The sequence below is a fragment of the Dendrobates tinctorius genome, unplaced genomic scaffold, assembly GCF_039654945.1.
Source record: "Dendrobates tinctorius isolate UK_male_01 unplaced genomic scaffold, ASM3965494v1 ptg000272l, whole genome shotgun sequence".
NCBI classification, from domain to species: Eukaryota; Metazoa; Chordata; class Amphibia; order Anura; family Dendrobatidae; genus Dendrobates; species Dendrobates tinctorius.
Window position 1 is genome coordinate 540,652 of NW_027361939.1, and position 144,179 is coordinate 684,830.

At 45.7% G+C, this 144,179-nt stretch overlaps 2 protein-coding genes across 9 annotated transcripts; both read left to right on the forward strand.

Moving 5' to 3' along the window:
- Window positions 1-9,702: 9,702 nt before the first annotated feature.
- Window positions 9,703-86,962, forward strand: RASSF2 (Ras association domain family member 2). Of its 8 annotated transcripts, none has more exons than XM_073559498.1 (12): window positions 9,752-9,837; window positions 22,436-22,480; window positions 41,556-41,642; window positions 45,684-45,759; window positions 48,091-48,242; window positions 61,910-62,001; window positions 67,622-67,785; window positions 74,965-75,066; window positions 77,970-78,021; window positions 78,178-78,299; window positions 81,609-81,706; window positions 84,431-86,962. In XM_073559498.1, the coding sequence occupies exons 3-12, from the start codon at window positions 41,584-41,586 to the stop codon at window positions 84,498-84,500; spliced, it is 987 nt and encodes a 328-aa protein (XP_073415599.1). In that variant the 5' UTR covers window positions 9,752-9,837; window positions 22,436-22,480; window positions 41,556-41,583; the 3' UTR covers window positions 84,501-86,962. The 8 variants fall into 8 exon arrangements, with proteins under 8 accessions (XP_073415603.1, XP_073415599.1, XP_073415605.1 ...); XM_073559497.1 differs by lacking the exon at window positions 9,752-9,837 and adding an exon at window positions 11,022-11,132; XM_073559500.1 differs by lacking the exon at window positions 9,752-9,837 and adding an exon at window positions 11,036-11,154 and having other exon boundaries at window positions 22,436-22,585.
- A 7,906-nt stretch (window positions 86,963-94,868) lies between these two features.
- Window positions 94,869-95,405, forward strand: LOC141070545 (beta-1,4-galactosyltransferase 1-like). The gene has a single exon (XM_073559561.1). It carries the CDS (start codon window positions 94,905-94,907, stop codon window positions 95,403-95,405), a length of 501 nt encoding a protein of 166 aa, XP_073415662.1. The 5' UTR covers window positions 94,869-94,904.
- Window positions 95,406-144,179: the final 48,774 nt, after the last annotated feature.

Sequence of the window (144,179 nt, forward strand, 5' to 3'; positions counted from 1 at the left end):
TCATTTATTTTCCGAAAGAGGACAGTGATTACAGATAAAAGTTGCTATAAAATTGAGACATAAAATATGTACAGTACAGGTATAAAATAAAAGTGGAGAAAACAAAGAGATTACACTCACAGTTCCATATTGTTCCTTAGGCAGACCATGCGGCTAAGGTGGGTGGAGGCGGAGCTGCACTTCTCCGCTCATCTGGATCTTTCTAGCACGACGACTTGAGCTGTTCTGAGCTGGTTCTGCCAGGGAATGCCTTATAGACTTTCCTATGTGACATCACAGAGAGGTGCATTCTGGGTTGATCCCACCTCTCTTATCCAAGTTATGTTTTGGCTACAAAACTTAGATTAGCTATAACTTTATGGGAGAAGCTGGTATGGACTCATCAGTGGTATCATGTTTCCCAGCGTAATGAGCCCATCAAGAAAACATCAAACATCTATGCGATATGACCGTCCATTTGGGCGCAAATCATATCTCAGGTTCTGGACATCCGAGAGTTTTGCAACAGGCACCACAGCGAAGCTGGGTCTGCTCGGATCGCAGAAATATGATTTTTATATTTCTGCTGGGTATGGTTTTCGCGGGACAATCCCTTATTGTTTTATTCAAACTCCTGGTTTCAAACAAAGAGTTTAGTTCCCGCACTTTTTTTTCTCTTTCAGCTGAGAGAAGCCAAATGGTGTGAGGAAGATGGTCTAGCTAATTAACATTCCTGCTCTTCCAGAGGAAGTGGCAGGGTTGATAAAACCTGGGGGAAGGAATTCCTATTACTGACAGTTTACAATGTCCTAGGATGGAGGATTTGTTAGCACATTGCAACAGAAAACATATCTTGCCGACATGGTACATCACAGGGTTAACCCAAACTTAGCTTCCAGCCTCGATGCGTTTCCCCATCCACACAGTTCATCAGGAGGCACAATAAGGAACCAGCCAATTCATGGATGTGAGGTGAACAGATAGAGAGGCAAACCTGTCCAAATGCCATACAGGACTAGTTTATATATCCTAAAATGGAGTCCAAGGACCAATCATGTCCAGCCAAGACATACACACCCACATTTCCCAGGTCACACTAGGTCATAGATAGAGTCTCCTTAATGAATTTGCTCAAAGAAAAAAAAAACAAAAACAAAAACCCCACATATCAAACCCTATTTCCAGCGGTATGATTCAAAAAGGGGATAGAATGATATTATGTAAAAAGCAGGAGACATAGAATGATAATGGGATAATGACGTCACGTGATCTAGAATGTATGCTTCTGTTAATACATTCCAGAATTGCATTTGCCTTTTTTGCTGCTGCATCACATTGTTGACTCATGTTTAGTTTATGATCTATAATTATACCCAAGTCTTTTTCACATGTGCTGTTGCTTAGCCCTATTCCTCTCATTCTGTATATGCTTTTTTCCTTTTCTATTGCCCAGATGTAGTACTTTGCATTTTTTCCTGTTAAAAACCATTCTGTTAGTTGCTCCCCACTGTTCCAGTTTATTTACATCTTTTTGACTCCTCTCTGTCTTCTCTAGTATTAGCTATCCCTCCTAGTTTTGTGTCATCAGCAAATTTAATCAGTATACCCTCAATTCCTTCATCTAAATCATTGATAAAGATGTTGAACAATACAGAGCCCAGGACAGAGCCCTGTGGTACCCCACTTGAGACATTCTTCCAACTGGATGTGCAGCCATTTACGACCACCCTTTGGGTCCGATCACTAAGCCAGTTATGAATCCACCTAACAGTTGCCTTGTCCATTCCATACTTAGTCATTTTTTCAATAAGGATGGTGTGAGATACTTTGTCAGATGCTTTGCTGAAGTCAAGATATACTATATCTACAACATTTTCCTGGTCCATCCAGTTAGTAATTCTGTCATAGAAGGAAATTAAGTTAGTCTGACATGACTTATTATTTACCAACCCATGCTGACTCTTTTAATCACTTCATGCTTATCCAGGTACTTACATGTTAGGCGTCAGGTTCCTGCAGCTGCACAGTGGGAATCCAGAGCCTTGCATCCAGTGGTCTCCCATTCTCCACCGACGGCTCAGGAGCCTGCACAGCAATCTCAGCATCCAAGACGCTCTGCTCAGGCCAGCTCTGTAGGACTAGTTGCTGCTGCCACCTCTGGGTCAGCAATAGCAGCGCAGGATGTCCTACAGCAAGCCACTCCAGAGGCTAAGTCCTCTCGTCCCGCTACTGGGCATGTTCACGAGATGATCTCCCATTGGAGATCGGGAGTCACGTGCTCAGGTCCTTCTCCTGATCTGATTGGTCCATCTCAGAGATCTGGAAGGTCCTGGCAGCGCACGGCTATAAAAGGCTCGCATGGCCGCTCGGCCATGCGCTAGTATAGATTCTTCTTGCTAGATGTGTGAATGGTGATGGATGTATGATTCTGGTGACTGACTTATTAAGATTCCCCTCCCTCTGATATTACGCATGTTGATAGGGAATCATTGAAAGAGTCAGCGCCAGTCAGTGGCAAACCTTAGGCCACTGTGCACACCGCACCTCTTCACTAGCGTCTGGTGTTGTCACATCTCTCACGGCACCATCACATAGTAGCTGTGTCTGCCGCCACGCTGCATTCAGCAGCACTTACCGGCGTCCGCAGTAGCGACACCGCACGCACGGTAGGTCTAGACGGACACCGTCCCATCTTGGACCCTGTTCTGTGACCTGATACCGTGCGTGTAATTTCGCTGAGACCTGTGAGTCTAACAGGTTCAGTGTTTATGTTTATATTACAGCGCCTCTGTGAGTTAACAGAGTCCGCTCTGCGCACATCGGGTAACGTTGAACCTGTGCACATTATACCGCCATATAGCGCATCTGCCATTGTCTAGCAGCGGTTTTAACACCTACTGCACGGTGGACCCCGGGCGGCGAGCGCACTTTCAATTATTTAATATTTAGTGCGTTCCGCCGTCCCTAACATTTACATACATGTTTAATAATTTGCTCAAAGATCTTTCCTGGTATAGAAGTCAGACTCACTGGCCTATAGTTCCCTGGGTCCACCTTCTTCCCCTTTTTGAAGATAGGAACAAGATTTGCTCTTCTAGAGCCTTCTGGCACTTCTCCTGTTCTCCAAGAATTTTCAAAGATTATGGAGAGTGGTTCAAAAACCTCTGCTATCTCCTTCAGTACTCTGGGTTGTAATTCATCTGGAACTGGAGACTTGAATTCATTTGTTAGGGTGGTTTCACATTAGCGCTTAAGGCCGCAGCATCGGCCTGCGCACGGCCGCCGCTAAGCCCCGCCCCCTGCTGCGCCTCAGCCAGTAGCTTCGCCTACGGGTGCATGACGCTGCATGCGTCCTGCATCCCCAATCTTTAGCATTGGGGACGCAGGTCGTGCGCAGGTATGCGTTTGGCGGTGCATGCGTCGCTTTGACGGTGCGCCGAGCGCACCAAATTGCAACAGGTTGCGTTTGGCGCTGGTCGGCGCACCCGTCAAAAGGATGCATGCGCCACCAAATGCATATCTGCGCACGGCCTGCATCCCCAGTGCTAAAGATAGGGGATGCAGGACGCATGCAGCGTCATGAGCCCGTAGGCGGAGCTACCGGTGGAGGCGCACCAGGGGCGGGGCTTAGCTGCGACCGTGCGCAGGCCGACGCTGCGGCCTTAAACGCTAATGTGAAACCACCCTTAGCTAAGTGTTTCCTCACTATCTTTCTGTTTATAGATATCCTGGATTCTTCTATTTCTTTAATAGGACAGTGAAGATCAGTTGATGTTACATTTCCTTTATGAGAGAAAACAGATGCAAAATAGGAATTTAAAAGTTTGGCCTCCTTAACATCCTTTCTTACCATTTCATCATTTTCATCCTGTAAAAATCCTATAGCATCTTTGACTTTTCTTTTACTTTTGACATATCCCCAAAAATTCTTTTATTGCTTTTAATGTCTCTTGCAAGCCTTAATTCATTGTCAGCTTTTGTTAATCTGATTCGTGCCCTGCAGGTTATGCAGACAGCATTATATTATTCTTTAGATATACCTCCCTCTTTCCATTTGAAACACATTTCTTTCTTCCTTTTTAGCATGTGTTTAAGTTCTGTGTTCATCCTTCCTGGTTTCCTTAAATGCTTCGTATTCTTCCCTCTTTTTGGAATTGTAAACGATTGTGCTTTGAGAATCTAATTTTTTAAGATTTCCCATCCTTCCTGGACATTTTTGTCCTTAAGGATATCTAGCCATTGAATCCCTCCTATTCTCTTTCCGAGTCCCTTAAAATCTGCCTTGAAGTCTGGGCCTTCACAGGGCTTCCTCTAGTTATCCAAAATTCTAAAATAGCATGGTCGCTACCTCCTAGGGTCCCAGCCACTCTTACCTCCTCAACCATTTCCTCCCTGTTTATAAGGATTAGATCCAAGGTAGCAGATCCCCTTGTTTTCTCCTCTTCCTTTTGGAAGATAAAGTTGTCAGCAAGAGAGGATAAGCATAGTGGGTGGATTTTTTGAAATCCCGTCTCCACTATGCGTCCTAATACGCGGGTGACACACCCGCTAAACCGGACATGCAGCATGTCTTTTTAGACCGCAGCATGCCTGTTTACCTTGCGGAGACACTCAGTCTCCGCAAGGTAAATAGTCTACCCTATGGATACGTTGCGGCGATTCCGGATGTGTTCAATGAGCACATCTGGAATCACCGCGAGTACAGAAGGGGGCGGCACTTTGGGCAGAGCGGGGTTTCCGATCCATCCAAAGCACACGCAATGCGCTACATGGAAACATTCCCAACAAATGTCTGGATAGATGAAATTTCCCATGACCACTATGTCATATTTTTAGGAGAACTTGGCCATTTGATGCATAAAGAGTTCATCCATATCTTTAGCTTGCACAGGCGGCCTGTACTAAATGCCTACAATGGTGTCCTTTCCATTGTTCTCTCCTTGTATTCTTACCCAAACAGTTTCCACAGAACTCCCAGCTCTGAAGCTTCAATCTCTGTGCAGATATATGCTTTTCCAACATACAATGCGTCATCTCCTCCTTGTTTATCCAGTCTGTTTCTTGCAAATAAGTTGTATCCTTCAAGTCTTGTATTCCAATCATTTGTATTGTTCCACCAAGTTTCAGTGATTCCAATGACATCATATTTCTTTTCCTGCGTTAGTAGTTTATATTCTCCTTGTTTGTTGCCCATGCTTTGTGCATTAGTATAGAAACATTTTATTTTGTGATTGGTTTCTCTTTCTCCAATATTTGTATTATTTAGATTTTTTTGTCTTTGTTCTTCTTTTCCACTTCTAACAGCAGAGTTCTCAATAGCATTTGTCAGGTGTATGGCCTTTTGCTTCCCTTCCCACATTGTTCTAGTTTAAAGCTCTCCTGATGAGTGTGGGTCGCCCTCCCAGGACTGTGGGGTACTCGGTACCGGGCCAGGGTCAGGGGAATGTGTCACAGCAGCAGTGACTCGGACCGTGGCCCTGGGCGCCCAAGTCAGTGGCGGAATGTATATGTAGTTAATAGTTTGTGACGCCACCTGTGGTGCTCGTAAGCAAGATGCCAAGCCAACGCTGCGTGCAGATCCCCTGGGGCTGATGGTGCGTCGCAGCACAGACGGTGCAGCTTCCCACAGGTGAAGCTGCAACCCCAGGGCAGTGTAATTGCAATAGGTGAGGCTAGGCGCAGGCGGTGTGAGGAATGCTGGTACCCAGATGTAGCGGTGCTGACGGTGTTAGCGCACAAATGAATGGAAGACACCAGGGTTTGCAGTTCCAAAGCTTTACTCACAGTCCGTGGCACACACTGGTGCCTGCCTCCATGCTGTGTCCTCCGGGGCAGAGACTCAATCAACCTCCCGCGCAAGTCAGGATTCTCCTCTCCAACACTCCGCCAACATCTACCCTTTCCGAACGACCCCTCCACTGCGCCCCAAGGTGTGAAGAGCTCCAGCACCGTGGCACTCCGGAGTTCCTCCCGTCAGATGTTCCCAACAACTCCACTCGCATGGCAGACAGCTGCAGCCTCTCCCGGGGACTCCCTTCTCCGGAGTCCCGGCTCTCTATTCAGTTGCTGCCGTGCCCAAAGTCCCAGATGGGAGCAGTGCATCCACAGCCAACCACTCCACCGGTGTCCGCTGCAGAACCACAAGTGTCCACACAACCTCTGGGACCGGGCCCCGGCCTTGCGCTGAGAACCTATAGGCAGGGTTCCTCTTCCAACCCACGCCTCCTCTCTGTTCTCCTACTCCTTCGTTCCGCACTGTTCTTTCTCTCTCTTATGGAAGCTTAGGTTGCAGTTCTACGTCTTTCTCCTTCTGTTCCTTTCCCATGCCAGCTGGCTCAGATCACTGAGGCAGCTGCAGCACTCCTTCTCCTCAGAACCGTCCTCAGACTCTCCTGACTGACTGTCCTTCTCTCGCCTGACCTCCCGTCAGACTGACCTGTAATTCTAAACCTTCCCCATCTTTTATATGGATCTCAACTCCGCCCACCTCCCAACACATCCAGTGTTCCGTGCAGGGAACCACCAGAGGTGCTCTGCTACTCTCTAAGCACTGAGCCGCAATGTGGTTGTGCAGAGCTACCCTGTTGCGTGGGGTGCGAGTGTTGGAGTGTGGAAAGGAGTTCCCACCTTACCTGGATGGTGGGGCACTACACCTTAGGAGAAGGTGCAGTACCTCTGTGGCGACTGAGCCTCAGGGGCGCCACAAGTGTAGCAAGGTGACTTCCAAATACATGTTTTCCAGTCTTCGTAAGGTGCACCCCATCTCTACAAGCAGTCCATCGTTTAGGTAATTCACTCCGTGATCCAGAAATCCAAATCCTTGCTGACGGCACCATCGACGTAGCCAGTTGTTCGCCTGCAAAATCTTATTTCACCTCCTTGTTCCATGGCCATCCACTGGGAGGATGGAAGAGAAGACCACCTGCGCTCCCAGTTCTTTAACTTTCTTACCTAAGTTTTCAAAATCACTGCAGATGGTTTCCAGGTCCTTGTACAAGCTCCCATTTAAAGCAAATAGCGTGGGGGCTTCATGGGATTACGGCACCAGCTCTCCCATGTTTTCTATTGGCTAATTGGATTAGAGTTCAGTTTTGCTATGTTCCCTTAGTTCTCTCAATGTTTAGGGTTTATTCATATCTCCCCCCTCTTTGATTTGTTATGATAATGGTACTTATCTTTTGTTGGTTTGGTACTTCTAGTCCTCAGGTGACAGGCAGAAATGAGCAGCATGAGTCTGATTGGTTAACAGATTTCAGCGCCAAGGAGAAGAACTTCTTAAACACTGCGTTCCTGTCAGAAGAAATACAGCAGCCGGGATCTTAATTACAGCTGCCCGCCCTCCCTAATTTAACGTCGTCGTGGTATTTATTAGACGGTGCTCGCCCAGCTTTCTGGGTGGAGACTGGATGGTTTTGTTGTCTATGGAGTAATGAATTTTATTGTTATTTATTGGCTGAATATATTTAATTTTGAGTAACCATTAATAAATATTGCGGCTTTTTATCTTCACACCATGTGTTTTGTGTCATTTATTTGGTAAGTGGGGAAGGTGGTTAGAGGCGGGGGAGTTTTGGTGCCTGCCATCCCATTCTTGCGGTGTCATTTGGCCCCACATGTATTAGCAGGAATGGGTGGTCGTCTGTAGGTCCTGAAGAGTCGTCTGAAGAGTCCTGATATCCTGTCAGACACATCTTTAATTTTTGCATCTGGAGGTGCAAAAATTTATTTTAGCACATATTACAGGTCAGAGGAGGGGGTGATAATGTGGCGCCCCTGAGGCTCAGTCGCCACAGAGGTACTGCACCTCCTCCTGAGGTGTGGTATCCCACCATCCAGGTAAGGTGGAGACTCCTGACCACCCTCCAACACCTGCACCCCACACAACAAAGTAGTGTAGCAAAGCACCTTCGGCGGCTCCCTGCTTGGAGTATAGCAAAGCACCCATTGGTGGCTCCCTGATTGGAACATGAAACATGCTGGGAGGTGGGTGGAGTTAGATTACATTACAAAGAGCGGGAAGTTGGTCAGTTGGTTAGAGAGTTGGAGAGAAGAAGATCCCCGGAGAGAGGGATAGATGGATGGAAGTGCTGCAGCAGATCCCAGTGACCTGGGTCTGCTGGCACGGGAAAGGAAGAGAGAGAGCAACATAGACTGAAAGCCTGACTCTCCATAGAGAGGAAGATCAGTACGGAACGTGAGGAGTAAAAGAGAACAGAGGACGTGGGTTAGAAGAGAACCCTTCCTAGAAGTTCTAAGCGCAAGGCCGGGGCCCGGTCCCTGACTAATGGTCCTGCAGCAGACACCGGAGGAATAGAAGTAGTGACCAATTTATTCCCACACAAGACTTGGGGGCACAACAGCAACTGGATAGTGAGCTGGGACTTGGTAGCAAGGAGTCCCCGAAGCAGGCTACAGCTGTCTGCCGTACAAGTAGAGTTCATAAGAACACCGGACAGGAGGAACTCCAGTGTAACTAGGAGTACTTCACCTAAAGGCGCTAAAAGAGGTGACGTTGAGAAAGGTACATGTTGGCAGAGTGTTGGAAAGGAGTATTCCATCTGGCCTGGAGGTTGACTGAGTCCCTGACCCGGAGGACACGGCATGGAGGCAGGCACCTGTTGGTACAACAGACTGTGAGTAAAGCTTTGGAACTACATGCCCTGGTGTCCTCCACTTATTCCTGCGCCAACCTGCCCAGCACTGCTACATCCCTTGCGCCTGACACTACACCATCTACGTGTCACTTCATTTACTCTGCCCTGGGACTACAGCCATGCCTGTGGAGGGCTATACCATCACTGCTGCACAACACCATCTGTCCCAGAGGATCTGTCTGCAGCGTCGGCTTATATCTTCATTGCCGAACACCACAGGTGGCGTCACAAATCACTTATAAACTTTCATCACCATAAGCACACTGCAACAACCCCTTTTACAATGGGCGCCCAGGGCCACGGGCCGGGTTACAGCTGCTGTGACATCTCCTATTGAAGCTCATCGGGCCCGGTACCGAGTACCTCACAGCCCTGGGAGGGCGACCCAATAACGTTATATCAGTATGGCTGGGGTCACGCTGTACACAGGCTCTGGAACGATATAACATATTACAGGTCGGTGGTGATGAGGGAATGATAACGTTATATCAGTACAGCCGGGGTCACACCCTACACAGGCACCGGAGCGATATAACATATTACAGGTCAGGGGCTGGGAGGTAATAACTATTGTTATTTTGTCCATGTGGGCAATTTTCTGTGTGGGCCACCTTTCTTGTGGGCATTCACGGCTGAGGGTTTTTTCTATGGGCATTTTTCTGGTCACTGTGTGAATCGACCCTTAGTACGGCACCATTATCCAATTCTTTGATTCCATGGCTGCTCTACGTATAGCGGCATCTTCTGCTGTCGTCGGCCCCTGTATGAGCTGCTGGTGGGCTTTATTTCTTGGCGGGGTAGTTTCCATGTTTCTTGGACTCGCAGCATATTGGATGGCCTGTGTGTATCACTTAGCAACTTTCCCACGTCCCTTGAAGTATGACAAAGGCGGTCGCCCCCTCCATCTCCTCCTGCCTTGCACCAGTATTTTGGGCTGCCTCCTCAGACAGATGCTGTGACCAGCACACCCCCCTCTCTTTCTTAGCATTGTCTGGAAGAGTGTACGCCCAATTGAGGCCAGGCTCTCCAATGATTGCCAGGCCCAGGCACCACCAGCAGCTGTCATTGGGCAGCAGGAGGGAGCACTGAGCCATCTATCACAGGGCTCTATACACACTGCTCCACCATACACTCACTTCCCTATTGATGGGGAGAGGGGCAGAGGCTGCACCCTGGGAGGACACACAGCGGAGGACACGATAAGGTGAGAACACACCAATTCTCCTAATTTCTCCATTACCCCATGTTCTTATTGTCTGACGTTAACCCTATATTTTTTTTTAACCTATTCCTGCTCTATTATCTCCTCGCGTGTTTTAGTAATACTGTACAAACATATGCGTTTGATTTACCATCAATCTTGCATAAATCCGCAGATCACAAAACCACGACCTAAGACGGTTTATGCCGTATGACATGCCCAGCTGTATACATCACTGGTATACAGCCAGTTGTATGCGTCAATCATTTTATCCCAGTGCTGGTAGAAAGGGTTAAACTTGCTTCCTTTGGCAGGCAGGCTGCCTATGTGAGCAAAATGCATTCTGCTGGCAGGACAGCAACTTTCCTACATTCCCCGACACTGCTCATTCTGCGTTAACCCCTGTTCGCTGAAAGCTGCATAAGCGTCCATAAATGACGTGTAGGTCTCATTCACACATCAGTGTTTTTGATCAGTATTTCATCAGTATTTGTATGCCAAAACCAGGAGTGTCTCCAAACCACAGAACAGGTGTCAGTCTTTCAATTATAGGTTTTCTCTGTAAGGTCCACTCCTGGTTTTGGCATACAAACACTGATGAAAAATACTGACGTGTGAATGAGGCCTTAGATGTGTCGGAGGTGAGTTTTTCATCTGTCGCCCATCACATCGATATCATGATAAATAAGACCTAGTTCACACTTCTAATCGGACAGTCCATTATTGATCTGTTCCTGTCTAAGAAACAGAATTTATGTCCAAAACCGATTTGTTGCATCACTGATGGGAAGGGGATCAGAGGGGCTCCATGGACTATTATGGGGTACGCCTGGGCTCCGTTATGTGTCACGTGTTTACAATGGAAGAAAAAGCGCATAATACAGAATTTTGTTTTCAGTGTTGAAAACTGACACATAACGTAACCCAGATGGACCCCCAAAGTGATCAATGAGACCCCCCTGCTTGTTATGCAACGGATCCATTAATTCTGTTTGTCTGTGAGCCCAACCTGTTATGCTGACACCGTGATCCCCCTACAAAACTATTAATTACAGATCAAACACTGCTACATGTGGGGATGTGAGATGTGCCCATCCATAGAAACGCTGTGTTTCATGGCTCACAGGTGTCTCGATTGAGTTCAAACAGGTGGGCGGGATAGTTATTAGGTTTCCATGTCACATGTGTGAATGACAGCCTGGTGAAGCAGGTGTAACGCTTTAGAAATAACCAGCATGTGATATGCCATGACAGCCACTCCTCCATTATGCTCCTTCCTGCAAATCTGGATGAAAATGGTAATATTACCTAAAATATACGGTAAATATGTCACAGTCTTATCATATAGTCTATTCACCATCTGTAGGCCAAATGTTAACATCCATATAAAACACGGACATGAAAAACTGGTACTAATGACATCCGTGTTTCCGTTTTACCATCATTGTGTCACCCGTGTGTCCGTTTTACCATCATTGTGTCACCTGTGTGTCCGTTTTACCATCATTGTGTCACCCGTGTGTCCGTTTTACCATTATTGTGTTACCCATGTGTCCATTTTACCATCATTGCGTCACCCGTGTGTCTGTTTTTACCATCAGTGTACGGTCTGTGTGTCCGTGTTACCATCATTGTAACATCCATGTGACCGTTTTACCATCAGTGTGTCATCCGTGTGTCCGTTTACCATCATTGTGACATCCGTGTCAGTTTTACCATCAGTGTAAGGTCCGTGGGTCCGTTTTTACCGTCAGTGTAAAGTCTGTGTGTCTGTTTTACCATCAGTGTAAGGTCCGTGGGTCTGTTTATACCATCGGTGTAAGGTCCGTGGGTCTGTTTATACCATCAGTGTAAGGTCCGTGGGTCTGTTTTTACCATCAGTGTAAGGTCCGTGGGTCTGTTTTACCATCGGTGTAAGGTCCGTGGGTCTGTTTTACCATCGGTGTAAGGTCCGTGGGTCTGTTTATACCATCGGTGTAAGGTCCGTGGGTCTGTTTATACCATCAGTGTAAGGTCCGTGGGTCTGTTTTTACCATCAGTGTAAGGTCCGTGGGTCTGTTTTACCATCGGTGTAAGGTCCGTGGGTCTGTTTTTACCATCAGTGTAAGGTCCGTGGGTCTGTTTTACCATCGGTGTAAGGTCCGTGGGTCTGTTTATACCATCGGTGTAAGGTCCGTGTGTCTGTTTATACCATCGGTGTAAGGTCCGTGTGTCTGTTTTACCATCGGTGTAAGGTCCGTGGGTCTGTTTTTACCATCGGTGTAAGGTCCGTGGGTCTGTTTTTACCATCGGTGTAAGGTCCGTGGGTCTGTTTTTACCATCGGTGTAAGGTCCGTGTGTCTGTTTATACCATCGGTGTAAGGTCCTTGTGTCTGTTTATACCATCAGTGTATGGTCCATGGGTCTGTTTTTACCATCAGTGTATAGTCCATTTTACCATGAGTGTACGGTCTGTGTGTCCGCTTTACCATCAGTGTGCCATCAGTGTTTTTCCAGTATGGATAAAGAAAGATATTACAGAGCTTCTTTTATACTGCGCAATGTTAAACATGGATGGCACACGGATGCCATTATTGTGCTGTTCGGGCTTTTCACGGCCCCATAGACTTGTATTGGCCTTTGTCATCCGTGCTGCTGGAAAAAAAAAGGACATGTCTCCATGTGTTTTGCACTTCCTTAAAACACGGACGTGTTCATAGCACCATAGCTATAATAGGTAGGTGGTTTATGCATGAAAAAATGGATACCACATGTACTGTAAACATGGACGTGTGAAGGAGGCGTTAAAAATATGGTAAATATGGCACAGTTTTAACACAATCTATTCACCATCCGTAGACTGAATTCAAACGTCCTTGAAAATTGGGCTGTGGGTCTCTTGGCCCTAACTCGAAAGGCTTATATGTATCTATAATGCTGTCAGCTCATGTCTGGAGATCTTTGTCCAGTTTGTGGATAGCAGTCTGCACTCAGGCTGTGATATATGAATATCTCAATTTGGCCTTGGGCCACATTCACACACTCAGTATTTGGTCAGTATTTTACCTCTGTATTTGTTCCACTCCTGGTTTTGACTTACAATCGGAGGAAAAGTATAAGGCCGGGGTTACACTTGCGAGAAACTCACACGAGTCTCGTGTCTCAATACCCGTCACTGCCGCCGGCACTTGGACCGATCAGCTGCATAGATGTGGCGCCCCTGAGGCTCAGTCGCCACAGAGGTACTGCAACTTCTCCTAAGGTGTGGTGCCCCACCATCCAGGTAGGTTGGAGGCTCCTGACCACGCTCCAATACTCGCACCCCACACAATAGAGTAGTTCAGCATAACCACATTGCGGCTCCTTGCTTAGAGAGTAGCAGAGCACCTTTGGTGGTTCCCTGCTTGGAACACTAAACGTGCTGGGAGGCGGGTGGAGTTTAGGATACATAAAAGAGTGGGATGGTTTAAGATTACAGGTCAGTCTGACAGGAGGTCAGTCGGAGGGAGGAAGTCACTCAGAGAGGAGTGAGGAAATGAGATCCCTGGAAGAAGGGATGGAGGAAGGAGTGCTGCAGCTGCCTCAGTGACCTGAGCCAGCTGGCACGGGAAAGGAAAGGAGAGAAGGAGAAAGACGTAGAACTGAAACCTGAGCTTCCATAGAGGGAAAGGACAAGTACGGAACGTAGGAGTGAAAGGGAACACAGAGGACGTGGGTTAGAAGAAGAACTCTGCCTAGAAGTTCTAAGCGCAAGGCCGGGGCCCGGTCCCCGAGGTTGTATGAACACTAATGGTTCTGCAGCAGACACCGGTGGAGTAGTGGTCTGTAAATGCACTACTCTCATCTAAGACTTGTGGCACAACAGCAACACAGATAGAGAGCCGGGACTCAGGAGTAAAGAGTCCCCAAAGCAGGCTACAGCTGTCTGCCGTACAAGTAGAGTTCTTGGGAACATCTGTCAGGAGGAACTCTAGTGTAACACGGTACTAGGAGATCTTCACACTTAAAGGCGCTATAGAGGCGACGTTCAGAAAAGGCACATAAGTTGGCGGAGTGTGGAAGGGAGCTTTCCATCTTGCCTGGAGGTTGACTGAGTCCCTGACCCAGAGGACACGTCACGGAAGCGGGCACTACAGACTGTGAGTAAAGCTTTGGAACTACATGCCCTGGTGTCCTCCATTCCTTCCTGCGTCCGCCCGCCTGACATTGCTACATCCCCTGCGCCGGACACTACACCATCTAAGTGTCCCCACATCTACACTGCCCTGGGACATCAGCCCTGCCTGTGGAGGGCTATACCATCACTGCTGCACCACACCATCTGTCCTGGAGGATCTGTCTGCAGCGTCGGCTTAACACCTCCCTTGCCGAACACCACAGGTGGCGTCACGAACTATTCACCATTAACCTATCGCCATTACTTGGGCGCCCAGGGCCACGGTCCAGGTCACCGCTGCTGTGACACATCCCACCAATACCGGCCCGGTACTGAGTACCCCGCAGCCCTGGGAGGGCGGCCCAACTTGGCGTCACAAACAGGATGAATTCTGAATTTCCCCATGGTGGGACGATTAAAGGATTATCTTATCTTATTATAGACACTGAAATGAACATTAAAAATGGCCATTGGCGTGGAGAAGAAGGGCGTGAAGAGATGGGAGGTCCTAGGAAAAGACCGCGAAGAGCCTTGGGCCTCCCCTGCCTAAATTACTATGTGACAGCAACATGGCCCACCCCCCCGAGGGGTTCGTATACTGGCTTGGTATGGAGGCGCTGGAAGAAGACGCTGCCCCAAGAAGGAGGGATGGGAAAGGGGCCGAGAGAGGAGGGAGAAGAATGCCAGAACGCCATCTTCGAGAGAGAGGGAAGGAGGCCTGCGGAGCGCGGGAAGCGGATCTCCCCGGCGCCATGGCTGAAGGCTCCAACCCTGTAGCGGAAATGAACCGTCAGCAGCTGGAGGACGAAATCGCCCGGCTGAACCAATGTTTGCGGCTGAGGCAGGAGGCCTTGTGGAGGCTGAACTGGCAGCGCGCCCAGGAGGGGCCTACATCTGTGGTGACCGCCAATGCTGCACCGGAGCTTCCCCAGGCAGATTCAGTGGAGCCTGCCGCCGCCGTTACACCACCGGCAGCATCCGAAGTCCCTTTATATGCGGCCCTGGGAGCTGAAGCAGAGGAAAAGGAGCTCCCGCTTGGACCTGACGTGGCTGCGCAGGTCCCATCAGAGGCCCCCGTGGACCCTGAACCACCACCCTCTACCACCGGCGCGTTTTCACCGGCACTGGAGCAGAGACCACACCGCCAGGAGGCCCCAGGTACGTCCGATGCCCCGACATCGGGGAAGGCCCTGGGGTGCACCACAGTTGCAGCGGCTGGCCAGGTCGTGCTAGATCTGGTCTGGGACCGGGATACCAGTCCCCGGGGGGAACACCGGAGCCCCTGAAGGTGGCGCCGCAGTACCAGACCAGCCTAGATCGGTCCTGGGAGGAGCGGGAGTATGATGAGAACTGGGCCCGTTGTCAAGCCACCATCCGGCAGCTGAAAACCCGGGAGAGAGAGCAGCGCTGGCAAACGATACTAGGCCCAGATTTGGACCGGAAGGAGCGGGTCCGTGCCGGTCATTATGGTCCCAGGGATGCAGCAGGTTGAGGCCACGTCCTGAATGTGAACCAGGAGAGGGGGTTCGGCTTTATTTATGACCCTAGCCGAATCTCCTATCTGTTCTTCAGTAGGAGAGACGTGGAACCTCACTTAAGAAAAGGACGCCCTGCCAGGAACCTGAGCCCGGGAGACAAGGTGACCTTTACCAGGCATGAAGGTCTTAGAGGCTGGTATGCCCTGAACATCAGGCGAGTCCCAGAAGATCTCCTCCAGACCTGCAGGCAGAGACCACCTACTGCCCCTATGTGCCAAGATGTACCCAAGGTACAGAAAGCCACAGGTTTCACCCCACTGGAAGAGGAGTACTTGAGGACTGCCAATGCGTTCCTAACATCTGGTAGCAGTACCCAATCAGCAGCTTCCAGAACCCCAGGAGGGGACCAACACTAATAATTTGCAGTAACTCTCGTTACCCAGGAGGGTTTGTTTGCACCGTTGTGCCTTTTTGTTCCATTTTTGACTATCATGGTTAGTTTTTGTTTTCCCAGTGTTACCCTGTGTTGTTGGCAGCCTCTACAATTGAACTAGCGATCATGAACTTGGAGAGATCCAAAAACTTTTACTTGTAAATAGTTGCACCTCTTTAGGTGCCCTCTCTTGGTTTTACATATAGACACTTTGCAAAGATTACGTCTACCTCAAAGGACACTACAAGAGATCCCGGCTGGGAGTGGTATCCAGCATTTACAAGAACTGTTGAAAAGTTTTAATGTGAAATATTTGATAATGATATATCTTATAAGAGTATTAGTAACTAGGAAGTGGCTTTTATATAGAATTAGGAATATTTTGATACAGAGGTGAGAGATTTGAATAAAGAGTTGAAAATGTATATGCATCACGGTTGTCACTTGAAAGAAAGTAGAAAATGTGCACTAAAGAGAGAAAAAGAAATGTGTACTAGAGATGGAGAGATGCAGAATACTGAAGTGATAGTGACTAACAGATAATAGCACTTAGAATTACGTATGGTATGAAAAATTGCACTTTTTGACTTAGAATTTTGGATAGTTAATAACTATTTGCAACGTTCAAGAATGAGTGCCTCTCATTGGGAAGTATAGTATAAGAAATGTTTATTCAGCATTATAAAATGTTGTATGTTCCTGTACTGTCAACTTTGTTTGCCTTGCAGCCCGCGGGCATGCTGTGTTTAACGGGGGGTATGTGGCGCCCCTGAGGCTCAGTCGCCACAGAGGCACTGCACCTTCTCCTAAGGTGTGGTACCCCACCATCCAGGTAGGTTGGAGGCTCCTGACCACGCTCCAACACTCGCACCCCACACAATAGAGTAGTTCAGCATAACCACATTGCGGCTCCTTGCTTAGAGAGTAGCAGAGCACCTTTGGTGGTTCCCTGCTTGGAACACTAAACGTGCTGGGAGGCGGGTGGAGTTTAGGATACATAAAAGAGTGGGATGGTTTAGGATTACAGGTCAGTCTGACAGGAGGTCAGTCGGAGGGAGGAAGTCACTCAGAGAGGAGTGAGGAAAGGAAGAAGGGATGGAGGAAGGAGTGCTGCAGCTGCCTCAGTGACCTGAGCCAGCTGGCACGGGAAAGAAAAGGAGAGAAGGAGAAAGACGTAGAACAGAAACCTGAGCTTCCATAGAGGGAAAGGACAAGTACGGAACGTAGGAGTGAAAGGGAACACAGAGGACATGGGTTAGAGGAAGAACCCTGCCTAGAAGTTCTAAGCGCAAGGCCGGGGCCCGGTCCCCGAGGTTGTATGAACACTAATGGTTCTGCAGCAGACACCGGTGGAGTAGTGGGCTGTAAATGTGTGGCGCCCCTGAGGCTCAGTCACCACAGAGCTACTGCACCTTCTCATAAGGCGTAGTGCCCCACCACCTAGGTAAGTTGGGAACTCCTTTCCACGCTCCAACACTCGCATCCAACACAACAGGGTAGTTCTGCACAACCACATTGCGGCTCAGTGCTTAGAGAGTAGCAGAGCACCTCTGGTGGTTCCCTGCATGGAACACTGGATGTGCTGGGAGGTGGGTGGAGATGAGATCCATATAAAAGGTTGGGAAGGTTTAGAATTATAGATCAGTCAGTCAGGAGGGTCTGAGGACGGATCCCTGGAAGAAGGGATGGAGGAAGGAGTGCTGCAGCTGCCTCAGTGATCTGATCCAGCTGGCACGGGAAAGGAACAGAAGGAGAAAGACGTAGAACTGCAACCTAAGCTTCTATAGGAGAGAAGGAACAGTGCGGAATGAAGGAGTAGGAGAACAGAGAGGAGTTGTGGGTCAGAAGAGGAACCCTGCCTATAGGTTCTCAGCGCAAGGCCGGGGCCCGGTCCCCGAGGTTGTATGGACACTTATAGTTCTGCAGCAGACACCGGTGGAGTAGTTGGCTGTAAATGCACTACTCCCATCTAAGACTTGGGGCACAACAGAAACTGAATAGAGAGCCAGGATTCCGGAGAAGGGAGTCCCTGAGAGAGGCTACAGCTGTCTGCCATACGAGTAGAGGTGTTAGGAACATCTGACAGGAGGAATTCCAGAGTACCACGGTACTGGAGCTCTTCACACCTTAAGGTGCAATAGATGAGTCGTTCAGGAAAGGTACATGTTGGCGGAGTGTTGGAGAGGAGAATCCTGACTTGCCTGGGAGGTTGATTGAGTCTCGGCCCCGGAGGCAGGCACCAGTGTGTACCACGGACTGTGAGTAAAGCTTTGGAACTGCAAGCCCTGGTGTCTTCCATTAATTTGTGTGCTAACACTGTCAGCACCGTTACATCTGGGTACCAGCATTCCTCACACCGCCTGTGCCTATTCTCATCTATTGCCATTACACTGCCCTGGGGGTTACAGCTTCACCTGTGGGGAGCTACACCATCTATGCTGCAACACACCATCAGCCCCAGAGGATCTGCACGCAGCGTTGGCTTAACATCTTGCTTGTCAAACACCACAGGTGGCGTCACGAACTGTCACATAAACTATATCACAAACCACTATTGATTTGGGCGCCCAGGGCCACGGACTGGGTCACCGCCGCTGTGACACCTTTCCCCCTGACTCCGGCCCGGTACCGAGTACCCCACAGCCCTGGGAGGGCGACCCAAATGCACTACTCCCATCTAAGACTTGGGGCACAACAGCAACACGGATAGAGAGCTGGGACTCAGGAGTAGAGAGTCCCCGAAGCAGGCTAAAGCTGTCTGCCGTACAAGTAGAGTTCTTGGGAACATCTGTCAGGAGGAACTCCAGTGTAACATGGTACTAGGAGATCTTCACACTTAAAGGCGCTATAGAGGAGACGTTCAGAAAAGGCACATAAGTTTGCGGAGTGTGGAAGGGAGCTTTCCATCTTGCCTGGAGGTTGACTGAGTCCCTGACCCAGAGGACACGGCATGGAAGCGGGCACTACAGACTGTGAGTAAAGCTTTGGAACTACATGCCCTTGTGTCCTCCATTCCTTCCTGCGTCCACCCGCCTGACACTGCTACATCCCCTGCGCCGGACACTACACCATCTAAGTGTCCCCATATCTACACTGCCCAGGGACATCAGCCCTGCCTGTGAAGGGCTATACCATCACTGCTGCACCACACCATCTGTCCCGGAGGATCTGTCTGCAGCGTCGGCTTAACACCTCCCTTGCCGAACACCACAGGTGGCGTCACAAACTATTCACCATTAACCTATCGCCATTACTTGGGCGCCCAGGGCCACGGTCCGGGTCACCACTGCTGTGACACATCCCACCGATACCGGCCCGGTACCGAGTACCCCGCAGCCCTGGGAGGGCGACCCATAGAAATACATGCAGCCGCACACTCCAATCCCAAGTGCTGGGTATTGAGACACGAGACTTGTGCGAGTTTCTCTCAAGTGTGACCCCGGCCTAATAAATCCAGAAGTAGTGACTTGCTTCTATCACCCACTCCTGGTTTTGGCTTACAAATACTGAGGTAAAAAACTGACCAAATACTGATAGTGTGAATGTAGCCTTATAAAAAGACATTACTATTTCTGCATTTTTCACCTACTCTTGGTTTTGACTTAAAAATACTGAGGTAAAGTACTGAACATGTGAATCAGTGTTTTTATCAGAATTTGGTCAGTGTCCGTTTCTACCATCAGAGTTTGATCAGTTTCCTCATTTTTTGTGCTGATGGTAAAAAAACAAACAAAATAAAAAAAAACTGATGGAGGTTTCTTAAGCCTCTATTACCAAATAGTCCATGAAAAATGGACAGCACATGGAGCTAAGTCGCACATCTGAACTACTCCATAGTAGACCATCATAGGTCTGAGTGATATATCTACAAAAAACATGAAAATCAGTCATATGATAAAAACTGAGGTCTGGATGAGTCCTGATGACCATTCAAAGGAATATATGGAAATACAGATGTGAAACTAGGCTTTATATGGAAAAAAAATACTATGGGTCCAATTCATCAAGACTGTCGCTGTTCACGAGGGTCTTGATAAAGAGATGTGCTGGAGTAGGATCCTCTTGATTCATTAAGAGGCGTACGGACGAGTGGTGTGCTCCTCGCCACAAATCCTACTTCAACCCCTGCTGGAGTAAGATTTGTGAGGTAGCAAACGCTGCCGCTTGACGAGAGGAGGTGGCCCTGTTCCCGTCCCACCCAAGTTTCACCCACTTTGTTGGAGCTGGCATAAAAGCTTTGATGAATCGGGCTCTTTATTTCTTGACCGTATGTAGGTGTGTTTTAGGGTACATTCACTTGAATATTTTTGTTTTTTTCACATGCTAACAAATTTTTAGCTTGTGTGCTAATATACATAAGCAATTTTCTACGCAGATCTCAGATCATCGTCAAAAAATTTTCAGCATGCTGTTGATCTGGTGGAATTAATAGACCAGTGCAAGTAAATTGTCGGTAGCTCCTGCACACATCCGCTATGCTGAGGAGCACACAGAGAGAGTCACGTCTGCAATCTGCAGCTGTGACTGGTCCGCAAACTTTGTGGCTCCTCTGAAGTTAGCCTTAGGGTTTGTTCAGATGTCCATGATTCATGAACATGTTCTATCCCTATTTTCTACAGATTCTTTTACAGACACTTCCCATTATAATTTATGGGGCTGCTCATGCGTATATATATTTTTGTGATCCAAGTGGTCTGCAAAAAATCTGAAACTTGTCCATTTCTGAGCTGCATCCCCAGTCAAAATTTCTTATTAAAATCTATATGTTCGTAAATATCACAGACCAGAAAAGGTGCGCTGTTCCTAATTGACATTGCAATAAATAGGCGAAGCATAGCAGGATTGTGGTCCGAGTGTCATCCGATTTTCTCATACATGGAGAAATAAAAGAAAAAAAAAAATGCTCTCCACCTTCTTCGTTTTGACAATCCATGAAAATCGCACCGCACTCGGATTTCATCTAAGTGACGTCCGATTTTTATTTATTTATTTTTTTCCCCACGGACTCATTGATTTGCATTGTCTATTTTGATCTGACACTCGGATCAAAATCTGACATGTCTCCACGATTTTCCGCAGACCTCTCGATCCATCATGAATCATGGGAGCATAGACTATCATAGGTAAGAGTGCTATCCATAAAAATCACGGCTAGCTCTCGTATGCAAAAATCGGATGTCTGAATGATGCCTTAATGTCAGTGTTTGTTCAGTATTTAGACCATTTTTACCTTTCTTACCTAGTATGTTCCAACATGTAAGGGCGGTGGCAGACATTCAATTGGTGCAACCTAAGAAGTAAAGGTTCCCATTTATACTTCCAAAGCAGCAAACGACTTCTGTCACAGACTCAAGAACTGTAGCATAGTTATAAATTATAGGACTGGAAAGGGCCCATACGCACATTTCACAGGGGTCCTCTTATGTCTCTGTCTGCCCGTGAACAGGGGTTAAAGTATGAAAAGAAAATGCAAATGGTTGTTCTTATTCCTTTTATATATAACATTTTACAGCTGTAGCCACAAAACAAGTATACCGGTGCAAAATACACTTGTCATAAATTAAAGTGAATCTTTAATCAGATTTTTGCTATGTAACATGAGATAAGCTTGATGTAGGGGCAGAGACCCTGATTCCAGTGATGTCACTTACTAAGCTGTGTGTTGCCGTTTTAATAAAATCAGTGTTTTATAAGCAGGCGATTATAACTACAGGGCTAGCTGCCTTGTGCCTCCTGGTCAACTTTTCTTTGTAACCCCACCTCTCCCCTGATTATCAGCTTTCTGTAAGTGCACGGTGTACACAGAAGGCTTCCAATCAGTGGTGTGGGCGGGGCAATATACAGCTCAGCATTCTGAGCTCTGCTAATTCTGCAGCAGGGGTGCAGGAGCTCAGTGCCACCGAGACCATCACGGCTTCATCGATAAAATGGATAAGACCACTGCATGCTGTTTTTTTTTTTTTTTTTTCTTCTTACGTACAATAGGTCCATGTGGAGAATTTTGTCATTTTCCCCACTACATTGACTTCATTGGTCAGTATGTTGACCCTGTGCAGGCTTCCCGAAATACGTTCATGCAAACTAAGTCCAAGACCTTATTCTCACATTAGTATTTTACGTCAGTATTTGTAAAAAGAGGGTCCCAGAAAAAGAAAAACTATAATCAGAAGATTTGTATACTTTTATGTTTTCGATCCCCTCTTGGTTTTGGTTTACAAATTTCCATGCAAAATAGAAAAGTGTAAAAGTGGCATAAATGTTCAAATACGTGAGAAAGTGGACGAATAAATAGAAAAGGCCAGCATGGAATTGTGGAGAGCCACAGAAAAAATAAAGGTAAGGTTTTCTATCCATGAAAAACAAGTGTATGGTCGTTGCAAACATTATTAAAGAATGTGAACACTACGTCTTTTTGGAGGATTCCACAAAAGGCCCAGATAAAATGAACATGGTGTACAACAATGTAAAAATGACTGTGTGCACGTTCCCTAACGGTACATTGATAAAGAGATATTTAGAGACGGAAAGAAGCAACATTTTTTTTTTTTTTTTCAGGATTCTTCTTCAGGATAAGAGTGTTGTTGCTTACAGATATAGCAGGTATTGGAAATGCAGCGTTCGTGAGGAACTGCCATCTACTTCCCAAGGCCTGAAACTGCCAATTTGCCTTCCTATGCACAGCCTTCCTTCTTCCACAATATAAAAGTAATGGTAATCAACATTCCTAGGCACATTTTTCTGTAGATAATATGGTGAATGGCCTACACAACGCCACAAATAACATAGTGATACCTCTTTGAGTACAGATTATATAGTAGGTGTTATACAAGCTTGTCATAAGATTACAGAATTTAAAATATATTAAAACATCTGCTCAGCAAACCAAGGTAGGACTCCCCATCTTTCTGCCCCCATCAAATACAAAGGTTTAAATCTCCTTGCATAAAAGTAGATGTATTAGTCTCTAAATTTTCAGCCACCACACTATTTTAGTAACGTAGCAAGTCGTCTCACAAGCTAAGAATTCTTACATTTACACAAAATGAAAACCAGTACATGAACACAGCACCAGAACCACCATCAGCACATGAACACAGGCGAGATCCACCATCAGCGCACAAATACAGTACCAGGCTTAGTACAGTAATGAATTGCAATATCAAGTCAGCCCCTTCCATTTGTTCCATTTGTATTGCATGAACTTATAGCTCCCGGCATGACCTCAACAATAGTAAGGAGATGCTGGGAGTTATTGCTACCAGTGAGCCTCATCAGACTGAACTATTAAACATTTACCCGCAGGTACTTTATATGTGACATCTTCTCTTATTAGAGTTCTTCTCATCCCTTTCTTCTTCATCTTGTCCAGATGCAATGATGCAGACTTCTATCTTCTCCTGTCTTCCGCAACACCTCTCGGCACAGTGTCCTTAAAAATAAAAGTCATTATAGCGCCCCAAGAAAAAAAAAAATCTGCCTAATGTTGTGCTGTAGATAAGTCCTAAGTTGTGGCCCTTACAGACACGGATACCCAGTGGGAGATGACTGGATTTTGTAGCTCCCTTAGGCTAGTTTCACACTAGCGTTTATTCGACGCAGCGCATGGCGCCGCTAAGCCCCGCCCCCTTCCGGCTCCCTGCCCGCCCCATCCGGTCATCGCCGCCTACTATCGCACATGGACGCTTGCTATCTGTGCACCCTATCTTTAGCATAGGGTGCGCAGATCGTGCGCTAGTAGGATTTTGGCATGCGCTGCGCACTTTTGAAGGTGCGCCCGTGCGCGCCGAACGCAGCATGTTGCATTTCGGCGCGCACGGCGCACCTTCAAAAGTGCGCAGCGCACGCCAAAATCCTACTAGCGCACGATCTGTGCACCCTATGCTAAAGATAGGGTGCGCAGATCGCAAGCGTCCATGTGCGATAGTAGGCAGCAATGACAGGATGGGGCGGGCAGGGAGCCGGCAGGGGGCGGGGCTTAGCGGCGCCGTGCGCTGCGTCGAATAAACACTAGTGTGAAACTAGCCTTAGTTTGCTGAGCTGGCTATTAATTTAACAATTGTGTTAGGAGAACCAGGGTGACCCGGCTGAATCCCACCCCTGGTGAGGCCTAGTTCACATGACCGTATTTTAATTCCGATTATTAATGGACAGCACTCAGACCAATGTTACTTAAAGAAGATTTTTTATGTATTAAATGTGTGTGTATATATGCTTATACTATGGTTTGAGTGTAGCAATATACTCGCCTATCACCGGGATCCAACACCGTTCTTCTCTGCTGCTCACTGACGTCACCACTCTGCAGACTGGCCAGGGTCACGCTGAGCTCTGCATCACCCGAAACTCTCTTTTGCAATGAAAGCCTATGGCGTCAGAACGAGGCTCCATAGGCTTTCAATCTAACGTTGACTTCTGGGTCATGCAGAATGCAAAGAAGGAGCCAGCTAGTCAGATAGGCAAGTATATTACTACACTCATACCTAATTTTTTTTTTTTTTTAATATATATATTTTTCACAGACGTTTTCTGTACTGCATGCTTGTGTTTATTTCATGATCGGGCGAGACTCACCCATTCAAGTCTGAGTAAACTTGAAAAAAATCGGATCCCATACGGAGCCACCATATACATCTGGCTTATGTAGATACATTGCCATTCTGCAACAGAAAACTGCATTTCGTCTTGTAAATTTTTAATAACCGCTGCTGTATGTAAACGGTTTGCATAGAGGTGACAAATTAGGGAAAAAAATCGTCTGAGTTCCTGCAATTATTTTTAATACCTTCGTGAAAATAGCTGGATAGAGAGGGCTGTAAAAGCTTTATAAAATAATTCAATGCTTGGCATAAGTAGTCAACTCGACTCATTTGAACCATTTCACATTACATTCGGGACTTCATCAGAGGCCTAGAGAGATCTTCACTATATTAAGGCAGACAGTAATTTTGTACCTTATTTGCTCTCCATTCTAGTAATATCCATTTTGTTTTTTTTTTGTGCTCACAATATCGTCCAAGAGTACAGTACGCCTTTGTGTCTGCCTAAAAAAAATACTGATTTTCTGGAGTTCAGATGAAGTCATGATGTATGGCCCAAATGTGATGATGACCTTACTTTTTTTTTTTTCCAACATGTTTTAGAGTAAAGTCTAATTCAGACTTTCGACATCAAACCACAATGCACATATTGGCCAATGGTCTTCAGACCCCAGTGTGACTGCTGCATAGAAATCTGTGCATTAGCAGTCCATTCTCGGACTTACACACGTTGTCAAAATGTTTGGTACCCCTTGTTTGACAGAAAAACCCACAATGTTCACAGAAATAGCTTGAATCTGTGCACCTGCAGACTTGGTTGGTGAGCTGGCTGTGGTTTCTTACCACGTTGTTTTCTTTCAATTGCTTTTCAACCATGCTTCCACTGAATTTTAAAGAAATAAAACTCATGAAACAGGCCTGGACAGAAATGATGGTACCCCTGAAAATAATGTGACAAAAGGGACATGTTATATGAAGGTGTGTCCACTAATTAGCATCACAGGTGTCTACAATCTTGGAATCAGTGAATGGGCCTGTATAGAGGGCTACAGATAATCACTGTGCTGTTTGGTGACATGGTGTGTATCACACTCAACATGGACCAGAGGAAGCGAAGGAAAGAGCTGTCTCAGGAGATTAAAAAGAAAATTATAGACAAACATATTAAAGGTAAAAGTTATAAGACCATCTCCAAGCAGCTTGATTTTCCTGTGACTACAGTTGCACATGTTATTCAAAAATTTAAGCTCCATGGGACTGTAGCCAACATCCCTGGATGTGGCCGCAGGAGGAAAATTTGATGACAAATCAAAGAGACTGATAATACAAATGGTAACAAAAGCGATCAGAAAAACTTCTAAACAGATTAAAGGTGAACTTCAAGCTCAATGAACATCAGGGTCAGATCGCACCATCCGTCGTTGTATGAGCCAAAGTGGACTTCATGGGAGACGACCAAGGAGGACACCTTTGTTGAAAAAATATCATAAAAAAAGACAGACTGGAATTTGCCAAACTACATGTTGACAAGCCACAACTTCTGGGAGAATGTCCTATGGACAGATGAGACGAAAATGGAAATTCTTGACAAGGCACATCAGCTCTATGTTCACAGACGGAAAAATGAAGCATAACAAGAAAAGAACACTGTCCCTACTGTGAAACATGGAGAAGGCTCTGTTATGTTCTGTGGCTGCAGGCTGCATCTGGCACATGGAGTCTAGAATCTGTGTAGGGTACAATGAAATATCAAGACTATCAAGGGATTCTAGAGAGAAATGTGCAGGTCATGGGTCTTGCAACGGGATGATTACCCAAAACGGACAACTAAAATCACCCAAGAATGGCTAAGAGGAAAACATTGGTCTATTCTCAAGTGGCCTTCTAAGAGCCCTGACCTAAATCCTATTGAGCATCTTTGGAAAGGGCTGAAACATGCCGTCTGGAAAAGGCAACCTTCAAGCACGAGACAACTGGAGCAGTTTGCTCTTGAGGAGTGGGCCAAAATACCTGTCGGGTGGTGCAGAAGTCTCATTGACAGTTACAGGAATCGTTTGGTTGCAGTGATTGCCTCAAAAGGTTGTGCAACAAAATATTGTTAAGAGTACCATCATTTCTGTCCAGGCCTATTTCTTGAGTTTTTATTTATTTTTTTTTAAATTCTGTGAAAGCATGGTTGAAAAGCAATGTCTGACTTTCATTTGTTCATTTTCATCGATTTTTGATTTATTATTACTTTTGTGTCAGATTCAAGTTATTTCTTTCACCAAAGTGGGGCTTTCTGTCAATATACGAGGGTGGTCAAAATTGTTGGTACCGTGTGAATGTGCATGGACGTCTGCACGAGCCCTTTGGCCGCACAGAGGGGCAGTGGCGAAAGGGTGATGTGGCCAACTGGTGCTGAGTTTTTGTTTTTTAAAAATTTTTTTTTTTGTTTTTTTTTTGTTTGTTTTTGTTTTGCAGGAAAACAGATGTTTCATTCACAAAACAAGTTGGAACCGTTATTCATGTGCCAGTTCAATCATGAACATAAATACACAAAAACAAACGGCTGCAGAGGATAAGGATGAATTTGCATCATTGTGCATATTTGCTACAGATATGTGCAACTGTCCCATTTGGGTGAAGCTGCTTCATCCAGATGAATGGAGATGATTTTCATTTGCACAATTTCTGCCATAAAATTTGCAATGTGTGCATTTACACTTTGTGAACAGGCTCTTCTTTTTTTTAAATTTTTTTCTTCCCCACAGCCCATGCGATGGGCCATGTCTGGTATTGCATACCAATCTCTTTCCTTTTAAAGAGGCTGAGCAGCAATACCTGTCAAAACCCATGGACAAGAGTGGTGCTGTCTTTATGGGACTGACGCTTTTTTTTTTTTTTCTCTGTACAAATTCCTTCACTCTGCGTCTACATACAAAAACCCATGATCTTCACTATATAATGAGCCCGAAAATAGTGACGCTTTGTGAACGCTTCCTTTTTTTACTGGCTGTGTGATGTCCCTGTGGTTTCCTGTCGACAGTTCACCGCCCTTACTGTCGCTCCATGTTGTAACTCTCATTTCTTACATGTATGTACTGAGAAGTTTTTATTACAATGCTTCCTGGGCTAACCAAAATGATTTTTTTTTCCCTGGACTATTATAAACTATCAAATAATCTGCGTTTACATAAATTCGATTGTCTTTTTAGTCTGTTATTATTTTAGACGTGTGCCCTTAAACTGTTGGATGGAAGATGTCTACACTGTTACTTGTCGTCCATGTTTCCTCCTCGCCATTGCCAACACTGGGGTTCCATTCCATCAGAAAGAAATGGGAAAACCCAATGAAAGGTTTCTCTATTTCTCTAAGGCTAGTTTCACATTAGCGCTTTTGAGTGCAACGACGGCCTGCGCACGGCCGCCGCTAAGCCCCGCCCCCTGCCGCGCCTCTGCCGGTAGCTCCGCCTACCGGCGCATGACGCTGCATGCGTCCCCTATCTTTATCACTGGGGGCGCAGGCCATGCGCAGTATGCGTTTGGCGGCGCATGCGTCCTTTTGACGGTGCGCCGACCTGCGCCAAACGCAACCTGCTGCAGTTTGGTTGCGCTCGGCGCACCGTCAAAAAGGCGCATGCGCCGCCAAACGCATACTGCGCACGGCCTGCGCCCCCAGTGATAAAGATAGGGGACGCATGCAGCGTCATGCTACCGGCGGAGGCGCAGCAGGGGGTGGGGCTTAGCGGCAGCCATGCGCAGGCCGTCGCTGCGCTCAAAAGCGCTAATGTGAAACTAGCCTAAGATTTGTTTGCAATCTCACTTTATGCCAGAAAAATATATGGGGGATGTGAACAAGGCGTCATGCTAACAGCTTGGCCATATGTGTTGCCAGTTTTAGCTTTCAGCAGAATCATTCTTGCTTGTGACATACAGTAACCAGTATCTTCACCAACACATGGAGGATGCAGGAAAGGAACTGTGGCTATCAAACCACGGGGATCATAGAATACTAGAGTAGTAGAGTATTAACCAACTAGGACATTTAGTAAAGCGTCATCTTGCTGTTTGCTCATCTCAGTCCCATAGCACAAGCCTGATGCTGTTGTATAATTCTACAACATTACTCCATATGGCTTTACTATGCTCTGTACGGTACTGGTTTATAGGTTTAGCCCAAGTGCACACTGCATTCGTCCACTTAGCACAAGGTATTTCACGGGATCTTTTCTAATGTAAACTTTAATATTATTATGGGCCCCTGCTTACCAGATGGAGGCTCTTTTACAATGGTTTGCTCTGTTCAACAGATGCCTAGGTGTCAATCAGACTGGGGCTACTGTCAGATGTTTTCTCAGGGCAGTCATTGGGAATTTCTAGGCTGTATACAGACAAGGCATCTTGGTCCTTGCCCCTCCATACTAGATGCAAACAGTACACACAGCCTTTACACACTAGACACATACAGCACATACACACCATGTGTATATTAGATGCGCACACACCGCTCATATATTAAATACATACTGCACACACACCGCTCACATATTAGATGCATACAGCGCACGCATCGCTCGCATATCGGATGCATACAACATATACAGTACATCAGCCACAATTCAGACACCTGCAGCTCACTGCTTAGTCTTTGTCTACGTTTTAATTTGGGAGTTCTGTTTGGCCTTTTCCTGAAACAGAACAGTCAAACTGAATCCATGCTCAAATGACAGTCAGAAGTGGAGGGCCCCTTTTTGTTGTTGTGGACTTCTGGTTTTTCTTTTGTGTCCGTTTTTATAATGGAAGAAAAAGCAGAAGAAGCCCACAATAACCAAACTTACATGAAATAATAAATTAAAGACTAGAAAAGACACAATGGTCAGTGTGAAAATTGCAAGATTTTTTTTTTTAATACAGATTGTTATATGCAAAAAAAAAATCAAAAAACCTGATTTAAATAATAGGTAATTTTCTGATGACACATTCCCTTTAACACAAAACAGATGAGAATGTAGCCATATTGGAGTAATACTGTACAGCACAGATATGCCGCTTGCATACTAGAAACATGCATCAAATATCATATTTTGAAAGACAAACTGAACGCATCATGAGGGCTCCTGTACACGGCAGAGTTGGGGTGCGACACCCGCTAGGGCCGGGGAACTCTGTACCGGGCCGGTAAGTTCTTCAGAGGATGTCACGGTAGCGGTGACCCAGTCCGTGGCTCTGGGCGTGCAGTGGAAATAAAGATTGGGATAAGTCGTGACGCCACCCATGGTGTTCGGTAATAAGGCCAGCGCTGCACTTCAGATCCACTGGGGGCAGTTGGTGACGCAGCAGAGTTGGTACAGCTTTCCACGGGTAGAGCTAGGCCCCAGGGCAGTTATGGAGTTAAATGTGGCGGTTGTAGTGCAAGGCAGGTGACGTTGTAAATAAATCGGAGGACACAGTGGAGTGCAGTCTTCACACTTTTGCTCACAGTTCTTTCAGTTACAATCCCCAGCCGGGGTGCTGTGTCCTCCTGGTCAGTGGTCCAGCCAGATCTCAGGTAGTTCAGGGTGCACTGTACTAGAACCCCCTTCTAGTGTTCCTTCCCTGGCCGTCTCACTCCGCTGGCTCCAGCCTCTCCTGCCCTGCGCCTCACGCACAGTGTCCCAAGCCAGCAGCCTTGGATCCTGTTGGGCGATGATCTCTTGGTCCCCTTGATCCTATCTGGCTGCCTTTTCAGCGAATGTATGTGGATTTGGCTTTCGCACATACAGATACTACAGCCTCCGGTTTTCTAGCTGAGTCCTCAGTTTCTCCACTAGTCTGGGGCCGTTCCCCTACTGCGACCCGGTCCCTCCATCCAACTACAGTCGGCGTGGATTTGGGCGCCACGGGTAGATTCCTCACTTCCCATGCCCCTAGGACCCCTTCTTTCTCTTCTCACTCTTCTCTAGTTTAGGGACGAACTCCTCACTCCTCCAGTCCCCAGCACCAACTGAACTCACTCCTCTAACTGTCACTCCCTTTTACTCCTCCCCATCTAGTGTTGGGTGCTAGTGTGTGGGTACTGGGTAGTGTCCCCTCCTTACCCGAGAGCGGAGTACCACACCTCTGGCTGAGGTGCAGTACCTCTGTGGCGACTGGACCCTCAGGGGCACCACAGGGGAGATGGCTGCTAACTACAGATGAGCAAATATGCCTTTTTTAGGGTCAAGTCGGGTTTCATGAAACCCGACTTTCTCAAAAGTCAGGTCGAACGAAATCGGCCGATTATCGTGAAAAGTTGAAGGCCGACTGAAACACGAAACCCAATGCAAGTCAATGGGGAAGCAAAGTCGGCAGGGAGTGGAGGTCATTAAACACACCTACAGTGCCCATTTGAATGGCAAAAACATCAATTTTTATTACTGAAGCTTGTCAACCTTAATTTACTTCATAATAATAGTTACGCACTGAAAACTGGGGGTTATTTGGCTAAAGTTGTGGGGGGAGGTAGAGCTGGCTCCAGGTTTTCATGTGCCCTGGGCCAAATAGCGCCCCTTTAACACATACCACAACTCGTGATGCTCCGATACGGCAGAGAAATAGCGGTATAGTTCAATGAATAATACTTCACTTTTTACATCTCATGACTGATATCGAATTTAAATTCTCCAATAGCTCCAAAAACGGACAGTATATAACTCCATACAGTATTATGGGCACCGCATAGTGCGTTAACAGAGTAATGAGGCCCATATATTTCTCCATACAGAATCATTGGTCCCATATAATGTTTGAAACAGTATATGATGAGCTCCACATAATGCTACAGTATATGTTGGTCCCCATGGATGAAGCTCCACTGTCTTATGGGCCCAAATAATGCTCCATATATAATGGGCCCCATTTCTAATGCTCTATTGTATAATGGGCCCTGTAAATGCTGCTCCAGTGTCTGATGTCCACCTTTGGAATGCTCCAGTGTATGGTGGGCCCCATATCATTCTCCAGAGTATAGTGCTCCCCAAAAATTGCTGTCCCAACATTGAAAACAATTAAATAAGTCTCCTCGCTAGGGAATCCCTGTACTAGTCTGGACTCCTCGTTGTCCCCATCTTCCATCTCACTGCACTTGGCTGTTTAGGCAGATGGCGTACAGACGTGATGTCATTGTGCTCTCTGATCAGAATATTACTGTTAGGACACGTGGAAAACGTCATGGTGGTGGAGCAGGGAGAGGTAAGTATTTCAACTTTGCAAGTGCTGTGATCTGGAGCAAGCAGGGGGGGCCCACTCGTTGGCGACGGCACTGGCACAGGGCCCCTCATAGTACGGCGGTGTGTGGCGGTGTGTCTGACGGTGGGTGGGCCCCCCCCCCGTCCCATCGGCAGAGACACTTTTGCGTATTATGAGGGGCCCTGTGCCAGTGCCCGCGCCCAAGAGTCGGCCTACCCACCTGTCCAGGGCAACGGCACTCGCACGGTTGCGTGCGCTAGCTGGTGACCCCGGCCGTGGGGGGGGAGGCAGCCCAGTTAGAGAGGTTTACAAAATGGCATATGTTGATGTGGGACATTCAGCTGCTACTAAAGGCGAAATTGGTCAAGTCCGAGGAAAAGGAGGACCAAAGCAAGCCATTTTTCTGGCAACCTATGTGTCATCAGTGTAAGGTGGGACAAAATCCTTGGAAACCCATGCATGGTTCATTTTAAGGAAGGTTAGATCATCCACATTTTGGGTCGACAGACGGGTCCTTTTTTCTGTCAGGATTGATCCAGCTGCACTGAAGACTCTTTTTCCGATGGCACACTTGCAGCTGGGCAAGCGAGCTCCTGTAAGGCATATTGTGCCAATTCAGGCCAGGTGTCTAGTTTAGCGGCCCAATAGTCAAATGGGAATGACCTGTGAGGGAGAACATCGATATGGGACGAGAAGTAGTTTGTAGCCATAGTTGACAACTGCTGTCTCCTGTCACTTTCAATTGATGCAGTATTACCAGTCGTGTGAGCGGGACTTGAAAAATCAGTCCACAACATGGTCATGAAACCCCTGTCTCCAACGTCACTTCTGATGTGTACACCACGAACACCTCTTCCAAGCTGCCCCCGGCCCCTACGGCTCGTGTGAGAACCATCACCGCTGCTGTGTGATGGGAATGCCTCAACCAACCGGTTTACCAGAGTTGCTTGTTTGTTGGCCAATATTAGGTCAAGGTTCTCCTGTGGCATGATGTTTTGTAATTTGCCTTTATAGCGTGGATCCAGGATGCTGGCCAACCAGTAGTCGTCATCGTTCATCATTTTGGCAATGCGGGGGTCCCTTTTTAGGATCCGCAAGGCATAATCTGACATGTGGGCCAATGTTCTCGGTGTCAATGATGCACTGCGAGTGCTGGTTGGAGGAGCACTTTCTGGCAAATCCACATCCCTCCAGTCACGCACAAACCCTGTACCAGACCTTGCCACGCCAACATTTTCACTTGCCCCACGAGATGCATCCTCCTCCCCTAAGTAATCATCCCCATCATCATCCTCCTCCTCCAACTCGTCCAGGAGAGGTCCCTGAGCAGACAATGGCTGAATGTCATCAAGGATTCCCTCCACCTCTTCCTCCTCGTCAACATTGGCTGCAGACGCCTGCTCCTTAAGGTGCGTCAAAGTTTGCATGAGCAGACGCATAAGTGGGATGCTCATGCTTATGATGGCATCGTCTGCGCTTACCAGCCGTGTGCATTCCTCAAAACACTGAAGGACTTTACAGAGGTCTTTCAGCTTCGACCACTGCACACCTGTCAACTCCATGTCTGCCCTCAAAGTGCCTGCCCGTGTATCCTCCCACAAATGCATTACAGCCTGCCTCTGTTCGCACAGCTGCTCAACCATGTGCAGGGTGGAGTTCCACCTTGTTGCAACGTCGATAATTAGGCGGTGCTTGGGAAGGTGGAGCAATCGCTGCAGCTTCTGTATACGACTGGAGTGTACCGGCGACCAGCGGATGTGCGAGCACAGTCTATGAACCTAATGGAGCAGGCCTGTTAACGCCGGATAATTATTGAGGAAGCACTGCACCACCAGGTTCAAGGTGTGAGCCAAGCAAGGTATGTGTTTGAGTTTTGAAAGGGCTATGGCTGCCACAAAATTCCGGCCGTTATCACTAACTACCTTGCCTACCTCAAGATGTAGACTGCCCAGCCATGACTCAGTTTGTCGCTGAAAGTAGTCGGCCAGTACCTCCGCGGTGTGTCTGTCGCCCAAACACATCATCTGCAACACAGCCTGCTGACGCTTTGCACTAGCTGATCGATAGGAGGACACCTCGTGTGCAACACTGGCAGCTGCGGATGGAGTGCTCGTGCGACTGCGCTCTGTGGACGAGCTTTCGCTTCTGGAGGAGGAGGGTCGAACGCCTACAGCCAACTGTTTCCTATACCGTGGGCTAGGCAACACTGTCCCACCACCGCTGTCCCCTGTGGACCCTGCATCCACCACATTAACCCAGTGCGCAGTGATGGACACGTAACGGCCCTCGCCATGCCTACTGGACCATGCATCAGTTGTGAGGTGCACCTTTCCACTCACTGATTGCTTGAGTGCATGGACAATGCGGTCTTTCACATGAAGATGGAGGGCTGGGATGGCTTTGCGAGAAAAGAAATGCCGACTGGGTAGGTCATAGCGTAGTACTGCGTAGGCCATGAGTTCGCGGAAAGCTGCGCTTTCAACCAAGCGATAGGGCATCATCTCTAACGAGATTAGTTTGGCAATATGGGCGTTCAAACCCTGTGTACGCGGATGAGAGGATGAGTACTTTCTTGTCCTACTGATAGTCTCTGGTAGGGTGAGCTAGACTTGAGAGCTGCATATGGTGGAACTAGCGGTGGACATGGCAGACTGAGAGAGGGTTGATGATGGTGATGGAGTTGGTGTTCTTTCTGATGGCCTAGATTCAGTCTTTCATTGATATAACATTGTGATTCCCTGACTGCTTTGGCCTTGCGACGACACCTCAACATTTGCTGCTGGTGGTGTGCTAACCGGTGGGCTTACAGTGGGGGAGACAATGTAGCGTTGCTGACTACCTTCTTTGGGAGCAGTTGCACATGTGGTACGTGAGGTTTGGTAGTCCGTCCACGCTTGCAAGTGCATGATGGCTAAATGTCTAAGCATGCAACTGGTATTCAAATATCTCTGATTTTTCCCTTGGCTAAAGGTCTTTGTGCACTTCTTACAGATATCCTTTGCCTGATCATTAGGATTTTGTTAAAAAAAGTGCCACACTGCACTCTTCCTACTATGGAAGACATTTTGAGGCCTTGCACGCTGTGCTAATTTGACCGTCTGGCCTAGAGGTCCTGCAACTCTTGGTTTTTGTAACCCGTTTTCGGACTGCTCCGGGCCTGCCAGATAACAGCTGTTGCGATCTCGATGCCTGCTGCGGATGCTCCTCCTCCTCTTCTGAGCTATTGGCAGCGGCACCCTCTGCCCCCAATGGATGCCAATCTGGGTCAACAACTGGGTCATCCATCACCTCCTCTTCAATGTCATGTGCACCTTCCTCTGTGTCACCGTGTATGGTGGTATAGTATGCGGGAAGGGGCACCTGAGTTTCATCAGGGTCAGATTCTGGCTCAGTACACTGTGAGGACAATGTTGTGCCCTGAGTGAATGTACCAGCAGATAAATCTAGCAGTGGCTGTGCATCAGTGCACTCCATGTCAGATTCATCTTGGCCTGGGGAATTCACGATTTGACTTGATAAACCAGGCAGGGTATGAGAAAAGAGCTCTATGGAGTAATCTGTAGTGTGGCCTGCCGCATCCTTCACTTTTGGTAGGGGTGAAGGACACAAGGAAAGGTGTTGTTCCTGACCAGGAGCCTCCACTGACGATGCAGTGATTTTATTTTTTGAAACTTCAGAAGAGGAGGCGATAGAGCTGGAGGCTGTGTCAGCAATGTAAGCCAAAACTTGTTCCTGAAGCTCCGGCTTTAAAAGCGGTTTACCTACTCCCATAAAATGGAGCCTATGAGGCCTTGTGGAGCCAGACAATGACGCAGGCTCACCACCTCCTGCCTTAGGTGCTATTTTGCTTTTGCCACTACCATCAGAAGCAACACCACCATCAGGACCAGCTGGTAACCCCCACCCACTTCCACGGCCTCTGCCACCATACTTCGTCATTTTTTTTTAAAAAGGTACCCAAAATAACAGCTATATGGTACTGTAAAACAAGGTAGAGGGTCTATATAGTATTGGTGAGAATTTGAAGCTCACTGTAGATTGGAGGACTCTGAACTATTGTCTCAGGCCCAGGACAGATTACACCACAATGTGACAGGCAGAAATTGGCTGGTGTATGAGAAGGCAGAAACTGTATATAGTATTGGTGGGAATTTGAATCTCAATATAGATTGGAGGACGCCGAACTATTGTCTCAGGCCCAGGACAGATTACACCGCAATGTCACAGGCAGAAATTGGCTGGTGTATGACAAGCTACAAGGTGTATATAGAATTGGGCAGAATTGGAATCTCCCTAGAGTGTAGGTCTGTAAGAACGGACAAACTCCTCGGCTTTTTCTTAGAGTCACACACAGCTTCAATTTGGCCGTGATAACAGCCGGTACTGTGTGTGGAGCGTACACCGCTGTACGGTGTGTGAAAAAATGAACGCTCAGTAACTCACCAGGACAAAACAATAAAATTTGGATTGATTTGAAAAAAGCAATTTGCTCAGCAATGAGAAAACAGCAATGCAGCTATCAGGGAGCCTTATAAGGCCGCCTAATAACCAACAGAGCTGATGCACCAAAATATAGCCTCCCCTTGCACTGCACAGTAACTGGTGTGTTGTACAGGCAAAATCGCAAGCAGCAGAAACAGTTTTTGGTTTCTTCTTCCCTGCCTAACGCTCTCCCTACAGAATCAGCAGCAGCAGCTCTCCCTATTCTGAGATCAGCATAAGTAACATGGCCGTCGGTGTGCACGCCCTTTTATACCCCCTGTGATGCCACACAAAGCAAGGCAATCACTTGCATGCCCTTCTCAAACATGGTGGTGACCGCTGCCTATGTCATCACGTTGCTCACAGTGTCCGTTCTTCCTGATTGTCTGAAAAAGGATCTTTTGAAACGCGACTTTGGCGCTAAAGTCGCCGACCTCGTGGCCGACCTCACGCTAAGGTCGGGTTTTGTTTCATGAAACCCGACTTTGGCGAAAGTCGGTGACTTTTGAATTTTTTCGACCCGTTTCGCTCAACTCTACTGCTAACCATTGTAGGGTCATCAGGTATCTAAAGTGTATAGGGCTCTTAAATGTGCCTATACTGTAGATGACATATTGCACGCTATCTTACCCAGGTAGAAGGTGAGATGATGACATTTTGACAATTCTAAGAACATTTTCATCCTTTTCTGTCATTTGCTCCCTCATCAGCATGTAAGAGAGGAAACTCGGTGACTTTAGGAAGGAAGTGACTATCACAGGGCTTGATGACCGGACACATATATAGTTTCATGTCTGAAAACAGGAAGTGTAATACAATTTTCGAAAAAAGTCCAGAAATTCTAATACTGTCGCTGCAGTCTGCACATCTGTGGATTGTATTAGACTAAGGCTTACCAATCAGCCACATGATCTTGGGGCAGGTAATTGCATTAGGATTTCTGGAAATTTCTACAATAGCACTGTTTTTTTTAGATTATTAGTACTTTTTACATTTTTCTATCTCTATGGTACGTTAAAACTTTGAATCTTTTTGCAATATGTTTTCTTTCAACTCCATCCTATTCTTAAAGTTGCTGCATGTGAGTAAACTATTAATGACTTATTTTTAGAGTAATCAATGTGAGATCGATGGAAATCAGCCGATATCTGCTGTAGCAGCGGCTGGATGTAAGCAAAGGACTGACTGATCATTGCAGTGCCATACATTGCTTAGTATGGGAGATAAACTGCCGTGCTCAGCAATAAAAAATTTCTGGAGCTGCGCGATCTTCTCCATACATTGCTAGCTGCTGAAAGCAATACGATTTAAAGAGAATCTGTCAACATTTTTGCTGTATGAGCTGCCGCCACTGACATCAGGGGCTTATCTACAGCATTCTGTAATGCTGTAGATAAGCCCCTGATGTAACCTGAAAAATAAGAAAAAAGAGATTATACTCACCCCAGCTTTCGGTCCGGTACGATGTGTGTCACTGTCCGGTCTGGCGCCTCCCATCTTCATACAATGCCGTCCTCTTCTTTCCTTCCCGTCGCGGCTCCTGATGAGGGCAGGGCAGAGTCCTGCAGTGCGCAGGCGCTGGGAGAGGTCCGGCGCCTGCACACTGCAGTACTCTACCCTCAACAGGGCAGAGCAGTGCACCTGCGCCACGACAGGAAGGAAAGAAGAGGATGTCACCGTTAGAAGAAGGGAGGAACCGGACCGCAACACCCATCGGACCAAGACCCCGGGTGAGTATAATCTAACTCTTTTTTCTTATTTTTCAGGTTACATCGGGGGCTTATCTACAGCATTACAGAATGCTGTAGATAAGCCCATGATGTCAGTGGCGGCAGCTCATAGTCGAAAAAAAGGGTGACAGATTCCCTTTAAAGGATTGTCCAGTTATTGGAATGTACTCTAGTGTCTTAAGATGTGTCATGAAATCTGAATAAAAGGCTATAACATGCAGGAGCTTATTGGAACCAGTAAAGTTGGACACTCAGTCCTATCTTTGGTCAGTTTGCTCTGTAGCAGGAGGAGATGAATAGATATGTGGGTTTGTAATAAAAGGTTCAGTGTAATTTTTCATTTTAATTCCATCTCACTCTGGGTTTAGGAGTCCATTAGGTGGTCTTATTGGTGATATTACTGGGCAAAAGTTGTAGGAAGGCGTGGAAAATTAATAATGCTTTAAAAAGTAGAAGTGTTGAAAGTTCACTTTTATCTATTAACATTATGAAAAGGGGATGAACAAAAGAGAAATTTAAATCAGATCAGTATTTTGTGTGACCCCCCCCCTTTGCCTAAAACTGCATCAATTCTTCAAGTTACAAATGCATACAGTTTATGAAAGAACTCGTCAGGAAGGTTGTTCCAAATATCTTGGCGAACTAACCACAGATCTTCTGTAGATGTTGCTTGTGCAAATCATTCTTTCTCTTCATGTAATCCTAGACAGACTTCATGATGGAGAGTTCAGGGCTGCCTGAGGGCCATATAATCACTTCCAGGACTCTTTTGAGATTGTCTGTATGTTTGAGGTCATTATCCTTCTGTAGATTAATTTTGGAGCCAGTCAGATACCTCATTGATGGTATTGCATGACGGATAAGTATTTGCCTGTATTTCCTAGCCTTGAGCACTCTATTAATCTTAACCAAATCTTCAACTACATTTGCGGAAATGCAGCCCCAAACTTGCAAGGAGCTTCCACCATGCTTCACTGTTTCTACAGATACCCTTTATTGTATCGCTCTTGAGTGAACAAGCTTCTTCTGTTACAGCCAGATATTTCACTTTTTTTTTTTTGACCCATCAGTCCAGAGCTCCTACTGACATTTTTCTGCACCCAGTTCTTAGCATGCATAGTTGAGTTACTTGACTTTATTTCCTTGTCTAAGTTTTTTAGCTGCAACTCTTCCATGAAGACAACGTCTGATCAGACTCATCTGATGCATGGATGGGTGTAGCTTGGTGTCACTGATTGCTGCCAGTTTTGAGCCAATGACACTGCTGGACAGGTTCAGATTTCCAAGTGGAGTAAGCATAATGTGTCTTCCAATCTGCTGTGCTGTTTCCTTGTGCGACCACTGCAGCTACAGTCCTCTACACTGCTCGTTTGTTGGTGTCCCCTAGTGATGAGTGAACATGCTCAGATGAGGTGTTATCAGAGCATGCACGGGTGCTAACCGAGTGACTGCGGCGTGCTCAAATAAATGATCGAGTCCCTGCTCCCTGTTAATTAGGCAATCCCTATGTGTTGTGGCTGTTGAAAAGCTGTGAGACATGCAGGGGCAGGAACTCAAACATATTTATCGAGCACACTGAAGACATCCGGTTAGCACCCGAGTATGATTGCTCATCACTAATGTCCACAATTCTCAGAAATATATATTAATATACGGAATATACTTCTCCATCCTGCAATACCATCAGGAAGGTGTCTGTAAAAAAACAAAAAAAAACCTATTATGCAACACAACAATGGCCCCCCAAAAACATTTAGAACTATCTTCCGCTTTAAAACGAACAAGGGTTCCTGGAATTGATGATACGGCCCATACAAAGCACTGACCTCAAGATCACAGAGTCTGTCTAGGATTATGTGGAGAGATTTGTGCAGGCGACATCCGCAGAAGATCTGTGGTTGGTTCTCCAAGATGCTTACAACAACCTCCCTGCCGAGTTCCTTCAAAAACTGTGTGCAAGTTATCAAATATTGATTTGATATAGTTTTTTTGTTCATTCACTTTGCATTTTGTTAATTAATAATAAACTATTAACACTTCTATTTTTGTAATTTTGAAAACATTCTTACTTTGCTTTTTTATTTTCCACATCTGCCTAAAACTTTTGCACGGTTCTGTATGTCAGAGAAGAGATCACCCTATGAACTGCTTGAAGTGTAATATAAATACAGATCAAAGGAGGAATAAAACAAACTAAAAAAAATGTATACAGTATTGTGTCCCGCTATGTATCCTATAATCTGCTGTCCTCAGATTGGTCTTCATGGCCAATGTGACAGTACAGGAGATTATTGTGCAATTAGGGTGTAATGCCCACTAGGTACAGTGACTATGAGAAGACATTTAAATTAGATGTATAAGGTCAATAGTTCAAAACTAGTGTATTCGGCAGACAACCCATTAAAGGTCATTTCCCACCCAGTATACCTGTACTATGTATATAAGTTGAGTATTCTGCTTTTGTCAAGACTACAAATATGGGTTCTATCCCAGTTTCAGTTGATTTCACTTCATCTTAATTAGATGTTTTGTTATCAACACTTATTCAGATATGCGGTATACTCATATATTTCGCATGTGTAAGGCTGGTTTCACATTTGCGTTTTTTAGCGCTGGAAAAAAACGCATATGTGCGCATGCGTTTTTTCCCCTATATTTAACATGGGTGCGCATACCTGCGCGCTTGTAAGCGCATGTATGCGATTTTCATGCGCTGCGTTTTTTTGGGGTGTGCGTTTGTATTTTCCAGACGCAGCATGTTGCATTTTTTGGCCCTGCAAAAAAGCGCATGCGCACATATGCGCACGTTTTGCGCTAAAAATGGCCATTATAGCCTATGGATGCGCATATGTGCGCACTGGCATGCTCATGTATGCGTTTTTTTGCATATGCGTTTTTTTTTTTTTTTAACCATGGAATTTAGGGGTTTGGGTTAGAGTTAGGGTTAGTTAAGGGGGTTTAGGGTTAGGGTTAGGGTCAGGGTCAGGGTTAGGGTTGGGGTTTGGGTCAGGGTTAGGGTTAAGTATGGTTTGGTTAAGGGTTAGGGTCAGGGTTAGGGTCAGGATTAGGGTTAAGTATGGTTTGGTTAAGGGTTAGGGTCAGGGTTAGGGTTAGGGTTAGGGTCAGGGTTAGGGTTAGGGTTAGGGTTAGGGTTAGGGTCAGGGTTAGGGTCAGGGTTAGGGTTAAGTATGGTTTTGTTAAGGGTTAGGGTCAGGGTTAGGGTCAGGATTAGGGTTAAGTATGGTTTGGTTAAGGGTTAGGGTCAGGGTTAGGGTCAGGGTTAGGGTTAGGGTCAGGGTTAGGGTTAGTAAAGTCATGGTTTGGGTTAGTGTGAGGGGCCACCTAATGTTGGAAAAAAACGCAAACGCGGTAAAAACGCACTAAAAACGCATACAAACGCATAAAAACGCTGCGTTTTTTTCATGCATGCTCATAAAAATGCTTGAAAAAAACGCAGCAGTTGTATGCTTTTGTATGCGTTTTTTCAATGCGTTTTTTTGCGGGAAAAACGCGCTGCAAAAAAAAGCAAGTGTGAAACTAGCCTTATAATGGTTTTCCAGTTGTGACTTGTTATGGCGGCACTATGGCGACTCTGATAAATTGGGCCAAAGCGCTTGTATCATGCGGCCCAACGACCATGATCCCTCTTCCTTTGACATCACTTGATATGAATGCTGAATGTTCCTGACCTAAATGATATTGGAGTATTTATGGGTACCTGATACTTTTCTCTTTCAGGCCCTCCCATAAACCAAGGGATGAACACATGGAGCATTTGCTTGACACATCACTAGTTCCCTGCGGGAAGGATAAGTACATTTCCAAGTGAGTTTTTCCTATTGAATCCTTCTGGCCTCATCGTCTAACCTCAGTATACTCTAATAACTCAGTAGTTTGACAATAAATGGCTTCACCCAACCACTAACCATGAGTGGAGAAAAAGTTTTGGTGTTATCATTCATATTCTCTGAAAAAAGGCCAAGAAAGCAAAAATTCTGCCGGGGTATGTAAACTTTTGAGCACAACTGTATATTAAACCACTGGTCAATGGTATTTATTCCTCTAAAAGAGAAAAGATTTCTGATTAGCGTGTGGTTTTAGGTATTTAAGTGGTTGGTGTATTCTGCATTTTTTTTAATCAATAGGAGAAAATGCAGCAAAACCGCAGCGTTGCCTGAAAACCATGTGGCTATTAATGCATTTGTGTGAACAGTTGTTTCTGCAGTAATATCAGCTCTCAGACATTGTGGGCAAAGGGACTGTTTACGCGGGCCATACAGCAACCATTTTCTGTAATTATTACAACATGGAAGATGCAAGAAAGAACTGAAACCAACAAGGCTGTGAGGTCATTACGGGACAGTCTACAAAGGAACTGCACGTTAACCAACTCTTAACACAGCGCCATCAGCTGTTTGCATAAGCCTGCAGCTGTTGTATGCGCCAACAAATATCACTGTCACGGAGTCCTACCCTGGTATCACACAAACAACAGACCGAGAGATGAGTGAACAGTCCCACAAACCTTTATTCCATGCAAACCGAAAGGTCCATAAAACAATCAACCACACAGAGGACAAAATAGTCCAGGAATATGGTGGATACAGTCCAGCAATGGGATAAATGCCCCTGGAGAGGAGTCCCAATCATCCAGCAGTATTTTCTAGGGTAATCAGGGTTTCTCCAAGTCTCTCTGGGGTGCTGGCCTTAGCATCCGCATAATTATTATTTATTATTATAGCACCATTTATTCCATGGCGCTTTACATGTGAGGAGGGGTATACATAATACATACAAGTGCAGTAATCTTAAACGATACAATGACTGGTACAGGAGAGAAGACCCTGCCCGCGAGGGCTCACAATCTACATGGCATGGGTGAGGATACAGTAGGCGAGGGTAGAGCTGGTCGTGCAGTGGTTTGGTGGATCGGTGGTTACTGCAGGTTGTAGGCTTGTCGGAAGAGGTAGGTCTTCAGGTTCTTTTTGAAGGTTTCCATGGTAGACGAGAGTCTGATATGTTGGTGTAGGGGGGATGCGCGGGAGAGGTCTTGTATGTGATTGTGGGAAGAGGAGATAAGCGGGGAGTAGAGAAGGAGATCTCAAAGGATCTATCTTGCTGGTCTCAATGTCATCCTCAGGCCCCATCCTTATAGGTAGGTTGGATGGATTTCAGGCCCCCTATACTTAGAAACAGTGCCTCAGAGATCAAGGCACTACAGGGTACACATTTTTGGCATTTGGAGAGCAGAGGGGTCCTGAATAGACAGTCAGGAAAGGTCAGCAGGGGTTCATCAAGAGGCATGGACACATTCAGGCTGCTGATGGTAACTGAGCTAATTCAATTATCGGACATTTAGAAAGGTAATTAAGACTCTAGACCAAATGGGGAATACACAGAATGATGCAGAGCAAGAAGACAACTAAAACAAGTAAAAATATGAGCATAGACAGAATGATACCCCACACACCACATCACACCATCACAATCACATCTGACTACTGTAGCTTTAGCAAATGTTCCAGATGTTTGGTATGGGGAGGAGATGTCTAATCATTGTGGGTACATACTTAGTACTTGTGCTTGGGCCCTGCAAGCCCCCCTCTACTATATAAAAAGACACCATTTTTGGCAACGGTATATAGTATGTAAGCGTCTGCTTTAAAATTTTGCATTACGGCTTAGGAGCTTGCAGTTTCATCTCTGCTTTGCTGGTTGCAGCCCTTAGATTCTGTACCACTATATCTTGCTTGGTCCAGACTTTGGATAAAAATAAAATAACTTGTACAAAAGTTATGTACACAACATAGTAATTTATCCTGGGGTCTGTTCATCCGCAGTCTGTGGATAGAAAGGATTTTTTTCCTTCCGCCCCGTCTAACATAGCGAGATCGCTAGCGAGATCGCTGAAGCGCCAGCAATCTCGCTACGTGTGACACATAGAGGCGACCGGCACCCCTGCTGGATATCGTTGATCGTGCTTGAATGTCCTGGGCCATTTTTTGATCGCTGGTGTCCCGCTGGCCAGCATGCATCGCTGTGTTTGACGACGACAAGCGACCTAGTTGGCGACGCAGAACTCGGGGACATAGGCGGGAGTCGTTCAGAATAGCTGCTGTGTGACAAGGTCCCAACGACTGCTGAGGTCGTTATACGGATCGCCGTATCGTTGCTGCGTCGTTGAAGAGATCTGCCTGTTTGGCAGCTTACTAGCGACCATGTAGCGACGCATCAGCGATCCTTACTAGGTTGTATCGTTATCGGGATCGCTGGTGCGTCGCTATGTGAAACGGGACCCTAATTGTCTTCAGAATTTGACAATATACACTGGCATGTAAAGTTTTGGGCACCCCTGGACAAAATTCCTGTTGTTTTGAACAGTTAAGCAAGTTGAAGATGAAATGATCTCTTAAAGGCCAAAAGATAAAGATGACATATTTCCTTTGTACTATAGGCAAAAAAAAGTCAGTTTTTTTCATTTTAAAAATTACAAAAAGGGAACTGGGCCAATGCAAAAGTTTGGGCACCGTTGGAGATTTTTTTGCTCTGATAACCTTAATTAGCCTGTTTGGGTTATGGCTTGTTCACTATCATCATTAGGAAAGGCCAGGTGATGCAAATTTCCCAGCTTTATAAAAATCCATCATCCTCTAACATTGTGCCAAAAAATAGCAGCCACGGGTTCTTCTAAACAGCTGCCTAGCACTTTGAAAATGGAGGCCCACAAAGCAGGAGAAGGCTATAAGATAGCAAAGATTTTTCAAGTTGCACTTTCCTCAGTTTGAAATGTAATTAATAAATGGCAACAGTTAACAGGAGCAGTGAATGCCAAGATAAGGTCTAGAAGACCAAGCAAAAGAGAGCTGCTCGTAGGTTGCTAGAGATGCAAACTAGAACCCCCGCTTGACTGCAAAAGACCTTCAGAAAGGACTTTGGAGTTGTAGTACATTGTTCTACTGTTCAGAGACATCTGTACAAATATGGCCTTCATGGAAGAGTCATCAGAAGAAAACCTCTCCTGCATCTTCCCCATAAAATTCAGTGTCAGAAGTATGCAAAAAAAATCTAAACAAGCCTGATACATTGTGGAAACAAGTCCTGTGGACTGATGAGGTTAAATGGAATTCTTTTTCCACAATGATCAAAGTTATGTGTGAAGAAAAAAAGGGCACAGAATTTCAGGAAAAGAACATCTTTCCAACCATTAAACATGGGAGTGGATCAATCATGCTTTTGGGTTGTGTTGCAGCTGTTTTGTGTGAACTGACACTGTCTCTGAAGTAGCCAGGGTCTATATTGCTTAATTAGCGCCCAGACAATGCTGGGATGTTTATGGTTTTGTTATGGGTACTGTACAACCTGTGAAAATAAACGATTCCGTTTCTGATATAAAACCCTGTGGCGTTGTGTTGCAAGCGGATACCCGAGAGCGTGAATCCCTACAATGCCCATGTGGATGAGGCTATTGGTCTTGTAACGGGTCCACACCAGTATCTCAGTGCTCCTGTGTGCTTTTCTCTGGTCCTGGACCAATTAGTGCTCTTCTCTACTCACCATTGCGTATGAGGCCAAAGTTTCCGAGCAGTGATTCTACTTTTTTAGCAGTGGGCTCTCTTCACACAATACATCTGCATTGGGCACAGAGAGGAGATGATTTCATGAAAATGTCGATCTGAGACAATTTACTTTGCCCAATGCATGGAGGAGCTTGCAGCCATGATGTACTTTGCTCCCTTCCTCCATTGACGGTACACACATGACATATTGTTCTATATATAGTTGTCCCAGTTTTGACTGCAGAAATCTGGGGATTTGCAGTATTCAGTATGCTCACACATTTATTAATGCAAAATCTGTCTCCTCTAGGAATGAGTTGCTGGCACATCTGAAGAATTACAATTTCTATTATGAAGGACAGAACCTACAGCTTAGACATCGAGAGGTAAAGAAATAATGCACTGTGAAAAGATGCATGTGTCTTCAACTAGAATGAATATTTTACTGTTTGTTAGCCGATTTACATGTAGAAAACCGCACTGACTGTGAAGAGGTTTTCTGATCACCATCTCTCCGAGGATCGGCACACCGTTGACTTGTCCCATGTCTGTTTTAGTAGAGATTTGTAATCCATATAAAATCTTTTCAAAGAACACAACAATGTGATCTACCTCTGTTATTCCTCTGGGAAATGTATGTACAGATTGACAACTGGGTGTTTTCATTCACATTGTCAATGGAGCGTGTTCGTTCACAGTCTGGTCTTGGCTATTCAGTGTTCACAATGTGTAATGCTTCATTATCCATTTATTCATATATTTCGAGGAGGAAAACATATAAAAATATACATACAAGGACAGAATTATTGGACACGTCTTAATCCCTGAATGCATAGTTTATTTTATTCAGTCCCATTTTTCCAGTGTATAAATACAGCCACTCGCCGTATACTCTCCCTTTTCTAACTCGTTCTGAAGATCTCACTGATACCAGTCTGATCCTGTAATGGGATGTCTTTGATGTAAAAAGTGAGTTCATGAAATTTCTTCCATTCTAAATTTCCACAATCAACTGTGAGTGATATTATACAAAAGTGGAAGGCCTTAAGAATCAAAGAAACTCAACCACAAAGTGGAGACCGCTTAATGTTAGAGTGGGGTCATTTAGTGAGGCGCATAGTGGGAAGTCACAAATGCTCTGCTAACTCCATAACTGCAGAGTCCAAACCTTCTGTAGAATTGACATCAGCTCAAAATATGTGTACCAGGAGCGTCTAGGTTCCCATTGCTGAGCAGTCTTGCACCACCAAGCACAATGCCAAATGTAGGATGGAGCGGTATCAGACACACTTCTCTTTCTGGCAGTCTGATGGGCCAGTTTCAGTTTGAAGAATGCAAGGAAAAAGTTATGTACCTGTACGCATTGTGCCAACTGTAAAGTTTGGTGGAGGAGGAATAACAATATTGGGGTTGTTTGTTCTTTTGTTTTTTTTTTTACCCTGAATCTTAATGCTTCCACATACCAAGACATTTTAGGGAAGTACATTTAGAAAAATACATGGTGCCTACAGTGAAACATGGTGGTGGCAGTGTCCTTATGTTGGGCTGCATGATAGCTGCTGGTGTCAGGCAGCTACATTTCATTGATGGTATCATGAATTCCCAGATGTACCGCTCTATATTGAAAGAAAAAAAAGCTGTCAACACTCTGTGTCCTTAGTAGACGTGCACTTTTCCAACATGACAATGATCCAAAACACACATCTGTCGCATTTCTGAAGAACAGGGCTGAAAGTGATTCAGTGGCAAAGTGTCTCCTGATCTGAACCCAATCAAACCCCTTTGTAGAATTCCAAAGTGACAAGTTGACCATCACCCTCCATCCAGCATCCAGGCTCTGAAAGAGGTCATTCCTGAAGAACAGAAAAAGATAAATGTTGTGATATGTCGCCAACTTGTTTATCCTATGCCTAGAAGACTTGGTGCTGTCCTTAAAAATCATGGAGGTCATAAACTACTACAACTAGTATTTCGTTTGATGTGGGATGTATTCATTTTTGCATGAACTAATTTGAGTGAAACTGAAGATTCCAAAATTATGACTTGTGTTCATTGAGCTATTGATTAAAATCTTACTTTTCAAAGGAACATTGTATATTAGTGTCAAACTGCCCATTTTAGTTCGATCTTGGGGTTGTATAGACGCTTCATGCTGGGAATCGCCAAGCTGCTTCCCTCACAAAGTTGAAGATTGTATTCCTGGAGCTCCAGAATCCCTAGAAACAATTTACAATGAAGCCATTTATACAGGAGGAACGGTCGTCCACACCTCACATGTACACTTTGTTAGAACTCTGCATTGTGTTGTTTCTTTCATGCCTCCTAACCATCTCTATTTTACCAAATTTACCAAAGATGTTAATGGAAAGTAACCCTGATCCTAATTCCCTAACATATAAACATATTGCTCACGCCAATCTGTGCAGACAAGGATATATATTGCACAGTGTGTGCTTCCTTCTGGACTGTCTAGAATACGTGCAGCTTTAACTTTCCTGCACTGTTTCAATCAAGATTGTGGCTTGGCCTGATTTAAGAGCCCATTGCCACATCCTTCTTCGTTTGTAATTGACAGTTGCTAAAGTTAGATCATGGTCCATAAATCTGATTATATGGCATCATGCTGTTTGACTTAATGGTAGGCTATAAGGATTTTGCTGTATATTTCTATATATCCATAAATTTATGGGGTGATTTTTTTTTTTTTTTTTTCACAGGAAGAGGAGGAGTTGATCGTGGAAGGATTGCTAAATATCTTCTGGGGCTTGAGACGTCCGATTCGGCTTCAGATGCAAGATGACAATGAACGAATTCGCCCTCCTCCGTCGTCTACATCTTGGCATTCAGGCTGTAACCTGCTCAGTCAAGGGTCAGTATAGCTTCCTTGCCTGCTGTGGGTGTATAATAAGGGCATGAGGCTTGTTATCTGTATGTATAGCTCACAAGTCATGAAATAATGGTCTTGTTATGTAGATGCTTCATGGTGACTGCTTTACTCGCAGTCATAATAAACTTAATATATTCCTTTATTGCCCTTTGATTGCTGCTATTTTTCTAATAGTAGCAAAAATAATGTGCAGAAAACTTTGGTGAATGAGTCGTCAGTCTGGTTTTGAAAATCTGACTGGACATTAATAATGTTTCTTGGGTTAGGAGAGACATTCCATGATTCTTCACCGCCATTAATTAGCCTGAATGGTGAATCTATGAACTAGAGACCACATAGAAAATATTGTCCACTTCCATTTTTTTTTTTGTTGAATATCGGCATCAGTCCTCCAGATTTTATGTTCTGCATTGTCCTGAAACAAAAAGGCATATTTGTGTCTACTTTTGGCCAAACTTGTTTGTTTTATATTTGTATATAGCAATTCTTCACTGAAAACTTTGCCGGTGTTTTGGAGTAGTTTCTTAGGCTACTTTCACACATCCATTTTTTTAAATCCGGCACGAGGCGGCGAAAATTGTGAAAACCGGATCCGGAATTGGATCCGGTTTTTTCACATAGAATGTAATGATCGCCGCATCGTGCCGGATGGACATGCGGTGCCTCCGGGTTTTGCCGGATACGGCAAACATGCGCCGTCCAGCGTCTGCAAAAAACGTTGGCTGCAACGTTTTTTTGCAGCGCCGGACCAGCTTTTTCAACAGCGCATGCCCAGGCACTGTGAGTTTTAACCCCACAAGTGCCCGGCGCGCATCTCTCTCTCTCCCCCCTCCCCTTCTCTCTCTCTCTCTCTCTCCCTCTCTCTCCATACGCTTTATACCTTTCTTTGGCTGGCTCTCTCGTCCCCCGCTCTCTTTGGCTGCTCTCTCGTCCCCCGCTCTCTCTTTGGCTGCTCTCTCGTCCACCGCTCTCTCTTTGGCTGCTCTCTCGTCCACCGCTCTCTCTTTGGCTGCTCTCTCGTCCACCGCTCTCTCTTTGGCTGCTCTCTCGTCCACCGCTCTCTCTTTGGCTGCTCTCTCGTCCACCGCTCTCTCTTTGGCTGCTCTCTCGTCCCCCGCTCTCTCTTTGGCTGCTCTCTCGTCCCCCGCTCTCTCTTTGGCTGCTCTCTCGTCCCCCGCTCTCTCTTTGGCTGCTCTCTCGTCCCCCGCTCTCTCTTTGGCTGCTCTCTCGTCCCCCGCTCTCTCTTTGGCTGCTATCTCGTCCCCCGCTCTCTCTTTGGCTGCTCTCTCGTCCCCCGCTGTCTCTCTGGCTGCTCTCTCGCCTCCCGATCTCTCTCCGGCTGGCTCTCTCGTCCCCCGGTGCTGCGGCTCCTTTAAATGTCCTCCAAGCCGCATCAGGCGCCGCATGTACATCCGGTGTCACCGCTGCAGGCCGGATCCGGCGGCCTGGCTTTTCGCCGCACGCCGCCGGACCCCTGACACCGGATGTCTGAAAGAGGCCTTACATGCTGTGCAGCACAGTTATCACATAGGATAATAACCTAAGAAGACCAAGGCCACCATTACCGGATTGATTACTTAGATGCTTATACATGACTGCGTATTTATAGAATTTATGTTGAGATAAGTTAAAGATGAAACGTGGTTCAAGACATCCAGTGAGTTTCCTCCAGACACTAAGCGCCTGATTCATAAAAGCTTTTATGCCAGTATTCGGATGTAAAAAGCTTTGAAAAGGCTCATAATTTTGTCACGACTGTGGTAACAGCACTAGGCGTGAAGACCATAGCTTGTCAAATTCATGATGAGCAGCGGCGGTCCCTACGTGACAATTCTTACTCCATCAGGGGTTGCAGTAAAATTTGTGTCGAGGATCACATTATTATTATTATTATTTATTATTATTATGCATTTCTATAGCGCCATTTATTCCATGGCGCTTTACATGTGAAAAGGGTAAATATAGACAAGTATAATAAACATGTGTAAGACAAGGGACACACAAATACATAAAGAGAGGGGACCCTGCCCGCGAGAGCTCAGTCTACAGGGATGGGTGAGGATGCAGTAGGAGTGGGTAGAGCAGGTCGTGCGGTGGTTCAGTAGACCGAGGATCATTGGATCATTGCAGGCTGTAGGCTTGTCGGAACAGGTGGGTCTTCAGGTTCTTCTTGAAGGTTTCCGTTGATGGTGAGAGTCTGATGTGTTGCGGCAGAGAGTTCCAGAATATGGGGCAAGCACGGGAGAAGTCTTGTATGCGGTTGTGGGAAGAAGAGATAAGGGGGGAGTAGAGAAGGAGATCTTGAGATGATCGAAGGTTGCGTGCAGGTAGGTACCTAGAGACCATGTCACAGATGTATGGAGGAGACAGGTTATGGATGGCTTTGTATGTCATGGTTAGGGTTTTGAATTGGAGCCTCTGGGCAATAGGAAGCCAGTGAAGGGCCTGGCATAGGGGGGAGGCTGGGGAATAGCGGGGAGACAGGTGGATTAGTCGGGCAGCAGAGTGTAGGATGGACTGGAGCGGAGCCAGAGTGCTAGAGGGGAGGCCAGAGAGTAGGAGATTGCAGTAGTCGAGGCGGGAGATAAGAGCATGCACTAGTGTTTTTGTGGTTTCGTGGTTGAGGAATGAGCGGATCCGGGAAATATTTTTGAGTTTGAGGCGGCAGGAGGAGGCGAGGGCTTAGATATGTGGTTTGAAAGAGAGCGCAGAGTCGAGGATCACCCCAAGGCACCGAGCGTGCGGGACTGGGAAAAGAAAGCAGCCATTGACATAGATGGATAGGTCTGGTGGAGGGGTAGAGTGAGATGGGGGAAAGATGATGAAGTCTGTTTTGTCCATGTTCAGATTGAGAAAGCGAACAGAGAAGAAGGCTGAGATAGCAGACAGACATTGTGGGATTTCAGTCAGTAAGGAGGCGAGGTTGGGTCCAGATAGGTAGATCTGCGTGTCATCGGCATAGAGGTGATACTGCAAACCGTAGGATTCTATGAGCTGTCCCAAGCCAAAGGTGTAGATGGAGAATAGTAGGGGTCCTAGGACAGAGCCTTGGGGAACACCAACAGACAGGGGGCGAGGTGAGGAGGTGGTGTGTGAGAGGGAGACACTAAATGTTCGGTCTGTTAGGTATGATGAGATCCAGGAAAGGGCCAAGTCTGTGATGCCAAGAGATGAGAGTCTGTAGCAGGAGGGAATGGTCTACGGTGTCGAAGGCAGAGGACAGGTCCAGGAGAAGGAGGACAGAGTAGTGTCGCTTGCTCTTGGCGGTTAGTAAGTCGTTAGTGACTTTAGTTAGGGCAGTTTCAGTTGAGTGATGGGGTCGGAAGCAAGATTGTATCCGGTCAAAGAGGGAACAGGAGGAGAGGTGGGAGGACAGTTCAAGATATACATGCTGTTCCAGTAGTTTTGAGGCGTAAGGGAGAAGAGATATCGGGCGATAGTTAGACACAGAGGATGGATCAAGGGAGGGCTTTTTGAGGATGGGTGTGATTGAGGTATGTTTGAAGGATGAGGGAAAGACATCATTTGTAAGTGAAAGGTTGAAGTGGTGTGTTATAAAGGTGTACACCACTCGTTCAATGCTCCTGATTGATGAAGAGGCGTACACCTGCTCATACATCAGGAGCGTTTGACTTCAGTCCATCTCCTCATTAAGACCAGCATGAACAACGCTGGTTTCACTGTATCGGGCACAATGTCTCTTTCAGATGGGTACCTTCCATAACCCGCCTGAAAAGGTGCAAAAGAATTGCCAAAAGAATGAATATATGCAAAGCGATGTAGAAACGACCTGCTTGTGTATATGTTTAGTTTTTTTAGCTTATTTTATCAGCCTTTAAGTTTTCAAACCCTCTTAGGCTACTTTCACACTTGCTTTCTTTGCTGTGCGTTTTTTGCGCACACAAACGCATGAAAAAAACGCATCATGCGTTTGTGTGCGTTTTTTTGCGCATACGTTGTGCTAAAAAACAGCGCAAAAAAACGCAAGTGTGAAACCAGCCTTAGTGGTTGAAAGTGACCTGACCCATTATTCAGGTGGCTTCTGTTTGGAAGCGGCTTATTATTTTATACATACAAGTAAAAAAACCAAACCACTGCAAAAAACGAAGAAAAAAAACTACCATCGGCAGTTTTACCAAAAGTTTTCTAATTGAAAAACTAGGGAGTACTTCAAAGTTTATAAAACTTTGTGTTTACGTATCCTAAAGGACAATTAAAGGGCCTTTCTCACATAGCGAGATTGCTAAAGTGTCACCGATTTTTGTGACGCAACAGCGACCTCGCCAGTGATCTCGCTTTGTGTGACACGTACCTGCGACCACCCCCCCCACTGGATATCGCTGATGGTGCTCGAATGTCCTGGGCCATTTTTTCGTCGTTGGCGTCCCGCTGACAGGCATTGCTGTGTTCGGGGCCGACTAGCGACGTCGTTGGCGACACTGAACTCGTGGACGCAGGCGGAAGTCGTCAGAATTGCTGCGGTGTGACAGGTAACAGTGACACCCGGCGGATCGCTGTATCGCTGCTGCGTTGCTGGTGAGTCTGCCTGTGTGGCAGCTCACTAGCGACCATTTAGCGATGCACCAGCGATCCTGACCAGGTCGTATCGTTGTTGGGATCGCTGGTGCATCGCTAAATGTAACGGGACCCTAAGACTAACTGTTTACGCTCCATTAACAAGCGCTGATCAACTGCATACAAGTTTATCATCGTTTGTTTAATGGCCCATTCACAAGACCAAACAAACACTGCGTGAGAGAAAACAATCGGTAATATGATCGTTCTGCACGCATACAGAATCATGTGTTGCCGATAACGGTTTACGTTGCCTAAGTGATCTGATAACCCAACAATTGAGTGATCACTGGGGAGCCAAATTATAGTGTGACGTTTCCACTGGCGGCCCCTTACACCACTCCATGACTTATATTGAATTACGGTAAGTATTATATGTCTCTCTGCTTCCTACCCGAAGCATCCTATTCCTTTAACCAAGGGATTTTGCAAAAGCACACTTGCTGTTCTATGGCCGTACTGGGACAAAAAGCTAAAGTTACATGGTTTCCAGACTTCTGTCAGTGGCCCAGATTGGGCATGTGGACATATCTCTTGCAAATTTTGATATGTATTTATGACCACTAAATTACACAAACTTATACACCTGTCCAGTGAGGGAGCAAAGTTAGACGCTTACAGACAGATTGGTATCAACTGATGAGGGACCCTGTAGCAATGACACTTCTGAATGTTTTGAAAGATTATTTTTTTATTTACAAACCATGATTGTTCTTCCTAAAGGTTCTGGGTAAATTCCTTCTAAAATTGTACTTTAAGAAGGGTTCTGGATTTCATTCGGAAACTATGCAACACACAGGGGTTGATATATACCATTGGTGCAACCTGTGCCAAGACGTAATGGGGCCCACTACCACCTCCAAAGCAGTAAGTGGCTTCTGTCACAGAAGTATTATTGACCTTTTAAAGGGTGAAAATATTGATCCAGCACAAGGGCCCTCTTCTGTCTTTGTCCTGCCCTGGCCACACACATGTAAAAGGGCAAACAAAAATTACTGGACCCTCCGCAGTCTAGCAGATTACGGTTGTAGGGAGATGGACCGGGCTAGTGGTACCTCTCTCGTATCAGGGCTGGAACTATTGAGGCTGTCACCATTGTTGCTGGGGGAGCACTTTCTGACCTGGACAGACCTTTGCACTTGACTACAGGGGGCGGGTCAGAGATAAAAGGGAAGGAGCGCGCCAAAACAGGGTCTTTGGTGGGATGACGGCGTGCGCAGCAGGAGAAGGTTGACTCCCTCTCCACAGTGCGACACCAGGAGACCAGGCCACTTTTCCGATGGACGACACATGCACAGCCAGACTGCGAGCAGCGCACTACTGTGGGCCCTCTCACCTCTGATACTGGGAAGATGTACCGTACTGCTGTCTGTCCACACTGCGCACTGTAGGCCTGACTGGAGTAAACAGGCGGAGACTGCCAGGATATTCCTGGTCCCCACCGCTGACCTCCATCCTTCTACACCGGCGCCACAAACGCCTCCTCCATGGACACTTCGCCTTGGTACCGCAAGGCTACGCCTAGGAGAGACAGGATACGTCGCCGCTGTCAGGAGACAATGCCTCACATTCCTCCAGCACCAGGCTAGAGACATCACGCGTCTCCTACGACGTCACCGCGGGATCTCCAAGCCTCCATCCTCTGGAAACATTAGACTGATAAGTTTACCCGTTATTTGAACACGTCTCGTCTTTAACCTTAACCCCCCCATACATCCCTTATTTTCTCCCTGCATGGAGTATTCCCTGTATTAAACACCAGTTAATTCTTGGTCTGCCTCCTGCTTGTCACTGCATCCCGCATTCCTGCTTAGCCTTACATGGTAACTTCTCTACAACCAGAGCCCAGCACAACATGTAAGCTGTAACTTTTGCTTTACGTACAGTGTTCCAATATCAAAGTATTTTAGCTCATAATGTTTCAATACAAGATTCTCTTCTACAGACTTGTTATCTCCCTTTTTCCTGACACACCAGGTATTGTGTTGTCACTGGGTAAAGCACCCACTCTGTCCACAGGTAATCGCCCGTCTCAAGTACCCTTGAGGCCCACACTCACACCAGTCACTAAGATGGCTGTACTATTCTGGGTCAGACCCTTGGCCACACTTGTGCCACTGGCACACCTCATTGCTTGGTGGTCCCCTCCTGAACATTCTGTCACCAGGCCCTCTCTCCAATATTTATGGAGTAACTTCCTGGTTCCCTGGCTTTGCACTTGTAGCCTTTTATTGGTCCAACTTATGCTTCTTGACGCTCTTTCTCCTGCTTGTACTTGACCTCTCCGGCCGGCAGCAATAGAGTTTAGTCATTGTAGAGCAGCTCCTCATATGAGTGTTCACTGCTGGCTGGAGAATCAGGTCTGCAGCCTGTGGAGAGGGACAGACCAGCTCTCTATAACATTAGTAAGCAGAAGCTGCAGCACCAGCAATCTCTCCGATGCCAGTACAGCCATAGAACGGTAAGTGCGATTTTGCCACATTAATTGGTTAAAGGAAGACATTGCTTCTTACAGTAATGCACCCCATGTTCTAGCCCTCTGTAATATTCATGAGACATTCACAGAGTTACAGTGCTAAAAGACATGGAAGTTGCTTTGGACTCACAGATCTAAGACTTTTGGCAAAAACTTTGCTACATTCCAGATGCTTCCTCCAAACACAACAAAGAGTAAGACCACGTGTTAGAAAACCTCTGGAGTATTGTTGATATTATTGTACTTAGGAATGTCTTCCCATGATCAGTTTAAGCTGGACAACACACAAATCTAAGAACTAAAGCAAGTTTAGTACTTTTCATGGTGTTTAGCTGTATCTTGGCACAACATTGCTAGTAGTCGCTGGTGAGCAAGGACATATACCTTTTTGCTTTAGCTGCATTGTCCCGATGCTTTTAGTGCAGGATGAATCATGTGGCTTCTTTCTACTTACCATCCTCATCTCATCCTCCTCTCAGGCGTCAGATTCTCATCACGAGTCATAAATCGCCTTTGAATTTTAATTATGTGGGGTCACTAACTTATTGCCAAGAAATGAAAGTGCTATTGACCATCAGCTCTTCAGGGGGAAGGACTTCACCTAACAAAATCTGCTCAGCTCTCACTAAGGTGTGGTCAAGAATTGGGCTACTGAAGTAAATTGCAGTGACAGATAAATAATCAGGTTTTAGGAACATGGAGTCCGAGGAGTTCCATGGCGTGGTGTGACACCCAGAACGCAGATAACCCAGTACACAGGGCATGAGTTTGATCCTTCTTGCTGTCACATGGAGTGGCAGGGGTGGCTATCCTCGTAGCCTGGTGGTCCAGCGAGTGAAATCGGGGTACGTTTCTGTGGTTGTGTGGGGGTTAGTGCAGGCATTACAGTTCCCTCTTTAGTTGTGGTGGTTTGTGGCGTTTTCCCGTGGTGTGGAGGGAAACCGGAGAGTCAGGAGGCTGTTTAACAGTAAAACCAGTTGAACTTTACTGTAATGGTAGCCAGAGAGGCACACAGCTGTAAAGGAGAGGACCAGGCTGCAGGTACTTGCTTGCCGGGACCGGAAATGTTGAGGCTACCTTCCTTGTTTCCTGGGGGAAGGAAGAGGGAACCGGACAGTCCCCATGACCCAGGAAGAGGGGGCATGTTTAGTCAGAGAACCCGGCCAGAGGCTGAGGTAGAAAGCTTGCGAAGCTGCAGAGAGGCCCTCACTGTCAGCGTGCGAGCAGCAGGGCAGGCAGTGGGCTCCACACCCGAACTGCCGGCGCTGCGACGGACTGCAGTAGACACACCTGGTGGCCTAGAGACAGTTTTGGTGTGGGCAGGCAGCTTGCAGCAGGCTGAGCGGAGTGCTCCATCCCCAGAGCACAGGTGCTGCGCAGGCCTGCATCCGTTAACCCCCGCCACCAACTGCGGGGACTTGAGAGAGAGAGAGTGGTGCAGGGTTGCCCGGTGACTATCAGAGAGCAAGGCGCTGTACGCTCCGTGTCTGTGAGTACAGCGGATGTACCATATAAGACAAACCGGGTACGGGACAGACACTTGCGCCCTGATTTGCCAGTTGATATTTGCCGGTCTACGTTGGACCTGGACAGTGCTGCGACCTTAATTGTCTCGGCTGCATCAACTTATGGACTAGGGGATCAGCGGAAGATACCGGAGACCGACCGCTGCTGTCAGAAGACGGATCCTCGTCTACAGGACCTCCCTGGATAAGCACCACGCCAGCCGTTGTTGGCGCTGTTGACTTCCCAGCAGGAGTCAGTCTGAGGAACTTCTGACACTTTAAGTGTTTCACAAGAAATGCCGTTACCTGATTCATTGTTCCTGAACTCTGCATTTCCTTTGCAAATTGAACCCTTTATTCCCTCATTTAACTGTTTACCTCCCTGCGTGGAGTATCTCGCTGTTAAAGTAAAGTTATTAACTCTTGCTCTGTCTTTTGTCTATCACTCCATCCTGCTTACACTTGGCGTAGTCAGCAGGATGCAGTCCACAGGCATGGAAGTGACAGACCAAGCGGCTGTGGGTGCCCCAAGGGCCAGCATACCGTTGGGGGCAATGTGGAGCGACCTCCCAAGGTTCACAGGGAGCAACACTTTACTATGGGACTGGACTGAACAGGTCAAGGGTATGTTGAGAATGCACCCCATGACCCCTGCAATGCCGGCAGACATTGCCATGATGGCCCTGGATGGAGAGGCGAGGTGCTCCATCATATTCCGGCCCCTGCATGAGTGAGACACCTTTACCAAGGTGTTACAAATCCTAGAGGAGATGCACGGGGACCCCACGGACGTTGGAGAATTGTGCATGTGCTTGTTTAGCTGTGTCCAAGGGAGGGGGAGTCCGTGACTCAATACATGAACGCGCTACAGGAGATCCACGCTGCGATCGCTAAGAGGGATGACGTAGGTGTAGGGCCTCCTGATATAATTCTGAGGGACCAGCCAGTGGCAGGCTTTAGAGATGCGATGCTTAAGCAAGCTTTGCGGGAGCGCCTGCGTGCTAGGCTGCGTACGACTTTTGCAGAAATTGGGATGGAAGCACGCATAAGGAAGCGGGAGCAAGGGATTGCAGCCTTGGCAGGGATGGTCCGGAGCCGTGAAATACCTACCTCGAATGAGGAAGAGTCGGATTGGTCCCTCACATTACGGCAGGGAATGCGGAAAATGAGGGCAGAAATAGGGAGCCTGAAAGAAGCCCTCGCTGTCACCCTGGAGACCAATCCTATACCCCGGGGTAACTTATGGCAAGAAATAGTAGAAGTTAGAGGAGAGATATGGCGCATAAGAGAAACTTCAGAAGCAGCCCCAGAATTTAATCCCGTATCCTGGGATGAAGAGCGATTACAGAGGGGGTATGCCTCCCCTGGAGGATGAAGACCCAGACCGAAGTGCCCACCAGACAGGCACAGAAGTGAGTGTTGGACTTGTGGGAAAATGGGGCACCTGTCAAAGAGTTGCCCTACTTGAAACCGCTGACGACAAAGATTCGCTCACCCCTCTGAAGGTCATGCTCACTGGAGAGAACGCGGTACCTAGAAGAAATAGTACAGTGAGTGGAGGGGAGGCCTCACCCAGAGCAAGGCAGAGCCATGGTGTCGGACGTCGAGAAGTGATGGAGAAGGCGTCGTCTGCCTACAGTAAGATGTCGGCATTCTTCAGGAGCGTGAAGGTGAATTGGGTGAAACACCGAATTGGATCCAATGGTCTCCTTTATGAGACTCAACCCGAAGGAGGGGAGAAAGTGCCAAGTGTCCCTGAAATGCTCGCTCCCACGGTTCTTGTGTGTGTGATGAGGAAGAACCACTTGTCTCGTTCTCTGAAATGGATAGTTCGCTGCCTGCCAGCCCAAGGGTAGTACGTAGGTCTGGAACTCCAGAGATGGCTGCTCCATTTAGCCCGGATGTTCTCCGTTCTCAATGACTCAAACTGAACTATGCCGTGCTGAGCGGACGATGGCTGAAATACCTTCTACTCGTTATGACCAAGACCAGTTTATTTGGCAGCGTATGGTGCGAGAAATGGAGGAGTGTGAATGTCTGATGAAGGGACTCTCGCCCGTGGAATGGCAAGCTAAAGGAGAGGGGGAGTGTAAGGGAGAAGTCCGGGCTGCGGGAACCTGCTTGCCGGGACCGGAACTGTTGAGGCTGCCTTTCCTGTTGCCTGGGGGAGGGAATAGGACAGGGCCCCATGACCCAAGAAGAGGGGGCGTGTTTAGTCAGAGAACCCGTCTGGAAGCTGAGGTAGAAAGCGCGTGAATCTGCAGAGAGGCCCCCGCCGTCAGCGTGAGAGCAGCAGGGCAGGCAGCGCGCTCCGCACCCGAACCGCCATTGCTACAACAGACAAAATCATAGAATTATAGAAAGGTAGAGTTGGAAGGGACCTCCTGGGCCATCTGGTCCAACCTCCTGCTCAAAGCAGGATTCACTAAGTCGTCCCAGACTCGGTGGTCTAGAGACAGTTTTGGTATGGGCAGGCGGTGTGCAGCAGGTTCAGAGGAGTGCTCCGTCCCCAGAGCACAGGTGCTGCGCAGGCCTGCGTCCATTATCCCCTGCCGCCAACCTTGGGGACTTGATAGAAAGAGGTGCAGGGTGCCCGGGGACTATTAGAGAGCAAGGCGTCATATGCTCCGTGTCGGTGAGTACAGCGCATGTGCCACATAAGAGAAACCGGGTATGGGACAGACACTTGCGCCCTGATTTGCCAGTTTATACTTGCCGGTCTATGTTGGACCCGGACAGTGCTGCAGCCTTAATTGTCTTGGCCGCATCAACTTATGGACTAGGGGCTCAGTGGAAGGTAGCGGAGACTGACTGCTGCCGCCAGAAGACGGATCCTCGTTGTCTATAGGACCTTCCTGGATAAGCACCGCGCCAGCCGTTGTTGGCGCAATTGACTTCCCAGCAGGAGTCACAGTCTGAGTAACTTCTGACACGTTAGGTGTTTCACAAGAACTGCCGTTACCTGATTCATTGTTCCTGAACTCTGCATATCCTTTGCAAGTTGAACCGTTTATTCCCTCATTTAACTGTTTACCTCCCTGCGTGGAGTATCCCCTGTTAAAGTAAAGTTATTAACTCTTGCTCTGCCTTCTGTCTGTCACTGCATTCGCAACCTAAATACACAGCCATAAAGGGCAAAGTCTCTTAAAGATTCATCGGACTGCTGTCTTTCCACATCCTTAACTTTGACATGGTTCTTGTTTCAAGTGTAACTCTTAACCTGTCTAGTATCTGTTCAGCAGGAAGCCAAGATTTAACTTCCCTTAGCACAGCACCCCCTAGCTGACCGCTGAGGGCTCTCTTGGTACAATCTGAACTTTGCCGGCATTTTCTCTTTAAAGGGAACCTGTCAGCAGGATTGTCCTGAGTAAACTACAGACAGTGTCAGGTTGGCGCCGTTATACTGATTACAATGATACCTGGGTTAATGAAATCCGTTTTGTGGTGGTTGTTTAATCTTTATTTTCAGTTATTGAGATTCTGGTACTTTGGGTCGGCCTGTGTGTGGGGGATTTATGTGGTGCTCTGCTTACACATGCATCAGTATGGGCTTATGACAGGTCACTGATCACTCATTGACCTGCCTCCTATTTACCATACTGAATATACTATTGTTTAAAAAACTAAAAAATAACTATCATCATGCAGGTGCGGGTTGCGGCGTCTGCGCTGTTGCATGATACAATGTATAATATGCATCTATTCATTTTATTTTGTTTTGTTGAAAAAAAAAAATCTTAATCAAAATGGCGCTGGCGGCCACACCGGCACAGTAGCATCTATCACGTTCCGACCAATGATATCTCAGATGTGCACAATTGGAGACAAATATGGAAATGAGTCAGGCTATGGTACCATGTTTAGGCCATGCCGGCTGCTCAAGGTAGTATGAGCATCATGTGGACTTGCAAAAAAGAGTTCCTGGGACTCTTTGGAGAAATGACCCTATAGCTGTTTTGTGTGCCCAAGTGCATTCAGCGCGGCAGAACATTTTTCAGACAACTATTAATAACTTCATTGATAGCAGTCAAGGTGTGTAAGTGCCTGTATTTCTGCACGTGGCGTTCATTCTTGACACTGAATAAATAGAGATGTTTTTTAAAAATGTTTCCATTTTTTATCATTTGCATATTAAGGGTGAGTGCACACGCTGCGGATTCTGCTGCGGGTTTTTTCCCGCGGAAACGCAGGTAAAGTGACCTGCGGTTTGGTCTGCGGTTTTGCCCTGCGGTTTCACACCTCTACTATGTTAAAGGTGTGAAACCGCAGCAGAATCCGCAGAAACAATTGACATGCTGCGGAAAAAAAACCAACAGCTTTTCCGCAGGTAAAAAACCGCAGCGTGAGCACTGCGGTTTTGAAAACCCATAGGCTAACATGGTGAAGTACCATGTCTGCGGAACTGCTGCAGTTCTGCAGGGCCAAAACCGCAGCAAAACCGCAGCGTGTGCACATACCCTTACATGTCTATTGATTATGTGATTTCTATACTTCCACAAGTTCTCTTTCTCCGTGTTGCAATTTCTATGTTGAGGAGTGTATATCCAACAATGAGTCTTGGCCTACAACGACTCCTCCCGACTCTCCATCACTCTTGGCCAAGTGGACGTGTTTTTCTTCAGTGGGCAGAGAAAAAAAAGCCTCTGCCAAATCATGCAGAAATAAAGGACCATTCTTTCCGTTGACATCTGCTGTCGGGAGTCAATTAAGAGAACAGCATAGACATTAGGCATTTGGCATATCACAAAAAAAAAATGGTGAATTTGACCAGCTTTGACACATGATATGCGTGGCCCATAGTAAATGTTCAGATACAATATCTCTGGGCTTGTGATATTCCTCTGTGGAAATTTAGAGTGATACGATGTGAAAAACTCCTGTTTTGATTTTTGACGTCCATTTTTGGGCCATGGGTTCTTTTCACAGTGTATAAAATCAATGGTACCACACCGACAAAATAAAAGTGAATTGGGCTAAAGAATATACTTGGCTAATGCTGCATTGATGGACTCTATATAGTGTATAATTCTGTTTCCTGGAGTTTGACGCATTGCATATCAGCAATAAATTTGTTTAAATCTGTTTTCTTCCAGAAAAGTGTCTCAGCCAGCCACCATCCCTGATATCCAGGTGACAGAGGTGGAGAACCTCCAGGTCACAGAGGTGGAGGACACCCCAACTGTTGGTACGTTGAGTCTCCATGTGATGGGTGGACATTGGGCGTCTTAAGATTTCCCCAGGATTCTAACTATATAGGGGGTTTAGAGGTTCAACCCATGTATCCAAGAGGGCACAGGCTCGTTACCATATCAAGTCACCAGTAATATAAATGTCCCAGAAAGAGGAGTGCATTTTTTTTTTTTTTTTTTCAATGCATGGCAAGAAATTTCTGTATGGGATCTTGATTGGGAGAATGAGATCTTTTTCTTTTTTTTTGTAAAATTACGGTATATGGACACCCTAAGGACGAGTGAGGTACGGTAAGTTCAAATGTTTAGGCTGTGTGCACACGCTGCGGATTAGGTGCGGAATCATCCGCGCAGATTTTGTAAAATCCGCAGGTGAAACCGCAGGTCAAAATACCTGCGGTTTTACCTGCGGATTGCTCTGCGGTTTTGCCCTGCGGTTTTTCATCTCCTCAATGGAGGAGATGGCAAACCGCAGGGGAATCCGCAGAAAGAATTGACATGTCAATTCTTTCTGCGGATTGAAAACCGCAGATAATCCGCGCGGAAAATTCCGCACCGTCTGCACTGCGGTTTTTGATTCCCATAGGGAATCATTGTACTGTACACCGCAGCAAAAACTGCTGCGGGTCCGCAGCGGCCAAAACCGCTGCGGAACCGCAGCAAAATCCGCAGCGTGTGCACACAGCCTTATAGTTTTGGCTAAAAATGTATTTTTGCAATTTGAGTTCCATTCAGAAAAAGACAGATGAGGGTAATAAACTCCCCATCAGAATGAGCTCAGTTACAGATTCTTAGTGAATGTTATTCTGCAGCAAGCAATGAGCAGGATAACAAACCGCTTTAACTCCTTCATGACATGCGCCGTATATATACGGCGATGCGGGAGCTGCGTTTTCTCAAACCGCAGTATATATATACGGCTCACAAAAGTCACCATCTGGAGATCTGCTCAAAGCGGTTTGTTAGACTTGGTGTTAATGCACTAAGCTGCCACATGTGGATCCTGAGCCACAAGTTGGGGACTCCTGGTCTAACGTATTGATAAATGCATTTACTTTTAGGAAATGGCCCATCTGTGATTTTGTTTTTTAGCTTTAAATTTAATAGATATTTTGTGAATACTATATATTTTTTTATCATATTTATATGAGTTTTGTATTTTAACATAACTGTATGTTCCAAATTGCAACAGACAAATAATACATTTTAAACTACAATTGAGTGGCTTGTCTAGTTTGCCAAGGCTGGCGGCAGTCAGGCAGCGCTGCTGTCACATGACACAAGCATTATTGGGATAACTTGTTCATTAGAAGGTCACAGTGACAGCTGGGCCTTCTCATGAATTATGCATGGTGTCAGCTGGTCATATCCTGGGCATGTGAATAATTCAGCAATGTGTTCTAGCATTGGCGCTGCTTGTCTGCTGAACCTGTGTGCTGATAGCAACCCGAGGACATTCTCTAGACCTGGGACACCAATACAAAGTAACACCGAGCTGATACACAAATGATGCCACGATCTGACACACTCACCGCTCGGCTGCTGGCAGCCATACGCCCAGAATCCAGGGGTAGGGTTAGGGTGGACACAGTACCAGGGTACACTTCTAGTCCAATATGAACTCCGTGTCAGACTGAGGTGCCAAGGGCCCACCAGTAACATCAACCCTACAACACCCATTTTTCAGCTACATGCAAATATGACTTTATCCTCGTTCGCAAATTTCTATAGCAATAAAATGGGTTGATTGTTGAATAAAAACTGCAGCTTTTGTCCACACATAGTAAATCAAGTGTATTGTGCCAAGTACTGGTCATATAAGAGGTTGGTGGCCATTCCTGCACAGGGGCCCACCGGAGGATTCTCCTGTTCTCGTGCAGGCCAGTCCGAGCCTGTGAACAATTTTGATTTTTAGAGAAAAGTCTTGTCTGGATGTAACAAGAAGCCTGAGCAGTAACATCAGGGAGGACATCCAAATATTAGCCAAAAGCGAGAACTGTTGTTAAACAAACATGACCACGGGTGCCACCGGTGTAGTGTGCCGCGGAAAATGCTCCGGCACAAAGCAATTACAGCTTTCCAAATTTGCGGTTCCTGCACACCATAATTTGAGGAAGGACTGGTGGTAATTCTTATCTTAGGCATTGTGTGGCGCTGTTACTCAGGCACTATGTAGTTTATGCTTTTTGCAGTTTATGGTTTTGGTAGCATTGTTTAGACAAACGTTTAAAAATGTTATATAGCCAAGTTCAGTACTGGTATGATTGCTTGTATACTGTGTATACTGTATGACAGTACTCTATTACGGTTATCCTGGGTAGTGAATGGCGTCCTTTCTGGAGCCACAAGAATTACAGGATGTCCCCAACTGGGAATTCCTCTCTCCTGGCATCATGAAAGCACTACACTACACAATCTTTTATACCATTGAGTCTTTACTCTTGTCGAGGCACAAACTTGAGTATTATCTGAATTATTTTACAAGAAAGACAAAAACAAAAAAAAATTTGAGCCAGAGCACATGTTTGTATAAGTGCAATGCGTGCATTTACATTGTGGACATTTAACAAGCGTAACCGAAGATAAAAACAAAATAAGTAAATGCCCTGCAGTAAGTAAATGAATGGTAATAGTACATGTAAATAACATGGGGTACTTAGTTAGCATTGCTTTTTTTGGGGAGGGGGGCTGTTTATTTAGTTTACATAGCGTTCCATGGGTGGGTGTCTACAACAGTGAACTACAACAGTTGGATACCATCCCGATTGGGGTACACCTTGTTGTGGTGGGATGGCTTTTGTTCATCAAAACTATATCAACTAAGTACCCCATGGCATTTACATGTACCATTGCTATTTATTTACTGACTGCAGAGTATTTGCTCATTTTGTTTTTATCTTTAGGTTCTCTTTACAAGAAAAAGTTCGGTCTTTTGTCTATGGGTCGCCCTACCAGGGCTGAGGGGTACTCTGTACCGGGCCGGTGTCAGGGGAATGTGTCACAGCAGTGGTGACCCGGTCCGTGGCCCTGGGTGCCCAATATCAATGGCGGTGGTGTTAAAGGTGTTAGAGTTTATTGGTATAGTTCGTGATGCCACCCGTGGTATTTGGCAAGTGAGGTGATAGCCGATGCTGCGTACAGATCCTCTGGGACTGATGGTGTGGTGCAGCAGAGAAGGTATAGCTCCCCACAGGTGGAGCTGTAGTCCCAGGGCAGTGTAGGTGCAATGGATGAGGAGAGGCACAGGATGGTGTAGATGTTACCCATGTATAGCGATGCGGGAATAACTGGAGGACACCGGAGTATGCGGTTCCAAAGGTTTACTCACTGTTTGCAGTTCACACCACTGCCTCCGTACTGTGTTCTCCAGGTCAGGGCTCCAGCCAACCTCCAGGCAGGACAGGACTCTCCCTTCCACACTCCGCCAATATGTACCTTCACTGAACGAATCCTCAAATGCGCCTTTAGGTGCAAAGCACTCCAGTACTTAGTTACCCTGGAATGCCTCTCTCTAGGTGTTCCTAGTCTCTACTTGTATGACAGACAGCTGTAGCCTGCTTCGGGGACTCCTCTCCTGAGTCCCGGCTCTCTATCCGTTTTGCTGCTGTGTCCCAAGTCTATGGTGGGAGTAAGGCGTTAGCGGCTCACTACTCCTCCGGTGTCTGTTGCCGGATATAAAGATCCAATCAACCTCGGGGACCGGGCCCCAGCCTTTGTGCTGAGAACCTATAGGCAGGGTTCCTATCCAACCCACTCCTCCTCTCTGTTCTCCTTCGTTCCGATCTGTTCTATCTCTCTCTTATGGAATCTGTAGTCTTCAGTCTACGTCTCTTTCTCTTTCTCTTCCTTCCCTGAGAAGCTCGTTCCACTAAGACCAGTCCTCAGCCTCTCCTGTCTGACTGCCTTCCTCCGCCTTGAGCTCCTCTCAGGCTGACCTGCTGTCAGCCTGCTCTCTTCTCTGGGTCTCTCCCCAGACTGACCCCTTCTGGGTCTCTCCCAGACTGACCTGAAATCCTACACTTTCCCTCTCTTTTATATCATCTAACTCCGCCCACCTCCCAGCACATCTCGTGTTACGAAGCAGGGTTCCACGAGGGGTGCTCTGCAACCCCCCAGCCTGAAGCTGTTAGATGGCCCCACTGAACTATCCTGTGTGTGGAATGCAGGTGTGGAGCGTGGTCAGGAGTTCCCACCTTACCTGGATGGTGGGGCACTACACCTTAGGAGAAGGTAGTAAAAGAGTAATAGACATATTATATGTGGAGGCCAAGTATCAAAGATATGTAATGGCCATAAAAGAGGATCAATAATATAAATCATATATCATGATCCACATAATTGAAGCAGGACAAATGCAGGACAACTGCACATTTACTAGAAAGTACCAAACAAAGAAGCAGTCAAAAAATCCATAAAACTATGATATTTATTGAAGATAATATTAAAACATTAATAGATATGGACACACAGTGTTTGGACAGGGAAAAGGAACAGCATATAGATGAACACAATGGTCATGAAGGGCCAACGAGGCTGCAAACACCCCGCCAGGATAATAGAATGCGGAGCTAGATGGTATAGCTAATAGAAGTCAAGGGGTTATATGGAATATAATATGACAAATCATACAGCAAGTGCTACAATCCTTCATAAGGAGTATTCCCTGACAGAGTGCAAAAACGCACATATAAAATTGATGTATAATACACGTCATAATGATGACATAATAAACTGCATTGCTATACCTGAAGTACGGGGGGAAGCAGCAAGGTCGGTCCTGTCCCTGACGCGCGTTTCGGAGCTAAAAAAGCTCCTTCCTCAGGGGGCGTGCAGTACCTCTGTGACGACTGAAGCCTCAGGGGCGCCAGATCTACACCCAAACAGCTAACTTTTCTGTACTATAGGACCCTCTCTCTCTGATTCACCCCTCAGACCGCTCTCTTAAACGTCTGGGGACTCCATATTCCTCAGCACTCTCTCAGCATCCCAATCTCACCCTGAACTTCTCTCTCTTCAGTGGCAGTCACAGCACATCTACCTCTTGTCACTCGTCTGAACATTAGAGGTCTTGGCTTCATCAGACGGTGCTCTCTTGCTTCTTATACCTCTCTCATACTATGGCAAGCCTCTATCCAAGTGCCTGGCTCAGCCTCATGACAGTGAAGGCTACTAGGCCCTGCAGGGTGGCAATTCCTCTTCCTCTTTGGTTTGACCCTGATCCATCTACCCGAGACAGTCCAGAAATGGAATCTCCTCTCTCTGTAAAACTAGGACAACACACCAGTGGCCAATGTGCCTGTCTCCCTACTAGCTGCAGGGTCTACCAAGCAACTTAACCCCTTAACGACCGCCGATACGCCTTTTAACAGCCACAGTTAATGGCACTTAAGCGCCACTGAGAAATAAGTCATATTCATCTATCGCGAGGATCCCTGAATTACGGAAAGCAGAGATTTTGAAAACCCATTGAAAATTAACATAAATTGTATGCTGGAAAATGTATGTGTATTTTCAATATACAAAGTATAAATGTAAGCTTGATGATACTTGTGCAACCTTTAAAAAGTCTACCCAGCAAGGTTCTGATTGTAAACAAAACTACTTTTTACGTTCCAGATGATGAAGACGAGGACAAAGCCTCTCAGGAAGAAACTCCTCAGCTAATGCGCACAAGAAGTGATGTTGGGGTACGACGCAGGGGTAATCTCCGCACCCCAGGAGAACAGAGACGGATCAAACGTCACAGGTTTTCAATAAATGGACACTTTTACAACCACAAGGTACAAGGTTAACTTTAGTCGGTCATAAAACTTAATCTCATTTGACAGATAATGTTTAATAGTGTGAGAATCATGTGGGAATAGTGGAGGAGGGCAGGTATATCTCGCCCAGATACCTTTCCTATGTGGCCTAGTCTGGTCAGTATATCACCTGGTTACTAATGAATAAGGGGAGGCGGATATAAAAGGATGCCAGGTGGTTGTGTGAATGTCTCAGCCTGGGGACACAGAGAGCCTGTCTGTGTGAGAGACACACGTGAGTGAAAGCAGTGCCCACTGTAACTGTGGTTTGGCTGGACGGGAGAAGCCCGCCAGTTGGTAGTTAGGTTGTACTTTGTTTAGTTAGTGCCGGACAGGCAAGGATTTTTTTTTTCTTTATGAATTGCTTTCACCGTTAATAAACCTGACCCAGTGTCAGTTATACCCGAATCCCAGCTCTGCGCCTGAGTTTCATGCTGAACGCACATGACCTTTGACCCCAGCAAAGGCAATCCCGGAGTGTTTTATCACATTGTGGTGGAGAACGCGGGCATCACGTTGGAAGCATGAGCATGGAGGACGTGGTGAAAGCACTGGTACAGTCCACCGCCGTCCAGCAAGAAGCTAATCGATGATGATGGCCCAGCTGAAGGAGTTGGTGGACATGACAGTTACCGATCGTTCGCTTCTCCAGCAGGTGGCGCAGCGCTTGGCAAGCTTACCTGAGGTTAACCTGGAAGCCGAGTCAAGAGTAATTCACGTGAGTCGGTACTGGCAGAAGATGACGACCGAAGATGACGTCGAGGCATACCTGACCACGTTTGAACGGACGGCGGTGCGAGGAAAAATGACCGAAGGCACGATGGGCCGGCCTGATTGCCCCGTTTCTTTCCGGTGAGGCCCAAAAGGCTTATTATGACTTAGAGCCTGAAGCTGCGCAGGACTTTGCCAAACTGAAAGCCGAGATCTTGGCCCGGCTGGGAGTGACGACCGCTGTCCGTACACAGAGAGTGCATCAATGGACTTATCAGCCAGATAAACCACCGCGGTCACAGATGTTTGACCTGATCCACGTGACGAAGAAGTGGCTACAACCCGAGGTGTTGACAGCGCCAGAGATAATCCAGAGAGTCGTCATGGACAAGTACCTGAGAGCTCTACCGCCAGCCCTGAGGAAATGGGTAAACCATGGAAATCATACGACGGCAGATCAACTGGTGGATCTGGTTGAACGTTACTCCGTGGCGGAAGGACTCCGAGATGACGCTACCCCTCCTTATTCTTCATCATCTCCACGTGGAACCGGTAAGACTGTTCCAGGAGGTAGGAGAGAAGGAAAAATCCCTAAGACAGTGGGGGAGGAAAACGGGACTGCCCGCACTGCGAGGCCGAGAGTGACGAACTATGGTCTAAGCAAGGGGCCCGTTAGGTGTTTCCGCTGCCAAGAGGTGGGACACATTGTTGCGAACTGTCCGCTCCCTACTGAACCCATGCAGTGCGACATCACAGACTCTAAAAACCGCATGTCTATGGTTGCACGGGTAGTGAGTGTGAATGCTGGTCAAAAGGATGTGGAAAAACATTGTGTGATTTAACTGTTGATGGGAAAAATGTGGTGGCATTGTTAGACTTGGGAAGTGTGGTGACTCTGGTGAAGGCCAGTCTGGTGTCAGCCCCGACTGGACCATCAGACAAATTTTCTGTAACGTGTGTGCATGGAGACACCTGTTCGTACCTCACCACAGTCATATGCATTACTACTTCCTATGGGTCTGTGCAACATAAAGTGGGACTCGTCCCGGCGTTATTGCATGATGTTATCCTGGGCCGGGATTCTCCCCACTTCTGGCAATTGTGGGAGAATCAGTTGATACCCCAGGGTAATAGTGTACATGGTTCTTCTTCCAGGGCGCGTGTGGGTCCCGAACCCCTGGAAGAGGTCTCCCCGGAAGACTCGGAGGAAGAGTCTGCTGGAAATGACCTGCCGTTCCCGTTTTCAGTCATGGCGGGTGATACGGAGGAGACCGGGGAAGAGGAGGAGGCTGACAGCCGTCCACCTCCCCGTTTGCCGGATTTAGAAGTTCAGAAAGATGACTTCCAAAGCGAGCAAATAAAGGATCCTACCCTTTCTCAGGCTAGGATAAATGTAAAAGTGATAAATGGGGTACCCGTAGAACCTGGCTCTAGGCTGGCATATCCTTACATGGTTCTGGAGAATGATTTACTCTGTCAGATAGAGAAAAAGGGGGAAGACACGGTGCAACTATTAGTCGTGCCAAAACCCTACCGGCGGCAGATGCTGGACCTGGCCCACGGACATGTGATGGGAGGTCACCTGGGAGTCCAGAAAACCACCGAAAGAATATTACACTGTTTTGTTTGGCCAGGCATGCATCACGATATTCATGTATATTGTGAGTCTTGTCCTGACTGCCAAGCCTCTGCGCCTAAGCCCCGTTTCTGTAGCCATTTGGTACCCCTACCTATTATTGAGGTCCCGTTTGAGAGGATTGGGATGGATTTAGTTGGGCCCCTTCCACGGTCTGCACGTGGACACCAACATATCCTGGTCATCTTGGATTATGCCACTCATTACCCGGAGGCCATCCCTTTGCGTAACACGGCCACCAAGACGATTGCCAAGGAACTGGTGCATGTGTTTAGTCGGGTCGGTATACCAAAACAGATACTCACCGACCAGGGGACCCCCTTTATGTCCAGGGTAATGAAGGAGCTCTGCCGATTGTTACAAATCGAACCGTTACTCATATCCGTGTATCGCCCTCAAACAGACGGGTTGGTCGAACGGTTCAATAAAACTCTGAAGCAGATGCTGAGAAAGGTGATATACAAGGATGGGAAGAACTGGGACTATTTACTTCCGTATTTGCTTTTTGCCATCAGGGAAGTACCCCAGTCTTCCACGGGATTCTCGCCTTTCGAGTTATTGTACGCCCGACGTCCTCGCGGACTGTTAGACGTTGCAAAAGAAACCTGGGAGGGTCAGGTCACTCCGTTTAAAACGGTGATAGATCACTTATCCCAAATGCAGGACCGTATTGCGGCTGTTATGCCTATCGTCAAAGAACACATGATGCAGGCTCAAGGAGCCCAAAAAAGAATCTATGATAGGGGCGCCAAGATCCGTACGTTTGCACCCGGAGATAGGGTGTTGATCCTGGTCCCCACGGTGGACAGTAAGTTCCTGGCAAAGTGGCAGGGACCCTTCGAGATTAAGGAAAGAGTTGGTGAAGTAAGCTACAAAGTATATCAGGCAGGTAAACGGAAACCTGAACAGGTTTATCATGTAAATCTGATAAAACCCTGGAAAGATCGGTCTGCCTTGTCAGCGGAGCTGGCCCGTCCCGTCTGCTCGCATACCGTACCGGAGGTACGGGTTGCAGGGACTCTCTCGGAGCGGCAAAAGACTGAGGTCAGGCAGTTTCTACTTCACAACCAAAAGCTTTTCTCAGAAAAACCCGGGCAGACTACGCTAATGAAATATGACATCGTAACTGAACCTGGTGTCACAGTTCACGTAAAACCCTACCGAATCCCGGAAGCGCGCCGTGAAGCCGTTTCCCGAGAAGTGAAGGCAATGTTAGAGTTAGGAGTCATTGAGGAATCGCACAGTGCTTGGTCCAGCCCGATTGTGCTAATTCCTAAACCGGACGGCACCATCCGGTTCTGCAATGACTTCAGGAAACTGAATGCGGTCTCAAAATTTGATGCCTACCCTATGCCCCGGGTCGATGAGTTAATCGGTTAGGAAAAGCCCGGTATATTACGACCCTAGATCTAACAAAGGGGTATTGGCAGATCCCTCTGGCTGAGGCTGCCAGAGAAAAGACGGCATTTGCTACGCCGGAAGGTTTATTTCAGTATGTGTATATGCCGTTTGGACTGCACGGGGCACCGGCGACCTTCCAGAGACTGATGGATCGAGTCCTAAGGCCACATTGGCAGTACGCTTCGGCCTATTTGGATGACATTGTCATTTACAGCTTGGACTGGGAGACTCATCTCCAGAAAGTACAAGCTGTGATTGACGACCTGGGGGAGGTAGGTCTAACCGCGAACCCCAAGAAATGTCACATCGGGCTAGAAGAAGCCCGGTATTTGGGGTATGTAATTGGGAGGGGTTAAACCCCAGCTCGATAAGATTCAGGCGGTTCAGGACTGGCCGCAACCTATCAACAAGAAGCAGGTGCAAGCCTTTCTGGGGATCGCCGGCTATTATCGCCGGTTCATACCCAATTTTGCAGCCATCGCTACCCCCTTGGCGGATCTTACAAAAGGGAAAGACTCCGTCATGATTAAATGGAGTTTAGCGGCTGAAGAAGCCTTCCATAGCCTAAAACGGGCACTGTGCTCTCAACCAGTACTGGTGACTCCAGACTTCTGCAGTGAGTTTGAGGTACAAACGGATGCCTCTGATACCGGTATCGGGGCCGTACTGTCACAAGTGAGGGACGGAGTGGAACACCCAGTTCTCTATCTTAGCAGGAAGCTGAACAAACATGAGCAAATGTATGCAGTCATAGAAAAAGAATGCCTAGCCATTAAGTGGGCTCTAGAGGCCCTCAAATATTACCTGGTGGGCCGAAAGTTCAGGCTGATCACTGACCATGCCCCTCTCAAGTGGATGCACTTGAACAAGGAAAGGAATAGCCGGGTGACCCGGTGGTTCCTTGCCCTGCAGGCCTACACTTTTACGGTGGAGCACCGCCCAGGGGTACAGATGGGGAATGCAGATGCCCTGTCCCGAGTGCACTGTTTGGCGGGTATCATTGCTCGACCAGAGTGGTCTGAGCAGAGGGGGGGGGATATGTGAGAATCATGTGGGAATAGTGGATGAGGGCAGGTATATCTTGCCCAGATACCTTTCCTATGTGGCCTAGTCTGGTCAGTATGTCACCTGGTTACTAATGAATAAGGGGAGGCGGATATAAAAGGATGCCAGGTGGTTGTGTGAATGTCTCAGCCTGGGGACACAGAGAGCCTGTCTGTGTGAGAGACACACGTGAGTGAAAGCAGTGCCCACTGTAACTGTGGTTTGGCTGGACGGGAGAAGCCCGCCAGTTGGTAGTTAGGTTGTACTTTGTTTAGTTAGTGCCGGACAGGCAAGGATTTGTTTTATGTTATATTTCCTTTATGCATTGCTTTCACCGTTAATAAACCTGACCCAGTGTCAGTTATACCCGAATCCCAGCTCTGCGCCTGAGTTTCATGCTGAACGCACGTGACCTTTGACCCCAGCAAAGGCGATCCCGGAGTGTTTTATCACAATAGACAAATTAATATATCTTAAAATTGTTTTCTTATCCCCCCAAAAATCACTCCAGAGTCATGGCCATTAAGTGTCTTCATGTTACTTGCTCTCCACTGCCTGTTGTCAAGATTAATCTGTCTCTATCAGCAGAGAAGCCTAGATAAATTTCAGAAACTGGGAGCGGAGATGTGTCTCTGCACCTGGTCTCCTGTCTGTCAGATTGCATACAAGAGTAAGGGCCCCGTCACACACAGCGACGCACCAGCGATCCTGACAACGATATGACCTTGTCAGGATCGCTGGTGAGTCGCTACATGATCGCTGGTGAGCTGCCAAACAAGCAGCTTCACCAGCGATCAGGACCAGCGACACGCGGGTAACAAGCGACGCACGTCGCTTAGTTACCCGCTATGTATGTTAGTTACCAGCGCGCTGATGCAGGGAGCTGGTAACCAAGGTACACATCGGGTTTCTAAGTGCCGCGCACCCCTTAGAAACCCGATGTGTACCTTGGTTACCAGCTCCTGCTTGCTGGTCGCTGGTCTCCCGCCTGTCACACGTAGCGATGCATGCTGGCCAGCGGGAGACCAGCGATCTCAAAAATGTCCAGACATTCCAACAACGATCAGCGATACCCGGCAGGGGGGCCGGTCGCTGATGGCTGTCACACACAGCGATCTCACTGGTGAGATCGCTGTTGCGTCACAAAACTTGTGACTCAGCAGCGATCTCGCTAGCGAGATCGCTGTGTGTGATGGGGGCTTAAGAGTCGTTTCAATTTATAGCAGGCACGCCATTGAACAATGGCAAGTGCAATGCTTGATGGGAAATGAAGAATAGGAAGTTACAGTTCACATAGTGCTGGCAGGATAATGATGACACTGAAAAAGAGTGAAGGCCAAGTTACAGACCAGAGAGTCAAGACACATGTATTGTATTAGACTGATATGTGCACTAGAAGAGATTTTACTTATGGTGGATAGGAGGAGGAAAGACCATGCAAAACAATAATGGAAAACTATAGGATTGTTGTAGAGTGTATTATATAGCATGCTCCTTTTTCTATTGGATAAAGCTGTGAAGTGCAATAGATTTGAGTCACTTTTATTTTATGTGGGGCATTATCACTTGTGTATTTAAATCCAAGAACGGAGGCCATTTGTGAAGCCAGACATGTTGTCTCCTTTCAAATTAACTTCTCAATGATTTGTTCCTTCTGCCATCCACATGTTCAATCAATGCAGAAAATGTAATGAGTGTCCTAAAACAAATAATTATACAATGAAACGTGATTTGAGCTTCCTGTAGAAAATTTTATATAAATGAACATTTTCAAGAAAGTTGGAAAAAAACAAAAAAAGTAAATGGCCCTGATTCACTAGTATTGGTATTTCACCATGCTCTTGTTGGCTGTCATAGTTCCCCGCCATCGCATTCCCAAGGGAAAGATAGGGGCCCTATCAGATGCTCAGGCCAGATTGGTGGGCATAAATACCGCTGTCAAGAAGTGACAGCTGCAATCGGCAGTAGCGCATCAGTAATACACCCGACATCTGCCCCGTGTGGAGTGTGCTCTGCTCCTGTGCCTACTCCAAGGACCCTGACATGGTCTGCGATGGAATAGTATTTCATGGCGCATTAAGGGGTTAACAATCTGATCTTATCAATAGGACATTTTCTGATGACACTTTTACTTTAAGGATCTAGCATGCGGAAAGCCCGATACTCCGCCAGACCTCGAAAGACTGGAATATGTTTGGGCCGCTGGCGCCTGTAGTTTGATGGATTTCATACACATTTTTGGCTTCTGTAATAAATAGAAGCCACAATGCAGATGTGAATGGAGCCGTACATTTGGCATTTCTTGAGACAGAATTCTTTTCCATAACATTTCTAGACCCGCTGACCTCTCAACCTTTTCTTTGTAGACATCCGTGTTCACTCCAGCTTACGGCTCCGTGACAAATGTTCGGATAAACAGCACCATGTCCACCCCACAAGTGCTGAAACTGCTTCTCAACAAGTTCAAGGTGAGCCGCTAGGTGTCCCAATACTTGCTGGTAGGGGGGTGGTGCGCTCCTGATTGACTGACGGCTCGGTCCGGTGGCATAGGTACCTGGCTGAACTTTACATGTTTTCCTGAAAGCATCAATGGAGCGCAGGAGCACTGAAAATGGCTGGCTCTATAGAAAAGAGTAAGTAAGCGCTGAGCTCCCGGCCTTGGAGCCCGACCACCATTGATAGACTGCACAGGTGGCCGCTAACCTAAGCAATGGGCAGTAACATTAAAAATCCCTCCGTTCTTGAGAACAAAGAGGATATTAAATGAGAAGTAAATTGCAAGGTTGCTTCATTTTACAAACACTTTGAAATTTTACACATAAGAAAACTCAAGAATAACCCGTTAAATGTCTTATATTTGTCTCCTGCTCTCAGCCTCTGCTCAGATCTGTGTTTCTTTCTTCCTGATTCCAAGATGGTAAGTCCAAACCACTCCTTCTTGCCTTTCCTACCCCACGGCACACAAGACAGGACAGCGGTGGTTATTATGGAAGCAGGAAGAGCGGAATGCTTATCTGTGGGTAGGAGGCAGCAGGAGTCAAATGGATGACACCAGAAGGCGGCTCAGCGTGAACATCCTAAATGTGTAGTCACTATTTGGTGCATCAAGAAAAACTACTCCTCTTTCAAGATTGATTGCATCTTTGGTCATGAACCACATGGTGGCGCCGTTGTTTTCCCATTTGAATTTGATCAGTCAGCCTTTAGGGATTTTTGTTTTTGTAGAGCTGTGCAGTATTCAGATGATTGACATATTGACATTTACTTGAAAAATCTTGAAGCACATTGCTTAATTCCTGCCTTGTGTTTCAGCCATTTTTAAACTAAAAAAAATTAATTGATTTTAGTTCTTCAATACAAAAAGTGAAGCTCATATATAGAGATATTACACACACAGAGTGATCTATTTCAAGTGTTTTATTTCTGTTAATGTTGATGATTATGGCTTACAGCCAATGAAAACCCAAAAGTCATTATCTCAGAAAATTTGAATATTTCATAACAGCAGCTTGAAAAAATGATATAAAAATCCGAAATGTTGGCATACTGACATGTATGTTCAGTAAATGCACTCAAGACTTGGTCGGGGCTCCTTTTGCATCAATTACTGCATCAGTGCAGCGTGGCATGGAGGCGATCAGCCTGTGACACTGCTGTGGTGTTATGGTAGCCCAGGTTGCTTTGATAGCAGCCTTCAGCTCGTCTGCATTGTTGGGTCTGGTGTCTCTCATCTTCCTTTTGACAATGCCCCATAGATTCACTGTAGGGTTAAAGTCAGGTAAGTTTTCTGGCCAATCAAGCACAGTGATACTGTTGTTTGTAAACCACGTAATGGTACATTTGGCAGTGTGGACAGGGGCCAAGTCCTGCTGGAAAATGAAAGTTCCATCTCCAAAAAGCTTGTCGGCAGAGGGAAGAAGTATGAAGTGCTCTAAAATTTCCTGGTAGACGGCTGCGCTGACTTTGGTCTTGATAGGACTTAGTGGACCTACACCAGCAGATGACATGGCTCCTCAAACCATCACTGATTGTGGAAACAGCTTGGATTGTGGCCTCTCCACTCTTCCTCCAGACTCTAAACCAGTGTTCCCCAACTCCAGTCCTCAAGAGCCACCAACAGGTCACGTTTTCAGGATTTTCCTTAAAATTGCACAGGTGAGATCTGCTCACCTGCACAGACAATAATTCCACCACCTGGGTGATACTAAGGAAATCCTTAAAACCTGACCTGTTAGTGGCTCTTGAGGACTGGAGTTGGGGAACACTGCTCTAGACCTTGATTTCCAAATGAAATGCAAAATTTACTTTCATCTGAAAACAACACCTTGAACTACTAAGCAACAGTCCAGTTCTTTTTCTCCTTGGCCCAGGTAAGACGCTTCTGGCATTATCTATTGGTCATGAGTGACTTGATACAATGAATGCAACACTTGTAGCCCATGTCCTGGATACATTTGTGAGTGGTGGCTCTTGAAACAATGACTCCAGCAGCAGTCCACTCCTTGTGAATCTCCACCAAATTTTTGAATGGCCTTTTCTTAACAATCCTTACAAGGCTGCAGTTATCCCAGTTGCTTGTGCACCTTTTTCTACCACACTTTTTCCTTCCACTCAACTTCCCATTAATATGCTTGTATACAGCACTCTGTGAACAGCCAGCTTCTCTAGCAATGACCTTTTATGGCTTACCCTCCTTGTGGAGTGTGTCAATGACTGTCTTTTGGACATTTTTCAAGTCAGCAGTCTTCCCCATGATTGTGGAGCCTACTGAAACAGACTAAGGGACCTTTCTAAACCCTTAGGAAGCCTTTGCAGTTGTTTTTTGTTAATTATTCTAATTTACTGAGATAATGACTGTCGGGTGCTCATTGGCTGTAAGCCATAATCATCAACAAAAACAGAAATAAACACTTGAAATAGATCATTCTGTTTGTAATGACTCTATAGAATATAGGAGATTCACTTTTTGATGATATTCTAATTTTGTGAGAAGCACGTGTGTGTATGTACGCGTGTGTGTGTGTGTATATATGTGTGTGTGTGTGTGTGTGTGTGTGTGTGTGTGTATATATGTATATATATATAATATACACTGTGTGTGTGTGTGTGTGTGTGTGTGTGTGTATATATATATATATATATATATATATATATATATATATATATATATATATATATATATATATATATATATATATATATATATATATATACACTGTGTGTGTATATATATATATATATATATATATATATATATATATATATATATTATATATATAATATATAATTTTTTTTTCCTGGGTTTATATCCAATGCATTTCTTGATATGACTGTTTCCTTGTTTAATGTTACCTTTTTCATTGAATTCTAGATTGAGAATTCTGCCTCGGAGTTTTCCCTGTATATAGTGCACACAAGTGGAGGTAAGAGATCGGTGGCCCATCTGCTCTAAGTGGTCACGGGGACATAAATCTGGAAGTTTTGAAACTCAAATGTAAAAATTATTTTCAGCTTAAAATGTCCCACAATGCGTCCAAATCCTTTAACAATACTTCTTCTCTCTGTCATTTTCCCCTTAGAGAAAAGCAAACTGAAAGACTCAGATTATCCACTCATCGCCCGGATTTTACAAGGTCCATGTGAGCAAGTATCCAAAGTGTTTCTTATGGAGAAGGGTCAAATAGAAGAAATCACCTATGATGTAAGATTCTGTACTGAACAATATATATAGCCAGTAAATGTGTATAGGGGTTGAAATATAAGCACGATTTACCCTTTTGTCAGGAAGTGCCCCTTTTATGTCCCACATCCTAAATATGCCTTTCAGTCATTCAATGGGGACAATCCTATTTTGTATAGAAGCAAAGGCAAAGAATGAAGCAGCCATTTTGTAGTGAATCTGGATAGTGATAGGTTGTCACAGGCTGCTGCTCAGACATAGAGCTAGGGAGAGGAAACTATAAATGGTGAATAATCAATACCGATAGCTTGAGACCTGTTACCATAAATTTTCCCATAGCCATAAATGTTGAGGTCATTTGGAGATTACTAAAGCTGTGTTTGCCTTAAAGAGATTCTCTGAGAATATGATGAAAATGGCCACTTTGGCATATTCCAAGCTGTAGGTTGCGGTCTAAAAAAAAAAATGCTGCTTGAGATGTGTCTCAACTGTCAGAAGAGCAGCATCATGATCTACTCACTCAGCTACAAATCAGGGCTGTAGCAAGAGAAAGACAGAAGTGTTTCTGCAGAACAGGTTAATTTTCCCCAGCCTCAGTACTCCTCCTTGCTCATTTGTAAACCTGTTCTTTTCAATTAGTCAGGTTTACAGCAAGACATGGAGGCTGAGTATGTAGGAGGAAAGTCGTAGCCCATTCTGCTCACTCAGCTGTTGTCAAGTAATTGTTTTTGTTTTCTTGCTTCAGCCCTGCTTCATGGCTGAGTGAGCAGATCAGCTCATGATGCTGCTCCTCTGGTAGTTGAGACACAGGTCTTCAGCTGTGAATTTGAATTTCAATAGATTCACTCATCTCCTGTTCTCATTGGCAACATTATACATTGTATATAGTCTGTGTACATTCTAGTCAATGTTTTGTCACCCGCTATCAGAGTTTGAGATAACAAGGTGGTAGGAAATGCTAATTCAAGTCCTTTGAGTTCTGCCCACTATTTTTCTTATTTTGTTTTTCATTTCCTATGCCAGGGTAATTATTATAGGATATAATTACTTTAAAGGCAGAGTTCCAAAAATACGGAGAGGTCAGTAATTTCAAGATTAACTTTCAGAAAACTGAAGCCCTAAATATATCCCTAGGACAGACTGAACTTACAAGACATATGGGAAATTTCCCCTTTCGGTGGAAGACTGGGGCCATTCAATATTTAGTCATTCAAATCCCTACTGACACGACCGACTTATATAAATTAAATTATGTGCCTTTGTTGGAGTCGACTCTGAAACAGTTGAGGGAATACGGACGGAAGAACATCTCATGGTTTGGCAGGATGAATTCATTTAAAATGGACATTCTTCCTAGGTTTTTATATCTATTCTAGGCGGTCCCGATAGTGCCGCCGAAGACATTCTTTCAGACCATTAGATCTGCGTTAATCCGCTTTATCTGGCAGACATCTAAACCTTGTCTTAAATATTCTATTCTAACCTCCCCGAAACCCAGAGGTGGAGCGGGCCTCCCTGACCTGGAACTCTATCACAGAGCTTCCCTACTTGCACGTCTGTTTGACTGGCAGTTCGGTCATCATTCTAAACAATGGGTTCAATTGGAACAGGCATCTTTCGGCGTCCCATTGTGTCATCTCCCGTGGATCAGACGTACTGAACAGGTTGCAAATGACTATAAGGGACCAACAGGTTTCTTGACTCGAGAAGTTCTACAGGTCTGGAATCGTGTTAAACATAAAAAGAAACTGATCAGTAATTTGAACCCACTGTCACCGATATTTGGTAATCCGGACTTTCCCCCAGGGTGTCACAGAGACCAATTTTTAGGTTGGCATAGGAGTTCTGACTTACGACTGGGACAGATACTAGTAGACGGAAATTTTCCGACATGGGATGCCTTACGGGAAAAGTTCCCTAGTAGGTCACTCTCCTGGTTGGAATATAACCAGTTGAGATCGTTTATACGGGGACGTTTGGTTGACCGTGCTTCTCGCCCTCCCATGACGCGGTTGGAAGCTCTCTTACAAATGCAGGACCCTCCCTCACATTTGATTTCCTTTTTATATAAGGAACTTCACTCAGGAGAATCGGAAGGGGTTCCAAGTTACATCCGCGCATGGGAGGAGGAGATGGGTTGCAAGTTCTCGAAGGAGGACCTTGACAAAGCTTTTCTTTATACACATAAAATGTCTCCGGCCGGGGGCGCTCAAGAGAAAAATTATAAGATACTGACTACTGGTATCTGTCCCCCGTTAGATTGAAGTCCATCTTCCCGACATTGGATGATACATGCTGGCACTGTGCAATGGAGAGAGGCACGCTATACCATATATGGTGGCAATGCCCTGCTATACGACCCTTCTGGGAAGGGGTGTTTCGGGCCTACCAGGAGATCTCTGGGAAATGTGTCCTTCCCTCCCCACAAATTGCCATTTTATCAATTCTCCCGGGTTCCATATCCACACAAAAGAAGAGCCTTCTCCGGTTTTGTATTACTGCAGCAAGGATGGTGATCCCACGCCACTGGCGTACAACGACAAAGCCAACTATAGCAGAGTGGTTATCAGAGTTTATAGACATTTTTCATATGGAGGAGTTGATGGCTGAATTGGAGGGAGATAATTCCCGTTTGATTCGAACATGGCAGCCCTGGATCGTGTTCAGGGAGACGCCTGGACTACTTCGATTGACCGAAAATGTTTCTTAGAGGCCGGCTCGGAGGTCTGAAACCCATCCCCCTGTCCCCCCCCCCCTTTTTTTTTTTTTTTTCTCCCTTCCTCTCTCTTTCCTTCTGCTTTTCTCCCCTTTCCCTCTTTATCTATACTCCCTGTGAGTTATCCTTTTCTTTCTGATTCCTCTCTCTCTTTGATATTAGCAATACACCCTCACAGGTTATGGGCAAACTGTTGGCGAATCCGGTATGGCTTGGTGTATAACCGTGTATAATACTGTATCTTGTATCTTGTACCTTATGTCTTGTATGTTATATGTTAAAATCTTTTCAACTCTTTTCAATAAAAATAGATTCAACATAATTACTTTAAAGGCCACCAAACACATTGGATAAAAGTGGTCCGGACCCACCATTTTTGGCGTGATTGGTTGATAGTCTAATGTATATAAGCCGGGTTGTCCTGACTCTCTCTCGAGACAGATGATGTTGATGGAGAGAAGGATCCGGAGTAGTGGAGGTCAATGGCCGTTGCTTTTGCTCGCTGGGCACTCCTTTGTATGGAGAAATCCGGGGAGGAAGAAATCAACTGATGGCGTGTATGGTCACCTTTAAAATATACCTAATATCTTTATATGTGACTCTGAATGTCTCAGGTGGCGCAGTATATCAAGTTTGAGATGCCGGTTCTGAGCAGTTTTATTGAAAAACTGAAGGAAGAGGAAGATCGAGAAATCTCCAAACTGATGAGAAGGTAATTCTAATTCTGCCAACATAAAAATGAGAGCATGAAATTCCTTTCCTCTTACCTGACGAACTTTTGTGTTGTAACACATTAACATTTTCATGGTTTTATATGGATCACATGCACATGGGTGGTGGTATCGCAAATTTTAGTACGGGCCATTCTAGTGTACAGGGCTTTACCTCGCTTGGCTCTGATTTCTTAAAAGGCTATTCGCACTATTATAAATGGTTAAAAGTGCAGACACTTTTTCAATGTAATTGTTAGTAAGAGTTTTTTCCATTCTGCAGAAAGAAGGGAATTTTAATTTTACTGTTTACAGTCTCCTAGGCATTGAGCATAGCGCTTACGAGCTCTTTGCTATAAAGCACTGCTTTTAAACCTTTTAGAAACCAAGTGCCCAGACTGCAATCCGAAACCCACTTATTTATCGCAAAGTGCCCACACGGCAATTTAACTTGAACACTGAGGTTATAAATTAGAAAAACAACTCATACATTAGCATGCTATAGAGTCTATAGCAAAGAGCTTGTAAGCGCTGCACTCCAAGCTTAAGATACTCGCCACCGAATGCAGTGGAGGTCTGTTCTTGAGAATGGAGAGGATTTTTAATTAAATGTAAAATTGCAAAGGTGTTTGTTTTTACAGCCTCTTTGTAATTCTAACCCTTTATCACAATGAGAATAACCTTTTAAGCCAGGGATGTCAAATACATATAGGACCAAAGTTAAAAGCTTTGACAAAGTCAACCTTGATATTTGTTAAAAAAAATGTCTACAAGTCTACAATTGAGGAAGTTTTTCCTTATTAAATAAAATGATTAACTTTTGGAATTATAGAGGAATAATATATGTTATGGAAGAGCAGTAAGAAACATACGGCCCAATGGCATAATTTAAATATGTAATAACGGATAAAAACCTTGAATAAAACAGACAATAAAGTATGATACAGACAAAAGTGCTACCTCACATATGATATGATACCCCCACAGAGAATTCTTCCAGATGCACAATGTGATGACCCTACTGTACCCCCTCCCTCAGTTCCCCCAACAAAGAATGGTGACCCCATCACACTATGATTCTGTAATCCCCACACAGCCCTCCATGCAGTACAATGGGCCCAACATAGTCCTGCATAAACTGTAATAGGCCCCACATAGTGCTCCATACAGTATCACCGGGGCCTGAATTGACTACAATACAGTAATGGATCCATACTATATATGTCCACATAGTGCTGAATACTGTATAATGGCCCCACATGATTCTGCATACTGTATAATGGCCCTATATGATGCTTCATACTATATAATAGCCATAGTGCTTCTTACTGTATAATGGCCACATGTAGTGCTCCATACTGTATAAGAAGCCCACATAGTGCTCCATACTGTATAATGGCCCCACATGATTCTGCATACTGTATAATAGCCCCACATGATGCTGCATACTGTGTAATGGCCATATCTCGTGCTCCATACTGTATAATGAGCCCACATAGTGCTCCATACTGTATAATGAGCCCACATAGTGCTCCATACAGTATAATAGCCTCATTTTAAAAAAAAAAAAAATTACTCACCTCTGCCCGTTCCAACGCTGATCTGGTCTCTTCATATATCACAGCCCCCTCATCATTACTATTGCCGCCACCCTCGCCCTCCTCATCACGCACACAGACTGATGGGAGGGTGTGTGGCCTGATGGGAGGGAACTCGTGCAAAGGAGAGTAGCCGCAGCCCTAGTGATGCCGGAGATGGCGAGTTGGCTGAGGAGAGTGGTGGCGGCGCTACTGCCGAGGAGATGGCCCACTGGGAGGGCTGTACGTTCCCCCCTCTGGCACACATGCCGTAGGTTCGCCACCGCTGCTATATAGCTTGCAAGCACTGGTCTGAAGCTGTCCTAATCTTTTATTTGCATAAAAGTATACAGAAGCGCAGACCAAAGCGATTCCAGTACTACCTGGATAAAACCTTAAAGTAAAACAAGAGAAGACAACTCTGACCTCGTTCCCTGAAAGGCCATCGAGTGTTTCACATACCTCCTTAGGAACAGGGGAAGAGTGCAGCGCCAGAGAGAAACCCTGAAGTACACTTATCTGACTAGCCGGGATACTCAGCAGTAGTAGTACTAGAACTCCAATCAGGATCCACTAAAGACTATCACCAGCAGAGAAAGCTAAAATAGTAGCACCTGCAATGAGTTAGGACAGGCTAGATAACAAATAAAAAACATCTGGTGTCTGAAAAGAATGGACAAAGGCAAAAGGTAATCAGCACCCGGACAGTGCTGTGGCTCAGCGGACCCGGGTGCCGACAACAGAGCTCAGGATCGCTGGATTGAATACTGAGGCATGGCTGCGCCTCCGTCAGTTTTCCTTCTGCATTGAGGTGTTCCTGGCCACAGCTTCATTCCAATCAATGCAGTTGGCTGAATTTCCCTGCACATCTGGGTGGCCTGGGAGTCCTGCTGCACCCAAGATTGTGGGAAATCCAAGAGGTCGTACCCCCGGCTTTCATTAAGTGATGGAATATTTAAGCAATAATACAGTCCCAAGTACAGACACATAGAAGACATAGTGCCCATTTTGCAAACTCTACCCAATAGCATTGGAGAAAAGCAGCTTGAGTTTGTTAGTGCTTCTCATTTCCAAGTTGTAAATGGCTCCACTATGTGTCATTGGTTGTGGTATCTGCAGCATGTATACTCATGTTTTTCTATCTTTTAGGTACACATCGGTCCGTCTGCTTATTGAACAACGACTCCATGACATGGCCAACATTCCTGCAACCATGTAGACCCCAGACCAATGTGATATGTGAATGAGCTGATATCAAATACGCTAGCTTCTTCCTCCGCTTGGCCTGACACCAAGGAAGGACTAAAATATTAATACGATGACGTTACATTCTGCTTAACTCTTCTGCAGAGGAACCACACTGTTTTGTAAGGCTTCTGGTTATACCGCCATCCAGTGAATACCGGGAGTACCGGCTATTCCTTCCAGGCTAGAACAGGTGACCTCTGTATAATTTATGGGAAGGTTATGGGACGCCATAGCAATAGGCCAGTAGCAATACAGAAATGGACCAAGTTTTCCTATGTTGAAAACCTATTTGACCAAATCACGGAAAGGTTTGTAAAAGCCATTTGAATGTATGTGGAGCCAATGGCTTCTTATCCCTACAGATATAGCCTTTAGTGGAGGTTTATGGGTAATTTAATTTACAATTATTGCGACACACAGGTAATTTTTTAGGACGTCCCACTTTAGAAGCACAAGGTGTAAAATAAAGTTTTGCTTTTGTCATTATGAAGTATGAAAGGGTCATTCCTATCGATGGAGGTTCTTTATAGAATGTAGAAGGGAATTACTTTCGGTTTCATTGAAGGGGTTGCCCAGAATTAAGTTGCTAATCAGTGGGGCTCCTACAACCAGCACACCCACTATCAGCTGCTTCCAGGTGTCACAGCCATCATCGAAAGCACACGGTATATGGAGCCCTAACATCACAGCTCCATACACTGCTTAGTGGCCAGTCTGGGGTACTGCAACTCCTCTCCTAATGAAGTGAATAGCTGCTGAACTGCAATACCCCAAAACAGCCACTACACAGTGTACAGAGGGAAACACCAATAGTACGTACACTCAGCTGCGAGACCTGATAACAGCAGATCAGTTGGGGTCCTGTTTGTCAGATTCCCATGGTTTTGATATTGGTTATCTATATTAATTAAAGTTTATCAGTATCTTTGTCCTGCACAACCTCCTTTACCAGGACTTTCCTAACGTTTCCTGACCTGTCTCTTTTTCAAACATGGTTGCATTTCCAAAGAAATAAAAATTTTCACGCACTTTTTCTTAAAATGATGTTGTGCTACTCCTTTTTATTTTTCCTAGAAATTAACAAAAAATAACAAACAAAAAAAATGGAGGCAGCACACCAGTTTGAAAAGGTGAAAAATAGCCCATAATGGCGACGCTTCGGTTCTACAGAGAACTTTGCTCATGGCTTGTGAAAGGTTCTCAGTAGAACCGCAACGTTTCCGTCATGGGCGTAGCACAAGTTTTATGACCCTTTCAAACTAGTGTTCTGCTTCCATTTTTCTTTTATATTGGAGGCTTGGCACCCAAATGTTTTGCTTTTTTTGACATCTAGTAACAGCTAGGTTCTACCTTTCTCCCTGTACATAGCTTGGGTCAGTACTAGTTGGATTGAGAAGCAGAGCACCCAGTTGACAATTTATTTTGTTTACATTTCCAGGGCTAATATCAGAGGAACATTGTTTGAACCTCTAAAGAAAAAGAGCTTCAGCATTTTTATTTTATGGAGAACAGTAGTAGACTTGTCAGGAGTAATGATGAGAGAGTATACTCGTTGCTCCGGTGTCCTCCGAGTATTTTGGCGTGCTCGGAAATATAGTTTTCGTCGTTTCAGCTGCATGATTTGTGACTTGTAGACAGGCTGAATACATGTGGGAATTCCCTAACAAACAGGCATTCCACACATGTATTCAGGCTGTCTAGCAGTCGCAAATCATGCAGCTGAGACGACGAAAACTAAATCTCCGAGCACGCCAAAATACTCGGAGGACCACGAGCATACTCGGGGAAAACCCGAGCAACGAGTATCCTCGCTCATCACTAGTCAGGAGAACTAATGGGCCATCATATTTCTGATGGAAGTGATTTCTTCTAAACATTAATATTCCGGAATCGCTGTTTACGTAAATTCTTTACACCTTTAAAGGTGTTTTAAAATATGCAAAGCAAGCACAAATATCTATTGTCTATAGCAGTGAGGGTCCTGATGGTACTTATCATTTCCATGTCAGGTATGATATAATCTGAGAATTACATTACTGTAAAGCCAATGTCATAACTGTTGTATTAATCCTAGCAGCATAACGCTCCCCAAATTCTACTCCTATTTAGGGGATCTGACATGTCACCCCCACTCTAAACTGTGATGGTAATTTGGGGGTCACTTGTGGCATCGTTCGGAGCACCAGACCTTCTAGTAAGTCCTAAGGGACACATTCCCAGATTGGTGTTGCTGTAATTCGGGGTGAATAGTGGATCCATTCATTGATGATTCATGTTTTGTGTTTTGTACCGCTAGATGTGCTGAGTTTCTGATCTCTATGTCGAGTCTATTTGGTTTTCTAACAAATGTGAATTTTTTTTTGGCAGCAGGGAATGCTGATGTTATTTGCCCAGTGCCCTTTCCCTTTGAAATAAAGCACTTTTGCAATGAAATGTACGTACTGTAGTGTTTCAATCCACTGTTTTCTATTACACTTGTTATTGGTGCCGTTGGGGTACGACAAGGATCCTTGCCTTGGGGAGAACGTGGTTATTGTAAGGCCGGGGGTCACACAAGCGGTTTTCTCTCATCCAAGAAAATCAGTGCAATTATGCTAATCACAATCTCATCAGAGTTTAGTTATAGCTTTATCAGAACATGATCTGATTTTTTTTTTTCTGATGTGTAAGAGAAGAAAAAAATTTCTCCATCTTCTCCATTCTGTCAGTCTGTGAAAATTGTATCGCACTTGGAAGTCATCCGAGTGCAGAGCAATTTTTCTTTTTTCCCCCTTGGACTCATAGACCTAAATGGCCACGTTAGATCCAATATTGACTCAGTTCAAGAAAAAAATCGGACATGTGCACGGTCCCATAGAATAACATGGGAGATGAGTGCTATCCATCAAAATCACGGATCACACTCGGACCATTTTTTTATGTTCCTCTGCTCGAGCCCTAAGGGTCTATTACTAAAACAATCTGAATCTCTGCATGTGAAATCAGAGGAGCTTAACTAGTACAGTTAGAAGACTCCAGCATAGACTTCTAGGTAACTCCCATTCACCTCTATGGGAGATATGGAAACCACATTGCACAACCAGTTTAGATAATTCTGTAATCCTAGTCACTTGTTGTGACCACAGAAAAGAGATGGGAATGGATGAGATGGGAATGCCCTTTAAAGACAGTCTTTGGGCACAATCCAGTGGACCAATGGCATAAGGTTTGGTGCTCTCCCACCTGTCCTCGCATTTATAATTTTATGAGAGACCGAGTCCTGCTGGGGGAGTTGTTGTTCCCTTCAAAAAAAACAAACAAAAAACAGAAACCCTCTAATGCTACAATAAACAAAGTTTTAGAATACCTCTCATAACCCTATTTAAAGTTAGGGATGGCATTGGGTTTAGGGCTAGGGTAATAAAATGGTTATAATAAAAAATCTGTAACAATGTATAACTTTTTTTATTTTTAACTTTTTTTTTTTATGTTCAATCTAATATATAAAGCTCAAGTGTGTGTGTGTGTGTGTGTGTGTGTGTGTGTGTGTGTGTGTGTGTATGTCCGGGATAGGCATCTGCACCGTCGCAGCTACAGCCACAAAATTTGGTACAGTCACACGTCTGGACCCCTGAGAGTGTCCTAGGCTATGTTGTGAGGCGAAATTTTAACCCCGCGCATTCCAATTCACCAAACAATTTTGCCCCTATCTACATAATGGGGAAAAAGTGTGTGTGTATCAAGCCCCGCCCCTCATTATGATGTCATAATGGTTGCCATGGCGACGCTGATGTCATCATAGGTTGCAAGCCCCGCCGCTCACTATGATGTCATAATGGTTGACTATGGGATGGAGGATGTGTGATGGGTCTATGGGCACTGGACTATGGGATGGAGGGATATGTATGACGGGTGTATGGGCACGGGACTATGGGATGGCAAATATGTATGATGGGTATATGGGCATGGGACTATGGGATGGCAAATATGTATGATGGGTATATGGGCACTCGACTATGGGATGGAGGATATGTGTGATGGGTATATGGGCACGGGACTATGGGATGGAGGATGTGAGATAGATATATGGGCACTCGACTATGGGATGGAGGATATGTATGATGGGTATATGGGCACGGACCTATGGGATTGTGGATATGTATGATGGGTATATGGGCACGGGACTATGAGATGGAGGATGTGTGATGGGTATATGGGCATGGGACTATGGGATGGAGGATATGTATGATGGGTATATGGGCATGGGACTATGGGATGGAGGATATGTGATGGGTATATGGGCATGGGACTATGGGATGGAGGATGTGAGATAGGTATATGGGCACTCAACTATGGGATAGAGGATATGTATGATGGGTATATGGGCACGGACCTATGGGATTGTGGATATGTATGATGGGTATATAGGCATGGGACTATGGGATGGAGGATGTGTGATGGGTATATGGGCATGGGACTATGGGATGGAGGATATGTATGATGGGTATATGGGCATGGGACTATGGGATGGAGGATATGTGATGGGTATATGGGCATGGGACTATGGGATGGAGGATGTGAGATAGGTATATGGGCACTCAACTATGGGATAGAGGATATGTATGATGGGTATATGGGCACGGACCTATGGGATTGTGGATATGTATGATGGGTATATGGGCACGGGACTATGGGATGGAGGATGTGTGATGGGTATATGGGCATGGGACTATGGGATGGAGGATATGTATGATGGGTATATGGGCACGGGACTATGGGATGGAGGATAATTATAATTTGCTATAACTAACCACAATTAGTTACTATGCCCGGGCAGTGCCGGGCTCTTCAGCTAGTTTCAGCATAAAAGAGATAACTAGAGGGGCCTAAGGAAAATTTATAATTAAATCAGTAATTTTATTTTTAAATAAAATACATATGCTTGGGAGATAAGGATTTATTACTGGACTGATGGCAGGGACTCAGGAGGTGCTAATGGTGTATGGCTAAAGGGCACAAAATATTTGCATTGTCCCAGGTTCAGACACCCCATGCTTTAAAAAAAAAAAAAAAAAATTAAATAAAAATATATACATACCTGCTGCATGCTCCCTATAAGGTAAGTACAAAATAAAGTGCACAAAAAGAGCATCATATATGGGAGGAAATGCAGCAGGCTGAGGACATCAGGCATACCAAAGTAAAGTGCAGAGCAGGAGGGAAATGCATCTGCGTTAGTGCTTACCCATGTGGGACATAGTTCAGCTGCGTGCCCAGTCCCAAGCCCCAACGCATGTTTCGCGCTGGGCTTCGTCGGTGGGCTTGTGTGTGTTGCTTCTGAGTAGGTGGCCTTTAAATCCTTGTGTCCCAGCTGGCCGTGATTGCCGCCGCTCATTCGGGCGCATGAGAGGCAGTCCCCGCTACACAGAAGTGTCCCATCAGGCTGTCTCAGCCATTAGCAGGATATGGGAGAACGCTCCTGTTTTTTTTCAGTAGCCCTTTACAGATAGAATGATACTGCCAATGTAGTAAGGTGGCCCAGCTTGGGGGGTGGTCCCTTGTTTACTGCGAACAGACGTCACAGACACGAGACGGATGCAGATTACGGGTACAACAGGTCCAAGTTTATTGGCCGTCCTTCTGATGACGTCAGCAATACACCGCAGCACTTCCACAGCTCTCCGTATTCAGACCCGGGTACACACACCTTTCTTCTGTCGTTGTGATGTTGCTCACGGTTCTGTCACTGGGGGCCGCCCTAGGCCTAACTACCACCAGCACTTCAGTCAGAGGTCGTCATCAATTTGGTACCCCCGGGGCCTCGTCTGTTCTGTTCTGTCGGAGCCACCCCCCTGACGTCTTTTCTCCTCAGTCCCCTTGTTGAGCTCTCCAACACTGTCCACACTCCTTCACAAACTCCTCTCCTCCTGAGCTCCTCCCGGGACTGGAAGTTTCTGGAACCCTCCTGTCCTATTTATAACCTTCCCGATTCCCTGTAACCCTGCCCCCCATAACTAACGGTTTCTAGAGCCGTAAGCTGCTGTCAAGTCCTGTACTCACACTCCCCCCTGCCATCTTGTGGTCATACCAGGGTACTGCACCCATTCTATACTTTTCCCAGCTGTTTCCCTTCTTCCTTCTGACTAGTCCGTTTGACCGGTCACCTTCCCCACACCAGTAAGAAGAGTACATGAAGCTGGATTCAACAGTGTGGGGAGTGTGCTTGAATACCGGGAATGACAAATATAGGGTACATTGGGAACCCCTAGATATATGTGACAGATTTCCCATGACAGTGGAAGCAGAAGACCCCACCCTCTGATTTATCCTACTCCAGCACTGTTTAGAAGCACTTCACCTTCATATTAAATGGTGCAGGTTTATGTTACCAGTGCAGGGGTTAATCTGCTCAGTTGAGAGCTCCTTGAAGCTTTCCTGCATAAAGGCTCTCAGCTGTTCACTGTTAGCCACTCCCATCTCCTATATAATCTGGGTCCTGGTTAGCAATCATTGTCAGAGTTAGCTTATGCTGCATGGTTAGGAGATGTGTTATGAAAGAGTCACCGTAGGAGGCAAAAGCAAAAATACAAGCTAAGTCCAGAAGACCAGAGAAGTTGGCAACTATCAGATTGCAGACCCCTGAACCTATCAACACAACTAGCAGTAGCCGTGGGGGGTTCCTACGATGCCCTAGACCCCTCGATCACAGCCGGAGAATTAAATAAGCCTAAAGAAAGAAAGGGGAAATCTAAACTGCCCCAGAGCAGACCCCAAAGCAATAGGCAGCCCCCAACATATAATGACGGTGAAGCAAGATGGAAACACTAACACAGACAGAAAGATAGACTGAGCAAAGACGGGGCCCAAAACTACCTAGATAGGAAAGGACAGGAAGGCTGCTGTCTGCAATCTGCCAAAACCCTATCAAAGACATAAGCCAACAAGCTGATATGAAAAAGGCCCTGAAGCAGCTAGGCTTCAAAAACTAAATCAGCACTCAGGTATTTTCAGAAGACAGAGCTAAAGGAATTCAGCACACCCCAGCAGGGAATGGCAGAAATCCTGAAAAACAAAGCAAAACAAAGTCAAAGCACCAAAGCAAAAGGCCGAGCAGCAAACTTAGCTTTAGAGGAGCAGGAATTCAGACTGGTCTCCAAGGATCCCACAGAGAAATCACCCGCAGGGCAGAAGGGCGTCGGCAGCCTTATATCCAGTCAGTAACTCCACTCAGCCAGTCATCATCATCAGCCTCAGGTGTTTGATAATCAGGCTCACTACCTTTCTTTACCAGAAGAAGGGAGTTCCTCGGGCCTCAGTAATGAAGGGGAAAATGAACTCACAACAGAGATGGTGGTTTGTGGTTGTTATTTGAGAAGGCGTTTGGTGGATTTATCTGAGACTAATGCTAGGTTTTGAGTGTTTGCTAATTCACCGCCTTCTCTTACTTTGGTTTTTCCAATCCTCCTCTCCCTGGTATTTACCTCTGTTGTTTGTGTGTATATTTATGATTGGTATTTTCCTTTATCCCTGTTTGTATTACTGTGAAGCAGTGACCTGTGTCACAGGTAGGGGTCGCTGTTTGTTCTCTCCAGGATATGCATTGAGACGTATTGTGGCCATGAGGGGGCATTGCAGTCGCAGGTGTAGATGTGATTGCAATGGTGAAACAATGACCAATGTCACAGGTAGGGGTCACTGTGTGTTCTCCCCAGGATGTGCACGGAGGCGTATGAAGGCCACAAGCATTGCTGTGACTGCAATGCAGACTAAAAATAAAATAAGTGCTAACCTTGGACATGCTAGTGTCCAAGGCAGATGTAGGGAAAACCTGCTCTGGAATGTTGTGTTGTGAAACAGACTGCAGGATGGTAGTCATGCAGTCCATTTCAGGATAGAAAGGAAAGGATGGGACGTGTTGCGAACTGAGGACTGGGGCAAGAGCAGAGCCCTTCCCTAAGTTTAAGCGCCAAAGGCCGGGTGCCGGTATCCAAGGTTGTGTGGATGCTAATGATCCTACAGCAGAAACTGGAGGAATAGAGGCTGTAATCACTTTATTCCCAACTAAGACTCGACGACACAGTAGCAACGTGTGTGAGCCGGGACATGATTGTGAGGAGTCCCTGAAGTAGGCTACAGCTACTTGTCATGCGAGTGGAGTTCTAAGTAACAGCAAGAAAGAGGAACTTGAGTGTAATTCATAACTGCAAGTACTTCAGATTAGCGCTAGTAAGGAGACGTTCAGTAAAGGCACATACGAAAGGGAGTGCTGGAAGGTTGTGTTCCATCTGCCTGGGAGTTGGCTGTACCCCTGACCTGGAGGACACGGCACTGAAGCAGGCACCTGTGTATGCCAGAAACGTGAGTAAAGCCTTGGAATTGCATTCAGCTGTGTCTCTGCCTTCTTCCTGCGTCAACCCTTCGGCACTGCTACATCTCCTGTCTGCACACTACACCATTTACCTCACATCTACTACAACTGCCCTGGGACTACAGCTCTGCCTGTGGAGAGCTATTACAACTCTGCTACATCCCACCATCTGTCCCAGAGGATCTTCACTGCAGCGCTGGTCGCCTCTGTCCAGATACCACAGGTGGCGTCACGAACTTATCTACACATATACTTTATTCAGCATCAATTCTCTTATTTTACATGGACACCCAGGGCCACGTACCGGGTCACTGCCACCACGACACATCCCCTTTAAGACACCGGCCCAGTACCGAGTGAACCCCACAGTCCTGGGGGTGATCCACCTTCTTTGGAGTTTCCTTCTAAGGGCTCATACTCACTTGCGAGAGACTCGCACGATTCTCATGCCAGTCTCTGGTATGAAAACCTGGCACTGCCGCCGGCACTCGGACCGGAGCGTGTGGCTGCATAGAAATACATGTAGCCGCACGCTATGTATGCGCCCTAAAGCTCCGAATGATATGATTCAGATGAAACCCCAAGGGATCCATTCACTATAATGAGGCAGCAGAGTTACTTTGGATTCCATCTGTCCTTTTCAGAAGTGCACAAAACTGTGGCCAACAGTGCTTTTATACTCGCCTAAAAAGGTAGACACCGCCGGATCACAGGTCCTATGTCATCCATAGTGCCTATATCTGCCTCATTATAGGGAATCTTCTGCCAGAGGTTACGTCTTAATCATGTAATTCAGAGATTTACACTGAAACCCCGGTGTAAGCGCTCAGCGACATAAATGTGAGCCGAGCCCTACTATGATCTTTGGGAGGCAGAATGGAAAAAATCAACAGCAAGTGAATTGGTATTATTTATTTTTTATGCAGTCCCTTATGCGGTATAAGTTATTAGACGACTTTATTCTTCAGGTTGGTACAATCACAGCGATATCAGATTTATATCAGGGTTTTGTTTGGCTGCTGTCACACACTAAAAGATGCTTTTTATTGCAAAAACTAATTTTTGCATTCCCATATTTAGTCAGGTATAATTTTTCCATATTTTAGCCGACAAGAGTCATGTGATGGCCTGCTTTTGTGGGATGAGTTGACATTTTTACTGGTACCATTTCCAGGCACATGACATTTTTTGACAGTTTTTTTTAATTCCTAATTTATAGGGGGTAGAATGAGCAATAACCAGCAATTCAGGAATTGTTTTTTTTCTTTTTTTTTTAAATACCGTTGCACGCATGGTAAAATTGATAAGGCAGATTTATTCTTTGGGGCGGTACGATTATAGTGATGCTCCATTTAAATAGTTTCTTTATGTTTTTGCACTTTTTACACAATAAAAACTATTTTATAGAAAAAATTATTTTTGCATCGCTTTACTCTGACAGCTATAACTTTTTTATTTTTCTGCTGGTGGAGCTGTATGGTGGCTTGTATTTGTGGAGACAAGATGACATTTTCATCAGTACCATTTTTATTTACTTCTTTTTGATCTCGTTTTATTGCACTTTTTGTTTGGTGGTATGATGATGAAGCAATTTTTTTTTCTTTATTTTTTTTATACGGTGTTCACTAAAGGCGTTACTTAGACAGTTTTATAGAGCAGGTTGTTCCGGATGCAGCGATACCAAATATATGTACTTTTTTCACATAATAAGAAAAATTTTAATCCAATAAATTTATTTATGTTCTTTATTTGGGGACTTGTAAAAATATTTTTACACTTTTAATAAGTTTTTTTAAAAGCTTTTTTACATTGTCCCTCTATAAGATATCATCCTTATACTGACAGATTGCTGATCTGATACTCTGCAATGCTTCTGCATTTTCCACCATGACACCCTGGGCTCGGTCACGTCACGTGGAGCGGCTCCGCTGCATTGTGCTGGATGGTCGCGGATGAACCCGGGCACTGGTACACTGCTGCGGCCCGTGCGGACCTAGTGCTGGAGCCTGCGGGCTGTGCGCACTCACCATGATGAAAGATCCGCTATTACAGGGCTCTGCTGCCGTTCTGCCGGGCGCCTCCTTACAGCGAGCCTGCAAGTTCCTGGTGCTCTACTGCGCCCTGCACCTCAGTATTACGCTGCTCTACTACATGTTCAGAGGGGAGACAACCCTCATCATTGAGCACCAGCAGTTCCGGCAGAAAGTGAACTCTTCTGTTGGCCCCCTGGTCTCTGTGCTGGCCACAGCAGAGCAACATGCCAGTCCGGCGACCACCAGCAGCAGCAGCAGCACCCCCGCCGTGGAGCTAGTGGGCTGCCTGGACACCTCTCCGCTCCTAGTGGGCCCTCTAAGGATCGAGTTTTCAGTACCGGTTGATCTGGAGCAAGTGAGGAAGACCAACCCAAATGTAATGGAAGGTGGTCGGTACAAGCCAAAGGACTGCAAGGCACTCAGAAAGTGGCCATTATTATACCATTTCGGAAATGCTTCTGCACTGCAGAGCATCAAAGTAGTGTCTGACAGATAGGCGTGGCAGTTCCTCACAAGCCACCTTCCCTGCAGGACCCTGAAGGACATCTTGTAGCTGGGGTCACCATGGAGACGATCAACACAATGTGATCGCATTGCGTTGTGCTGATGGAAGCACAGAGGGAGATCCCTCCCTCTGCGATGCTTCTTGGTGTTGCTGTCACTATTGACAGTGTCATCAGAGTTGTTAAACGTCCGCGATCGGTGCTAGCAATGACTGTGGGCGCTGCTGCAGGGTGTCAGCTCAAATATAAAGCTGACACCCACACCCAATCGCGGCGGCGCTCAGGAGGAGACCGCGCGATCGTACATGTAATGCGGTTTGCTGGAACGCAGGTCCCGCAGCACTGTACATGTAGGAGAAGGAGTTCATATAGTCATGTGTGGATCAAATGAGGTTTTATTGTGGTTCTGCAGCAAAACTGCACTAAGACACATATGAGTTTTTTACCTGTGGGTTCTCTGCAAAACTCACTAAAAATTAATTGTGGAAACTTAACCTAAGGCAGCCTGAAATGGATGTCTGTCATCCCAAGGTCAATGCAGCTTATCCGTATATTCTATGAGGTACAGCATGTCTGTCTGAGCGTGATCTGTGGTTAGGACAATAGTTCATTTGTGAGGACTACCATACCTGTATGTGATTATGAAATTATTTAAAGGGTAAAATGTGAAGTGACGGATTACTTTATCTAAAAAACTAATTAAAGCTGCCAAAAAGGAAAGCACATTGCTAAGGAGAGTAAAACTAATCCCAAACTGTTCTTCAGCTATATCAATAGTAAAAGAATCATAAGTGAAAGTGTAGGCCTCTTAAAAAATTGTGAGGAAAATATGGTTGTAGATGATGAGGAAAAAGCTAATATATTAAACACCTTCTTCTCCACTGTATTCACGGTGGAAAATGAAATGCTAGGTGAAATGCTGAGAGACATAGAAAACCCTATATTTAGGGTCACCAATCTAACCCAAGAAGAGGTGCGAAACCGGCTAAATAAGATTAACATAGATAAATCTCCGGGTCCGGATGGCATACACCCACGAGGAATAAGAGAACTAAGTAATGTAATAGACAAGCCATTATTTCTTACATTTAGAGACTCTATAGCAGGGGTTCTCAAACTACGACCCGCGGGCCACATGCGGCCCGCCAAGGACTTTTATCCGGCCCCCCGCCAGGCCGACATTGAACTCATGAACTGCACTGCAGTTCAATACCGGCGGGCCCTCTAATCGAGGGCGGGACGAGGCGCCGAGGAAAGGCGTTACGCAGCCCTCCGTATGCAGCAGAGCACAGTGCACACAGATGGCGTGATTATCATCACGCCGCCTGCGCGGCCTGATGACGTCATGCCGCCTGTGCAGGACTGAGATGAGCGGGCGCCTCTTCAGAGCAGCGGGGGACATAGGTGAGTACTGTTTTTTTTTTTTTTTTAACGCCGGGTCCTATTGGGGTCATTTACCTGCCTAATGGGGACATGTGCTGCCTAATGGGGACATTTACCTGCCTATTGGGGTCATTTACATGGCTAATGGGGACCTGTGCTGCCTAATGGGGACATTTACCTGCCTAATGGGGACATTTACCTGCCTAATGGGGACCTGTGCTGCCTAATGGGGACATTTACCTGCCAATTGGGGACCTGTGCTGCCTATTGGGGACCTGTGCTGCCTATTGGGGACCTGTGCTGCCTAATGGGGACCTGTGCTGCCTAATGGGGACATTTATCTGCCTAATGGGGACATTTACTTGCCTAATGGGGACCTGTGCTGCCTAATGGGGACATTTACCTGCCTAATGGGGACATTTGCCTGCCTAATGGGGACCTGTGCTGCCTAATGGGAACTGTGCTGCCTATTGGGGACCTGTGCTGCCTAATGGGGACTATGCTGCCTATTGGGGACTAGTGCTGCCTATTGGGGACTAGTGCTGCCTAATGGGGACCTGTGCTGCCTATTGGGGACATTTACCTGCCTAATGGGGACATTTACCTGCTTAATGGGGACATCTACCTGCCTATTGGGGACTTGTGCTGCCTAATGGGGACCTGTGCTGCCTATTGGGGACTTGTGCTGCCTAATGGGGACATTTACCTGCCTATTGGGGACCTGTGCTGCCTAATGGGGACCTGTGCTGCCTAATGGGGACATTTACCTGCCTAATGGGGACCTGTGCTGCCTAATGGGGACCTGTGCTGCCTAATGGGGACTGTGCTGCCTATTGGGGACCTGTGCTGCCTAATGGGGACTGTGCTGCCTATTGGTGACATTTACCTGCCTATTGGGGACCTGTGCTGCCTAATGGGGACCTGTGCTGCCTATTGGAGACATTTACCTGCCTATTGGGGACACTTACCTGCCTAATGGGGACTTGTGCTGCCTAATGGGGACATTTACCTGCCTATTGGGGACCTATGCTGCCTAATGGGGACCTGTGCTGCCTATTGGGGACATTTACCTGCCTGATGGGGACCTGTGCTGCCTATTGGGGACATTTACCTGCCTATTGGGGACCTGTGCTGCCTATTGGGGACATTTACCTGCCTATTGGGGACATTTACCTGCCTATTGGGGACATTTACCTGCCTAATGGGGACCTGTGCTACCTAATGGGGACCTGTGCTGCCTAATGGGGACCTGTGCTGCCTATTGGGGACATTTACCTGCCTATTGGGGACCTTTGCTGCCTAATGGGGACCTGTGCTGCATATTGGGGACATTTACCTGCCTATTGGGGACCTGTGCTGCCTATTGGGGACCTGTGCTGCCTAATGGACACCTGTGCTGCCTATTGGGGACCTGTGCTGCCTAATGGGGACATTTACCTGCCTATTGGGGACCTGTGCTGCCTAATGGGGACCTGTGCTGCCTATTGGGGACATTTACCTGCCTAATGGGGACATTTACCTGCCTATTGGGGACCTTTGCTGCCTAATGGAGACCTGTGCTGCCTATTGGGGACCTTTGCTGCCTAATAGGGACATTTACCTGCCTATTGGGGACCTGTGCTGCCTAATGGGGACCTGTGCTATCTATTGGGGACATTTACCTGCCTAATGGGGACATTTACCTGCCTATTGGGGACCTGTGCTGCCTATTGGGGACCTGTGCTGCCTATTGGGGACATTTACCTGCCTATTGGGGACCTATGCTGCTTATTGGGGACCTGTGCTATCTATTGCGGACATTTACCTGCCTAATGGGGACATTTACCTGCCTATTGGGGACCTTTGCTGCCTAATGGAGACCTGTGCTGCCTATTGGGCACCTTTGCTGCCTAATAGGGACATTTACCTGCCTATTGGGGACCTGTGCTGCCTAATGGGGACCTGTGCTATCTATTGGGGACATTTACCTGCCTAATGGGGACATTTACCTGCCTATTGGGGACCTTTGCTGCCTATTGGGGACCTATGCTGCCTATTGGGGACCAGTGCTGCCGATTGGGGACATTTACCTGCCTAATGGGGACATTTACCTGCTTAATGGGGACATCTACCTGCCTATTGGGGACTTGTGCTGCCTAATGGGGACCTGTGCTGCCTATTGGGGACTTGTGCTGCCTAATGGGGACATTTACCTGCCTATTGGGGACATTTACCTGCCTATTGTGGACCTGTGCTGCCTAATGGGGACCTGTGCTGCCTAATGGGGACATTTACCTGCCTAATGGGGACCTGTGCTGCCTAATGGGGACCTGTGCTGCCTAATGGGGACTGTGCTGCCTATTGGGGACCTGTGCTGCCTAATGGGGACTGTGCTGCCTATTGGTGACATTTACCTGCCTATTGGGGACCTGTGCTGCCTAATGGGGACCTGTGCTGCCTATTGGAGACATTTACCTGCCTATTGGGGACACTTACCTGCCTAATGGGGACTTGTGCTGCCTAATGGGGACATTTACCTGCCTATTGGGGACCTATGCTGCCTAATGGGGACCTGTGCTGCCTATTGGGGACATTTACCTGCCTAATGGGGACCTGTGCTGCCTATTGGGGACATTTACCTGCCTATTGGGGACCTGTGCTGCCTATTGGGGACATTTACCTGCCTATTGGGGACATTTACCTGCCTAATGGGGACCTGTGCTACCTAATGGGGACCTGTGCTGCCTAATGGGGACCTGTGCTGCCTATTGGGGACATTTACCTGCCTATTGGGGACCTTTGCTGCCTAATGGGGACCTGTGCTGCATATTGGGGACATTTACCTGCCTATTGGGGACCTGTGCTGCCTAATGGACACCTGTGCTGCCTATTGGGGACCTGTGCTGCCTAATGGGGACATTTACCTGCCTATTGGGGACCTGTGCTGCCTAATGGGGACCTGTGCTGCCTATTGGGGACATTTACCTGCCTAATGGGGACATTTACCTGCCTATTGGGGACCTTTGCTGCCTAATGGAGACCTGTGCTGCCTATTGGGGACCTTTGCTGCCTAATAGGGACATTTACCTGCCTATTGGGGACCTGTGCTGCCTAATGGGGACCTGTGCTATCTATTGGGGACATTTACCTGCCTAATGGGGACATTTACCTGCCTATTGGGGACCTTTGCTGCCTATTGGGGACCTGTGCTGCCTATTGGGGACATTTACCTGCCTATTGGGGACCTATGCTGCTTATTGGGGACCTGTGCTATCTATTGGGGACATTTACCTGCCTTTTAGGGACCAATGCTGCCTATTGGGGATTCTTGCACCACACCAGTCTGAGCCTGAGGTAAAAGTGGAGTTCCACCAATATGGGCACTGGTGAGGCTGCATTGATGGGCACTGGTGAGGCTGCATTGATGGGCACTGATCAGGCTGCATTGATGGGCACTGATCAGGCTGCGCTGATGGGCACTGATCAGGCTGCATTGATGGGCACTGATCAGGCTGCGCTGATGGGCACTGATGGGCACTGATCAGACTGCATTGATGGGCACTGATCAGGCTGCATTGATGGGTACTGATCAGGCTGCATTGATGGGCACTGATCAGGCTGCATTGAGGGGCACTGATCAGGCTGCATTGAGGGGCACTGATCATGCTGCGCTGATGGGCACTGATCAGGCTGCATTGATGGGCACTGGTGAGGCTGCATTGATGGGCACTGGTGAGGCTGCATTGATGGGCACTGATCAGGCTGCGCTGATGGGCACTGATCAGGCTGTATTGATGGGCACTGATCAGGCTGCGCTGATGGGCACTGATGGGCACTGATCAGGCTGCATTGATGGGTACTGATCAGACTGCATTGATGGGCACTGATCAGGCTGCATTGATGGGCACTGATCAGGCTGCATTGAGGGGCACTGATCAGGCTGCGCTGATGGGCACAGATCAGGCTGCATTGATGGGCACTGATCAGGCTGCATTGATGGGCACTGATCAGGCTGCATTGATGGGCAGTGCAGTTTGTATGTCTGTGTGGGCAATTTTATTGCTGGTATATTGTTTTTGTAGCGCTGTATATATGTTGGTATTTTACTAACAGCAATTTTGAATCCCTAGGAAACAATGATATCAAGAAAGAGAAAAAATTGACTCAAAGTGTAGGATGTTCGAAGAACCCAAAAAATCGGTAAGTTTGATGATTTAACTTCATTTTTAATATTGTATTTGTTCCTATTTTTGTTTTATTACCTCTAAATAAGATATGTGCAGTGTGCACAGGAATTTATTCATAATTTTTTTTAAACTATATTCCGGCCCTCCAATGGTCCGAGGGACCGTGATCTGGCCCCCTGTTTAAAAAGTTTGAGGACCCCTGCTCTATAGCGATGGGGTCTGTTCCATAGGACTGGCGCATAACAAATGTGGTACCAATATTCAAAAAAGGCTCTAAAAGTGAACCTGGAAATTATAGACCAGTAAGTCTAACCTTTATTGTTGGTAAAATATTTGAGGTGTTTCTGAGGGATGTTATTCTGGATTATCTCAATGAGAATAACTGTTTAACGCCATATCAGCATGGATTCATGAGGAATCGCTCCTGTCAAACCAATGTAATCAGTTTTTATGAAGAGGTAAGCTATAGACTGGACCAAGGTGAGTCATTGGATGTGGTATATCTTGAATTTCCCCAAGCGTTTGATACCGTGCCACACAAGAGGTTGGTACACAAAGTGAGAATGATGTGCCTGTGGGAAAATGTGTGTAAATGGGTAAGTAACTGGCTTCGTGATAGAAAGCAGAGGGGGGTTATAAATGGTATATTCTCTAACTGGGTCGCTGTGACCAGTGGGGTACCGCAGGGGTCGGTGTTGGGACCTATTCTCTTCAACATATTTATTAACGATCTGGTAGAATGTTTACAAAGTAAAATATCGATATTTCCAGATGATACAAATATCTCTCCTTCTTGTCTTCACAAGTCCATTTTTACGTAGCCGCTTCTTGTCCAATCAACATTGAGGTCTTCATTATTTAAACCGGTACGCCCCCTGCTCTGACATGCATCCTGATGAAGCACAGAGAAACGAGCGTTGGGGCAGAGGGACACCGGGGGATTTCCACGTGGCCAATACCAGGTACAATATGCCCTCTAAATACTAACTATTTTAGGCTATGTAACAATATTGGTGCAGCTTATGTTCGTACAAAGTGGCTGTTTGGGACCTACTAAAGGATATGACATTTAACCCACAGTTATTTCCCTACTAGCAAGCACATCAGCACAGCCTATACCAAATAGGTACATGATGTATTTTAAATTCATATTTTATGGTTTACATTAATTTTTGAATTGTCTTCTACATAACTTGCACCTTATATACATTGTCCTATATTCATCATTGGATATTACCTTAATTATGGCTTCTACATTGGAATACCCTATCGGGCTCCAGGTAAGGGGGTTGGGGGAGTGGGGGTTGGATGAATGGGTATGAGGTTATCATGGTTGTGAAGACGTGTAGAGGATCGTGGCAGGGTGATAGAAGTGAGTGTAGGGATGTGTTGAGGAGGGCCAGGATTTGGGGATACGTCACCAGCAATGAGGAGTAGTAGACAGAGCATTAGAAGGTTGGAGCAGGATAGGACATGATGTGGCCGTGTGTGTCTGGAGAAAAAGGATTGTATGTGGAGGAACAGTTGTGACGAAGAGGTGAGATGGCTGGGAAGCATGGAGGGGGAAATGTCAAGTTCCTTACTGGGTGGAGGGATTGCAGGAGCTAGGGAGAAATAGAGTAGTATGGGGGTTATAGTAAAAAGATGGTGAAACATTGTTGTGGTGTTTTAGTCCGTTACCTTGCAGTCAAATTCCAGTCCAATTCTAGTCTAATTCAGAGTACTTAGAAATCTGTATTTTGAAATATGGATTTTGAAATAGATGGAGCCGAGTACGTCTGGAGAAGACCCATGGTGCTGAATATATGTGCAGCTAAAGACAGGTGTGAGTGAAAGTGGTGTGTGCCCAGGCCAAATGCACAGAGTTAAGAAAAGGTCATAAAAGGGGGAAGGGGTTATACAGACCACTTAGATGTGTGGCAAGATCATCCCTATATAGGTTCCGCACCTATCGCTGAGCAGGATACCTATTCCTTGCCTGACCCTGGCGATAAGCCCTGCACTGAGAAGGACAGGATGATCGCTAGTCAATTCCTACAGCCACTAAAGACAGCTAGGATGCACAAAACAAGGGAACACTTAGCTTGAGTAGACTCAGAGAGAAACACCAACTTCCTCCGAACTCCAAAGAAGACTTTAACCGACTGCTGCAGCTCAAAGCCTCAACAGGGAAGTAAAAATATAAAATATCACCCACAACTCCCAACATGAAGTTGGGCGTTATAAACACTGAGATCCAGGTGTGACCATTAGAGTTGGGGTAGGTGACCACTGGGTCCTATTGTCAGAAGGACTAGTCAGAAGTCTGCAAAGCAAACTGCTTAAACCCTCTGCAGCCAGATGCAGTGCAACAGTCTTCAGCTTCTGACACATCAGTGACAGGCTAGTCCTCTCCAGGACCTTGAAATGCTTACGGAGCCACACCGAAGTTGCCTTGACTGTGTGTTTTGGGTCATTGTCATGCTAAAAGCCCAGCCATGACCCATTTTCAATACACTTATTGATGGAAGGAGGTTGTTGGCCAAAATCTCACGATACATGATCCCATCCATTCTACGTTCAAGCACCACCAAAGTATGCTGTCCCCCCCATGCTTCACAGTTGGGATGGTATTCTTGGGGTTGCACTCATCCTTCCTACAAATACGGAGAGTGGAGTTGATACCAAAAAGTTCTCGTTTGGTCTCGTCTCACCGCATGACCTTTATCCATGCCTCCTCTGGATCATCCAGATGGTCATTGGTGAACTTTAAATGGGGCTGGACATGTGCTGACATGAGCAGGTGGACCTTGCATGCCTTGCAGGACTTTAATCCATGATGGCAGTGTTCTAATATTGGTAATGTTGGAGACTGTGGTCCCAGTTTTCTTCAGGTCATTGACCAGGTCCTCCCATGTATTTCTGGGCTGATTCCTGACCTTTCTCAGAATTATCCTTACCCTAAAGGTCCCGTTACATTTAGCAATGCACCAGCGATCCCGACAACGATACGACCCAGTCAGGATCGCTGGTGCATCGCTAAATGGTCGCTAGTGAGCTGCCAAACAGGCATCTCACCAGCGATGCAGCAGCGGTCGGCAGTCGTCACTTACCTGTCACATGCAGTGAGGGTGACGTCTTCCGCCTGCATCCATGGAGTCGCTCGTCGGCACCAGCAGGAAGCCGACGACGAGAAATGGACCAGGACGATCTTGCGCGATCAGCGATATCCAGCGGGGAGCTGGGTCGGAGGTAAGTGTCACATGTAGCAAGATCGCTACTGATATCGCTGTTGCGTCACAAAATCGGTGACGCTTTAGCGAAATCGCTAGCGATCTCGCTATGTGTGAAGGGGGTTTAAGGCTACAGCCACACTATCGGTATTTGTTCAGTATTTTTTCCTCAGCATTTGTAAGCCAAAACCAGGTGAGGAACAATCAGAGGACAAGGTATAATAGAAACAAGTGCACCAATTCTGCATGTTTGACCCACTCCGGGTTATGGCTTACAAACACTGATATGAAGTACTGACTAAATACTGATAGTGTGGCCATAGCCTAAGAGGCGAGATCTTTCATGGAGCCCCAGAGCCAGGAAGATTGAAACTCATCTTGTGTTTATTCCATTTTCTAATAATTGTGCCAGCAGTTGTTGCCTTCTCACCAAGCTGCTTACCTATTGCTCTGTAGCCCATCCCAACCTTGTGCAGGTCTGCAATTTTGTCCTTGGTATCTTTATGCAGCTCTTTGGTCTTGGCCATGATGGAGAGTGGAGATATTGGAGTGTGATGAGCGTGATTGATTGACTGTGTGAACAGGTGTCTTTTATACAAGTAACAAGATCAGACAGGTACAATTAATACAGGTAATGAGTGCAGAGTAGGAGGTCTTCATAAAGAAAAACTACCGTAACAGGTCTGTGAGAGCCAGAGTTCTTGCTGGTTGTTAGGTGATTAAATCTTATTTCATGCAATAAAATGCAATTTAACAATTTAAAAATCATACAATCTGACTTTCTGTTTTTTATTCTTTAGATTCTGTCTCTCACAGTTGAAGTGTACCTACGATAAAAATTACAGACCTCTCCATTTTTTGTAGGTGGAAAACGTATACAGCCTAGTCACCTACTTATTGAATGCAGGTTCTATCTTTCTGAGTGGGATATATTATAGCATGGAAAGATTCAGTAAAATACAAATTTTAATACTAATATAATAAAATTCAATACATCCTGGATACACAATATTCTAGGTCCTAAATGTGGGTACACCAAAACCCATATCAATGATAAGTAGACCTATAAGTATTAATTTGGCTAGGTAATATAAGCTCTAAGTCTAAACATCAGTCAGATTTGATATTAATTACATCACCTTAGCAATAGACTAACACAATCTAATAAGACATATGGAAAAAGAAAGTGTCATAGTGCATAAAAAAGTGCAAAAAAGTGTAGATCTCACCCATTTCATCCATGGAGGATAGCCATGTTCAACGGATTCATCCAGCTATTCAGGAGCCGTTATTTGAACCTATTCGACTCTGTCATGCCCTCTGCCGGTGCTCCCACCCTGACAAGGGCAGTACCCAAGCATGGTCCTCAAAGTAAAAAAACCCAAGGAAAACCTCCCAACGTGTTACTTTTCTGAGTCTCAAGATGTCATCAGAGGAGCGTACTTCTGAAGGGGGAAAAACAGCAACTATGAATCAAGTCTATATTGCTGATTCTTATCCTGTACCATGAAAGTACCACAGTGCTTCAAAGTGCTTAGTGCAAAACTAGATAAGGTACAAAGAGACTGGAGGTTATTCCTTTAAGGGGAGACAGAATGCTGTTCTCTCGTTACATAGTAAAAGGGGTGAAAACTTGCAAAATTGGCAGTTTATCAAATACATATTTTCCCCACTGTATAAGGAATGCTGCTAGGGAAGAATACCTCTATAATAGACTATACGTCAGATACTGAGCATTGCACGTTTCTGTGTGACTGGCGCCCTATACAAGCCTAATCCATGCGCATTTTTAATACTAGACAATCACCCCCACCATGATTGGTAGATGTGGGAGGGGCAGTTTCATCAGTATTTTGTGGTCGTTTTGCCTCCGACATCATCATCATCTTGCATCCTGTAGAGCAATATTATTGTGACTTACATATGTAAATATGACTGCTTTTTTTCTTTGATGCTTTATATCTCCACAATATCCCATCTAAAGGCTCTAAAGGTGAGTATAAGTTTTCCTGCACCTGGAATAAAAATTCACTTTGGCAGCCCCTTTTAAGCCCAGTTTAAGCAGTTTGAGTAGACGTCATGGGTCGTATCATTTGCAATTTTCATACTTACAGCCATGTGCCGACTAGCTGCTCTTCCTAATTCTCGCAATGTTCAGGGAAATACTACAGCCTGCATGTTTACATGGTCATAACCAATAACAGTACATAAATACATCACCAAGACAATGATCCCAAAAGCACAGTCAAGGACACTTTAAATTAGTTTTATAAAATAAAAATAAAGCTGCTGGAATGGTCCAGCAATCACCTCACATGAATTCTATAGAAAATTTATAGAAGTAACTAAAGCTCAGAGTTCATAGTAGGATCCCACTGATCCTTCAGGATTTGAAGAGTGTTTTTGTGAAAGAATGGGACAAAATTACACCTGAGCAATGTATGCAACTAGTTTCTCCATACAGGATGCATCTTGAAGCTAACATCACCAACAAAGGCTTTTGTATGAAGTATTAATTAAACTTCATTAAGCGTGTTCAATACTTTTTTCCTGTGTCATTTCTCATTATTACACATAATATATTGACATCTATGGTTTGATTTCTTTACCTGTTTGATGAACAAGTATTGGTGACTTTTTCAATAGTTACTTTACCCTCTGTAGATAGATATGTTAGTTTATATTTATTACCCTTTCCACATACAGCCAAGTAATCCATGTATATCACAGACAAAGTTTATTGGTACATTAATAAATAATATATATTTTACTCTTCCAGTAATAATCGGTGTTCATTGTAATACATTGGTTACACAGGACTTAAATATTGGTTAAATTTTCTTTTAAAGGGAATCTGTCATGACGATCTTCACTCTCTTCCCAAAAAAGCTTATATTATCAGGTGTCATGTAGTTATTTGAAAGATAAGCCAATCAATACCTTTATTTATAAAAATCCACTGCTCCATAACCAAAAAAATCCACATTTTAATCCATATGCAAATGAGGCTGAAGTGCTCCCTACATGATGGGAGCACTTCGTGAGCCACTGCATCCCTAGCTCTATACTCCACACAGTCCTAATATATTTGGCTTACCCGGCTGAATAGTCTAACCAGTGAGCTGCCAGTTGAACCAGAAAAAGATGGCCCAGTGACTACCACATCTAGAGGCATTGATTGGCTTATTTTTCAAAGAGCTGCATGGGAATATCAGCGGCTTGGCGGCATTGATCATCTTGGTAGATTTCACCTGGTAATACATTTTCACATATGGTAAGAGGTGCCATGGCTCCTCTTCCCCTAATATTGATATTTTTTTTGCAGAGACCAGATGTGTCATGGGAAATCTATTATAGAAGACATATGATGATCAGTTTGCATTTGAGCCGCTTCTTTCAATGACGCACGTCCATCACAATTGGCGTATGGCTTCTAATCTAGATTTTCCCAAGACTGGCACTTGGGATTTCTCCAAAAAAAGTATAGTTTTCATTAGGGGACAAGGGTCTATACAGTGATTTAATTTCTCATAAACTACATTACATATGTCATGGATTACATTCATTAAATGTGTTATATTGTGTTATATGTCACCCTGATACATTGCTGATTATCAGAGGGTAAAGAGCAGGATACTGACCTGTATATTGAGCGAATAAATATGTTCAGTTTATCTAACTCTCCTGCCATGCTGATCCCCTCGGCAGCTCTTATATTAAATGAGATGTCTGTAAGGAAACGACCCTTTTCATTGGGTTGTCCAGCTAAAATAAGATGTTGTTATATTGAGGTATTTGGATCTTAACCTCAGGTCCCAGCTGTTCCTCTTCCAGATTTTGTCCGACACAGAACATAGTTTCCTATATATTGGCACGTGACCTGAGCGGTGTGTAAAAGAGGCTGCTAATTGATCGTGTCAATAGCTAAGCCAGCCTCCTCCTCTGTCTATACATTGGCTGTGAAAGAGAAGGGGTCTTGCTCTGCTATTAAAATATTAGAGCCAGCCGCTCTCCCAACACACTGCTTTGGTCATATGTCCCAGAAAATGCTGTAGTATGCAAATTAGACGAGGACCTACCAGTACCATGACTAGTAGCGGAAGATCTGAACACCTTTCAGAAGTTAATTATATTAGCAACCTTTAGAGTTGAGTAAAAAATTAAATTGTTGCAGGCCATGTAGGTAGTTTGTGGACTCCAGGTCTCAGCACTGAAAATCACTTCCTACCTGCTGACATTGCTGGTGCCTCTCCGGATTAATATGTCCAGTGCAACACCTGATATGTGTCACACCGGTCCTACTTATAAGCAAAAGTGTTGAGGATGCCGACAGGAGAGAAGAGGTTCACAGAGCTGTGGTCTGACGGCCACTGACATAGCTCCAGGACCCTGGTCCTGCATAACTTTTTGCCTGACTCCAGTAAGCAAACCTGCCAACTGTCCTTAATTTGCCAGTCTTGGCTTTCAGCAACAAGTCCTGGCAAATTTATTGTGTACTAGACAGAAAATGGGCAACCTCTACCAAAAACTTGAGATTTCTTGGCAGAACAAGGTCAATTCCCAGGTGGTATCAGAAGCCAGGGCTGAATCAACCCTAAATTACTATCATCAATTGTGGTAACTCCGTTGCGTATCTGGAAAACCCCTTTAAAAACATATTTAATAATGAAGTATAAAATACATCAAATATTGTTTGAATCAATTTTGACCCAAGTTCATGGAGCTTCAATCTCTTCTTCCAACATAGGCAAAAGTGTGGGGATAACAATAATGGCTTCATGTTCATGACAGTAACGAGACTCCATTTGTTGCTTGGCAATGCTCCGTTGGGCGTTTTATGTACAGAGTTGTGCTCCTCTGGAAGCAATGCCTCTGGGGTAGGAAAGCTCCATGCATACAGCATTAAAAGAGCAGGTCACAATCCTTTTTCTAATAGATATAGCTGAGGAACGTGCTCAGATGAAGACGGGTAAGCTAAATGTTTAATTGTGGTGTACATTCAGGAAAAGACAGTCAGACTAATGGTCTGTTTACACTTATGATACGACCGCCTATAAGTAAATCTTTACCGATTGGCGGTCGCACAAATGTCTGTAGATCTAAGTAAACGACGCGCGTTGAGTGGTCTGTGCTAGATCACTCTGGGTGCATAGGCTGCCATTGTTGTCGGCAGCATTTTGCTTGTCCCTCGAGTGATCGGCAGCCTGTTTACACAGCAATGTAATCATGAAACCACACTCGGTCACGATTATCTTGCAGTGTAAATGCAGCTTAAATTATAGGGTGTTTCTTGGTACAATTGCTTTACCCAATTGTTTTCACCACCAATAATATGGCGCTTACTGTTGTCACCACCCATATTCCTCCGGGATATAGATCAGCACTATTATTCCCACTGTAAAAATTCTCTGCGCAGAGGAATCCTACAACGCTTAGTGTCATCTTTGTGTAAATGTCGGAGCGGAGCCTCGATATCTTGTCCTTGTTTGCCTCCAAATCCAAAGTGGTGTTCAGACAGGAACTCACAAATTCTTTGTAGTCATTAACTGTACTAGGCCGGGGGTAGTACAGTCCGTCAGGAAACATGGAGTAATTTGCAGCGTAAACCTGAGATTCTTCTGTCATGTTAAAGGAAAGACTAAGACGATTTCCTCTAAAGAGCAGCTGGCCGGGTTTAAGGCCTGGATTAGGTTTGGGCACATTCAAGCCTGGCTTTTTATTAATAGGTGGCTTGTTGTTTCTTGATTTCATGCGAGAGAAACCACTGTGTACATTCATCAGGATTAGCACCAAGCAGGGGATCAGGTAAGAAGATCTCATTCTAGTAGGACCTGTAAAAAAAAAATAAGAAACATATTCTGTTCACTGAATGAAGCACTGGCCTATGATGCCATTTTTACAAAGTTTTTACAGTTTGTGCCATACTCAACAATGGGGCATGTATCTTTTTTTTTTTTTTTTACAGGAAAGGTATGTGGAAGAAGATGCATTAATGTGTGCCAAAATTTTGGCCCCCAAAAAATAGTCTTAAAACAAGTCAACCAAGACTGGGGAAAATTTACAGAAAAGCATCCAATGATGCTGCAAATGTATCATCCAACAGGAAACTCCATAATAGTTGCAAGTTAGTGAATTCTTTTGAACTGTCTAAGTCAAAGGCGGGATTTATCAATGCCGGTGTTATCATTAGCGACCTCATACAAAAACTAGCTGGATACGCAGGCCTTTAAAAAAAAAAAAAAACTCTCCATGCACCCCAAAGTGAAATCTGCACTACCTATGAGCTGGCCTCTGTTTCCACTTTAATTTACGACAATTACCACACGGCTAATAATAAAAGCTCACACATTTTTTGAAAAGTGGCAAAAGTAATGTAAAGCCAAAAAGAGTCCCAATTTTTTTTTTTTTTGCATAAATTATATCAGCCAGAATTCTGGCGCTAGCACCTTGATAAATTTCTTCTTATTTTTGCACCATCTATTCTTTCGACAAGACTTGTAAATCTGCCTCAGCGTTTGAAAAAAAAAACACTGCAAAAGTAAAAATACAGTTCTTTTGTAATATACACTGTGTGCACAATAATAATTTTTAAGACATTTTTATTTTTGATGATTCATTTTATTATTGAACAACTACAGGCTGTAGGTCAATCCAGAAGGTTAATAAATCTGAAACCTGAATATTTAAGAAAGCAAAAGTGAGATTTCGTTATATTTAGGCTACTTTCACATTGCGTTCTATGTCCCCTTGGGGGCGTATATCTGAAATCCCCCACAATTTGGGGTCCGGACGCATGCGCCGACGTGGCCCATAGGCTGCAATGGTGACGGCAGAGCTAACATGATCTCTGCCATGCAGTTTTTTCAGGAGCCTACGCCTACGGTAGGCCGACACTAACTCGTAGTAGACTGGATTTCAGACGTATGCCCTGACAGGGACACAAAACGCAATGTGAAAACACCTTTAGTAAAATATCTATGAGTTAAAAATTATGGGGCAACTGTTAATGTGCAGAATTATTATGCATCTAAATTAAAAACCTATATTTTCCTATCTCAATTGTTTATTTTCATCTGCTAAAATGAGAATAATAATCAAATAACTCAAAATGTACAAAAATACGTTTCTGACATTTCCAAAAAAATATCAATGACCAATATAGCCACCTTTCTTTTTCATTTCCATTCATGGAATCAGTTTTGAAATCTGTTGACGATCAACTTTTTGGGCTGCACCAGCCATAGCCTCCCAGATACTTTTCAGAGAGACTTATTGATTTCCTTCACCGTAAATCTCTTGCTAAGAAAAGTCTACAAGTTCTCAATAGCATTTATTTTAGGTGAGGAAGGGACCATGTAATTATTTATTAATCACTAGCTGAAGAGCCCAGCGCTGCCAGGGCATAGTAACTAACTAAGGTTAGTTATAAGAAATTATAACGAATATATATATATATATATATATATATATATATATATATATATATATATAAAGCTGAGTGTATAGCCCCGCCCATTCCACATAGCCACATTCGCTATAATATCCCACATCATCCCGTCAGCCATAGCCACCGGACTATTACCCCTAATATCCCACATCATCCCGTCAGCCAGAGCCACTGGACTACTACCCCTAATATCCCACATCATCTCATCAGCCAGAGCCACCGGACTACTAATATTCCACATCATCCCGTCAAAGCCACCGGACTACTACCCCTAATATCCCACATCATGCCGTCAGCCAGAGCCACCGGACTACTACCCCTAATATCCTACATCAACCTGTCGGCCACAGCCACCGGACTACTCCCCCTAAAAACCCATATCATCCCCCATCAGCCTGGGGTCAGAACCAGAGCGCTGAGTGGAACGACCCTAACTTCCATACCAGGGATCCCTTTAATAGAAGCCAGGGGTGAGAATCAGAGCGCTGAGGGATTTACCCTATCTTCCATACCGGAGATCCCTTTAAGAGAGGCCTGGGGTCTGTACCAAAGCGCAGAGTGGATTTGCCCTCACTTCCGTACCGGGTATCCCTTTAAGAAGGGCCTGGGGTCAGAATCAGAGCGTGGAGTGGATTTGCCCTGACTTCCATACCAATGATCCTTTTAATTGAATCCTGGGGTCAGATTCAGAGCGCTGAGGGATTTGCCCTAACTTTCATACAGGAGATCCCTTTAAGAGAGCCTGGGGTCAGTACCAGAGCATTTGAAGGCAATTTCCCGGACTTCCAAACCGGGGATCCCTTTATGACAGCCTGGTGTCAGAACCAGAATGCTTAGTGGAATTGCCCTAACTTCCATACTGGGGATCCCTTTAAGAGAGGCCTGGGGTTAGAACAAAAGCGCTGGATGGATTTGCCCTGACTTCCATACCAATGATCCCTTTAATAGAGGCCTGGGGTCAGAATCAGAGCACAGAGGGATTTGCCCTGACTTCCATACCGGAGATCCCTTTAAGAAAGGCCTGGGGTCAGTACCAAAACGCTGGTTGGATTTGCTCTGGCTTCCATACCAATGATCCCTTTAAGAGGGAAGATGTGCCTATTGGATGGAGGATGTGTGATGTGTATATGGGCACGGGAGAGGGGGATTTATTTCTGTCATGTGCTCTGTGCTCCTTTTTGGAGGGCAGACAATAGCTGGGAGCTTATGTTCCCAGGGATGCTAGATTTCTCTCACCATGTCAGTGTCTGCTGAGGTGTTTTCTGGAGTGGGAAAACTGTTGCTCATAGCAACCAATCACAGCTTAGCTTCTTTTACACAGCTCTGGTGAATTGAAAGATGCTTCATGATTGGTTGGTGATACACACACACACACGCATTCATTTTTATATATAGAGATTAAGGCATTTTCCGGCAGCCAAGCAGTGGAGGACATCACTGTATGCGTTGGGGCATTGTCCTGCATAAAAATCATGCTTTTTTTTTAGAGATGCAGACTTTTTCTTGTAACACAGTTACATCTTTTTCTGTTCTTCATGAGCAAGTTCTTTTAGAACCTGGATGCTAGATAGGGGGTGATGTTCAATGCATCTCTTCAGATTTCTACATAGTTGTTCGATTGGGTTTAGATGGAGACATGCTTTGCCACTGAATCACTTTCATCGTGTTCTTCAGAAATGCAAAAGTCAGTGACATAGCTAGAGTCTGATGGGCAATGGTGCAAGATTTGGACAGGCCCCCCTTCTCGTTCTGAATTTAAATATATATATATATATATATATATATATATATATATATATATATATATACTGTGTGTGTATATATATATATATATATATATATATATATATACACTGTATATAACTTTTTTTAAATTACCCCCCTTTTGCCCCAAGCAAAATAAAACAATAAAGAAATAAAAAAAAAACATATTTGGTATCGTCACATTCAGAAACTACAGATCTATTAAGATATGAAAGGAATTAATCTCCAGAATAATAAATATTATGCAATAAAATGCAATAACGGTGATCAAAATAACAGTATCTACCCCAAAATTGTATCGATAAAAAGGTCAGCTCGGTGCGCAAAAAATAAACCCTCACCCAGCCACAGATCCCAGACACTATGTGTCTCAGAAAATGGCACCATTATTTTTTTTCACAAACTTTGCATATTTTTTTCACCACTTAAATAAAAATGAACCTATACATGTTTGGTATCTACAAACTCGTAATGATCTGGAAAATTATAATGGCTGGTCAGTATTAGCATATAGTGAACATGGTAAAAAAAACAAAAAAAAACACAATTGCGGAATTGCACTTTTTTTTTTGTAATTTCCCACACTTGGAATTTTGAAATCAATGGTGTCGTTCAAAAGTACAACTCGTCCCACAAAAAACAAGACCTCACATGGATATATGTTCACATGTTTATATAACCACAACAGTAGTAACTGAATAATTATGCATTCACTGGACAAATACCACCACACCATGATCAGACTACATATTACAACCACACATTGACCAAATAAAACTACCATAACAAAAAGAACAGTAGTAACTCTAATGCTATCACTAGTTATACACAGGAACTCTGTAGATTGTAGACAGTGTATAGTATAAATATAAAGGCAATACAGTGACCACCAGGAGCTTTGGATATAGTGTAAGTATACGGGAAATATAGTGATCAGTGGTGACATTATATATTGCTCAAAAAAATAAAGGGAACACAACCAACAGAATATAACTCCAAGTAAATCAAAGTTCTGTGAAATCAAACTGTCCACTTAGGAAGCAACACTGACAATCAATTTCACATGCTCTTGTGCAAATGGAATAGACAACAGATGGAAATTATTGGCAATTATCAAGACACCCTCAATAATGGAGTGGTTCTGCAGGTGGGGACCACAGACCACATCTCAGTACCAATGCTTTCTGGCTGATGTTTTGGTCACTTTTGAATGTTGATTGTGCTTTCACACTCGTGGTAGCATGAGACAGACTCTACAACCCACACAAGTGGCTCAGGTAGTTCAGCTCATCCAGGATGGCACATCAATGCGAGCTGTGGCAAGAGGGTTTGCTGTGTCTGTCAGCGTAGTGTCCAGAGACTGGAGGCGCTGCCAGGAGACAGGCCAGTACACCAGGAGACGTGAAGGGGGCCGTAGGAGGGCAGCAACCCAGCAGCAGGACCGCTACCTCCGCCTTTGTGCAAGAAGGAGCAGGAGGAGCACTGCCAGAGCCCTGCAAAATGATCTCCAGCAGTCCACAAATGTGCAAGTGTCTGCACAAACGGTTAGAAACCCACTCTATGAGGATGGTCTGAGTGCCCGATGTCCACAGATGGGGGTTGTGCTCACAGCCCAACACTGTGCAGGACACTTGGCATTTGCCACAGAACACCAGGATTGGCAAATTCGCCACTGGTGCCCTGTGTTCTTCACAGATGAAAGCAGGTTCACAGTGAGCACATGTGAAAGACGTGACAAAGTCTGGAGACGCTGTGGAGAGCGATCTGCTGCCTGCAACATCCTTCAGCATGACCGATTTGGTAGTGGGTCAGTAATGGTGTGGGGTGGCCTTTCTTTGGAGGGCCGCACGATGTTGGGCTGTGAGCACAACCAACATCTGTGGACGTCGGGCCCTCAAACCATCTTCATTGAGTCGGTTTCTAACCGTTTATGCAGACACATGCACATTTGTGGCCTGCTGGAGGTCATTTTGCGGGGCTCTGGCAGTGCTCCTCCTGTTCCTCCTTGCACAAAGGCAGAGGTAGCGGTCCTGCTGCTGGGTTGTTGCCCTCCTACAGCCCCCTCCACGTCTCCTGGTGTACTGGCCTGTGTCTTGGTAGCACTTGCAGCCTCTGGACACTACGCTTTCAGACACAGCAAACCTTCTTGCCATAGCTCGCATTGATGTGCCATCCTGGATGAGCTGCCCTACCTGAGCCACTTTTGTGGGTTGTAGAGTCCGTCTCATGCTACCACTAGAGTTGAGCGACTTTTGGTTTTTTAGGGTCGCGTTTCGTTTCGTGAAACCCAACTTTTCCAAAAGTCGGGTCGAGCAAGATCGTCCGATTATAGGGAAAAGTCGGGGTCGTCCCGAAACACGAAACCCAATGTAAGTCAATGGGGAATAAAAGTCGGCAGTGAGAGGAGGACAGGAAACACACCTACAGTGCCCATTTGAATGCCAAAAGCATCAATTCTTCTTACTTAAGCTTGTCAACCTTAATTAACTTCATAATATAAGTTACGCACTGAAAAATGGGGGTTATTTGGCTAAAGTTGTGGGGGGGGGAGGGCTGGCTGCAGGTTTTCATGTGCCCTGGGCGAAAGAGCGCCCCTTTAACACATACCACAACTCATCATGCTCCGATACGGCAGATAAATAGCGGTATAGTACAATGAAAAATACCTCACTTTTTACATCTCATGACGAGGCCCATCTATTTCTCCATACAGAATCATTGGTCCCATATAATGTTTGAAACAGTATATGATGAGCTCCACATAATGCTACAGTATATGTTGGTCCCCATGGATGAAGCTCCACTGTCTTATGGGCCCAAATAATGCTCCAAACATAATGGGCCCCATTTCTAATGCTCTAGTGTATAATGGGCCCTGTAAATGCTGCTCCAGTGTCTGATGTCCACCTTTGGAATGTTCCAGTGTATGGTGGGCCCCATCTATCATTCTCCAGAGTATAGTGCTCCCCAAAAATTGCTGTCCCAACATTGAAAACAATCAAATAAGTCTCCTCGCTAGGGAATCCCTGTACTTGTCTGGACAGGTGCTGTAGCTTGCTTAACAGCTCGCCAGCCGTTCTCACGCCCAGTATGGATTGCACGTGATTGCACAAAGGTTAGAAAGGGTACCGTATCCCTGGATAACATGTATGGATAGCGTACACATTCAAAATATATGTCTCAGGAGGCAGGCTCAGACGGTGTCAGGCCCAGTATGGATTGCACGTGATTGCACAAAGGTTAGAAAGGGTACCGTATCCCTGGATAACATGTATGGATAGCGTACACATTCAAAATATATGTCTCAGGAGGCAGGCTCAGACGGTGTCAGGCACAGTATGGATTGCACGTGATTGCACAAAGGTTAGAAAGGGTACCGTATCCCCGGATAACATGTATGGATAGCGTACACATTCAAAATATATGTCTCAGGAGGGAGGCTCAGACGGTGTTAGGCCCAGTATGGATTGCACGTGATTGCACAAAGGTTAGAAAGGGTACCGTATCCCCGGATAACATGTATGGATAGCGTACACATTCAAAATATATGTCTCAGGAGGCAGGCTCAGACGGTGTTAGGCCCAGTATGGATTGCACGTGCTTGCACAAAGGTTAGAAAGGGTACCGTATCCCCGGATAACATGTATGGATAGCGTACACATTCAAAATATATGTCTCAGGAGGCAGGCTCAGACGGTGTTAGGCCCAGTATGGATTGCACGTGATTGCACAAAGGATAGAAAGGGTACCGTATCCCGGATAACATGTATGGATAGCGTACACATTCAAAATATATGTCTCAGGAGGCAGGCTCAGACGGTGTTAGGCCCAGTATGGATTGCACGTGATTGCACAAAGGTTAGAAAGGGTACCGTATCCCCGGATAACATGTATGGATAGCGTACACATTCAAAATATATGTCTCAGGAGGCAGGCTCAGACGGTGTTAGGCCCAGTATGGATTGCACGTGATTGCACAAAGGTTAGAAAGGGTACCGTATCCCCGGATAACATGTATGGATAGCGTACACATTCAAAATATATGTCTCAGGAGGCAGGCTCAGACGGTGTTAGGCCCAGTATGGATTGCACGTGATTGCACAAAGGTTAGAAAGGGTACCGTATCCCCGGATAACATGTATGGATAGCGTACACATTCAAAATATATGTCTCAGGAGGCAGGCTCAGACGGTGTTAGGCCCAGTATGGATTGCACGTGATTGCACAAAGGTTAGAAAGGGTACCGTATCCCCGGATAACATGTATGGATAGCGTACACATTCAAAATATATGTCTCAGGAGGCAGGCTCAGACGGTGTTAGGCCCAGTATGGATTGCACGTGATTGCACAAAGGTTAGAAAGGGTACCGTATCCCCTATAACATGTATGGATAGCGTACACATTCAAAATATGTCTCAGGAGGCAGGCTCAGACGGTGTTAGGCCCAGTATGGATTGCACGTGAATGCACAAAGGTTAGAAAGGGTACCGTATCCCCGGATAACATGTATGGATAGCGTACACATTCAAAATATATGTCTCAGGAGGCAGGCTCAGACGGTGTTAGGCCCAGTATGGATTGCACGTGATTGCACAAAGGTTAGAAAGGGTACCGTATCCCCGGATAACATGTATGGATAGCGTACACATTCAAAATATATGTCTCAGGAGGCAGGCTCAGACGGTGTTAGGCCCAGTATGGATTGCACGTGATTGCACAAAGGTTAGAAAGGGTACCGTATCCCCGGATAACATGTATGGATAGCGTACACATTCAAAATATATGTCTCAGGAGGCAGGCTCAGACGGTGTTAGGCCCAGTATGGATTGCACGTGATTGCACAAAGGTTAGAAAGGGTACCGTATCCCCGGATAACATGTATGGATAGCGTACACATTCAAAATATATGTCTCAGGAGGCAGGCTCAGACGGTGTCAGGCACAGTATGGATTTGACGGCCCAGATTACACAGCGGAGGAGCAGGGAGAGGTAAAGATTGCAAATGCTGGGGCCCTGCCCAAGCAAGGGGGGCCCACTCGTGGGCGTCGGTACTGGCACTGGGCCCCTCATAGTACAGCGGTGTGTCTGACGGCGGGTGTGCACCACCACCGTCAGAGACACTTGATTGCACTATGAGGGACCCTGTGCCAGTGCCTGCGCCCAAGAGTCGGCCTACCCACCTGTCCAGGGCAACGGCACTCGCACGGTGTCGTGCGCTAGGTGGTGACCCCGGCCATGGGGGGGGAGGCAGCACAGTTAGGGAGTTTTAGAAAGTGGCATATGTTGATGTTGGACATTCAGCTGATGCAAAAGGCGAAATAGGTGAAGTACCAGGAAGAGGTGGACCAAAGCAAGCCATTTTTCTGTCACCCTATGTGTCATCAGGGGAAGGTGGGACAAAATCCTTGGAAACCCATGCGTGGTTCATTTTAATGAAGGTTAGATCATCCACATTTTGGGTTGACAGACGGGTCCTTTTTTCTGTCAGGATTGATCCAGCTGCACTGAAGACTCTTTCCGATAGCACACTTGCAGCTGGGCAAGCGAGCTCCTGTAAGGCATATTGGGCCAATTCAGGCCAGGTGTCCAGTTTAGCGGCCCAATAGTCAAAGGGGAATGACCTGTGTGGGAGAACATCGATATGGGAGGAAAAGTAGTTTGTAACCATAGTTGACAACTGCTGTCTCCTGTCACTTTCCATCGATGCAGTATTACCAGTTGTGTGAGTGGTATTTGAAAAATCAGTCCACAACATTGTCATGAAACCCCTGTCTCCAACGCCACTTCTGCTGTGTGCACCATGAACACCTCTGCCAAGCTGCCCCCGGCCCGTACGGCTCGTGTGAGAACCATCACCGCTGCTGTGTGCTGGGAATGCCTCAAGCAACCGATTTACCAGAGTTGCTTGTTTATTAGCCAATATTAGGTCAAGGTTCTCCTGTGGCATGATGTTTTGTAATTTGCCTTTATAGCGTGGATCCAGGATGCTGGCCAACCAGTAGTCGTCATCGTTCATCATTTTGGCAATGCGGGGGTCCCTTTTTAGGATCCGCAAGGCATAATCTGACATGTGGGCCAATGTTCCCGGTGTCAATGATGCACTGCGAGTGCTGGGTGGAGGAGCACTTTCTGGCAAATCCACATCCCTCCAGTCACGCACAAACCCTGTACCAGACCTTGCCACGCCAACATTTTCACTTGCCCCACGAGATGCATCCTCCTCCCCTAAGTAATCATCCCCATCATCATCCTCCTCCTCCTCCTCTTCTTCCTCCACCTCGTCCAGGAGAGGTCCCTGAGCAGACAATGGCTGAATGTCATCAAGGATTCCCTCCTCCTCTTCCTCCTCATCAACATTGGCTGCAGACGCCTGCTCCTTAAGGTGCGTCAAAGTTTGCATGAGCAGACGCATAAGTGGGATGCTCATGCTTAGGATGGCGTCGTCTGCGCTTACCAGCCGTGTGCATTCCTCAAAACACTGAAGGACTTTACAAAGGTCTTTCAGCTTCGACCACTGCACGCCTGTCAACTCCATGTCTGCTCTCAAAGTGCCTATCCTCCCACAAATGCATTATGGCCTGCCTCTGCTCGCACAGCCGCTCCACCATGTGCAGGGTGGAGTTCCACCTTGTTGCAATGTCGATAATGAGGCGGTGGTTGGGAAGGTGGAGCAATCGCTGCAGCTTCTGCATACGAACGGAGTGTACAGGCGACCGGCGGATGTGCGCACACAGTCTTCGCACCTTCTGGAGCAGGGCTGTTAACTCCGGATAATTTTTGAGGAAGCACTGCACCACCAGGTTCAAGGTGTGAGCCAAGCAAGGTATGTGGCTGAGTTTTGAAAGGGCTATGGCTGCCACAAGATTACGCCCGTTATCACTAACTACCTTGCCTGCCTCAAGATGTACACTGCCCAGCCATGACTCAGTTTGTCGCTTCAAGTACTCGGCCAGCACCTCGGCGGTGTGTCTGTCGCCCAAACACATCATCTGCAACACAGCCTGCTGACGCTTTCCACTAGCTGCTCGATAGGGGGACACATCGTGTGCAACAGTGGCAGCTGCAGATGGAGTGCTCGTACGACTGCGCTCTGTGGACGAGCTTTCGCTTCTGGAGGAGGAGGAGGAGGAGGAGGGTCGAACGCCTACAGCCAACTGTTTCCTATACCGTGGGCTAGGCAGCACTGTCCCACCACCGCTGTCCCCTGTGGACCCTGCATCCACCACATTAACCCAGTGCGCAGTGATGGACACGTAACGGCCCTGGCCATGCCGACTGGACCATGCATCAGTTGTGAGGTGCACCTTTCCGCTCACTGACTGCTTGAGTGCATGGACAATGCGGTCTTTCACATGATGGTGGAGGGCTGGGATGGCTTTGCGAGAGAAGAAGTGGCGACTGGGTAGGTCATAGCGTGGTACTGCATAGGCCATGAGTTCGCGGAAAGCTGTGCTTTCCACCAACCGAAAGGGCATCATCTCAAACGAGATTAGTTTGGCAATGTGGGCGTTCAAACCCAGTGTACGCGGATGAGAGACTGAGTACTTTCTTGACCTACTCATAGTGTCTGGGAGGGTGAGCTGGACTTGAGAGCTGCATATGGTGGAAGTAGCGGTGGACAGGGCGGACTGAGAGAGGGTTGATGATGGTGATGGAGTTGGTGTTCTTTCTGATGGCCTAGAATCAGTCTTTCGTTGATATAACAGTGGGATTCCCTGACTGCTGTGGCCTTGCAACGACACCTCAACATTTGCTGCTGTGCTAACCGGTGGGCTTACAGTGGGGGAAACAATGTAGCGTTGCTGACTACCTTCGTTGTGATCAGTTGCACATGTGGCACTTGAGGTTTGGTGTTGTGTCCACGCTTGCAAGTGCATGCTGGTTAAATGTCTAAGCATGCAACTGGTATTCAAATTTTTCAGATTTTTCCCTCGGCTAAAGGTCTTTGCGCACTTCTTACAGATAACATTGGCCTGATCATGAGGATTTTGTTCAAAAAAGTGCCACACTGCACTCTTCCTACTTTGGCAGACATTTTGCGGCCTAGCACGCTGTGATCTTTTGACCCTCTGGACAAGCTGTCCAGCAACTCTTTTGATGTTTGGAACCTGTCTTTGGAGTGCTCCGGGCCTGCCAGATAACAGCTGTTGCGATGTCGATGTCTGCTGTGGATGCTCCTCATCTGAGCTATTGGAAGCAGCACCCTCTTCCCCCAATGGATGCCAATCTGGGTCAACAACTGGGTCATCCATCACCTCCTCTTCTATGTCATGTGCACCTTTCTCTGTGTCACCGTGTATGGTGGTATAGTGTGCGGGAAGGGGCACCTGAGTCTCATCAGGGTCAAAATCTGGCTCTGTACACTGCGAGGACAATGTAGTGCTCTGAGTGAATGTACCAGCAGAATCATCCATCAGCGGCTGTGCATCAGTGCACTCCATGTCAGATTCATCTTGGCCTGGGTAATTCACCATTTGACTTGATAATCCAGGCATGGTATGTGAAAACAGCTCCATGGAGTAATCAGTAGTATGGCCTGCGTCATCCTTCAATCTTGGTTGGGGTGAAGGACAAAAGGAAAGGTGTGGTTCATGAACATGAGCCTCCAATGACGACTCAGTGCTTTTACTTTTTACAACTGAAGAAGAGGAGGCGATAGAGCTGGAGGCTGAGTCAGCAATGTAAGACAAAACTTTTTCCTGATGCTCTGCCTTTAAAAGCGGTTTGCCAACTCCTAGAAAACTAAGCGTTCGAGGCCTTATGTAGACAGACGATGACGCAGGGTCAGCACCTCCTGCATTCGGTCCTATTTTGCTCTTGCCACTACCATCAGATCCACCACCAACACCATCATTACCAGCTGCCAACCCCCGCTCAATTCCACGGCCTCTTCCACCAGCCTTCCTCATTTTTGGTAGAAATGTAGACAAAATCCAACAAACTATATAGTAATGTAAAACAAGGTACAAGGTGTCTATAGGACAGGGGAGATTTAGAATTTCTGCACACACTTGTGGACAGTGGACACTTTTGGATTGTGTGAGGCCCACTGATATCTGAGCGCTATGTGACAGGCTCGATGGCACAGCTGCCTGTGACCAAAGTGACGAGAGGATAATGGAGATTTTGAATCTCTGCGCACACTTTTGGACACTGGACACTTGTGGATTGTGTGAGGCCCACTGATATCTGAGCGCTATGTGACAGGCTCGATGGCACAGCTGCCTGTGACCAAAGTGACGAGAGGATAATGGAGATTTTGAATCTCTGCGCACACTTTTGGACACTGGACACTTGTGGATTGTGTGAGGCCCACTGATATCTGAGCGCTATGTGACACGCTCGATGGCACAGCTGCCTGTGACCAAAGTGACGAGAGGATAATGGAGATTTTGAATCTCTGCGCACACTTTTGGACACTGGACACTTGTGGATTGTGTGAGGCCCACTGATATCTGAGCGCTATGTGACACGCTCGATGGCACAGCTGCCTGTGACCAAAGTGACGAGAGGATAATGGAGATTTTGAATCTCTGCGCACACTTTTGGACACTGGACACTTGTGGATTGTGTGAGGCCCACTGATATCTGAGCGCTATGTGACAGGCTCGATGGCACAGCTGCCTGTGACCAAAGTGACGAGAGGATAATGGAGATTTTGAATCTCTGCGCACACTTTTGGACACTGGACACTTGTGGATTGTGTGAGCGCTCAGATATCAGTGGGCCTATGTGACACGCTCGATGGCACAGCTGCCTGTGACCAAAGTGACGAGAGGATAATGGAGATTTTGAATCTCTGCGCACACTTTTGGACACTTGTGGATTGTGTGAGGCCCACTGATATCTGAGCGCTATGTGACACGCTCGATGGCACAGCTGCCTGTGACCAAAGTGACGAGAGGATAATGGAGATTTTGAATCTCTGCGCACACTTTTGGACACTGGACACTTGTGGATTGTGTGAGGCCCACTGATATCTGAGCGCTATGTGACACGCTCGATGGCACAGCTGCCTGTGACCAAAGTGACGAGAGGATAATGGAGATTTTGAATCTCTGCGCACACTTTTGGACACTGGACACTTGTGGATTGTGTGAGGCCCACTGATATCTGAGCGCTATGTGACACGCTCGATGGCACAGCTGCCTGTGACCAAAGTGACGAGAGGATAATGGAGATTTTGAATCTCTGCGCACACTTTTGGACACTGGACACTTGTGGATTGTGTGAGGCCCACTGATATCTGAGCGCTATGTGACACGCTCGATGGCACAGCTGCCTGTGACCAAAGTGACGAGAGGATAATGGAGATTTTGAATCTCTGCGCACACTTTTGGACACTGGACACTTGTGGATTGTGTGAGGCCCACTGATATCTGAGCGCTATGTGACACGCTCGATGGCACAGCTGCCTGTGACCAAAGTGACGAGAGGATAATGGAGATTTTGAATCTCTGCGCACACTTTTGGACACTGGACACTTGTGGATTGTGTGAGGCCCACTGATATCTGAGCGCTATGTGACACGCTCGATGGCACAGGTGCCTGTGACCAAAGTGACGAGAGGATAATGGAGATTTTGAATCTCTGCGCACACTTTTGGACACTGGACACTTGTGGATTGTGTGAGGCCCACTGATATCTGAGCGCTATGTGACACGCTCGATGGCACAGCTGCCTGTGACCAAAGTGACGAGAGGATAATGGAGATTTTGAATCTCTGCGCACACTTTTGGACACTGGACACTTGTGGATTGTGTGAGGCCCACTGATATCTGAGCGCTATGTGACACCCTCGATGGCACAGCTGCATGTGACCAAAGTGACGAGAGGATAATGGAGATTTTGAATCTCTGCGCACACTTTTGGACACTGGACACTTGTGGATTGTGTGAGGCCCACTGATATCTGAGCGCTATGTGACAGGCTCGATGGCACAGCTGCCTGTGACCAAAGTGACGAGAGGATAATGGAGATTTTGAATCTCTGCGCACACTTTTGGACACTGGACACTTGTGGATTGTGTGAGCGCTCAGATATCAGTGGGCCTATGTGACACACTCGATGGCACAGCTGCCTGTGACCAAAGTGACGAGAGGATAATGGAGATTTTGAATCTCTGCGCACACTTTTGGACACTTGTGGATTGTGTGAGGCCCACTGATATCTGAGCGCTATGTGACATGCTCGATGGCACAGCTGCCTGTGACCAAAGTGACGAGAGGATAATGGAGATTTTGAATCTCTGCGCACACTTCTGGACACTGGACACTTGTGGATTGTGTGAGGCCCACTGATATCTGAGCGCTATGTGTCACGCTCGATGGCACAGCTGTGACAAAGGTGACTAGAGGATAAGGGAGATTGGATTGCTTTTAAAAAAGCAGTTTGCGGAGCAGTGGGTAAACAGCAATGCCAGCGTGTCAGGAAGCCTTAAAAGGCAGCCCAACAACCAACACCACTGATACACCACTATATAGCCTCCCCTTGCACTGCACACACAGTGACTTGTGTGTTGTGCAGGCCAAATCGCTAGCAGCAGAAGCAGTTTTTTTCTCTTCTTCCCTGCCTAACGCTCTTCCTACAGAATCAGCAGCAACCTCTCCCTATACTAAGATCGGCAGAAGTAAGATGGCGGTTGGCGTGCACGCCCTTTTATACCCCCTGTGACGCCCACCAAAGCAAGCCAATCACTTGCATGCCCTTCTGAAAGATGGTGGTGACCCGTGCCTAGGTCATCACGTTGCCCACAGTGTCCGTGGATCCTGATTGGCTGAAAAAGAGCGCAAAACAAACTTTTGAAACGCGACTTTGGCGCGTAAGTCGCCGACCTCGTGGCCGACCTCATCCTAGGGTCGGGTTTCGTTTCATGAAACCCGACTTTGCCAAAAGTCGGCGACTTTTGAATTTTTTCGACCCGTTTCGCTCAACTCTAGCTACCACCAGTGTGAAAGAACAACCAACATTCAAAAGTGACCGAAACATCAGCCAGAAAGCATTGGTACTGAGATGTGGTCTGTGGTCCCCACCTGCAGAACCACTCCTTTATTGAGGGTGTCTTGATAATTGCCAATAATTTCCATCTGTTGTTTATTCCATTTGCACAACAGCATGTGAAATTGATTGTCAATAATTGTTGCTTCCTAAGTGGACAGTTTAATTTCACAGAACTTTGATTTACTTGGAGTTATAGTCTGTTGTTTAAGTGTTCCCTTTATTTTTTTGAGCAGTGTATATGGGAACTCTGTACATAGTATATCGTGTAGGTATATGGGAAATACAGTGATAATTGTTGACATTATACACAGAAGCTCTGTATTGTAGATTGCAAGTTCTTACAAGCAGGGTCGTCTTATTTTGCTTTAATTATTGTATTATTTTAAACATTGTTACTTATGACTTGTGCATGAACTTTTAAACTGTAAAGCACTGCAGAATATGTTGGCGCTATAAAAATAAAGATTATCATTATTATATTATTACTAGATTAAGGCCCGATGCTATCGCATCGAGAGGATAGTGACACACCTCTTGCCATGTTAACCCTCAATACACACACACCTCCTCAACACACACTCCTCTCACCTTTCACCATCTCCACTCACATCCACTCACTCTTTCACTCCATATACGACCCTTTCTCTCACTCCGTCTCTCATACTCACACTGTCATCGTCGCTGCTCCATGATCCCCGACATCATCTTCCGCCGGCGCCATCCTGGATCCCGACGTTGTCCACGCCGGCGACATGTTCTTGCGGCCATGCCATCTTGAGTATTCTGAAATCCTGCGAGTGGACATTAGTGGAGATAGTGAAAGGTGAGAGGAGTGTGTGTTGAGGAGTGGTGTGTTGAGGGTTAACATGGCAAGAGGTGTGCTGTGACGTCACCAGTTACAACTGGACGGAAGTTGTTACAACCCGGAAGCTGCTTAGCGCATTTATTATAGTAGATTAAGGCCCGATGCTATCGCATCGAGAGGATAGTGACACACCTCTTGCCATGTTAACCCTCAATACACACACACCTCCTCAACACACCACACCGCCTCAACACACACTCCTCTCACCTTTCACCATCTCCACTCACGTCCATTCACTCTTTCACTCCACATACGACCCTTTCTCTCACTCCGTCTCTCATACTCACACCGTCATCGTCGCTGCTCCACGATCCCCGACATCTTCTTCCGCCGGCGCCATCCTGGATCCCGACATTGTCCACGCCGGCGACATGTTCTTGCGGCCATGCCATCTTGAGTATTCTGAAATCCTGCGAGTGGACATTAGTGGCTCACCATTGTCATTTTGAAACACGACTGCTACTTCACTGACAGTGGGATTATTGTAGCGTCGAGGGTCTTGAGTACGATCTTGTTTAATAGCCATAGTGATGTTTGGTATGACAGTTCCGTTTTGTACATTTTTGATTTTCTTTACATCGTAAGCGTTGTTCGTTTGCGGTAGTGGTATCGAGAATGTAAAGTTGGGCAAATGCGCGTTGCTGGTCATCTGAGGGATGTAGTGTTCCAGTTCTATGATAGATCTGGCCATGTATGCGGAAACAGTACGGGCCATATCCAGGAGGTGGTGAAATATTTGCACCCATGGAGGCAAAAGCAAAGGAACTGTTAATACTTCGAATATTATCCATGAAATTTTTGCTAAATTCACTTTGCCCTTTCAGCAAACGTGTAAAGACATCAGGATATTGTAGTATGGGTACATGGACTTTACCCTTCTGACAGCAGAGCGTAAAGTTTTTATCAGAAGGTATCTCTGCTACAAAATGCAAAGCTTCGCAATGCTCACATACATGGGTCATGTCACCACAGCTGTGTTCGGTAATACTATTTTCATCATTAGTGAAAATGTGAGGTTGTAGTAGAAGTGCATGTCCAACCAATGGGGTGCGCCTAGTTTTGAGACCAACGTATATTTGTCTTGGTTGCACTTTCTGCGGGCTAACTGCAGCTTGTATGTGAAGAAACTGTGCGTTGGTATTGACTAATGGTGGTATTGATAGGGCAGAAACAGATTGCTGATTAGTTATGTCAGTGAACGGCATATAGGATGAAGTGTGGTAGTAACTTGTTCCACATGCTGATGTGGAAGCATCCTGTTGTGAGTCTACTAATAATGATGAGGAAGAAGCCGTCTGTTGTTGGCGGTGATGGCGTGTAGAGGCTTCTTCAGCCAATGTAATAGATTTAGAGTTAGGGGATTCGTGTGTGAGACGACGGCGTTTATAAGCCTTAATCTTGTCAAGTCGATGCTGTTTTTCCTCAGGAGTCTCATTAGCACGGCGTTGTTTTTGTCGTAGTGCTAAAGCTGCTTTCCTTTCACTGGAATTGGCATACTGTGCATCAGTATTGAATGGTGGTATTGATAGGGCAGAAACAGATTGCTGATTAGTTATGTCAGTGAACGGCATATGGGATGAAGTGTAGCAGTAAATTGTTCCACATGCTGATGTGGAAGCATCCTGTTGTGAGTCTAATAATAATGATGAGGAAGAGGCCGTCTGTTGTCGGCGGTGACGGCGTGCAGAGGCTTCTTCAGCCAATCTTATGGATTTAGAGTTAGGGGATTCGTGTGTGAGGCGACAGCGTTTATAAGCCTTAATCTTCTCAAGGCGATGGTGTTTTTCCTCAGGAGTCTCATTAGCACGGCGTTGTTTTTGTCGTAGTGCTAAAGCTGCTTTCCTTTCACTGGCATTGGCATACTTTTTGTTATGACTCATGTTGGCACAGGTAAAGGAGTCTATTTGGCAGTTATCTGGCAGTGAAGAAGGCGTCCTGGAGTATTGTAGAGTAAACAGATACTAATTGACCCTGTAATTGCCCAGCACTAGTTATGAAGTGGTAGTGGCAAATTGGCCCTGTAGTTAGACACCGGCAGAGGAGCAAGGCAGCAGTAGTTATGGCGGTAGAGGCAAATTGGCCCTGTAATTAGACACTGGCAGAGGAGCAAGGCAGCAGTAGTTATGGCGGTAGAGGCAAATTGGCCCTGTAATTAGACACCGGCAGAGGAGCAAGGCAGCAGTAGTTATGGCGGTAGAGGCAAATTGGCCCTGTAATTAGACACCGGCAGAGGAGCAAGGCAGCAGTAGTTATGGCGGTAGAGGCAAATTGGCCCTGTAATTAGACACCGGCAGAGGAGCAAGGCAGCAGTAGTTATGGCGGTAGAGGCAAATTGGCCCTGTAATTAGACACCGGCAGAGGAGCAAGGCAGCAGTAGTTATGGCGGTAGAGGCAAATTGGCCCTGTAATTAGACATCGGCAGAGGAGCAAGGCAGCAGTAGTTATGGCGGTAGAGGCAAATTGGCCCTGTAATTAGACACCGGCAGAGGAGCAAGGCAGCAGTAGTTATGGCGGTAGAGGCAAATTGGCCCTGTAATTAGACACCGGCAGAGGAGCAAGGCAGCAGTAGTTATGGTGGTAGAGGCAAATTGGCCTTGTAATTAGACACTGGCAGAGGACAAAGGCAGTAGTTATGGCGGTAGAGGCAAATTGGTCCAGTAATTAGACACCGGCAGTAAACAGGCATAGGACCAAGGCAGCAGTAGTTATGGTGGTACAGGCAATGCCAAGCGTCCGCACAGCAAGTCGGCGTGAGGTAAATGATGCAATTTCACGAATGCAAGATGGCGTCGGCGAAATCTTGCGAGATTTCGCCGACGTCGTTAACACCTCTTGCCATGTTAACCCTCAACACACCACACCGCCTCAACACACACTCCTCTCACCTTTCACCTCCACTCATGTCCACTCACTCTTTCACTCCACATACGTTCCTTTCTCTCACTCCGTTTCTCATACTCACACCGTCATCGTCGCTGCCCCGACATCTTCCTCCGCCGCCGCGATCCAGGATCCAGACGTTCTCCAGGCCGCCGACATGTTCTTGCGGGACGCCATCTTGGATTTCGTGAAATCCCGCGATATTCAAGATAGCGTCGCCGCAACAACATGTCGCTGGCGTGGACGACATCGGGATCCAAAAAGATGGCGTCGGCGAAATCTCGCGAGATTACGCCGACGCCATTTTGGATCCCGATGTCGCCCACGCCAGCGACATATTCTTGCGGGACGCCATCTTGGATGTCGTGAAGTCCCGCGATATTCAAGATGGCGTCGCCGCAACAACATGTCGCTGGCATGGGCGACATCGGGATCCAAAATGGCGTCGGCGTAATCTCGCGAGATTTCGCCGACGCCATCTTTTTGGATCCCGATGTCGTCCACTCCAGCGACATATTGTTGCGGCAACGCCATCTTGAATCTCGCGGGACTTCACGACATCCAAGATGGCGTCCCGCAAGAACATGTCGGCGGCCTGGAGAACGTCTGGATCCTGGATCGCGGCGGCGGAGGAAGATGTCGGGGCAGCGACGATGACGGTGTGAGTATGAGAAACGGAGTGAGAGAAAGGAACGTATGTGGAGTGAAAGAGTGAGTGGACATGAGTGGAGGTGAAAGGTGAGAGGAGTGTGTGTTGAGGCGGTGTGGTGTGTTGAGGGTTAACATGTGCGTGTGTGTGGTGACGTCACCGGTTACAACTGGACGGAAGTTGTTACAACCGGAAGCTGCTTAGGGCATTTATTATTATAGATTAAAGATAGTGTATATATAGTGTATAATTTAAGAGCACAGGTAATGCAGTGACCAACAGTAACATTATATACAAGAGCTCTGTTTTTAGTATATAGGTCATACAGAGATCACCAGTGAAATTATACACAGGTGCAATGTAGATAGTATTTATTGTAAGTGTACAGGTAATACTGTGATCACCAGTGACTATATACACAGGATCTCTGGTATATAGTGTCAATGCACAGGTCATTCAGAGATCACCAGTGACATTATACACAGGAGCTCTGTATATAGTGTCAGTGTACAGGTCATACAGAGTTCACCAATGACATTATACACAGGAGCTCTGTATACAGTGTCAATGTACAGGTAATACAGTGATCACCAGTGACATTATACACAGGAGCTCTGTATATAGTGTCAGTCTACAGGTCCTACAGAAATCACCAGTGAAATTATACACAGGAGCACCGTAGATAGTATTTATTGTAAGTGTACAAGTAATACAGTGATCACCAGTGACATTATAGATAAAAGCTGTGTAGATAGTATATAGTGTCTAGTATAAGTGTACAGTGTAACGTTGGCATCTCTGCATCCCCTTCCCCAACAGATACGCCAACTATCTCACCTCTGTGGTCCTGCACCTCCTTCTCCTGCTGCTGATATGGCACCTGTGTCTCTGCACTCTGCATCCCTCCCCAGCAGGGACGCCGAGACACTCACCTCCGTATTCCCACGCTTCTTCCTCATCCTTCTGTGGATGCCTGAGATCTATGCATGGCTCACAGATCCCTGGGCACTGTACTTACGGCATGTGTGCATGGTCCTGTCTTCTGGCATGCATGCGCGCTCTTCTCTGCTCTGACTGCAGCCACGTCGTCTCTGTGGTCTGGGAGGACCTAACCCGGACGTCCCAGTGCTCTTGCCCTATATCAGGCCACCTCCCCCTATGGGAGGCACCTGATTATTGTTGTGCTTCCCTGCTAGGCCTGCTTGATCCCTGCTCGGTCACTCTCTGTATTCAGGTCCCTTGCTTTGTGCTCTGCTGTGCTTCCTAGCACACGCTCTGCTCTGTGCCCTGTCGGGCTCCTCAGCATGCGCTCTGCCTCTGCCTTGTGCTCTGCCATGCCTAGCACATGCTCTGCTCTGTGCCCTGTTGTGCTCCTAGCACGCGCTCTGCCTTGTGCTCTGCCATACTTCCTAGCACACGCTCTGCTCTGTGCACAGTCATGCTCCTTAGCACACACTCTTCCTCTGTCTTGTGCTCTGCTGTGTTTCCTAGCACACGCCCTGCTCTGTGCTGTGCCGTGCTTCTTAGCACACCTTCTGTCTAACCCTGTACTCTGGCATGCTCTCTGCACGCACTCTGCCTAACCCTGTATTCTGGCGTGCTTCCTGCGCATGCTCTGCCTAACCCTGCACTCTGGTGTGCTTCCCAGCGTGCGCTGTACCTAAACTTGTACTCAGGCATGCTCCCTTGTATGCGCCCTGCTTTGCCTGCACCCTGGCGTGCTTGTAGTACACGCCATACGTGCTCCCGTGTACTCGCCTTGCACTATCCAGTACTCAGCGCACCCCCGTGTACACGTCCTGTATAGTCCTGAACTCTGCGTATTCCCGTGTACATGCCCTGTATGATTCTACACCGAGCATGCCCCTGTGTCCACGCTTTGCACTCTCTTGTACTTTGCACGTTCCCTGTTGCACCTTCCTAGACACACTCACTCGTGTCTTCTGTGAGCCGGCCACCTGGTTCCAGCAGTTGTGGTATTACGCCCCCCTGGGTCTGCCCCTGACACTCCCTGTATATGTGGTGATCCTCACTAGGTCAGCTCGCCCTGGGTGGGCTGGTATCATGACCCAGAGGGTTCACTCCAGGAGTCGTCACAGTTGTATACTGTGTCTAACACGTTTGCTAGTTCTCTGGTCCCAGAGCGCATATTTCTGTATACCTGCCTGTCTATCAGCTGTGCCCGCCTGCCTGTCTTTCAGCCGTACCTGCCTGTGTATCAGCTGTGCACACCTGGCTATTAGCCATGCCCGCCTGCCTGCCTGTCTATTAAACGTGACTGCCTACCAATCAGCCATGACTGACTGCCTACTATTCCGGGTCATTCCTGTCTCCTGTCACTTGGGGGTTTGCTGCCATCCACCCGAAGTCAGTCCTGGTGTAGCACCTGGTTCCGCTTCCCTCATTCCTCCTTGAATCATGGTATTGTCTGCTGCTGAGCGTCCGAGGTCGAGCTTGGTGAGGTGTAAGGTTTTAACCCATTCACAACCCAGCCTAATTTGACCTTAATGACATGGCCATTTTTTGCAATTCTGACCAGTGTCCCTTTATGAGGTAGAAAAATATTCAGGATTCAGAGTCCTCCGTGGTTGATATCTTTTAATGGCTAACTGAAAAGATGGTAACAAATTGCAAGCTTTCGAGACTACTCATGTATCTTCATCAGGCATTGACTAATACAAAATCTGAATAATCACATATTTATGCACAACACAGCACATCACCACACAATAAGAGTAACAAGAATGGATCTACCTGAAGGCAAAACATCTTTCCTGTATCAAAATGGAGGATACCAGAATGTACCGCATCTTTATGGAACTAAAACCACTTCTGAAGAAATGTGCACAAATGGACAGCGACATTTTTTTCTTATCTAAATGCAAAAAGGAGAATCTTATTCCCAAAGGACTCTGGATTACAAACCCAATTATTCATACCTACAATACCAATTATGCACAAAACCTTTGTCACAGGACTTCTGAGAAACTAAGGAACCACCTTTTACATGTCAGGTACAGCATAAGGAGTAAAGTCCAGGGACAATTTGAAACTCTGAGGAAAACACAGAAAATGCAGAGCAAAATTACAACAATACTACAACAAACTACGGACCTTTCTGATTCATAACAAGGAAAAGAAACTACACAGATTGCACCTCATTTCAGGACTCTATACAAACAGATACAAAACAGAGCCAAAACCTGACAACTTGGACAAACCACTCTATTCCAGACACAAAAGCATCTAACTATGTCATCAATCCCTCAGATTATAAAACCAACAAAGTAGAGCTGGCTGTGCTTTCCAGAGGACTCTCATTTTGTCCCATTAAGGCCCTAGATAAAACTGAACTCTGCAGTGATAAGGAACATTATTTTCAGGAGACTGCACCTGAGGGAATATTTCAATGATACGGAAAATTCAGAAAACACTCAGACTGAAGGAAAAGGGATCCTAACAACCAAGAAAAGGTCAGACTTGGACACCACCACCTGAACACAACCCTCATTTGGATAAATATATAGACTCCTTCAGACATTTGATAAAATCCACCATCATAGACACTAACCGGAGACAAGTATCCAACATCAGAAATCATCATTAAACTTGCTGACAAGGGAGGTGCAATAGTCATGATGAATACATCAGACTACATGAAGGAAGCAAACAGACAACTGATGGACACACGCTTCTACAAAAAATTGGAGTCGGATCCTACACAGGACTATTACAAGGAACTAAACAAGTTGGTATCTTGTCTACCTGACGAATCCATAAGAGGCAATGACCTGATACCAGAGACTCCAAGAATAGGGACATTCTACATGCTTCCCAAAATCCACAAATCTGGAAATCCAGGAAGACTAATTATTTCATGTGTGGGCACCCTTACTGAGCAGCTATCTGGATGGGTAGAGGGTATTCTTAAACCACTGGTAAAGGATACACCCAGCTACATTCAGGACACAACTGACCTACTGAATAAACTAGCAGCAATAGGTCCTCTACCAGAAGGAACCATCCTGGCCACCATGGATGTGGAATCTTTGTACTCTAATATCTCACACCAGGATGGATTAAATGCCTGCAAATTTTTCATGGAAAACAAAGGGACTGATGCTGATTCTGTGGTGAAACTTATAAAATTCATCCTCACCCACAATTACTTTGAATTTAACAGCAAGATATATCTGCAGGAGATTGGCACAGCTATGAGAAGTAAAATGGCTCCACAATATGCAAATCTTTTCATGGCCAAGCTTGAAAGCAACTTTTTGTCCTCATGTCCCATCAGGCCTCTGGCCTACTATTGCTACATTGATGATATTTTAAACATCTGGATGGAGTCTGAGCAACAGCTAAAGACGTTCCACGAACAGTTTAATCAATTTCATTCCACCATCAACTTAACACTCAACTACTCCAGCACTGAGATTAACTTTTTGGACACCATCATTAATCTAAAGAACAATGAAATAGAGACATCCCTGGATCAGAAGCCAATTGACTGTCCAGCATACCTTAAATGGGACAGTTTCCATCAAAAACACATAAAAAAACTCTTATCTATAGCCAAGCCATCAGATACAATCGTATATGTTCCAACCCCATGGATAGAGTCGAACACCTTGGCCACCTCAAAAAGACCTTTTTGAATCAGGGCTACCATCCAAGTACAATTCAAAACCAAATTACAAGAGCCACCGGAATGTATGTCAAGGAATCACCTGCTACATTACAAAGTTAAAGAAGAAAATAACCGGGTGCCTCTAGCAGTCACCTACAATCCAAATCTGGAAGTGCTAAGGGGAGCTGCACGGAAATTACAACCTTTACTACAAAAAGATGCCCTATTACAATCCATTTTTTCAGACCCTCCACTACTGTGTTTTAGGCAGCCCCCAAATCTAAGAAGCATCATTGTCAGAAGCTCCCTGTCCTCTCCAACAGCTGCAGGAACCATTCCTTGCAACCAGAAAAAATGTCCTTCAAACCGCACATCTAAGCTCTCTCCACCTCCTGTCGCCTCCAGCTCAAAAATATTTCCAGAATCTGTCCCTTCCTCAACCCTCACTCTACTAAACTACTTGTGCATGCCCTCATCATCTCCCGCCTCGACTACTGCAACATCCTTTTCTGTGGCCTTCCTGCTAACATCCTTGCACTTCTCCAGTCCATCCTCAACTCTGCCGCCGGACTAATTCATCTCTCTCCTCGCTACTCCTCCGCTTCTCCCCTCTGCAAATCTCTTCACTAGCTCCTGTTCCCTCAGAGTATCCAATTCAAATTACTAATACTGACCTACAAGGCCATCTACAACCTGTCTCCTCCATACATCTCTGAACTAATCTCCCGATACTTTCCCTCACGTAATCTCCGGTCCTACCAAAACCTCCTTCTCTCCTCCACACTTATTGGACCTCACCCAACCGCCTCCAAGACTCCCGAATAGCCCCCATCCTCTGGAATTCCCTGCCCCAACACGTTCGGCTATCATCCACACTCGGATCATTCAGACAGAACCTGAAAACCCACCTCTTCAGGATAGCCTACAACCTGCAATGATCCCCGCTGCCTCCTCATCACTACTGGAGCTACCGCCTCATAATCACTGGAATTGCTGCAACCCCCCAACCTACTGTCTCCTTCCCCGCCATCCCGTAGCATATAAGCCCGAAAGGGCAGGGTCCTCTCTCCCCTCTATATCAGTCTGTGATTGTTAGTTTGTTTACTGTAAGTGATATCTGTAATTCGTATGTAACCCCTTCTCATGTACAGCACCATGGAGCCAATGGTGCTCTATGAATAAATAATAATAATAACCAGAAAAAATGTAAAACCTGTCCATTTATAATGACCACGGACAAGATAAAGATCCCCAATTCACATCAGGACTACAAGATCTCAGGTACTTTCAGCTGCATCACATCTAATGTAGTGTACTTAATTATTTGAACTAAATGTCCAAATGGGGGTCTGTATGTGGGGGAGACTGGGCAAAAACTGAGAACAAGGATGAATTCTCATCGCCACACAATAAGAGTAAAAAGAATGGATCTACCTGTGGCAAAACATTTTTGTATGCCTGATCACAGCACCATGGACATGAAATTACTGGTATTGAAAAGTAACGTCACATCTCAGAGAGACAGAAAAGTCTGGGAGTACAAACTCATGACGACCTTTGATACTCTCAGTGCAGGAATGAATGTGTCGCATGGATTTATGTCTTTTTACATCAATTAATGAATTTGCTCCTAACACCTTGTGGGGCATCAGAACACATTGCCCGACCCCAATCAGAGGACAATAAAACTTTCACTCCTTATCTATGAACTGTTCCAATATTTATGGTCATAACTGTCTTTCACTCCCCCATAATGATAGTTCTGCTTCACATCACTTCTCTTATCTATCTCATTTGCATTTAGATAAGAAAAAAATGTCGCTGTCCATTTGTGCACATTTCTTCAGAAGTGGTTTTAGTTCCATAAAGATGCGGTACATTCTGGTATCCTCCATTTTGATACAGGAAAGATGCTTTGCCTTCAGGTAGATCCATTCTTGTTCCTCTTATTGTGTGGTGATGTGCTGTGTTGTGCATAAATATGTGATTCTTCAGATTTTGTATTAGTCAATGCCTGATGAAGAGACCTGAGTAGTCTCGAAAGCTTGCAATTTGTTACCATCTTTTCAGTTAGCCATTGAAAGGTATCAACCATGGAGGACTCTCAATTCTGAATATTTTTCTATCTACTGGCTAACACGGTACAAAGATATACATCTTTCTTGCACCTTTATGAGGTAATAACTCAGGAATGCTTCAACGGATCCTAGAGATTCTGAGATTGTTTTTTGTCACATATTGGGCTTCATGTTAGTGGTAAATTTAGGTTGATAATTTTTGCATTTATTTGTGAAAAAATCGGAAATTTGGTGAAAATTTAGAAAAATTCGCAATTTTCAAATTTTGAATTTTTATTCTATTAAACCAGAGAGTTATGTGGCACAAAATAGTTAATAAATAACATTTCCCACATGTCTATTTTACATCAGCACAATTTGGGGAAAAAAAATTTTGTCAGGAAGTTATAAGGGTTCAAAGTTTATCAGGAATTTCTCATTTTGCCAGCAAAGTTTACAAAACTTTTTTTTAGTGACCACATCACATTTAAAGCCTACATGACAGAAAACACCCAAAAATTGACACCAATTCAAAAACTGCACCTTTCAGGCTACTCAAAAATACATTCAAGAAGATTATTAACCCTTCAGGTGCTTCACAGGAACTAAATCAACTTGGAAGGAAAAAATTTACATTTTAATTATTCCAACAAAAATGTTCGTTTAGCCTCAATTTTTTCATTTTCACATGGGCAACAGGATAAAATGGATCATAAAATTTGTTGGGCAATTTCTCCTGAGTACACCGATACCTCATATGTGGTCATATACCACTGTTTGGGCGCACGGCAGGGCTCAGAAGGGAAGGAGCGCCATTTGACTTTTTGAATGGAAAATTAGCTCCAATCGTTAGCGGACGCCATGTCGGGTATGGAAAGCCCCTGTGTGCCTAAACATTGGAGCTCCACCACAAGTGACCCCATTTTGGAAACTAGACCCCCCAAGGAGCTTATCTAGATGTGTGGTGAGCACTTTGAACCCCCAAGTGCTTCACAGAAGTTTATAATGCAGAGCCGTGAAAATAAAAAATCATTTTTTTTAGCCTGCAATTTTTTATTTTCACAAGGGTAACAGGAGAAATTGGACCCCAAAAGTTGTTGTGCAATTTGTCCTGAGTACACTGATGCCTCATATGTGGGGGTAAACCACTGTTTGGGTGCACGGCAGAGTTAAGTAGCATTTTTGTACACAAAATTGGCTGGAATCAATGGTGCGCTTGGAGACCCCCTAATGTACCTAAACAGTGGAAACTCCCCAATTCTAACTCCAACCCTAACACAGCCCTATCCCTGACCCTAACCCCAACACACCCCTAACCCTAATCCACCCCTAATCCAAACTCTAATGTACCTAAACATTGGAAACCCCCCAATTCTAACTTCAACCCTAACACATCCCTACCCCCAACTCTAATCCCAACACACCCCTAACCCTAACCCTGAGAGGGAGGGATCGCCTTGGCAGGGAAGGAGAGATCGCCTTGGCAGGGAAGGGGAGATCGCCGGAGCAGGGAGGGGGAGATCGCCAGAGCAGGGAGGGGGAACTCACCAGGGTAGGGAGGGGTAGATCGCCGGGGCAGGGAGGGGGTGAACACCGGGGCAGGGGGGAGTGGAGGACAGCACAGAGGGGAGCAAATACCGGTGAGCAGCAGCAGATCGCGGTCAGCAGATCACGGTCAGGGGTGGCAGTGGGGGGGTCATTGGCAGCAGCAGGAACAAGAGGGAGGGCAGCCATAGTTGACACCGCCCCTCCACATCTGATTGGAGGGATAGCGTCACATGGATGCTAGCTCCAATCAGATATGGGAGCGGTGACACAGAGGTCACCTAGCTCCAGTCAATGGCTGATGGTATTGCAGCATCGGCCATGGCTGGATTGTAATATTTCATCAATTTTCATTGGTGAAATATTACAATTGTTCTGATTGGCTGTTTCTCTTTCAATAGCAAATCAGTGTGATTGTAGCCACGGGGGGGGGGCAAAGCCACCCCCCTGGAGTCAAGTATAGGTCCCCCTGTACCTGCAGGTCGGGTGACATTTCAGTTACCCCGGTCACCCGACCCGCAGGAACGCGATCCCGCCATGATGCAACATAGGCGTCACAGATTGGATTGGCACCGACTTTCATGATGCCTATGTGGTGTCACAGGTTGGGAAGGGGTTAATACTAGAGGTTAGGACCATCCCGACCGGGTTCACCTTGGCGCTAGTGGGATGGCTTTTACCCTTTTTTGATAAAAAAATAGTGTTCACAAAGTAGCCTATGATATTTATATGCACTGTTGAAAAAAGTACCAACTATGGAATGAACATGGCAACTTTTAGGAGGATTCATAACTAACTTAGTGATCGGACCCAAAGACTGGTCATAATTTGCTTCACATCCAGTTGGAAGAATGTCTTAAGTGGAGTACCATAGGTTTCTGTCCTGGATCCTGTGTTGTTCAACATCTTTATCGATGATTTATATGGAGGAATTGAGGGTAAACTGATTACATTTGCTGATGACACAAAGCTACGAGACATAGCGAAGAGAGAGAGTTGATTTGGCAGATAAGTCAAAAGTAAAAAAAAAAGTCAAAGATGCTATAGGATTTTTACAAGATGAAAATGATGAAATGGTAAGAAAGAATGTTGAGAAGGCCGAACTTTTAAATTCCTATTTTGCATCTGTTTTCTCTCAGAAAGGAAATGTAACATCAACTTATCTTCAATGTCCTGTGAATAGAAGAATCCAGGCTATCTATAAACAGAAAGATAGTGAGGGAATACTTAGCCTCATAAATTAATTAATATCTCCAGGTCCAGATGAATTACACCCAAGAGTGCTGAAGGAGATAGCAGAAGAAATTTTTGAACCACTCTCCAAAATCTTTGAAAATTCTTGGAAATCAGAAGTCTCAGAAGACTGGAGAAGAGCCAATGTTGTTCCTTTCTTCAAAAAGGGGAAGAAGGTGAACTATAGGCCCGTGAGTCTTATTTCTATACCAGGAAAGATCTTTAAACAAATTATTAACCACTTTCCTACATTAAACGTACTATTCGTCGCAGTGTACAGGAGGATCAGGGAAGCATCGGCAGGGAGGGGGCTCCCTCCGTGCTTCCCTGAGACCCCCGCAGCAGCGCAATGTGCAGCGCTGCTGTGGGGGCCTCCTTCCCTGCAGGTCCCCGGATCCAATATGGCGGTGCGGTCCTTCGGGGGCCTGCAGTGAGGCGTCTTTCTCAGTGCCTGCTGAGAGCAGGCTAAGAGAAAGCCTGCAGCAGCGCTGTGCTGTGCAACCTGTCAGATCAGCGATCTGACATATTACAGTGATGTCCCCCCCCGTAATAAAGTAAAAAAAGTGTAAAAATAATTTATAAAAAATAGCTAAATAAATTAAAAATAAAAAAAATTCCCTAATAAATTCATTTTTTGAAAATAAAAAAAACACAGAGTACAAAAAGTACACATATTTAGTATTGCCGCGTCCGTAACGACCTGCCCTAAAACACTGTCCCACTAGTTAACCCATTTATTGAACTCTTTAAAACATAAAAAACGAAGCAATAAATAATGCTTTATCATCATACCGCCGAACAAAAAGTGCAATAACGCGTGGTCAAAAAGACATATATAAATAAACATGGTACCGCTGAAAATGTCGTCTTGTCCCACAAAAAACGAGCCACGACACAGCGTCATCAGTGAAAAAGTAAAAAAGTTATAGCTCGCAGAATAAAGCCATGCAAAAATAATTATTTTTTATATGACATTGTTTTCATTGCATAAAAGCGCCAAAACATAAAAAAATACATAAATGAGGTATCGCTGTAACCGTACTGACCCGAAGAATAAAACCGCCTTATTAATTTTACCACACGTGGAAGGGTGTAAACGCACACCCCAAAAGAAATTCATGAAATGCAGGTTTTTGTTCATTCTGCGTCCCAAAAATTGGAATAAAAAGCAATAAAATAAATGTCACGTGCCCGAAAATGGTATGAATAAAAACGTCAACGCGTCCCGCAAAAAATAAGACCTCACATGACTCTGTGGGTCAAAATATGGAAAAATTATAGCTCTCAAAATGTGGTGATGCAAAAACTATTTTTACAATAAAAAGCATCTTTTAGCGTGCGACAGCTGCCAAACATACAGACCCACCATAAATCGTAAATGAAACCCCCCCGTTATCACCCCCTTAGTTAGGGAAAAATAATAAAATTAAAAAAAATGTATTTATTTCCATTTTCCCATTAGGGCTGGGCTGAGATTAGGGTTAGGGGTGTGTTGGGGTTAGGGTTGGAGTTAAAATTGGGGGGTTTCCACTGTTAAGGCACATCAGGTGCTCTCCAAACGCAACATGGCATCTGTTCTCAATTGCAGCCAATTCTGCGTTGAAAAAGTCAAACGGTGCTCCTTCCCTTCCAAGCTCTGCCATGCGCCCAAACAGTGGTTTACTCCCACATGTGGGGTATCAGCCTACTCAGGACAAATTGTACAACAACTTTTGGGGTCCAATTTCTCCTGATACCCTTGGGAAAATAAAAAAAACTGGGGGCAAAAATTTCATTTTTGTGGAAAAAAAAGTATGATTTTTATTTTTATGGCTCTACATTATAAACTTCTGTGAAGCACTTGGGGGTTCAAAGTGCTCACCACACATCTAAATAAGTTTCTTGGGGGGTCTAGTTTCCAAAATGAGTGTCACTTGTGGGGGTTTCAACAGATTAGGCACATCAGAGGCTCTCCAAACGTGACATGACACCCACAGACCATTCCATCAATGTCTGCATTCCAAAACGTCACTACTTCCCTTCCGAGCCCCGACGAGTGCCCATACAGTCGTTTTCTCCCACATATGGGATATCAGCGTACTCAGGACAAATTGGACAACAACTTTTGGGGTCCAATTTCTCCTGTTACTCTTGGGAAAATAAAAAATTGCGGGCTAAAAAAAATGATTTTTTATTTTCACGGGTCTGCGTTCTAAACTTCTGTGAAGCCCTTGGGGGTTCAAAGTTGTCACCACACATCTAGATAAGTTCCTTGGGGGGTCTAGTTTCCAAAATGGTGTTATTTGTGGGGGGTTTCCACTGTTTTGGCACATCAGGGGCTTTCCAAACGCGACATGGTGTCCGATCTCAATTCCAGCCAAAAAAGTCAAATGGCGCTGCTTTCCTTCTGAGCTCTGCCATGCGCCCAAATAGTGGTTTACTCCCACATGTGGGGTATCCATGTACTCAGGACAAATTGCACAATAACTTTTGGGGTCCTGCTACCCTTGGGAAAATAAAAAATGGGGGGGAAAGATCATTTTTTTGGAAAAAATGATTTTTTTTTAATTGTACAGCTGTACGTTATAAACTTCTGTGAAGCCCTTGTGGGTTCAATGTCCTCACCATATATCTAGATAAGTTCCTTCGGGGGCCTAGTTTCCAAAATGGGGTCACTTGTGGGGGGTTTCCACTGTTTTGGCACATCAGGAGCTCTCCAAACGTGACATGGCATCTGATCTGAATTCCAGCCAATTTTGTAGTGAAAAAGTCAAACGATGCTCCTTTCCTTCTAAGCTCTGCCATGCGCCAAAACAGTGGTTCCCCCCCACATATCAGGTATCAGCGTACTCAGGACAAATTGCACAATGACGTTTGCAGTCTAATTTCTCCTGTTACCCTGGTAAAATAAAAAAATTGAACCTTAAGTAATTTTTTTTGTGAAAAAAAGTTAAATGTTCACTTTTTTTAAACATTCAAAAAATTCCTGTGAAGCACCTGAAGGGTAAATAAACTTCTTGAATCTGGTTTTGAGTACCTTGAGGGGTGCAGTTTTTAGAATGGTGTCACTTTTGGGTATTTTATATCATATAGACCCCTCAAAGTGACTTCAAATGTGATGTGGTCCCTAAAAATAAAATAGTGTTGTAAAAATGAGAAATCGCTGGTCAACTTTTAACCCTTTTAACTTCCTAACAAAAACAAATTTTAGTTCCCAAATTGTGCTGATGTAAAGTAAACATGTAGGAAATGTTATTTATTAAGTTGTTTGAGTGCCAGATCTCTGTGAATTAAGAGCATAAAAATTCAAAGTTGGAAAATTGCAAAATTTCCACATTTTCGCCAAATATCCATTTTTTTCACAAATAAACACAAGTTATATTAATGAAATTTTACCACTAACATGATGTACAATATGTCACGAGAAAACAATGTCAGAATCAATGGGATCCATGGAAGCATTTCAGAGTTATTACCTCATAAAGGGACAGTGGTCAGAATTGTAAAAATTGGCCCGGGCATTAACATCTAAACCACCCTTGGGAGTAAAGGGGTTAAACAACATGTATGTAAGTACCTGGATAAGATTGACGTGATTAACCAGAGTCAGCATGGGTTTGTAACTAATAAGTCATGTCAGACTACCTTAATTTCCTTCTACGACAGAATCACTGACTGGGTGGATCAGGGAAATCCTGTAGATATAGTATATCTTGACTTCAGCAAAGCATTTGACAAAGTATCTCACACAATCCTTATTGAAAAAATGACTAAGTATGGAATGGACAAGGCAACTGTTAGGTGGATTCATAACTGGCTTAGTTATTGGACCCAAAGAGTAGTTGTAAATGGCTGCACATCCAGTTGGAAGAATGTCTCAAGTGGGGTACCACAGGGCTCTGTTCTGGGCCTTTTATTGTTCAACATCTTTATCAATGATTTAGATGAAGGAATTGAGGGTAAACTGATTAAGTTTGCTGATGACACAAAGTTAGGAGGAATAGCTAATACTAGAGAAAAGAGAGGATTCAAAAAGATATAAATAAACTGGGGCAGTGGGCAGCAACTAACAGGATGTTTTTTTAACAGGGAAATATGCAAAGTACTACATCTGGGCAATAAAAATGAAAAAAGCATATACAGAATGAGAGGAATAGGGCTAAGCAACAGCACATATGATAAAGACTTGGGTATACTAATAGATCATCAGTGTGATGCAGTAGCAAAAAATGCAAATGCAATTCTGGGATGTATTAACAGAAGCATATAGTCTAGATCACATGAAGTCATTATCCCCCTCTACTCCTCTTTGGTCAGACCTCATCTGGAATACTGTATCCAGTTCTGGGCACCACAGTTTAAAAAAATATCAACAAACTGGAGCAAGGTCAGAGAAGAGAGACCAGAATGGTGACCGGTCTACAAACCATGTCCTATGAGGAACATTTATAGTATTTGGGAATGTTTAGCTTGTAAAATAGAAGACTGAGAGGAAACTTAATAGCTGTCTACAAATGTCTGACGGACTGTCACATTGTAGAAGGATCATCTTTATTCTCATTTGCACAAGGAAAGACTAGAAGCAATGGGATGAAACTGATTGGGAGAAGACATAGATTAGATATTAGAAAAAACTTTTTGACAGTGATGGTGATCAATGAGTGGAACAGGCTGCCACGAGAGGTGGTGATTTCTCCTTCAATGGAAGTCTTCAAACTGAGGCTGCACAGACATCTGTCAGGGATGATTTAGTGAATCCTGCTTTGAGCAGGGGGTGGGACCAGATGAGCGAGGAGGACCCTTCCAACTCTTCCATTGTATGATTCTATAGGATTCAAAATGATCTAAACAAACTGGAACTGTGGGCAGCAGATAATAGAATGTTTTTTTTAACAGGGAGAAATGCAAAGTCCTACATCTGAGCAAGAAAAATGAAAAAACATATACAGAATGGGA

Coding starts and splice junctions, on each gene's coding strand:
- LOC141070545 (XM_073559561.1), top strand. CDS start 94,905: ATGATGAAAGATCCGCTATTACAGGGCTCTGCTGCCGTTCTGCCGGGC.
- RASSF2 (XM_073559502.1), top strand. CDS start 41,584: ATGGAGCATTTGCTTGACACATCACTAGTTCCCTGCGGGAAGGATAAG. Junction 41,643..45,683: donor AAGGATAAGTACATTTCCAA/GTGAGTTTTTCC, acceptor TGTCTCCTCTAG/GAATGAGTTGCTGGCACATC. Junction 75,067..77,969: donor TGCTTCTCAACAAGTTCAAG/GTGAGCCGCTAG, acceptor ATTGAATTCTAG/ATTGAGAATTCTGCCTCGGA.